Source organism: Mobula birostris, chromosome 5 (assembly GCF_030028105.1).
Source record: "Mobula birostris isolate sMobBir1 chromosome 5, sMobBir1.hap1, whole genome shotgun sequence".
Taxonomy (NCBI): Eukaryota; Metazoa; Chordata; class Chondrichthyes; order Myliobatiformes; family Myliobatidae; genus Mobula; species Mobula birostris.
Window position 1 is genome coordinate 193,680,206 of NC_092374.1, and position 121,896 is coordinate 193,802,101.

General features: G+C 46.2%; 4 protein-coding genes across 10 annotated transcripts; 1 reads left to right on the forward strand and 3 right to left on the reverse strand.

Moving 5' to 3' along the window:
- Positions 1-33,305: 33,305 nt before the first annotated feature.
- On the forward strand, positions 33,306-33,716 carry LOC140197414 (histone H3-like). The gene has a single exon (XM_072257374.1). The coding sequence runs from the start codon at positions 33,306-33,308 to the stop codon at positions 33,714-33,716; it is 411 nt and encodes a 136-aa protein (XP_072113475.1).
- A 5,085-nt stretch (positions 33,717-38,801) lies between these two features.
- On the reverse strand, positions 38,802-39,179 carry LOC140197415 (histone H2B type 1-A-like). The gene has a single exon (XM_072257375.1). The coding sequence runs from the start codon at positions 39,177-39,179 to the stop codon at positions 38,802-38,804; it is 378 nt and encodes a 125-aa protein (XP_072113476.1).
- Positions 39,180-44,452: 5,273 nt separating this feature from the next.
- LOC140197416 (histone H3-like) lies at positions 44,453-45,105 on the reverse strand. Its single transcript, XM_072257376.1, has one exon. It carries the CDS (start codon positions 45,103-45,105, stop codon positions 44,695-44,697), a length of 411 nt encoding a protein of 136 aa, XP_072113477.1. The 3' UTR covers positions 44,453-44,694.
- A 3,701-nt stretch (positions 45,106-48,806) lies between these two features.
- LOC140198188 (macrophage mannose receptor 1-like) lies at positions 48,807-119,826 on the reverse strand. 7 transcript variants are annotated; one of them, XM_072259195.1, is made up of 15 exons: positions 119,553-119,825; positions 114,543-114,703; positions 111,217-111,579; positions 110,822-110,986; positions 107,357-107,425; positions 101,179-101,250; positions 97,487-97,546; positions 90,306-90,674; positions 87,109-87,180; positions 76,044-76,154; positions 73,798-74,154; positions 64,664-64,783; positions 59,142-59,255; positions 55,513-55,872; positions 48,807-50,305 (listed from the first exon to the last, which is right to left on the reverse strand). In XM_072259195.1, the coding sequence occupies exons 2-15, from the start codon at positions 114,580-114,582 to the stop codon at positions 50,301-50,303; spliced, it is 2,277 nt and encodes a 758-aa protein (XP_072115296.1). In that variant the 5' UTR covers positions 114,583-114,703; positions 119,553-119,825; the 3' UTR covers positions 48,807-50,300. The 7 variants fall into 7 exon arrangements, with proteins under 7 accessions (XP_072115296.1, XP_072115294.1, XP_072115293.1 ...); XM_072259193.1 differs by having other exon boundaries at positions 107,357-107,428; positions 114,543-114,700; positions 119,553-119,824; XM_072259192.1 differs by having other exon boundaries at positions 107,357-107,428; positions 119,553-119,824.
- Between the last annotated feature and the right edge of the window lie 2,070 nt (positions 119,827-121,896).

Sequence of the window (121,896 nt, forward strand, 5' to 3'; positions counted from 1 at the left end):
GAGAGTTGTGCCCATGATGCAACTGGCTGAGTCGACATGCCTTTGCAAGCTCTTGTGGTCCTTCATACCGGACAGTGATGCAGCCAGTCAGAATGCTCTCCACAGGTTTCGGTGACACGCCGACTCTTCTCGAACTCCTACTGAAGTATGGCAACTGGACTGCTTTCCTTGTGATTGCATCAACATTTTGGACCCAGGAGAGGTCCTCTGAGATGTTGACATCCGGGAACTTGAAGCTGCTCACCCTTTCCCCTGCTGACCCCTCAGCGAAGGTGCGTGTTCCCTCGACTTCCCCTTCCTGAAATCCACGATCAATGCCTTTATAATCTTGCTGACACTGAGTGCAGGGTTATACTTGCAATGCACGTCACCATATTAAACTGTAGTGCATCCAGACCAAACACTCTCTATGACGTATCTGCAAAAATTGGTGTGGGTCATCGGGGTCATGCTGATTTCCCTTCGCCTTCTGTGGGAGTGAAAGCCTTGCTGAATCTTCTTGGCCTCAATCGTCCTGGTGGCAAAACCAGATCCGATTGTTGGCAACACTCAGACACAGGAACCAGAATCTCTCAGCCTGTGGTCAGTTCTGAACCGAGATTTCTGGAATATTAGTTGCAATCTTTGTGATACTAGCCTGGCTATTTACCTACAATGGCACGAGTTAAACCAGCGCTCACCAGTGCTATCACAATGGCCATCTTCTCATTATCACAATGCCATGGTGTTCATGTGCCTCCCTTGTTTCCTATTTTATAGGACTCGTGATATAAACACAAGTTTTAAAATCTCCCTAAATAGTAGCTTTATTACCAAGCATTTGACTGCCTGCCCTAATGCGTTGTGATGAACTGTAATGAGTTATAAGGGACAGGTCATTTGGCCCGGCAGGGCTGTACTAAACACCCATTTACTCCAAGCCCATTTTTATTTCTTCCGCATTCCTGTCAACTTCACCTACCCCCGCCACCACCAAAGATGCTACCTACCCCTCACCTATGCACCAGAGATAATTTAGTTCTCAACCAACTGAGCAGCCTGCAGATCTCTGAAGGCAATCAGAGTGCCTGGGGGCAAAGTTGTACATTCAGATAGAAAACAGGCAGATTCCACGCACAGAGAGCACCAGAGGTGGGAACAGCAGCATCCTCTCTATCTGCCTCCTTGTTCGTTTCCTCTGAGATGAAATTAGAAATGGGTGACTCACTGAGAGTGTTGCTTCAATGATGCAGTAGGCTCTGAGAATTTTTTCTCTGTGACCTAGCTGACCGAAATGGAAAGAGCTCATTGGCATCACATTGATAAGGTGGCCTTTAATGAAGCCACATGATAAAGTCCTGAAGCAAATCAGCAGGCAGAGTGAGGGCCTCAGTGAGCCCAGACCAGAAGTATCACAGGGTGCCAGTAAATCGATGGAAGGGAAATGACTCAGTTCTGTGGTGAGCGAGAGTGACTGGTCAGCAATTGGAAGGAGCCTCAATGATATTACCACCTGCCGCTTGCTTGACTTTCAGGCCAGTTGGTGGAGAAGTCTCCAGAGAGAGGTCCTTGAGGTTTAGTGGAAATGTGTAAACAGCAAGTCACAGGAGAGAGTCAAAGTATTGTGCAGCATGCTTACAAGCCCTTCAGCCTATTGAGTCTGTGCTAGCTGTCAACAACTCATGTATATTAATCCTACTTGTTTCCATTTTATTTTTCCGCTTTCATTGGGAGATCAAATTAGCATTTGCATTGATTCAGTGAAAAAAGGTGTCTCTCAATCTGGTCATGCAGATCAATATGTTACACAGAGCACTGAGGAAGGGCAACGTAAAATAGCAACAATGCAAAATAAAGTGGAAAAGACAAAGTGCATTGCAGGTAAACAATAAGGTGCAAGGTCATAACGAGGTAGGTTGGGAGGGCAAGTCCTTCTTATCATATTAAAGGACCATTTAATATGCTTATTACAGAAGGTTGGAAATATCGTGTACTGTTCAGCTAGGGCTTCTAATATGCAGTAACAAACTACAACAAATTCGGAGTGGATTGAATTATAAGTGCTTTTATTACTTGCAAGAAAAGGTCTACCTCCATACACCAAATCATTAGAAGGTAGCTTCAATCTTCCAGCTCAGAACAAACCATTTTAATACTTTTACAGAGATCAGTAATTCATCAACTTAATGTCTTTGAGGTTGTTTCATCCTATAGTATTGTTTCTTTATCTGGATGTGTGGCATTTGTTCTTCCATTGGGTTTTGAGGCTTCCCCAACCCTCCCCTGACAGCTGTGTCTTGTTTTTCACTATTATCAAAACACTCCTTATCATAAATACACCCTATGATATAGAACACATGCAGACTTTTTGTAAGCCTCCATCCAAACCAACAAACGAGCAAAGCACTCTGGAATCACACAGGTTCCATTTTGTTACATTGCAACTTACAAAAGTTTATAACTTAATGAAGATTTCAGGGTTAGAGATATATCTCCACAGAAGCCATCCTTGAGCCTGGTGGTACCTGCCTTTGTATATTCTGCTCGATGGGAGAGGGGAGAAGAGAGAACATCTGGAGTGGGTGACGTCCTTGGTTATACTGGCTGCTTTACTGAGGTAGCGAGGAGTGTAGGCAAATTCCATTGAGAGGAGGCTGGTTTTCGTGATGTGCTGAGCTGTGTCCACAGCTCTCTGCAGTTTCTTGTAAAGAGAACCAGTGCATGGTAAATAGCAGGACCCTTAACATAATTCATGCTCTGAGAGATCAAAGGGTTCTAGATCTTGCTCCTGGAAAGTGGAGGGAAGCAGGAAGATGTGGAGCAGCTTTGTAAGACTCTGGTTAGGCTCGGTCTGGAATATTACATTCATTCCTGGTCATGCCTTTGCAGAAAATTATGGAGGCTTTGGAGAGGGTGCAGAAGAGTTTCACCAGGATTAATGGGTATGAGCGATAAGGAGAGGCTAGACAAACTTGGGTTATTTTCTCTGGAGCATCACAGGCTGAGGAGAGACCTGACGGAGGTCGACAAGATTATGAGAGACAAAGATCCTGTAGACAGCCAATACCTTTTTCCCAGAAATAAAGTGTCTAACTTGGAGATGGCGTTCACTCGTGGTGAGAGGGGTAAGCTCAAAGATTCGAGGGTCAAGTTTTCTTTATACACAGAGAGGCCTGGAATGGGCTGCCGTTGGTGGTGGTGGAGGCAAATACAATAGAGGCATTTAAGAGGCTTTTAGATAAGCACACTGATGTGCAGAGAATGGAAGAAAGTGAACATTGTGTAAGCAGAAGACATTAATTTAGTTAGGCATTCAAGTAGTTTGACACAAAGTTGTGGGCTGAGGGGTCAGCTGCTGTGCTGTACTGGTGTGCGTTCTATGTCTTATTCTGATCACCTTCCCCCAGATTCTACCCTTTACTGACAAACTGATGATCAACACCCACAACACGCTGGAGGAACTCAGCAGGTCAGGCAGCATCCGTGGAAACGATCAGTCAACGTTTTGGGCCGGAAGGGTTGAAACATTGACTGATCGTTTCCACGGATGCTGCCTGACCTGCTGAGTTCCTCCAACCTGCTGTGGGTGTTGCTTTGACCCCAGCATATTTTGTGAAACTGATGATCACCTTTCCCCAGGTTCTACTCTTTACTGACAAACTGATTATCACTTTCCTGCAGATTCTACTCATTACTGTCAAAGGGTAATTTACAGTGACTAATTAATCCACCATCACGCTCACACAAACACGCAGTGCCGGAGGTCGGGATTGAACTCAGTTCTCAGGAGGTATGAGGCAGAGGCTCTAACAACCTCCCTAATTCAGACTTGGCAACTGATCTGCTCACAGGGTATCTGTGTGGTCAGTGGGAGCCTCCAGGTCAGACAGTTCACTTGGTCGGAACGACAGCTCCCCTAACAGTTCAGTGCTCCCTCAGTGACACGCTGGGAAGGTCAGCTGAGGTCGTAGTGGTCAGGTCTCGAGCTCAACCGCGGGGCACCAAGCTGAGCAGCTGCTGCGGCAGAGAAGGAGCTGCCGATGCTCCAGGTTGGAACCCTGCAGCAGGATTTTTATCCAAAACATCAACAATTCCTTTTCCCCCACAAATGCTGCTGAACCCACTGAATTCCTCCAGCAGATTGTTTGTTGCTTCAAGTTTCACCATCTGCAGTCCCTTGTCCCTGTAATGGTGCACTGAGTTACTGTCAGAGGACAGCTATCAGCTCTCCTGTGCACTAACATCTCAGATGGCGTGGCCGGAGCCCAGCACATTGAAGCAACCATGACGAAGTCACGCCAGTACTTCTCCTTTCTTAGGAACGTGAGGAAAGTTGTGATATCATCAAATTCTCTACAGATGGTACCCAAAATTATGAGGGGTACAAATGCAAGCAGGCTTTTTTCACTGAGGTTGGGTGGGACTGCAACCAGAGGTCATGGGTTAAGGGTGAAAGGTGGAAAGTTTAAGGGGAACATGAGGAGCAACGTCTTCACTCAGAGGGTGGTGAGAGTTTGGAGTGAGCTGCCAGTGCAAGTGGTGCGTGCAAGCTTGATTTCAATGTTTAAAGAGAAGTTTGGATGGCTCTGTGAAGGGCTATGGTCCTGGTGTAGGTTGATGGGAGTAGGTAGTTTAAAAGTTCCAGCATGGACTAGATGGGCTGAAGGGTCTATTTCTATGCTGTGTTTTTCTATGACTCTATGAGATGCACAGTTAGAAACATGGCGCAGTCAGTTTACAGTGCCAGTGATCACGGATCCGGGTTTGATCCCTGTTGCTATAAAGAGTTTGTACATCCTTCCCATAACTGCATGGGTTTCCTTCCACTTTCCACAGATGTCCAGTTAGGATTAGTGAGTTGTGAGCACCCTGTGCTGGTGCTGGAAGTGAGGCAACACTTTCGGGCCGACCCCTGCACCCCCACCCAGCACAATCCTCCCTAAACTGAATGACGTATTTCACAGGAAGACCTTGCAACGAATGAAGCTAATCTTATCTTAATCTGAGTTTATGTTAGCTAAGAAACTAATCCTATTGATATCTGCAAATTAGGCTGTTGAAACTGCAAGATGCAGATTTGTAAACAGATTATTCTCTATATAAGACCATAAGACAAAGGAGCAGAAGTCGGCCATTCGGCCCATCGAGTCTGCTCCACCATTTTATCATGAGCTGATCCATTCTCCCATTTAGTCCCACTCCCCCGCCTTCTCACCATAACCTTTGATGCCCTGGCTACTCAGATACCTATCAATCTCTGCCTTAAATACACCCAATGACTTGGCCTCCACTGCTGCCCATGGCAACAAATTCCATAGATTCACCACCCTCTGGCTAAAAAAATTTCTTCACATTTCTGTTCTGAATGGGTGCCCTTCAATCCTTAAGTCATGCCCTCTCGTACTAGACTCCCCCATCATGGGAAACAACTTTGCCACATCCACTCTGTCCATGCCTTTCAACATTCGAAATGTTTCTATGAGGTCTCCCCTCATTCTTCTAAACTCCAAGGAATACAGTCCAAGAGCGGACAAACGTTCCTCATATGTTAACCCTCTCATTCCTGGAATCATTCTAGTGAATCTTCTCTGTACCCTTTCCAATGTCAGAACATCCTTTCTTAAATAAGGAGCCCAAAACTGCCCACAGTACTCCAAGTGAGGTCTCACCAGCACCTTATAGAGTCTCAACATCACATCCCTGCTCCTATATTCTATTCCTATAGAAATGAACGCCAACATTGCATTCACCTTCTTCACTACTGACTCAACCTGGAGGTTAACTTTAAGGGTATGCTGTACGAGGACTCCCAAGTTCCGTTGCATCTCAGAACTTTGAATTCTCTCCCCATTTAAATAACAGCCTTCCCGTTTATTTCTTCTGCCAAAGTGCATAAGCATACATTTTCTAACATTGTATTTCATTTCTCGCTTCTTTGTCCATTCCTCCAATCTATCCAAGTCTCTCTGCAGACTCTCTGTTTCCTCAGCACTACCGGCCCCTCCACCTATCTTTGCATCATCAGCAAACTTAGCCACAAAGCCATCTATTCCATAATCCAAATTGTTGATGTAAAAAGAAGCGACCCCAACACGGACCCCTGTGGAACACCACTGGTAACCAGCAGCCAACCAGAATAGGATCACTTTATTCCCATTTTCTGTTTCCTGCCAATCAGCCAACACTCTATCCACGTATGTAACTTTCCCTTAATTCCATGGGCTCTTATCTTGTTTAGCAGCCTCATGTGTGGCAGCTTGTCAAAGGTCTTCTGAAAATCCAAATATACAACATCCACTGCATCTCCCTTGTCTAGCTGACTTGTAATTTCCTCAAAAAACTGTAATAGGTTTGTACAGTGCAGAGCAACGTGACACAAACTTCTGCAGACTGATCACCATGTACGAACCACTCTATAATAGATGCCATAGCATCTCTCATACACCTGGCCCCAACACATTTGGAAAATAAAGACACTTATGTCAAAATGTTGTTTCTGAATTTCATTTTGACATTCAACACTATTGTCCAGACGACCTCGGTGAACAAACTCCTACTCCTCGGTCTAAATACACCACTGTGCCACTGTGGGTTAGACTTCCTAACTAACAGACTTCAGATAGTCAGGACGCACAACAGCTCTTCCCTCCCCATCATGCTCAATACAGATGCCCGGCAGGGCTGTTTGCTGAGCCCATTGTTGTACACTCTGCTCACACACGACAGCAGGGCCAAACATCCGAGTAGTCACAGAGTCAAGCTTCCTGATCACACGGCTGTCTCATCACCAGCAGCAATGATGAGACAGCACACACAACATCGAGGAATCTCACCAGCGCCTCTTCTTTCTGAGGAAGCTGAAGAGAGCTGGACTATGCACGTTAATGCACACAGCCTTCTAGGGAGGTGCAGTATAAAGCATCCTAACATGTTGCATTAGTGCCCGGGACAGAAACTGCACTGAAACCAACAGGAAGGCTCCACAATGGGTCATCAGCTGCCCAACACATCGCTGGCACCAGTCTACCCCCCATAAAGGATGTACATACAGAAAGGTGCCTGATAAAAGGCCTGCAATATCATGAAGGATCCCACTTGCCCTGCTGACGGACTGTATATCTCACTCCCATCAGGGAACAAGCTATGTAGCATCTACGCCAGGATCACCAGACTCAAAAACAGTAAGGCTGATCAATACCTCCACTCACTAATTCACCTTTCCACACCTCCCACCACCACTACTTTATCACTTCTTGTCAGAGTCACCTTATGTACAGACATTCCTGTGCCTAGTGTCATTTTATAGACATATAATCAGTTGATGTAAATAAGCTATCTTATGTATTTATATTTATTGTGTTTTTATTATTGAGTACTTTACCTTACTGCATCAGATCTGGAGTAACAATTATTTTGTTCTCCTTTACGTTTGTGTGCTGGAAATTACATTAAGTAATTTTGAATTGAATAGTTATACACAGGTTGTTTCCACAATGCATATCGATGTTATCAAACAAAATGCCGGGTGCAGGCGAGTAAACTTCGAGAATTCAGATAGAGAGGACCAAGTAAAATGACGTTGAACATCAGATGCTGGAACAGACCTCTCATACGCAGAACGATGAGCTCTTGATCTGCCAATCTATCTCAACAGAAGTTTTCCCCAGTATTTCCTTGCCTGCCTGCACTGCATTTTCTCTGCAACCGCAACTCCAGATTCTCCATAATCAGTTTTAACTTCAAGTTCATTGTCGTTCGACTGTACAGACGTGCAGACAACCAAACGAAACAATGTTCCTCTGGACCATGGAGCGTCCTCAATGCATATATCACACACGGCACATAAAACAAAATATTACCACAAATAAGTTCATATAAAATTCAAAATGTATGCAGCAAACAGCTGGTTGTCCTAGTGACGGGACCTCAGTGGTGGCAGAGTATTCATTAGTCACACAGCCTGAGGGAAGAAGCTGTTACCCAGTCTGGCAGTTCAAGCCCTGATCCATTTTCTTTTCGCCTTCTTGATATAATGACGTGTGGCAGGATCTGTCTGGATGGCAGCAAACCAAGCCTTCCACTATAACTTGGTACACAGTACATGGTAGAGCACCATGGTGCAATGGCGGTGAGTGCAATGGCTTTACAATGCGCCACCTGTGAGATCGGGCTCGGTTCCACCACCGTCTGCATGTTCTCCCTGAGACCGCATGAGATTTTTCCGGGTGCTCCAGTTTCCTCCCACATTCCAAAAGCGTGCAGTCAGAGTTAGTGAGTTGTGGGCACGCTGTGTGGGCGCCAGGAGCATGGCCGCTCAGCGCAGTCCTCGCTGATGATGCGATTTGACGGCAGCGATGCATTTCACTGTATGGCTCGATGTCATGAGGTATATGTGACAGAGGTCAACCTCGACGCTTTGCAATTCACCTACCGGAGCAACAGGTCAACGGCAGATGCCATCTCTCTGGCCCTACATTCCTCCTTAGAACACCTGGAGAATTAAGACACATATGTAAGGCTCCTTTTCATTGACTACAGCTCTGCCTTTAATACCATCATTCCAAATAAACGGATTCCTGAGCTCCGGAACCTGGGCCTTAGCACTCAGATCTGCAGCTGGATCTTCAACTTCCTCACAGACAGGACCCAGGCTGTAAAAGTAGGGGACAAGCTCTCCTCTACAATCACTCTGAGCACCCGTTCCCCACAAGGCTGCGTACTCAGCCCTCTGCTGTACTCACTGTACAACCATGATTGTGTTGCCAAGTTTCCATCGAACTCAATATATAAGTTTGCTGATGACACAACAATTGTTGGCTGTATCTCGGGTAATGATGAGTTTGAGTACAGAGAGGAAAATAAGAACCTGGTGGCATGGTGCGAAGACAATAGCCTATCTCTCAATGTCAGCAAGACGAAGGAATTGGTTATTGACTTCAGGAGGAGTAGCGGACCACACGACCCCATTTACATCGGTGGTGCACAGTGGAACAGGACAAAAGCTTTAAGTTCCTCGGGGTCAATATCACAAATGACCTGACTTGGTCCAACCAAGCAGAGTTCACTGCCAAGAAGTCCCACCAGCGCCTTTACTTCCTGAGAAAACTAAAGAAATTTGGCCTGTCCCCTAAAACCCTCACTAATTTTTATAGGTACACCGTAGAAAGCATTCTTCTGGGGTGTATCACAACCTGGTATGGAAGTTGTCCTGTCCAAGACCGGAAGAAGCTGCAGAAGATCGTGAATACGGTGCAGCACATCACACAAATCAATCTTCCGTCCTTGGACTCACTTTACACCGCACGCTGTTGGAGCAGTGCTGCCAGGATAATTAAGGACATGACCCACCCAGCCAACACACTTTTCGTCCCTCTTCCCTCCGGGAGAAGGCTCAGGAGCTTGAAGACTCGTACGGCCAAATTTGGGAACAGCTTCTTTCCAACTGTAGTAAGACTGCCAAACGGATCCTGAACCGGATCTGGGCCGTACCCTCCAAATATCCGGACCTGCCTCTCGGTTTTTTTTTGCACTACCTTACTTTCCTTTTTCTATTTTCTATTTACGATTTATAATTAAAATTTTTAATATTTACCATTGATTTGTAATCCAGGGAGTGCGAAACGCAGAATCAAGTATCACTGTGATGATTGTACGCTCTAGTATCAATTGTTTGGCGACAATAAAGTAAAGTAAAGTAAAGTAAATCAAGTTCACCTTTAATCTTGACGTGGAACTATAATAAGCCTACGCCCAGAGGCAGGCGGTTAGGCTCTTTGCTGTTGAAGATGGACATTAACCAGCATGCGTGTGATGTGAATGTTCCTCGCCACTTATCAGACTCTCCTGTGTGCAGATATGGGCTGCTTTAACTGCTCAGGAGCTGTGCCTGGCCAAACATCAGCGATCGCCTGACCTCTGACGGCAGAGAGGAACTTGATAAGCTTGCTATAAATGATTTAACACAGAACAGCGCAGTGCCACAACAGGCTCTTCGACCCGCAATGTCTGTGCTGACCATGATACTGAATAAACTATATCTCTTCTGCATGCACATGACCCATATCTCGTTCTCTGTATATACCTGCGTCGATCCATCATCTTCTTAAACATCCCTATCTTGTTTGCTTGGAGCACCATCTCTGGCAGTCCCTTCACTTTCAGTGTGAATAAACATGCCCTGAGCAACTCCTTTAAGCTTTCCTCCTCTCAAATTAAATGTGTGCCCTCAAGTACTTGACATTTCTGCCCTGGGGAAATAATTCTGGTTACTTACCTGTTTTTTTTGTAATTTTATGAACTTCTCACTTCTGATGTTCCAGAGAAAAGAACCTGTTTGTCCAACCTCTCTTCACGGTTCATTATTACCTCTCCTTGCAGCTTATGTAGTTTATATTCGCACATCAGAAGTGCAGACGGAATCGGGAGTCCTGCTGCAGGATTCCTTGAAGGTTAATGTGCAGCTTGTGTCAGCAGCAGGGAAGGCAAATGCAATGTTCGTATTAATTTCAAGAGAATCGGAATACAAGAACAAAGATGTAATGTTGAGATTTTATAAGGCATTGGTCAGACCATGTTCGGAATATTGCGAACAGTTTTCTACTCCTTATCTCAGAAAGGAGGGCTCTGGGCCTGTAGTCATAGTCATAGTCATACTTTATTGATCCTGGGGGAAATTGGTTTTCGTTACAGTTGCACCATAAATAATAAATAGTAATAAAACCATAAATAGTTAAATAGTAATATGTAAATTATTTATGCAGGAAATAAATCTAGGACCAGCCTATTGGCTCAGGGTGTCTGACCCTCCAAGGGAGGAGCTGTAAAGTTTGATGGCCACAACCAGGAATGACTTCCTATGACGCTCAGTGCTGCATCTCAGTGGAATGAGTCTCTGGCTGAATGAACTCCTGTGCCCAACCAGTCAGTCCTGACGAAGGGTCTCGGCCTCTTCCTAGAGATGTGGCCTGGCCTGCTGCGTTCACCAGCAACTTTGATGTGTGTTGCAGTACATTATGTAGCGGATGGGAGACATTGTCCAAGATGGCATGCAACTTGGACAGCATCCTCTTTTCAGACACAACCGTCAGAGAGTCCAGTTCCATCCCCACAACATCACTGGCCTTACGAATGAGTTTGTTGATCCTGTTGGTGTCTGCTACCCTCAGCCTGCTGCCCCAGCACACAACAGCAAACATGATAGCACTGCCCACACAGACTCATAGAACATCCTCAGTATCATCTGGCAGTTGTTAAAGGACCTCAGTCTCCTCAGGAAATAGTGATGGCTCTGACCTTTCTTGTAGACAGCCTCAGTGTTCTTTGACCAGTCCAGTTTATTGTCAATTCGTATCCCCAGGTATTTGTAATCCTCCACCATGTCCACACTGACCCCCTGGATAGAAACAGGGGTCACCAGTACCTTAGCTCTCTTCGGGTCTACCACAAGCTCCTTAGTCTTTTTCAAATTAAGCTGCAGATAATTCTGCTCACACCAAGTGACAAAGTTTCCTACCGTAGCCCTGTACTCAGCCTCATCTCCCTTGCTGATGCATCCAACTATGGCAGAGTCATCAGAAAACTTCTGAAGATGACAAGACTCTGTGCAGTAGTTGAAGTCCGAGGTGTAAATGGTGAAGAGAAAGGGAGACAAGACAGTCCCCTGTGGAGCCCCAGTGCTGCTGATCACTCTGTCGGACACACAGTGTTGCAAGCACACGTACTGTGGTCTGCCAGTCAGGTAATCAAGAATCCATGATACCAGGGAAGCATCCACCTGCATCGCTGTCAGCTTCTCCCCCAGCAGAGCAGGGCGGATGGTGTTGAACACACTGGAGAAGTCAAAAAACATGACCCTCACAGTGCTCGCTGGCTTGTCCAGGTGGGCGTAGACATGGTTCAGCAGATAGACGATGGCATCCTCAACTCCTAGTCGGGGCTGGTAGGCGAACTGGAGTGGATCTAAGTGTGGCCTGACCATAGGCTGGAGCAGCTCCAGAACAAGTCTCTCCAGGGTCTTCATGATGAGGGAGGTCAATGCCACCGGTCTGTAGTCATTGAGGCCGCTGGGGCACGGCGTCTTCGGCACAGGGACGAGGCAGGACATCTTCCACAGTACAGGAACCCTCCGGAGCCTCAGGCTCAGGTCGAAGAGATGGCGAAGTACTCCACATAGCTGAGGGACACAGGAGTTTAGAAGAACGGGGGGAGGGGTGTGGATCTCATTGAAAGCTACCAAACATTGAAAGGACTAGATAGAGAGGATGCTTCCAACAGGAGGAGAGTCTAGAACCAGAGGGCACAACCTCAGATAAGAAAGATGTCCCTTAAGAACAGAGATGAGGAGGAACTGCTTTAGCCAGGAGGTGGTGTATCTGTGGAATTCTTCTCAATGGACAGCTCTGGAGGCCGAGTCATTAGGTATATTTCAAGCAGAGGTTGATAGGTTCTTGACGCAAGGGCGTCAATGGTTATGGGGAGAAAGCTGGAGAATGGGGTTCAGAGGGAAAGTAAATCAGCCGTGATCAAATGTCAGAGCAAACTCAATGGGCTGAATTGCCTAATTTTGCTCCTGGGTCTTATAGTCTTAAGATCTTATCTTTTCAGTAACCTCCAATGCACCTTCTCCATAGTCTCCACATCCTTCCTGTAATGGGGAACTGAACCACACACAACACTTCAAAGGTGGCCTAACCAAGTTTTGCACAGCCACAACATGGTTTCATGCAGCTCATCCACTTCAGGGCTCGACGTGTTATGCATTCAGAGGTACTCCTCTCCACATTGCTGTAATAACGTGTGGTTATTTGAATTATTGTCACCCACCTGTCAGCCTGAACCAGTGTGGCCATTCTCCTCTGATCTCTCATTAAAAAGGCACTTTCACCCACAGAAATGATGCTCGTCGTCTTCTGCTTAAGCTGTCACTGCTACTGGGGCAGAGGCCACCAACAGCAGCCCACCCGAGTCCTCTGTCCTGGGCTAGTCTTTCAAGGTGCAGCCCATCCAAGATCCTCCCCCTCCCAGGAGTGGGGTCTTTGGAGCCCCCATTGGCCTTTTATGTTGCTCTGAGTTTTTATGGGATGGGGTTGCTAGCCCCATGTCCAAACCTCCTCCATTCACAACCAAGCTTGCGACCATCCATGGTGGAGTTCAAAACTGTGACACACTCGATGTTTTTTAGTTTCTTGCACCATTCTCTGTAAACTCTAGAGGCTATTAGGTGTGAAAATCCCAGGAGATCGGCAAGTTATCAGATACTTAAACCACAACTTTTCTGCGCCAACAATCATTCCATGGTCAAAGACACTTAGATTATGTTTCTTCCCAATTCCAATGCTTGGTCTGAACAACAACTGAACCTCTTGACTATGCCTGCATGCTTTTATGCACTGAGTTGCTGCCACATGATTAGCTGATTGGCTATCTGTATTAACGAGCAGGTGCGCAGGTGTACCTAATAAAGTGGCTACTGAGTGCGTGATTAGAATTGATAGCTAAACCATTGCTTTTCTGCCTGTTTGCAAAATGGCAAACATCTTGTCAGGAGTATTATTTTCACCCAAAGTGAAAGGATTTCCACCGAGTACTCCACATAGGACACAGAGCACAGTCATGAATCAGCAGGTTGCGTGCAGGGTGCTTTGCACACTTTGCTAACGACTCAGCCAAAGATGCACACAGCCCAAATGCTCACATCTCCCCAGTGTGAGGAGATGTCCGTGTGGGAGTTCTATCGACTGGCACGTTCCAGGCTATAGGGTACAGGCTGAGGAACGCACTGAAGTTTGGTGGAAAGACTCTGAGGGGAAGGACCACCGTGAAGAGCTTGTCTTGCATTCATGCTGCGAGGCCACCTGCTGCAGCCCCCTGGGGAGAAGATGCTGGAGGTGGCGTGGCTTAGCAGGCATCTGGGATGGGCTGGGGACTAGCCCTGCCTGTCGGTACTGCCCTCTAGTGTTCACTCACTGAAGAGAAGCTGGATGTGTTCATCTCCATCTGACCCAGCATGAGATGAGGAACTGCTATGCACTTGCTCTTGTAGGAACGTGGCTCCAGGACAAATAGCCTATGCACCATCAGTCTACAGACTATGACACTCAGAGAGTTGGGCTAGATTATCTTTTGTAACTTTCGTTTTACTGCTATCATAATTATATGTGCTTTGTGCTGTGTGTGACTGTTAGTACTGTGCTTTGCACCTTGGCCCTGGAAGAGCAGTTTCGTTTGGCTGTATTCATGTGTGTGGTTGAATGAAAACTAAACTTGAACTTGGATTGGCAAAGGAGGAAATTGGAGAGACACTGATGCAGTGAAAGGAATGAATTGTATAATGAATACAGAGAAAAGTGTGTACTGATTCTATCTACTGAATGTACTAGGTATATAGAATATTTTGGAAACAGAAAAAACAGTCAGTATTAATATATAAGTTTTTTATATAAGTTAATTATATAATTTTTTCACTGTGAGATGAATGCTGAATGGTGAACGAATGCAATAGTGGTTATAGTTGAGAAAAGTATCTTCTGTTTACCAAGTATGCACACAGATTTTTATAAAGATAGGAAGTTGCATTATCGCTAATCTGTGCTTCATCAAAAACAGAGATGTTTTACCAGCTGCGCAATACTAAACTCTACTCGCACAGTAATTTTCATAAGTGGTGTTTTTCTTCTTGTGAGTGTCAAAGGCAGAGTAAAGTTTATTTTCAAAATATGTATCTATTGAGGTTTATTTCCTTGCAGGCATTTACAAGAAAATAAAGAAACACAAGAGAATTTATGAAAAACTCTACGTGAGCAAATACTGACAAACAACCAATGTGCAAAAGAAGACAAATTGTGCAAATAATAAAAAAAATACTGAGAACATGAGTTGTAAGAAGTCTTTTAAAGTGAGTTTGAAAGTTGGGGAATCAGTTCAGAGTTGTGGTGAGTGAAGTTATCCACGCCGGTTCAGGAGCCTGATGGTTGTAGCGTAATAACTGTTCCTGAACATAGTAGTGTGTGTCAAGCATCTTTTTTGCTAAGTCCCATAACAAACAACAAATAACTCAGAGTGGATCAATCATAAGCATGTTTATCTTACATGCATCAAAGGGAGACCACCACCACACAAGCACCAGTGATAGCCTCCAAGTAACAGACAGTACAGTCACTCTTTTCTACATAAGTACAGCTGCCCTCCTCAGTTCAAGAAAAGGGTGCATTCTTTTGCTTAATCAGTGTACTTGGCATTCTTCCAGTCTGCAGTTTGACAAGGGCTCAGGTTCCATCAGTGTCATGTTGCTCAAACACTCTGGTACAATACAGGTTCCATTTTGTTACAGACAAAAATGCCATTTTGTTACCACAAGTACATTCCCATGTAGGGGCACCACGGTAGCATAGCAGTTACCACAATATTATTACAGCTCGGGACGTCGGAGTTCAGAGTTCAATTGTGGCACTGTCTGTAAGGAGCTTGTACGTTCTCCCCGAGACTTGCATGGATTTCCTCTGGTTGCTCCAGTTTCCTCCCACAGTCCAAAGACATATCAGTTAGTAGGTTAGTTGGACATTTTACATTATCCTGTGATAAGTTTGGTGTTAAATAGGTGGGATGCTGGGTGTACTTGGCCATAAACTCAACTTGGACTTTTTTACTTTGAACCACCCAGCGGCTGAAACAACTGGGCAGAGATGAGGTCTGCAGGCCTTGAGAATCCGAGCTCCAAGTCACTGTTGACTCAATTCATGAATGGGATTGAAGGTATGGACCTTTGGATTGACATTGAGCAACACCCCTAGATGCAATGAGCTCAGACAATAGCTTTCGTATAACGCACATTCGGTAGATAGGTCCCTGTGGTGCTGCTGGAAGCAAGTTTCTCACTGTATGTGCACCTCACCATTCCTGAGCACATGGCAATAAACCCGACTTGACTTAAAGGTGCATGGTGAGGAATTGGAAACATGGTCCACTTCCTGTACCTTGGAAACCAGCTCCTCAGTGAGAGCAGTCCTGAGGATCACTTTCATGCAGGGGCCAGCTGATCCATTATGCTTATTACCAAACAGAATGCCAGACTTAATGAAATCTCCTCTGCCTGCAGAATGGCCTATATTCATTCATTTCCTGCACGTTCCTGTGTCTCTCAACATCTTCTTAAGTACCCATATGGTGTCTGCTTCTATCACCATATCTTGGCAGTCTATTCCAGGCACACACCACTCTTATTATACAAAATTAAACTTGTCCTGCACATCTCCTTTCAGTTTTTCCCCTATCACCTGAAAAACATGCCCTCTAGTTCTTGATACTCCTACCCTGTGCCTAATAATGTGGCCACTGAGTGTACAACTGTGGTCTCCTGCTACAAGATTCAACACGTTGTGCATTCAGAGATGCTCTTCTGCACACCACTATTGTAACGGGTGGCCATCACTGTCACCCTCCTGTCAGCTTGAGACAGTCTGGCCATTCTCCTCTGACCTCTCTCATTAACAAACCACCTTCGCTCACAAAACTGCTGCCCACTCGATGCTTTCTGTTTTTCACATCGTCCTCTGTAAACTCTGGACACTGGCGTGATTGAAAATCCTGGGAGAACAGTAAAACTCAACCCACCCTATCTGGCACCAAAAATCATTCCAAGGTCAAAATCATTTAGATGACATTTCTTCCCCATTCTGATGTTTGGTCTGAACAACAAATGAACCTCATGCCTCTATGCATTGAGCTGCTGCCACATGATTGACTGAGCAGATACTCACATTAACAAACAGGTGTACCTAATAAAGTGACCACTGAGAGTGTACACGTGATTATTCAGTGAGCTCTGCTGTGGTTTCACTGTCCTCGGTATTTTTCTGGCAATTGTTTGATTTCAGTAGTGGGTACCATGCTAATTAAATTTGGCTATTTAATTGGTTTTAACTTATCTGTTGGGATTTCAATGGAATTCACTGTTATCAGACCACCTACAGTGTCTCCCATTCTCCGCTCTCTCTCTTCATGCTTCTTTTCCTTTCTGTTATTTGCTTTTGTAATGCTTAATAAAACGATCGTAGGCAATGGTTTTTAGGTATCATTCTTACTTTCCAAAGAAACATCAGATCGGACAGCCATCAGGATTCAACACAGCTGAGATCCTTCATCAGGACTGGAAACTTCTGCCCTATTCCTCTCCAGTCCTGGCATAGGATCTCAGTCCAAAAAATCGACTGTTTATTCCTCTTCATAGACACTGGCTGACTTACAGAGTTCTTCCAGCACTTTGTGTGTGTGTGACTGATCTTTATTCCGCCACTTGCCTTGACAAGCTTAACTCTGCTCAACTCCCTAATCCCAGAAAAGAGGACTGGCAGCAAGGGTGGCCTCCATTCAATTAAAGCGTGCCCAGAAACCACTCTTAGAGTAGAGGAAGACCCTTCTGCATCAGGCCCATGTGAAGTTCAGGCTAAACAGTGTGGTTAAAGCCAAGAAGCATAGAGACAGAGAGAAGAACAGCACAGAAACAGGCCCTTTTAAACCATCAATCTGCCTCGTTCTTTTGCCTTGCACCCAGACCATAGCCCTCCATACTTCTCCCATCCATGTACCTATAGAAATTTATTAAATGTTGAAATAAAACCCATATCTGCCACAATCTCACCACCCCCAAATGAAAAGGATCTCCCTCATGTTCCCCTAAACATTTTTCCTTCCACCCTTAACGTATGATCTCTAGTTCTAGTCCCACACAACTTCAGTGGAAAAAAGCCTGCTTGCATTTAACCCATCTATACCCTTCATAATCTTGTGTATCTCTATCAAGTCTCCTCTTAATTGCTTACTCTGCAGAGGAAATGAAAATTTTTGCTCAAGCTGATAAAGTCCCATAAGACCTGTATGTGACTGTGACACTTGATTCAATTTTCACAACATCTGTGTTGTTGTGCAATTCACATGAGGAAACTGACGCATGCATTTGAATTCCTTGAAATAGCAGATGGAAAATCGGAAAAGAAGAGCAAAGTGAAACATACTTTATTATCTACAAAATACTCTGCAGGTGCTGGGGTCAAAGCAACACTCACAACATGCTGGAGGAGCTCAGCAGGTCGGGCAGCATCCGTGGAAACAATCAGTCAATGTTTCCGGCCGGAGCCCTTCGTCCTGACTTTCTATCTATTTATTTGTCTGTCTGTCAACCTATCTATCTAATACACACAAAATACTGGGGAAGGGTCTCGATGAAGGGTCTCAGCCCGAAATGTTGACTGTTTACTCTTCTACAGATGCTGCCTGGCCTGCTGAGTTCCTCCAGCATTTTGTGCATTTGCCAGAACCCTTCAGAACCCAATGAAGGGTTCCAGCCCGAAAGGTTGACTGATCATTTCCACGGATGCTGCCCGACCTGCTGAGTTCCTCCAGCACTTTATTAGATACACCTGTACACCTAATCATTAATCAAATATCTGATCAGCCAATCACGTGGCAGCAACACACAACCCACAACCTGTGAACTCACTTTTAAGGACTCTTCATCTCATGTTCTCGATATTTATTGCTTATTTGTTATGGTTTCTTCCTCTTGTATTTGTTGTCATCTGCACTCTGTTTGAACGTCCTAGTTGTGCAGTCTTTTTTGATTCTGTTATGGTTATTATTATTCTATAGATTTATTGCCCAACAGAAAATTAATCTCAGGGTTGTATATGCTGATACATTTGTACTTTGATAATAAAAAAGTTACTTCAATTGGCAACGTCTCAACTGATTTCTGCTTTCCCGGGGTCGTTTCCGCCATCTAGTGGCAAAGGCGGAACTGCAACTGCCCCGTTTCCTATTCAATCATTGTTGGAATCAAACTTAAAACAGAAAATGCTGGAAATATCTCCTATAATACATATTTGCTGAACCTTGTCTGGAGATAGAGTTGGTCCTCTTAAGATAAAGTCATATAACAAGGAAACATGCACTTTAGCCCATCAGGTCTGGGCTAACCATTTAAACTATTCCCATCTAATTTCCCACTATGTTTCCATTAGATTAGATTGATTTGAGAGTAGGTTAAAATGTTGACACAACGTCATGTGCCAAATGACCTATACTGTGCTGTTCTGTTTTCCATTTTATGTTTTTTCCATGTCTCACCTAAGCTCTGGAGGTAAGCTATAGTAGGTAAATTACCCCAGCTGCCTGCACATCCTTGGAACATGGGGGTGGGGGGGCCAAAACGGGGGCACTTAAGGGAACACATGAAGTTACTGGGAAACATACCAACTGCACACTCTCTGGATTGCACCCAGGGCTCTGGAGGTGTGAAGTAGTGTGACAGGGTCCTAAATTACCCCTATGAACTGTGTCAGATGATCTTGGTTCAGTGAATAAGGGGTTAACCTTGGTACCAGTGGAATGTGGGGATTCTCAGTCACTTGTATTAGACAGTGAGCTAAAAGTTAGTGATGAGGTGAAAATTGTTGAGGTAAGTGTTAATAGAAGTAATGGGAAAAGTGCTCTTCCTGGACTTTTGGATAAAGTACTTGAAAAGGTCAGATGATATAGACCTCAGGCACATGTTTTTGGACACTGAATGAGTGTTGTGCCAACAGAAAAAGTGGGTTTTTGGAGGATCGATCAGCCGGATCAATCAGTGGCTCTTGCAGTGAGAAAATGGATTGATCAGTGGGGAGTTGTCCGTGTGTCCAACCCTTTGCCTGGGTTGATGATTCCACCACAGAAAAATGGTCTCCTTTGTTGAAGTTACAGTTGGTGACTTATAAAGTATCTCGGAGGACAATGAGAAGATCGACGGCGTCAGTTAACCTGAAGACTCAAATCTCCCTCTCTCACTCACTCTATCTCCATCACTACTCAACTCAATGCCACGAATTGAACTGAACTTTACTCATCATCGTAAGAGTATTTACTCCTAGACTTGAAGAAGCTTGGTTTTCATATATATTCCACACTTACTTATATATAATCATTGCTAACCTGTCTGATTAATTTGCATTTAAATTACTGTATTGCGTAGTTACTAATAAATATTATTAGTTAATAGCAATACCTGACTCCAAAGTGTTTACCATTTCTGCTGGTTCTTTAACCCATCACGGGTTACGTGACAGTAGTCACTCGAGCCAGTGTGCTGCACAGAATCATACTGGAGGCGGAAGTGATGCCTCAGAACCTCCATTTACACACCAGCTGCAGGGCCGCAGGGTGGGGTGCGTTGGTTCGTGTGACACTATTACAGGACCAGCCACCCAGGTTCAATTCCGCCGCTGTACGTTCTCCCCGTGACTGAGTGGGTTTCGTCCAGAAGCTCCAGTTTCTCCCGCGTTCCAAGGACGTACGGGCCCGTAGGTTAATTGCTGGCAGGGGTGTGACTGGGTGACACGGGTTCAGTGGGCCGGGAGGGCCAATTGCTTAGCTGTATCTCCAGATTAAAAAGGTAAATGAACCTCCGAAGCTCGGCAGCAAGTTAAGGTTTCGTCAGTGGGTTGAAGTGCAGTCACTGTTAACGGCAGCAACTCTAATAGCGTAGTGAAGGCCAGGGAGGACCACCAAATATCAGCTTTATTGGTGATATCTCAGGAAGGAGTGTTCATCTGGTTACTGGGTCCTGCATTCCCCAACAGATATGTGAGGGATTAAAACCTATGTCTCCGCATCAATAATTCCTAAAGACCATAAGACAAAGGAGTAGAAATAGGCCACTTGGCCCATCAGGTTTATTTGGCCATTCAATCATGGCGGATTTATTTTCCCTCTCAGCCCTATTCTCCTCCCTATTCCCGATATCCTTCAATGCCAGTAACGGCCCCCACCATCCAGGCCATGCTCTCTTCAGAGCTCAAAGTACATTTAGTATCAAAGTACGTACACATTATACAACCTTGAGATTTGTCTCCTTACAGGCAGCCACCAAACAAAGAAACCCGGGGGAACCCATTCAAAAAAAAACATAGCTAATGTACAGAGAGAAAAAAAACAAATCACACAAAAACTGAAAGTGAGCAAATAGCATTCAGAACAAAAGCAAGGCCACAGGTACGAGGCCCAGAGCAGCTGGAACAGGTGCAGCCTCAGCTTCAGTTCAGCGCAGAGCTGAGTAAACATCACTGCTGCCATCAGGAAGGAGGTACAGGAGCCTCAGGACTCACACCTCCAAGCTCAGGAATGGTTATTACCCCTCAGCCATCAGGCTCTTGAACCAGAGGGGATAACTTCACTTGCCCCATCACTGCTTAATGTCACCAAAACCAAGGAGATGATCGTCGATTTCAGACGGTCTCAGCCTGAGCACACACCCCTCAGCATCAGCGGCTCCACAGTGGAGAGAGTGGAAAACATCAAGTTCCTTGGGGTGCAGATCTCGGACAATCTCACCTGGTCCAGGAACACTACTGGGATTGTGAAACGGGCCCAGCAGAGATTGCACTTTCTGAGGAAGCTTAAACAAGCATCACTCCCCACTAACATCTTAACTACATTCTACAGAGGCGTGGTTGAGAGTGTGCTGACCTTTTGCATCACAACCTGGTACTCCAGCTGCAGTGCTGTCGACAAAAAAGCCTTGCAGAGGGTGGTTAGGGGAGCAGAGAAGGTTATTGGGGTCTCCCTACCTTCTGTCCAAGACCTCTTTCAGAGTCGATGCCTCCATAAGACATGGTACATCATTAAAGACCCCTCACACCCTCTCCATGAACTATTTGTTCTTCTGCCATCAGGCAAACGTTACAGGAGCATCAAAACTAAAACCACAAGGCTACTAACAGCTTCCTCCCACAGGCAGTCAGACTGCTAAATAGCTACTCTACCTGACTCTGCTTTGGACACTTTTAACTTGCACTGGACACTTATAACTGATTTAACTGACATGTGGCTGTTATGTTTTACTATTTATTATTATGTTTATTATTTAATGTTGAGTTTGTTATGTTATGATTGCACTGCTCCTGGGAAATGCTGTCTCATTCTGCCCTGCAGAGCTAATGTACGGTTAGAATGACAATAAAGTTTTTTGAATCTTTGAATCTTTGAACTGATTCCATAACTTATGGACGCATTTCTAAGACCTCTACAACTCGTGCTCTCGATATTTATGGCTTATTAATATTATTTCTCTTTTTGCACGGTTTGTTGACTTCTGCACTTTTGTTGTCTGTTTTTGTCGTGTGTTATTTTGTTAATTATATTATGTTTCTATGTACTTACTGCTATTGTCCGCAAGAATCTCTGGTAGATATGGTAACACATATGGTATCCTGTGATTTAAAAAAAATGTACTTTGAACTTTATATACTGGATTCATTAGAGGCACATCCTTAAGCCTTGAGCCTGCTATTCGACTCCACAATCCTTGAATTCACTACTACTTCTGCATCTGTGTACAATCCAACAGCATCCACAATTCAACCGGTAAAACTGACTGGGTGCAAAGCGTGAGAGATGTTTTTTGCATTCTCAATGATTGAATAGCGATCAGGACTGTTGCAGTCCCGTACTTTGCCACTGGATGGCAGTTTAGTGACCTGGGGAAGACAGAGACCCACTTGAACTTGGGGAATTGCCAGCGACTGTTGCAAAACTCGCACATTTTGATTTGCCAAGTGTCTTTGCGGCTTCGTTCCACAACAGTGGCTCAAAACCAAATGTGTGCCCTTTGGCTTTGTGGCTTTTCATCAAGTTCAATGGGGAATAAAAGCAGAAATTATGGACAGTTTCTCTCACCCCAGTAGTAGTAAAAGCCAGTTTTTTTTTCGAGCTTCGTACTATTGCCAAAATCAAGCAGTTTCTCTCTTTTAAAGATCTGGAGAAAGTCATCCACGCCCTTACGTCCTCCCGCTTGGACTACTCCAACTCCCTGTATACTGGGATTAGTCAGTCGTCCCTGTCCCATCTGTAACTGGTCCAGATGCCGCAGCCAGGCTCCTGACAGGTGCCCGGAAGAGGGACCATGTTACTTCTATCCTGGCCTCTCTCCACTGGCTGCCAGTACGGTTCAAAATTCATTTTAAGATTCTCCTGTTTGTTTATAAAGCCCAAAATGGGCTGCCCCCCTCCCCTTATATCACAGACCTTCTAACTCCTTATTCTACTTCCGGGCCCCTCAGGTTGGCTGACTTGGGGCCTCTGGCTGTCCCGCAATCTAAACTTAAGCGCAGGAGTGACCGAGCTTTTGCTATTGTAGCCCCTAGACTGTGGAACAGCATTCCCCTCCCTGTTAGATCTGCCTCCTCCAGCGACTCTTTTAAATCCAGGCTCAAAACTTACTTTTATTCATTAGCGTTTGAATCTGTCATGGTCCGATCCGTGAAGTCCACATTCTGGTTCATGGTCTGGTCCATTGTTCCTTATTCCAGGTTTTCGAGTTTTCCCTTGTCTCTATGTGTGCCTTAATTGAGGCACATGATTCCCATTTTGGGCTGGCTACATAAACAGCTCCTGGGTTCAGTTTCAGTGGCATCCAGCTGACTTCAGAAAGGGGAATGAGAGGGTGGATGAGTTGGTAAAGAGGGCGTTAAAGAAAGAAAATGTGGAAATGCACATTAGTATCAGTAAAGCAGAGGTTAAGTGTGTAATCTGGAAAAAGTCAACCGAATGTGGCAAGAAAGATGGGACAGGGAGGGGAAAGGGAGGCATTTATATCAAATACAAAAGAGTGTTGCAGTTACTAGGGTAGGTAATGGAAACAGAAGAGAGGAAATTGTGTGGACTAGGTTAAGGCTGGGGCATTGTGCATTAAACAAAACATTGAAAATGATAGGGAAACACCAGACAGGATTGTGTGAGGAATGTCAGGAAGAGGAGTCAGTAGAACATGTAGTTCTGAGTTGCAGGAAGTATGGGATACAGAGAGAGATGATGAGAAATAAATTAAGGGAGTTGGGGATGCAGGAATTCACATTCAAAGGGTTGCTGGGCATGGGTGAGAAAGCACAAGTCCGGGTATTTTTAGTGTTTTTAAGGGGTATAGGGTTTTTTATAGAATATGACGAATAAACAGGAATAGGATACCAGGATGGTCAAAGATGGGAGGGTGAAGTGTAGGTTTCTGTGTGTGTGTGTGTGTGTGTGTGTGTGTGTGATTGGGTGAAGGGATTTAGAATGTATGTCTAGTGCACATTCTGGAGCAGAGGGTGGCGGTAATGCACCATTAAGCTGGATGCCAACCGCTGTAAAACAAGATACAGACAGACAGACAGACAGCTTCAGTGGCTGGACTGTTCCCTCCCCTTCCCCTTCCTTCAGAGGCCTCTGCCTGCAACCTCTGCCTGAAGACATGCTTGCAACCTCGCCTGTGTCCTCATCTGTATTGCTGTCAAGTCCTACTGCTGGAACAAGACTGGAGCCTTGCTGTGTCTAGATAAGGAACTGACTTTTGCAGTTGGGAACTGTCTCTGTGTCCACACCTTCGCTAGGTAGGTCTGGCTGTTTGCCACTACCTTGAGTTAGGAACTGTCTCTCTGTCCATGCCTTTGCTAGGTAGGTCCAGTTGTTTGTCATTATTTTGTGTTGGGAACCATCTCTGTGTCCACGCCTTTGCTAGGTAGGTCTGGCTGTTTGTTGCTACCTTGAGTGAAGATCTCTCTCTCAGCGTTCTGTCTATGAGTCCTGGCCCTACGTCCTGCTCCCTAGGAGGTGTCCTGACTCTGTGTAGAGCCGTGGCCCCAAGTCCTGTTCCCAAGGAGGGGTCCCGGCTCTGTGTTCCATGTTCCTGTTCTTCCTCAACCCAGGCCCTGAGTCCCTGTTCTCCCTCAACCAAGTCTAGGCTCCATGTTCTCGTCCTGTCCATGTGCCTTGCCCGGCCCAGAAGTACCTTGCCCAGCCCGGTGCTGGGGTTCCTGTCGTCATGTCCAGTCCTGTTGCCATTCCTCGTCCTGTAGCCATGTCTTGTCCTCGCCTAGATCCGGGGTCCGAGCCCGAGTCAAGACCCAGGTTCTGGGTCTCTGTCTCGAAGTCCTTGTCCAGGTTCCAAGTTCCTAGTACCTCATCCAGGTCCTGCTTTACTAGTCTAGTCCAAGCCCAGGCCCTGTATCCTAGCCTCATCCAGGGCCTGTGTCTTGTCCAGCGTCATTTCTTCCCCACTTCCCTTGCTTGCTTGACTCACCTAATCCTGTTCCGAGTACTTCAGTGTCTGTGTCTTGCATTTGGGTCCACTCCCAGCACCCCCACCCCCCCATGACAGAATCCTCCTGATGTGGCTGATTTTTGGTTTGTGCCTAGGCCCTTGTGTTGTTTCTTTTGTGCCTATAAGCTGTTTGCCCTGTTGGTTACACCTGTGTTTCTTGTATTTGTGATTTTAGCTATCTGCTCTGATCTGTACAGCACTTTGGTCAACGTGGGCTGTTATTAAATGTGCTATACAAATACACTTGACTTGACTTGACCACTTCCACGACATACTGAATAGAGGAGCACATTTAGGAACAGTCACTGGATTCTTTCTCTCTGTGACTATAAGACTGTACAACTCCTCCTCCTTAAGAATATACGTGGTTTCATTGCACATCTGTATTTTGCACTATTACTTTTTAATGCACATCTTGTATTTTTTTCGTACCTCAATGCTTACGTAGCTCAACATTCAGGGATATTCAATATTCAGGAGGGATAGACATGAAAGAAAAGGAGGTGGGGTAGTGCTGCTGGTTAGAGAGGAGATTAACGCAATAGAAAGGAAGGACATTAGCTGGGACGATGTGGAATCGATATGGGTAGAGCTGAATAACACTAAGGGGCAGAAAACGCTGGTGGGAGTTGTGTACAGGCCACCTAACAGTAGTAGTGAGGTTGGGGATGGTATTAAACAGGAAATTAGAAATGTGTGCAATAAAGGAACAACGGTTATAATGGGTGACTTCAATCTACATGTAGATTGGGTGAACCAAATTGATAAGGGTGCTGATGAAGAGGATTTCTTGGAATGTATGCGGCATAGTTTTCTGAACCAACATGTCGAGGAACCAACTAGAGAGCAGGCCATTCTGGACTGGGTATTGAGCAATGAGGAAGGGTTAGTTAGCAATCTTGTCGTGCAAGGCCCCTTGGGTAAGAGTGACCATAATATGGTGGAATTTTTCATTAAGATGGAGAGTGATATAGTTAATTCAGAAACAAAGGTTCTGAACTTAAAGAGGGGTAACTTTGAAGGTATGAGACGTGAATTAGCTAAGATAGACTGGCAAATGATACTTAAAAGGATTGACGGTGGATATGCAATGGCAAGCATTTAAAGGTTGCATGGATGAACTACAACAATTGTTCATCCCAGTTTGGCAAAAGAATAAATCAAGGAAGGTAGTGCATCCGTGGCTGACAAGAGAAATTAGGGATAGTATCAATTCCAAAGAAGAAACATACAAATTAGCCAGAAAAAGCGGCACACCTGAGGACTGGGAGAAATTCAGAGTTCAGCAGAGGAGGACAGAGGGCTTAATTAGGAAAGGGAAAAAAGATTATGAGAGAAAGCTGGCAGGGAACATAAAAACTGACTGTAAAAGCTTTTATAGATATGTGAAAAGAAAAAGATTGGTTAAGACAAATGTAGGTCCCTTACAGTCAGAAACAGGTGAATTGATTATGGGGAGCAAGGACATGGCAGACCAATTGAATAACTACATTGGTTCTGTCTTCACTAAGGAGGACATAAATAATCTTCCGGAAATAGTAGGGGACAGAGGGTCTAGTGAGATGGAGGAACTGAGGGAAATACATGTTAGTAGGGAAGTGGTGTTAGGTAAATTGAAGGGATTGAAGGCAGATAAATCCCCAGGGCCAGATGGTCTGCATCCTAGAGTGCTTAAGGAAGTAGCCCAAGAAATAGTGGATGCATTAGTGACAATTTTTCAAAAATCCTTAGATTCTGAATTAGTTCCTGAGGATTGGAGGGTGGCTAATGTAACCCCGCTTTTCAAAAAAGGAGGGAGAGAGAAACCGGGGAATTATAGACTGGTTAACCTAACGTCGGTGGTGGGGCAACTGCTGGAGTCAGTTATCAAGGATGTGATAACAGCACATTTGGAAAGCGGTGAAATCATCGGACAAAGTCAGCATGGATTTGTGAAAGGAAAATCATGTCTGACGAATCCCATAGAATTTTTTGAGGATATAACTAGTAGAGTGGATAGGGGAGAACCAGTGGATGTGGTATATTTGGATTTTCAGAAGGCTTTTGACAAGGTCCCACACAGGAGATTAGTGTGCAAACTTAAAGCACACGGTATTGGGGGTAAGGTATTGGTGTGGGTGGAGAGTTGGTTAGCAGACAGGAAGCAAAGAGTGGGAATAAACGGGACCTTTTCAGAATGGCAGGCAGTGACTAGTGGGGTACCGCAAGGCTCAGTGCTGGGACCCCAGTTGTTCACAATATATATTAATGACTTAGATGAGGGAATTAAATGCAGCATCTCCAAGTTTGCGGATGACACGAAGCTGGGCGGCAGTGTTAGCTGTGAGGAGGATGCTAAGAGGATGCAGGGTGACTTGGCGAGGCTAGGTGAGTGGGCAAATTCATGGCAGATGCAATTTAATGTGGATACATGTGAGGTTATCCACTTTGGTGGCAAGAACAGGAAAACAGATTATTATCTGAATGGTGGCCGATTAGGAAAAGGGGAGGTGCAACGAGACCTGGGTGTCATTATACACCAGTCATTGAAAGTGGGCATGCAGGTACAGCAGGTGGTGAAAAAGGCGAATGGTATGCTGGCATTCATAGCGAGAGGATTTGAGTACAGGAGCAGGGAGGTACTACTGCAGTTGTACAAGGCCTTGGTGAGACCACACCTGGAGTATTGTCTGCAGTTTTGGTCCCCTAATCTGAGGAAAGACATTCTTGCCATAGAGGGGGTACAAAGAAGGTTCATCAGATTGATTCCTGGGATGGCAGGACTTTCATATGATGAAAGACTGGATCGACTAGGCTTATACCCTCTGGAATTTAGAAGATTGAGGGGGGATCTGATTGAAACGTATAAAATTCTAAAGGGATTGGACAGGCTAGATGCAGGAAGATTGCTCCCGATGTTGGAAAAGTCCAGAACGAGGGGTCACAGTTTGAGGATAAAGAGGAAGCCTTTTAGGACCGAGATGAGGAAAAACCTCTTCACACAGAGAGTGGTGAATCTGTGGAATTCTCTGCCACAGGAAACAGTTGAGGCCAATTCATTGGCTATATTTAAGAGGGATTTAGATATGGCCCTTGTGGCTAAAGGTATCGGGGGTATGGAGAGAAGGCTGGTACAGGGTTCTGAGTTGGATGATCGGCCATGATCGTACTGAATGGCGGTGCAGGCTCGATGGGCCGAATGGCCTACTCCTGCACCTATTTTCTATGTTTCTATGTTTCTATTTTGCATTTTAAAGTATATATTTCTGACTGCGCAATTTTGCAACAATAATTACCTTTGGAGTAAATAAAGTGTTATCTTAAATTTCTCAAAATACCCATTGTTTCATCGTGTCACAGAGTTACACTGCCTCTTCAGTCCAACTCGTCCATGCCGTTTTTGGCCCTTGTGCCTCTAAAGTTTTTCTAATCCCTGTACACGTCGAAATGTCTTTTTAACTTTATAATTGTACCTGTTTATTTCATTCCTGGCAACTGCTCACCCCTGTATGGAAAATATGAAAAAAGGGTCATTTTTTAAAATGTCCCCCCCCCCGTCAGTTAAAGTTATGGCCTCTAGTTATAAACTGTCCTAGCCGAAGGGGGGAGGGGAGGGGAGGGGTGGTAAAATTGGAGAGATTAGCCATGACTTCTTCAATTTATTTATATTCCTCATGGTTATATGCACCTCTAAGACCACCCCTCAGCCCTCTACAGTACAGGGAGTCCCAGTCAATCCAGACTCAAATCTTCCAGTCCCAGCAACATCCACGTGAATCCTTTCTGCCACCTCTCCAGCCGAGCGACATCCTTTCTGCAGCTATGTAGGCAAAATCGCACACCATAATCCAACTGTGCTCTCACCGACGGCTTGGAAAGCCATCCTGGTCGGGATGGGTGGATTGTCAATTTCTGGATAATTAAAGTTGTCGGGGTGGGTGGATGAGGAAATTGAAACAGAGCGCAAGATTCCGGATTGAGAAATTTTTTTTTTCCAAAAATACTTTATTCAGAAATATTACAAAATAAAAATAATTACATACAGGAAAAGAAAACCATTCGTTGACTGTGAGTCCTTATTCAATACAGTTATTAACAATAAAAATTTTGCGTTGACTCTGTTCATTTACAAATGAAAGATGTTTACAGTAAATCATGAGTTTACTCTCAACCCTTGGTCAAGAGTTAAGACTTATTAACAATCAAAATTTTCAACAATAAAGGCAGGCAATGGCTCTAATACTTTCCCAAATTAACAATTCCACCCACTCCTTGGGCACCATGTTGATTATCTGTCCACACCGCTGATGAGGGTAGGTTTCCTCCCCACCCAACCTCTCCCCCTCCTACGGGTGATGAACGTTAAACTGTGGTCCTTCCCCACCGGGCCTTCGCGGTGGCTGCATCAAGTTTGAGTGCATCCCTCAGAACGTACTCCTGCAGACGAGAGTGTGCCAGTCGGCAGCATTCAGTCACGGACATCTCCGTCAGCTGGCAGACCATCAAATTTCGGGCCGACCAAAGAGCGTCTTTCACCGAATTGATGATCTGCCAGCAGCACCGGATGTTGGTCTCCGTGTGCGTCCCCGGGAACAGCCCGTAGATCACGGAGTCCTCGGTAACGCAGCTGCTGGGCATGAATCTTAGTACTATCCCTTCCATTCTCTTCCACACTTTCTTTGCGAACCCACAGTGTGCAAAGAGGTGAGCCACCGACTCCACCCCATTACAGTCCTCCCGTGGGCAGTGGGGTGTGGAGGAACTGTTCCGGGCGTACAGGAGGGATCTGACTGGGAGGGCCCCCCTCACCGCCAGCCAGGCGAGGTCTTTGTGCCTTTTGGTGAGATCTGGCGATGAGGCATTTTGCCAGATGAACTGGACGGTCTGCTCAGGGAACCACGCCACTGTGTCCATCACGTCCTTCTCCTGCAGTGCCTGCAGGACACTACGTGCCGACCACTGCCTGATGGCCCTGTGGTCAAATGCGTTGGTCTTGAAGAATTTTTCTACGAAGGACAGGTAAGGGGGCAACGACCAGCTGACGGGGCGTTGCGCGGGAGTGGGGCCAGACCCATCCTTCGTAGCCAGGGCGACAGGTAGAACCTGGGCACATAGTAGTACTTTGTGCCCACGTATCTGGGATCCACGCACAACCTGATGCAGCCACACACGAAGCTGGCCATCAGGGTGAGGGCGACATTGGGGACGTTCTTGCCCCCATTGTCCAGGGACTTGTGCATGGCGGTCCGTCTCACCCGCTCCATCTTGGATCCCCAGACGAATCTGAAGACAGCCCGGGTGATTTCCGAGCTGTAGGAGCGGGGGACGGGCCAGACCTGCGCCAAGTACAGCAGCCCTGAGAGCACCTCACACCTGATGACCAGGTTCTTGCCCGTTATCGACAGGGAGCGCGCTCCCCACAGTCCATTGAGAATTTTTTTTTTTATTTCAAAATATACTTTATTCAAAAATAAATATATACAATAAACCATTCAATAACTTTTCATCTTTTACATACGTTTCCATTATACTCAGTAAAATACCCGTGTTTATAGCCACCCACGTGGCACTCCAGTAGTTCAGCTTAGCATCTCATTGTTGAGGGGTATACTCCCCACCCACCGACCCCTCCCACTCCCGCGGGTGGAGAAACCTGTACTGTGGTCCTTCCCCACCGGGCCCTTGCGGTGGCTGCACCAAGTTTCAGTGCGTCCCTCAGCACGTACTCCTGCAGCCTAGAATGTGCCAGTCGGCAGCATTCTCCCACGGACATCTCCATGTGCTGGTAGATCACCAAGTTTCGGGCCGACCAAAGAGCGTCTTTCACCGAGTTGATGATCTGCCAGCAGCACCGGATGTTGGTCTCCGTGTGCGTCCCCGGGAACAGCCCGTAGATCACAGAGCCCTCGGTAACGCAGCTGCTGGGGATAAAACGTGACACTAGCCCGTCCATCCTCCTCCACACCCTCTTTGCGAACTGGCAGTGTGCAAAGAGGTGGGTCACAGACTCCTCCTCACTGCAGTCCTCCCGTGGGCAGTGGGGTGCGGAGATGACGTTCCGGGCGTACAGGAGGGCTCTGACTGGGAGGGCCCCTCTCACCGCCAGCCAGGCGAGGTCTTGGTGCCTGTTGGTGAGATCTGGCGATGAGGCATTCTGCCAGATGAACTGGACAGTCTGCTCAGGGAACCACCCCACTGTGTCCATCACGTCCTTCTCCTGCAGTGCCCGCAGGACCCTTCGTGCCGACCACTGCCTGATGGCCTTGTGGTCAAAGGCGTTCTCCTGGAAGAACTTTGCTACGTGGGACAGGTATGCCGGCAACGACCAGCTGACTGGGGCGTTGCGCGGGAGTGGGGCCAGACCCATCCTTCGTAGCCAGGGCGACAAGTAGAACCTGGGCACATAGTGGTACTTGGTGCCCACATACCTGGGCTCTACACACAACCTGATGCAGCCACATACGAAGCTGGCCATCAGGGTGAGGGCGACATTGGGGACGTTCTTGCCCCCGTTGTCCAGGGACTTGTGCATGGCGGTCCGTCTCACCCGCTCCATCTTGGATCCCCAGACGAATCTGAAGACAGCCCGGGTGATTTCCGAGCTGTAGGAGCGGGGGACGGGCCAGACCTGCGCCAAGTACAGCAGCCCTGAGAGCACCTCACACCTGATGACCAGGTTCTTGCCCGTTATCGACAGGGAGCGCCCTCCCCACAGTCCCAGTTTCTGTTTCACCTTGGCAGTCCGCTCCTGCCGGTTCCTGTTGCACGCCTCAGTCCCTCCGAACCAGATCCCCAACACCTTCACGTGGTCAGACCTGATGGTGAAGGGGACGCTGGATCGGTCGGGCCAGTTGCCAAAGAGCATGGCTTCGCTCTTCGTGCGGTTGACCCTGGCCCCCGACGCTAGCTCGAACTGTTCGCAGGTGCCAATCAACCTGCGAACTGACCTCGGATCAGAGCAGAAGACGGTGACGTCGTCCATGTACAGGGAGGTTTTCACTTGGGTCCCTCCACTGCCTGGCAGCGTCACCCCTCTTATGCCCTCATCCCTCCTGATGGCTTCCACAAAGGGTTCTATGCAGCAGACAAACAAGACAGGGGAGAGGGGACAGCCCTGCCTGACTCCAGACCTGATGGGGAAGCTGTCCGTTTCCCACCCGTTGACCTGGACTGCACTACGGATGTCTGTGTAGAGCAGTCTAATCCAATTCCGGATTCCCTCCCCAAATCCCATTTTGGAGAGCACGTCCGCCATGTACGTGTGCGATATCCTGTCGAAGGCTTTCTCCTGGTCCAAGCTGACCAGGCAGGCGTCCACCCCCATGTCCTGCACGTAGGCGATGGTATCCCTCAGCAGCGCGAGGCTGTCTGAGATCTTCCTGCCCGGTACAGCACAGGTTTGGTCTGGGTGGATCACCTGTCCCAGAGCAGACCTGACCCTGTTGGCGATAACCATGGACAGGATCTTGTAATCCACATTCAGGAGAGAGATGGGTCTCCAATTCCTAATGTCCTCCCTTTCCCCCTGCTGCTTGTAGATGAGGGTGATGATGCCCTTCCTCATGGACTCAGACATACTGCCGGCCAGAAGCATAGCGTTGTACACTTCCAGCAGGTCTGGGCCCATCCAGTTCCACAGAGCCGAGTACAACTCGGCCGGTAAGCCGTCGCTTCCGGGAGTCTTACCCGACCCGAAGGAACGGATGGAGCCTGTCAGCTCGTCCAGGGTCAGTGGCTGATCCAGACTCTCCCGCTTGCCGTGGCAGTGCGGCACAAAGAACCAGTCAGCAAATGGGGCTGAGGCGGGCCATCTTCAATGGGAAGGAGACGAGCTATTTAATTTATCATGCGCTGATGTTAAAATACCGGTGATATTATGTTCAAGCGATGGTTTCTACCGCTGCCTAATGCGGGACGCCCTGGCAGCAAAGTAAAGGAAGAGAATTGAGCGAGAGTGTGTAGGAAATGGAAAGCATTCCCGTCTGAAATTGCTCGATCATGCAATGGGAATGCGGCGGAAGAGCCAATCCGCTCCGTCTGATCCGCGGATCGCCATTCGCGCCAGCACGGATTGGTTGTTTTGCTGGCCCGTGCGCGCGGCGGGGAAGGCCACCAATCGGCGACGGCGCGGGTGGCTGGCCGCGTGCATCCAATGGGGTGTCGAGCCCCTGCTCCGCGGGGTATAAAAGGCGCTGCGGCCAGCCCGTCCGCTCGTTTAACGCGGTGAGAAGCAGCGAGGAGGATGGCGAGGACCAAGCAGACAGCGCGGAAATCCACGGGCGGCAAAGCTCCCCGCAAGCAGCTGGCGACCAAGGCGGCCCGCAAGAGCGCTCCGGCCACGGGGGGCGTCAAGAAGCCGCATCGATATCGTCCGGGCACGGTGGCGCTGAGGGAGATCAGGCGCTACCAGAAGTCGACCGAGCTGCTGATACGCAAGCTGCCTTTCCAGCGCCTGGTTCGCGAGATCGCCCAGGACTTTAAGACCGACCTCCGCTTCCAGAGCTCGGCCGTGATGGCGCTGCAGGAGGCGGGCGAGGCTTACGTGGTGGGGCTCTTTGAGGACACTAACATGTGCGCCATTCACGCCAAGCGGGTTACCGTTATGCCGAAGGACGTGTACCTAGCGCGGCGCATCCGTGGCGAGCGTGCCTGAGCCTGGAGCTTGAAGCCCCGGCATCTACACAACGGCTCTTTTCAGAGCCATCAACCAATACAAAATAGCTGCAGCCATCCAGCCCAGATCCCAGTCAATCACTTCAAGTCTGATGTGTTCTCACAAAGTGAAAATTAGGAAAACAACCTGCACTGGTTGCTTAATTATAGACAATATTGTGCTCAATCTTTATGCGGCAAAAATGCCCCAAAAACAAAATGTGTTCCTGGTTACTTTTGCTCTGTATGACAATTATAGTCAGTACAGCACAGAAACAGGCCCTTGGACAGATAGTCTGCGCTGAACCATTTAAATGCCTAGTCCAACCCACCTGCATGGGGACCCTCTGAGTGAAGTTCCTCTTAAACACTTCACCCTTAACCCATGACCTTATAATTCTAACCACCCTCCGTGCAAAAAGCATGTTTGCTCTGTCTACCCCTCATAATTTTGGCTGCTTCTGTGAAATCCCTTCTATTCCATCACCCCCCCCCCCCGCCCCAATCTTCTACGTTCCAAGGAGTGGCTTGCCCACAGAAGGCAAAGAGTGGTTGTAGACGGGTCATATTCTGTTTGGAGGTCGTTCACCAGTGGTGTGCCTCAGGGATCTGTTCTGGGACCCCTACTCTTAGTGATTTTTATAAATGACCTGGATGAGGAAGTGGAGGGATGGGTTAGTAAGTTTGCTGATGACACAAATGTTAGAGGTGTTGTGGATAGCGTGGAGGGCTGTCAGAGGATACAGCGGGACATTGATAGGATGAAAACTGGGCTGAGGAGTGGCAGATGGAGTTCATTTTGATAGGTCAGATATGATGGCAGAATATAGTATTAATGGCAAGATTCTTGGCAGTGTGGAGGATCAGAAGGATATTGGGGTCCGAGTCCACAGGACGCTCAAAGCAGCTGCTCAGGTTGACTCTGTGGTTAAGAAGGTGTACGGTGTATTGGCCTTCATCAATCGTGGAATTGAATTTAGGAGCCGAGATGAAATGTTGCAGCTATATTGTACCCTGGTCAGACCCCACTTGGAGTACTGTGCTCAGTTCTGGTCGCCTCACTACAGGAAGGATGTGGAAACCATAGAAAGGGTGCAGAGGAGATTTATAAGGATGTTGCCTGGAATGGGGAGCATGCCCTATGAGAATAGGTTGAGTGAACTCGGCATTTTTTCCTTGGAGCGACGGAGGATGAGAGGTGACCTGATAGAGGTGTATAAGATGATGAGAGGCATTGATTGTGTGGATAGTCAGAGGCTTTTTCCCAGGGCTGAAATGGTTGCCACAAGAGGACACAGGTTTAAGGTGCTGGGGAGTAGGTACAGAGGAGATATCAGAGGTAAGTTTTTTACGCAGAGAGTGGTGAGTGCGTGAAATGGGCTGCCGGCAACGGTGGCGGAGGCAGATACGACAGGGTCTTTTAAGAGACTTTTGGAAAGGTACATGGAGCTTAGAAAAATAGGGGCTATGGGTAAGCCTAGTAATTTCTAAGGTAGGGACATGTTCAGCACAACTTTGTGGGCTGAAGGGCCTGTGTTGTGCTGTAGGTTTTCTATGTTTCTATGAATAACGTCCTAACCTATTCATTCTTTCTTATAACTTGTATCCAGAGTTCATCCAATTACAGCTCCGCCTCCTTAACACGGAGAGTTAGGAGCTGGATGCACTTCTCACAGGTGTAGTTGTCAGGCACTGGAGGTCCTGTAGGTACAGGGGCTGAAACTACACAACAGTCCAGATCTTCCGCAATACTCTATATAATGCGGTAACAACTCAAACCAGCTGCTTGCTCATCTTATTTCTAGCTGCTATTTATCTTATTGAAGAGTATTACAGTTGGTATTATCTTATTGAAGAGCCTTACAGCAAGTTTAAAGGAGATTTGGAAGGTGAGAGTTTTTTTTCTCCCATAGATTAGGTGCCTGGGAAGTGCTGCCAAGGGAAGAGATGGAAGGAGATACAACATCTAATCACCTGAACAGGTGGGGGTTGGATGGATGGAGAACACATACATACATTAGACGGGATTAGTTACCATGGCCAGTGTGATCTGATGGGTCTCTCTGTGTGTTCTAGACTAAAACTACTATTTGCCTTCCTGGTTGCCTCTTCCATCTGCATGTTACTATAGAGCAACACACAGAATACTGGAGGAACTCAGCAGATCAGGCAGCATCTAAGGATTTCCTAACCACAAGACAATCTGTAAATCTACCTTGTGCATCATGGATGGGTGATTGGTAATTTGCAATGTCTACCGCATTCTCACCTACTCCTTGTTAACATCTCCTGGAAGCCTCTACTTCTGCCGGGAACCCCACTGACATTTTATACCATCTGCGGACCTGGGAAAACGATGGCACGGGAGTGGGGTGGGCGGGACTGTAATGTAGTGCTTGGGGTGCCAGAGTCTGGGGGTTCAATTCCTGCCACTGTCTGTAAGAAGCTGCTACGTTCTCTCCGTGACCACCCTGGGTTTGCTCCAGGTTTCCTCACACATCCCAAAGGTGTACACCTTGTGGGGTCAGTAGGTTGCAGGTTCACTATTCTGGCACCGGAAACAGGGTGCGACTTGCGGCCTTTTTTACACACCTGTCTTTGCAAATGTCCTGAATCATGGTAAGTTCACAACTACAGATGCACTGGGCTGTCCGCACCACTCTCTGCAGAGTCCTGTGATTAAGGGAGGTACAGTTCCCATACCAGGCAGTGATGCAGCCCGTCAGAATGCTCTCAATTGTGCCCCTGTAGAAAGTTCTTAGGATTTGGAAGCCCATACCAAACTTCTTCAACAATTTGAGGTGAAAGAGGCGCTGTTGTGCCTTTTTCACCACACAGCTGGTACGTACAAACCATGTGAGATCCTCAGTGATGTTTATGCCGAGGAACTTAAAGCTGTTTACCCTCTCAACCCCAGATCCATTGATGTCAATAGGGGTTAGCCTGTCTCCATTCCTCCTGTAGTCCACAACCAACTCCTTTGTTTTTGCGACAGTATGGGAGAGGAGAGGTTGTTTTCTTGACACCACTGTGTCAGGGTGATGACTTCTCTGTTGACTGCCTCATTATTATTTGAGATTAGGCTAATCAATGTAGTATTATCTATAAATTTAATAAGCAGATTACAGCTGTGGGTGATGACACGGTCATGGGTATACAGAGAGTAAGAGTAAAGGAGGGGGCTTAGGACACGGCCCTGGATGGCTCCTGCATTGAGGGTCAGAGGTGAGGGAGTCCACTCGTACCACCTGGCAGGGTGAAGGCAGAGGTCTCTGAGCTTCTTGGCTTCCCTCAGCCAATTTATTGATATGTTTATGTCCCAGATGCTGATCCCTATACAGTACATTACAATACAGTGCAGGGCCTGCAGCCCATGATATTGTGACGGTCTTTTAACTGAATCTAAAACCAATCTAATCTTCCATGCTGCACAGCCTCCATTTTTCTATCATTGTCATGTCCCCAGGGTACCTGCCTCTGCCAACACCGCTGGCGCCACATACATATCTCCAGTATATCGCAGACCAACCAACCTAACAAAGATCCATTGAAAGCCACGCTGTTTTCTGTCTGTTAACCTGTTCCTAATCCGTGCTGGCATATTACTCCACAGTTGACAGCCTTAAGAACACCACATCCTTATCCTGACTTAAACAGATCACTTGAGGTTTCAGTCTGTTTCCTTTCACAAGTTCATTGTCATTTGGCCAAACCACCAAACGGGATTCCGTTCCTGCGGACCAAGGTGCACAACGCAGTACATGCAACTCGCACACAACAGACAACTTCGTTTAGCAATCATTTCAAGAGGACTGGAACAATAAAGCAAGGATGTGACGTTGAGACCTTATAAGCCACTGGTGAGGCCTTGCTTGTGAGCATTGAGAGGAGGATTGGGCCCCTTATCTTCGAAAGGGCCTGCTGAAACGAGTGGGTCCAAAGGAAGCTCACAAAATTGATTACAGGGTTAAATGGCTTGTCATATGAGGAGTGTTTGATGGCTCTGGGTCTGAATTCACTGGAATTCAAAGAATGAGGGGTGATCTCATTGAAACATATCGGATATTGAGAGGTCTAGATAGAGTGGACATGAAGAGGTTATTTCCTATAGTGGGGGAAGTCTAGGACCTAAGGGCACAGGCTCAGTATTGAGGGATGTCCATTTAGAACAGAGATGAGGAAAAAAATTCTTTATCTAGGTGTATCTGGAAGACTTTGCCATGGACAGCTGTGCAGACCAAATCATTGGGTATATTTAAAGTGGAGGTTGATCAGCTCTTTATTAATCAAGGATTACGGGGAGGAGGCAGGAGAATGGGGTTGAGGGGAATAATAAATCAGCCATGATGGAGAATGGTAGAGTATACTCGATGGGCTGAATCGCCTTTCAGCTCCCCTATCTTATGAAGAGGTTCCCACTCAGGTCCGCTTAAGCCATTGACCTTTACACCTTTAACCCGTGACCTCTAGTTTTAGTCTCACTTAACCTCAGCCTGCTTGCATTTACCCCATCTACAGTATACTTCATAATTTGTGTACTTTTATCAAATCTCCCCTCGTTCTCCGATGGACCAGGGAATTAAAGTCCTAATCTGTTCGACCTTTCTCTGTAACTCCTCAAGCCTCAACCCTCCTTCTAAAATTTATCTTTATTCTTTCAATCTTGACATGTTTTTCTGGAGGTAGGTGACCAGCACTGCACACAATATCCCAGATATGGTCTCACCAACGTCTTATATAACTTCAGCATAACATCCCAGCTTCTGTATTAAATACTGATTTATGAAAGTCAATGTGCCAAAAGCTCTTTACAACCCTCTCTGTTCTACCTCACACCTCAGAGCCCTATCGTTCACTGAAATGGGGACCATGAACACTACCTCATGTTTTTTGCACGATAATCACTGCACTTCTCCTGCAAAATAATTAACTTCATGATATTAGTGTTTTCTATGTAAAATAAATCCGATTCAAAACTGCAAACCCCACCCCGTAGGTGCGCTCCGAGCTGAGAAGGTGGGCTTGGCCCTGAAAAGAGCCGTTGTTGGTTGGAGCCCCGGCAGGAGCTGGGGTGGACATCGGGATCTCACTTCGAGCTGGTGTACTTGGTGACCGCCTTGGTACCCTCAGACACGGCGTGCTTGGCCAGCTCGCCGGGCACCAGCAGCCGCACGGCCGTCTGGATCTCCCGCGACGACATGGTGTGGCGCCGGGTGTACCGCGCCAGGAGCGACGCCTCACAGGCTATCCGGTCGAAGACGTCGTTGACGAACGAATTCATGATGCTCATTGCCTTGGAGGAGATGCCCGTGTCCGGGTGCACCTGCTTTAGCACCCGGTATACGTAAACACTATAGCTCTCCTTGCGCACTCGGCGCCGCCGCTTCTCTCCCTCTCGGCGCGACCTGCACAGCACCTTCTTCACACCTTTCTTAGCAATCACCTTACTCGCAATCTCCGGCATCTTCGCAAAGGCTGCTTCGAGCCCCAATGCTCTTCCCGCCGTCTTATATACATCTCTTTATGCTAATGAGGGACCTGCCGGTTCCCACTTTCCATTGGCTCGCGGGCACGTGACGAGCGGCGCTCTGTCCCTCTGGTTCGACTCCCACTGAAGAGCTGAAACCCCTTCCCTATTCGCTCCCAAGCCAACGGGTGGTCACGTGATATTCGGACCTTCAGCCTATTAGCGGCGAATAATCAGCGCGGATTTCCGGATGGAGACAACCCCAGCATCAGCCTATGAGAAACGGGTAGGGTTAACGCCGGTTTCGGATTGGATCTTCCTTGCGCGCCGACCCTCGTGGACGACAGTCTAACAATCAGCTAGGTTTATAATCACTAGCATGTGTCGTCAAATTTATTAATTTAGCTGCAGCAGTTCAATGCAGTACATAATATAGAAGAAAAACAATAAAATAATACGAATAAACAAGTAAACCCATTACAGTATACCTATATTGAATAATTAAAAATCGTGCAATAAACAGAAATGATATACTGTGTATTGAAAATCGAGTTAGTGTTCAAGGGTTCAATGTCCATTTAGGAATCAGATGGCAGAGAGGAAGAAGCTGTTCCTGAATCGCTGACTGTCTTCTGTACCTCCTACCTGATGGTAACAGTGAGAAAAGGGCATTCCTTGGGTGCTGGAGGTCCTTAATCATGGACGCTGCCTTTCTGAGACACATCTTCCTCCTTGAAGATGTCCTGCGTACTTTTTAGGCTAGTACCCAAGATGGAACCGACTAAATTCTTTCGTTCCTGTGCAGTAGCACTCCCCCCCACCCCCCGACCCCCATACCAGACAGTGATGCAGCCTGTCAAAATGCTCTCCACGGTACATCTATAGAAGCTTTTGAGTGTCTTGGGAGGAGAACTTTCCCCTGGCTTGGCCCTGAATGACGGATTTTCTCGTGGTCAATATAGGCGTTGGAAGTATGCACAGAGCTGTGGTATTCATTTTCTCGACTCCACACCTGAAACACTGTTTAAGCAGGTCTGTTGAGGAAGGGAGGAAGGATTTGCTGACATTGAGCTGAAGAAGCACACTACTAGTGGCTGAATTTCATTCGGAGTTTGAGGAGATTTGGTTCGTCACTAAAGACCCTAGCAAATTTCTACTGATGCACCATGGAGATCGTTCTGCACCGCCAATGCACGGGATTGGAGTTAACATGCGCAGAATCAGAAAAGGCTGCAGAGGGCTGGAAACTCAGCCATCTCCATCACAGGCACGATCCTCTCCAGAGTCAAGGATATCTCCAGAAGGTGATGCCCCAGGAAGGCAGCATCCATCATTAAGGGCCCTCGCCACCCAGAACATGCTTCTCATCACTACCGTCAGGGGGAAGGTACAGGAGTGTCAAGACGCACACAACATCTTAGGAACCTCTTCTTCCCCTCTGCCATCAGATTTCTGTATGGTCCTTTCTTCTGAACTCCAACTCGTGCAGGCCCGGTCAAGGGATTTCAGCTGGAAACATAGACTGTACTCTTTCCGATAGGTGTTGCCTGACCTGGCCTGCTGAGGTCCTCCAGCATTTTGTGTGTGTTAGTAAAGTCCCAGAGCCGTCACTTTGAACACTACTTCAAGTTTTCTGCTCTCATTTGGCACTGCATATTTCAGATATATAAATAACTTACTGTCACTTGTGCTATTTGTACTGCTCTGCTTTGCTGCCACAAAACAACAAATTTCACAACATATCACAGTTGAAGCTCAAGGTAAGTTTATTATTAAGGTACATGTATGTCACCATATATAACCCTGAGATTCAGTAAATCCAAGAAACTCAATAACATCTATGAAAGACCATGCCCAACAGGACAGACAAACAACCAATGTGTAAAAGACAACCAACTGTGCAAACACAAAGGAAAAAAGGCAAAAATAAATAAATAAATAAGCAAGCAAGCAATAAGTATTGAGATGAAGAATCCTCGAAAGCGAATCCATTGGTTGTGGGAACAGTTTAGTGATGGGGCAAGCGTAGATGTGCTCAATGGTGGGGAGGGCTTTACCTGAGATGGACTGGGCCGTATCCACTACTCTTTGTAGGATCTTCTGTTCAAGGACATTGGTGTTTCTATAACAGGCCATAGTGCAGCCAGTTAATATAAATCGCCATCAAACACCTATAGAAGTTCTGAAACTGATTCTGGTTGAGTTGAAACCTGTCCTCGTGCAGGGGTTTGACCTGAAACATCAACCATTCCTTTTTTCCTCAGAGATGCTGCCTTACCCTTCGAGTTCTTCCAGCAGATTGTTTCTTGCTCCAGATTCCAGCATCTGTAGTCACCAGTGCCTCTCTCTTATTGGGGGATAGCATGAAGTGGTTCAGATCTTTTTGGTTCTTTCTGTATTAAAATGTGAATTTTGTAATGTTTAATTTGCAGAGTTAAACCAGGGCTGGGCATGCACAGTCAATGACAGGTTTTTGCAAAGAGTCGTAGAACAGAGACACCAAGTTGTACAAGTACATAATTCCCTGAAAGTGGCAACACAGGTAGACAAGGTGGTGAAGAAGGCATTTCGTGTGCTTACCTTCATCGCTTGGGGCACTGAGTGTAAGAACTAGGCTGTCATGTCAGAAATCAGAGGTGCAAAGGGCCCTGGGAGTCCTCATGCAAGACACCCCAAAGGCAAACTTGCAGGTTGAGTCAATAGTAAGGAAGGAAAATGCAATGTGAGCATTTATTTCAAGAGGATTAGAATATTTCCATATGGCATAGTTTGCATATTGTTTGATTGTTTGTGGTTTTTGTATTGCTACATTTATGCTCTATTCTTGGTTGGTGCGGCTGTAATGAAACCCAATTTCCCTCCGGATCAGTAAAGTATATCTATCTATCTAAAAGCAAGGATGTAATGATGAGGGTTTATAAGGCACTGGTCAAACTGCACTTTCTGTATTGTGATTCCTATATTTCGAAAAGATGTGCTGGCATTGAAGATGGTCCAGGCGAGGTTTATGAGACCATCCCAAGAATTAGAGGGTTAACATAAGAGGAGCATTTGATTGCTCTGGGTCTGTAGTTGCTGGCGTTTAGAAGCATGAGGGTGGAATTTCACTGAAACCTATTGATTATTGAAAACCCGAGGTAGAGTGGATGTGAAGAGGTTACTTTCTACAGAGTCTAGGACAGAGGGGACCTCCTCAGAACAGAGGGACATCCCTTTAGAACAGAGATGAGGGGGAAATTCTTTTGCCAGAGGGTGGTGAGTCTGTGGAATTCATTGCCATGGGCAACATAAAGACTAAGTTATTTGGTATATTTAAAGCTGATGTTGATAAGTCCTTGATAAATTAAGGCATTAATAGTTACAGGGAGAAGGCAGAAGAAAACGGTTAAGGGGGATAACATATCAGGAATGGCAGACCGAATGGTCCAATTCTGCTCCTAAGGTCTAAAATGAAACAGGCTGGGTAACAAGCCCTAAAGAAACCATCATCCTGCAAACTTTAAACCAATCTCACAGAGTCCTAGAGTTATACACCGTGTGTGGATGAATTGACGTGAAAGTGGGGTTCGATGGTTAATGCCCAGCTGCCATTTTAAAACTATGAGATACAAGAGACAAGTGAGCCAAGGTTGCTCTACCATTAAATCATAGAAATCATAGCTGATTTTCCCCCCATTCTCCACCCAATCCTTATCAATCAACAACCTATTCCTCTGCCTCTAACCACCCAGCGGCTTGTCCACCTCAGCTATCCGTGACAATGATTCCTCAGATTCACCAACATTGGGCTAAAGATATCGCTCCCCATCTCTGTTCTAAAGGGGGGGGCTAGACTCCCCAGTACTGGAAATTTCCAAATGTCACTGCTCTCTTTAAGAAAGGAGGAAAGCAGCAGAAAGAAAATTGTAGACCAGTTAGCCTGACCTCAGTGGTTGGGAAGCTGTTGGAATCAATTGTTAATGATTGTTAAGGAGCACTTGGTGACCCAGGGAAAGATAAGACAAAGTCAGCATCATTTCTTTAAGGGAAAATCTTGCCTGGTGAACCATTGGAACTCTTTGAGATTACAAGTAGGATAAAGGGGACTCAGGTGTAGTATATTTGAACTTTCAGAAGGCCTTTGACAAAGGTACCACACACGAGGCTGCTTACCAAGTTAAGAGCCATGGTACTAATGGAAGGTTATTGGCATGGTTAGAACATTGGATTGGTAGGAGGCAGCGAGTCGGAATAGAAAGATCCTTGTCTGGTTGGCTGTTCCACAGGGGTCAGTTCTCTTTATGCTGTGTATAAGTGATTTAGATAATGGAATAGATAGCTTTGTTGCCAAGTTTGCAGATGATACAAAGATCGGTGGAGGGGCAGCTAATGTTGGGGAAACAGGTAGGATGCAAAAGGACAGATTAGGAGAATGGGCAAGAAAGCAGCAAATGACCACTGTTTCCATCCAGGGGGTCAGTGTGGACATGGTGAATGATTACAAATACCTGGGGATACAAATTGACAATAAACTGGACTGGTCAAAGAACACTGAGGCTGTCTACAAGAAAGGTCAGAGCCATCTCTATTTCCTGAGGAGACTGAGGTCCTTTAACATCTGCTGGACAATGCTGAGGATGTTCTACGAGTCTGTGGTGGCCAGTGCTATCATGTTTGCTGTTGTGTGCTGGGGCAGCAGGCTGAGGGTGGCAGACACCAACAGAATCAACAAACTCATTCGTAAGGCCAGTGATGTTGTGGGTATGGAACTGGACTCTCTGACAGTGGTGTCTGAAAAGAGGATGCTGTCTAATTTGCATGCCATCTTGGTCAATGTCTCCCATCCGCTACATAATGTACTGCAACACACATCAAAGTTGCTGGTGAACACAGCAGGCCAGGCAGCATCTCTAGGAAGAGGCCGAGCCCCTTCGTCAGGACTGACTGGTTGGGCACAGGAGTACATTCAGCCAGAGACTCATTCCACCGAGATGCAGCACAGAGCGTCATAGGAAGTCATTCCTGCCTGTGGCCATCGAACTTTACAACTCCTCCCTTGGAGGGTCAGACACCCTGAGCCAATAGGCTGGTCCTGGACTTATTTCCTGGCATAATTTACATATTACTATTTAATTATTTATGGTTTTATTACTATTTATTATTTATGGTGCAACTGTAACGAAAACCAATTTCCCCCGAGATCAATAAAGTATGACTATGAGTATGAAATACAATACTGTATTTGTGAATGCGTCTTCATTCACTTCGGTAATAGAAATAAATGTGCACTTTTCCAAACGGGAGGGGGGGGGAATACAAAGGATTTGGGAGTCCTTGTACAGAACGCTCTAAAGCTTAATTTAGACGAGTCCCACTCATCATTTAGCCACTCTCCACCGTTACATCTGATATAAACACGGGATTAAACTTCAGGGTACACGCACAAAAGTTTCAAGCAAGGCTACAGCTCCGTTGTACAGTTCGGTGGCTCTAAAAAGAGCCGTTACGGGGAAGCCGGCGCCTGCCTCTAGGCTCAGGCGCGCTCGCCGCGGATGCGTCGCGCCAGGTGGATGTCTTTAGGCATGATGGTGACTCGCTTGGCGTGGATAGCACACAAGTTGGTGTCCTCGAACAGCCCCACCAGGTAGGCCTCGCTTGCCTCCTGCAGCGCCATCACGGCTGAGCTCTGGAAGCGCAGATCCGTCTTGAAATCTTGAGCGATCTCGCGGATCAGGCGCTGGAAGGGCAACTTGCGGATCAGCAGCTCGGTCGATTTCTGGTAGCGCCGGATCTCCCGCAGCGCCACCGTGCCGGGCCGGTACCGGTGCGGCTTCTTCACGCCGCCGGTGGTCGGAGCGCTCTTGCGAGCGGCTTTAGTCGCCAGCTGCTTGCGGGGAGCTTTACCTCCCGTCGATTTGCGTGCTGTCTGCTTGGTCCTCGCCATCCTATTCACTACTCGTCGCTGAGCAACATGAACTAACGGCCACAGCCGCTCCTCTTATATCCCACGGGGCCCCCGCCCATTGGTCCGTGCCAGACCCACATCCTATTGGCTGCACGGCCGGTCCAGACCTCACGCCGCCGCGGATAAATTGCTTTCATTGCCTTGATTAATTCACATCTGATTGGCCCTTTTGCCGCGCTCCCATTGGATGGTTTTCTAATGCTCCCATACCCCCTCCTGCATTTCCCGCCAAGACCCGTTTGCGTTCCTTGTACAGTATTTCCTTTAATTTTCTCCTTGGGTCTTTTGTCAGGTACCTGACTCATTGTACGACTAGCATCTTAACATATGATCATCAGAAACTAGCATGGATGGATCGGGCCGAAGAGCCTGCTTTGAGGCCCAATTCATCCATGCTAGTCCCATTTACCTGTGTTTGGCCTGTCTCCCTCTAAACTAGGGATTCCTACCCTGGGATCCACGGACTCTTTGCTTAATAGCATTGGCCCAGAACATAATAAAGGTTGGGAACCCCTGCTGGAAACCTTTCATGTTTTGGTCCTAATATCATTTAAACAGTGTATTTATACCTTTCATCACCACTCGCCCTATTTACCCACTACCCTCTGTGTGGACAAAGAGTTTCTCCTGAGATCCTCATTAAATCTCTCCGCTCTCATCTTCAATCCACGTGCAGTGGCCACTTTATTAGATACCCGACATCTTAATAAAGTGGCATGTTTGTGGGCATTTGCTGCGGTAGCCCATCCACTTGATGGTTCAATGTGTTCCACATTAAGAGATGCTCTTCTGTACACCACTGCTGTAATGCATGGTTATCTGAGTTCTGTCAGCTTGAACCAGTCTGGCCATTCTCCTCTGACCTCTCTCATTAACAAGGCATTTTCACCCACAGAACTGAAGATCAACTGATGTTTTTTTTTGTTTTTCGTACCATTCTCTGTGAACTCTACAGACTCTCGTGCATGAAAATCAGCAGTTTCTGAGATACTCAAACCACCCTGTCTGGCATCAACAATCATTCCACTATAAAAGTCACTTAGATCACATTTCTTGATGTCTGGACTGAGCAACAACTGAATCTCTTGACCATGTCTGCACGCTTTTATGCATTGAGTTCCAGCCACACGATTAGCCTATTAGATATTTGCAATAATGAGCAGGTGTACTGGTGTACCTAATGAGGTGGCCTCTGGTTTTAGATTCTCGAACCCTGGGGGAAAAACAGTGAGGGGGGATCTTATTGAACCACATAAAATTCTAAAGGGATCGGACAGGCTAGATGCAGGAAGATTTTTCCCGATGTTGGGGAAGTCCAGAATGAGGGGTCACAGTTTAAGGATAAAGTGGAAGCCTTTTAGGACCGAGATGAGGAAAAACTTCTTCACACAGAGAGTGATGAATCTGTGGAATTCTCGGCCACAGGGAACAGCTGAGACCAGTCCATTGGCTATATTTAAGAGGGAGTTAGATATGGCCCTTGTGGCTAAAGGGATCCTAGGGTATGGAGAGAAGGCAGTTACAGGGTTCTGAGTTGGATGATCAGCCATGATCATACTGAATGGCAGTGCAGGCTCGAAGGGCCGAATGGCCTACTCCTGCACCTATTTTCTATGTTTCTAAGAAAGAAAATGCGTTGTCACGCACTCTTTGTGATGGCCATTACTTCCCACGCTTCCCACGACAGATCCTTTGAAATGATCTGTCCTGTCTATACTCCCTTGTAATTTCATAAGCCTACCAGGTCACTCCTAAGCCCCTCTTTTTTTCTCAAGAGGAAAAAATCCAGGCCTGTCCATATATCTCAATCCATCAAGATCAAGCATCTTCCATGTGAGTCTCTTCTGTGCTCTTTCCCGGTAAGGAAGTAATCCTGGGACTCTCAGGATGCAGAGGGTGGTCAGGAGTGGCTGAACACCTGCCAAAGCAGGGGGTGGAATCAGATACATTATTTTCTTTGAAGGTTGATTAGGCAGACTACAGGAGGAAGACACCGGGGGTCGATGAGCAAGTCTTCATTATGGGATTGGGGGGAGGGGTGGGTGGAGAGGGTCAGTAGCTTTAAATTCCATGGCGTTATCATTTCAAAGCATCTGTGCTGGGAAGTAACGGCCATCACAAAGAGGGCGTGACAACGCATTTACTTTCTTAGAAGTTTTGTATAGGTTGGGGATGTTACCAAAAACTTTGACAAACTTCTCTAGATGCACGGCAGGGAGTGTCCTGACTGGTTTCACCATGGCCTGTTATGGAAACACCAATGGCCAGGAAGAGGTGGGCACAGCCCGGTCCATCATGGGCAAAGCCCTCCCCGCACTGGGCACATTTACAGGGAGCGTTGGCACAGTAAGGCATCAAGGACCCCACCATCCGGGACATGCCCCCTTCTCACCACCAGTACCAGGTCACCAGAACAACTAGTACCCCTCAGCCATCAGGGTCCTGAACTGGAGTGCCATCAATCGCCACTACTCTGAGCTGATCCTACGACCCACAGACTCACTTTCAAGGACTGTTTGTAACTCATGTTCTCAGTATCATTTTTATTTTCAATTTGACACAGCTGTCTTGCATCTTCTTCGCGTACCCTTCCTCTGCCGTGGACGGCCCCCAGCCCGGCTGCGAAAGGAGGAGTGTTGGGCACGGGTCTAGCAACCCCATCCCGTAAAACCCCAGCACCAGCAGAAGCTCCAAAGACCTCACCCCCAGGAGGGGAAGGGTACACCACAAAGACGTGTTACAGCCGGAAGTCTGGCTCAGGACAGAGTTACTGGCGAGTTACTGTCTGCGGTCTCACCCAGTACGCCTGTCTCGTTTTACACATTGGCTCTTTGTCAGGCTTTGTGTACATACAGCTTCTTGCAAAATTCTGTTCTACTTTTTTTTTTCCCTCGTAAATACCTGCAGGAAAATTAAGCTCAAGGTAGTACATGGTAACATATAGGTACTATACTTTGAACTGTGACTGGGTCTGATGGATGGGGCAGGGAAAACAAGTCACTGAAGGATTTCAATTCCAAGTCACGAATCTGTACTCTGCACAGACGTAGTCCAGCAGGCCGAGCAGCACCTGTGGGGGGTGGCGGGGGGGAGGACTTGTCAACGTTTCCGCATCAGAAATGGGAGTGGGGAGGAAAGGCAGAGGCGGCCGGTGTAAAGTGAGAGGGGGAGTGGAAAGGAAGGATTCCAGGGTGACTGGTGGGCTGAAGAGGGATGTGAGACGATGGGTAGGTAGTGGCAGACGGGGGCGTGGAGCGGGGTGGGCGGGGGGTGTGGGGTTGAGAGAGACTACTAGGTGATAGAGACAGAAAAAGAGAGGGGAAAAAAGGAAGGAAACAGTCCAGATGATGGGTCCCGATCTGAAACTTTGACTGTCTATTTCTCCCCCACCCTCAACAACTGCTGCCTGACCCGTTGAGTTCCTCCAGTATCCATCCCCTCCTTCCATGCTGCACCCTCCTCTCCTATCAGATTCCTTCTTCTCAGCCCTTTACCTTTTACCTCCCAGCTTCTCACTTCATCCCTTCAGACTCACCTTCCTACCTTCCCTCTCACCTGGTCTCACCTGTCACCTGCCAGCTTGTACTCCTTCACCTCCCCCCCCCCCCCCGCCGGATTCTTGCAACTACAGTCTCTTGTGTTCCCTTCAGCAACGACTCCACAACCCAATCTGCCCAGCTGGCGTCCGGAAGGAAAGTGGCTGGACACCATGCGCCACTCTAAACACTTCATCGGACTATATTTACAAGACAAGGGACAAAAAGATGGCCGTGGTGAGGTGGGGGAACTGAGAACTGTGATCACATTGAAACACTTGGCTGCAGTTTCACCATGCAGCAAAGTGCAGCATCAATTTCAGGGCTCGCAAGAGCACAGCTCAGAGTTGAAACAGTTGCCACTTAGCACTGGCTGTATTCAGTTTTACACCAAACGATCTCTTGGACAGCAGCTGCAAGGGGTGAGGTGGTTTACCGTACTTTGCAAACAAGTGTTCACCAAGAGCAGCTCTAGCTGGAAAGTCAGTAGCAGTGAAACAAGAGGAGACGCACTGACAGATGTTAAATAAAGTGTATTAAACAGAAAGGGTACAATTGTTGCAAATCTGAATTTGGAAACATTGGTACAGGAATGAAAGGAAAATGGAAGTCTATGTGGGAGGGCAGGGTTAGATTGATCTTGGAGTAGGTTAATGGTCAGTACAACATTGTGGGCTGAATGGCCTGTAATGTTCTATTTCTGTGTTCATTGCCGTGGATGGTGATACAATGGGGACACTTACAAGAGTTTTAGATGGGCAAGTGGAGGGTTATAGGCTGTGTGGGAGGGAAGGGTTAGATTGATCTGGAAGTAGTTTAAAAGGTCAGCGCAATACTGCGGGCCGAAGGGCCTGTGCTGTTCTGCGTTCCATAAGCTTTCCTTTCGTCCACTTCCGTTCACAGCGCACATTTTATGGGCAGGCTGTGGTTTATTCCAGCAGCGAGTAACAATTCAGGGAGCTGGGGAGTGTAGAAATGGTAAAACTGGCCCCAAAGCAGAGACATCTCTTTCTCCCTTATTAGGGAGAGAGAGCCTGTGGTATGTCAAATACCGGGTGGGTGAGCAAGTAGTCTTTGGAGTACAGCGGTGCAAGTCTCTGTCTTTGCTGTTGATTTTGCTGCACACTTGAGTGCTCAGTGACAGGCGCCAATGTTTTTCTTTGCCGCTGGGAGGAGGGGGTATCGTTGTTCGCTGCTGATTACACACGGGAGGGAGGGGAGCTGGGGGGGACTTTGGGGTTCTAACACTTAACTGTTGTTCATTATTTGGGGTACTCCTCTGTTTTCGTGGATGTTTGCGAAGTAAAAGCATTTCAGGATGTATATTATATATATGTCTCTGACATTGAATTGTACCTTTGAACCTTTGAAATTCTGGCAATTAAGAGTGCAGAGAAGCATTTGGGAGGAGGCAATGACACGTCGCTAAGGATTATATCAAAGCGGAGATACCGTTGATTAAAAGCAACAAAGACTGGGATGTTTTATAAAGGTAAGGTTGTTAAAACAGAGAAGCAGTGTTTCCAATCTTCAGGATGTTGGGTGGCTGAGGGAGTGAGATGGTTACGAACAAGGGTAGTCTTTTCAAGTAATTCTGATGTGTTCCAAGTGATTTCTTTTTTCCTTCTTGAAGTCCAGTTACCCTGAAAAAAGCAAAAGAAATACAGATTTCACAAAACCTTGCAAAGTTTAAGATATGCAATGCTCTCTCAGCTTTTTATTTTAACTAAAGGCCATTCGGCCTACAGACTCTGTACTGGCTCACAGAGCAATACCGATAGAGACCTTCCAATAGTCGAGGTTGACCATGAATGGTTGGTCCTAGATGTGCACACGATACGCGAGCCAGGACAGGACGATATGGAGAGCAAGCTGATGCCCGTGCAGCAGGCTCCCCCTCTCCAAGCAGCTGATGAACCCAAAGGAACGGCCGAGACCGACGCAGTTTACTACCAGCAGCGTCGCAGGAGTTGCCAGTCAAAGTTGAACTCAACATAGGACTGCCTGAGGAACTCCAGCTCTGGATTTTCCCCTCGGGGTTAACTCCTGAAGCCTTCCCCATGAGTGGGTAGAACCGAAAGGCACAGAAGGTTTGAGATCAGAGTTTTCCTTTTCCTAGTTGAGCTGCCAACTATGGCTGACAAGCCTCATCTGACCAAATTGACTAATTTTAAGGTGCCAGTAAACTGCCTTTGCCCCTTCTCCTGTCAGTAGAGACAGCACCACCAGCACTAAGCCTCATGTGAGGGTCAGGAGCTGGACTTGGCTGTCGCAGGTGCCCACCACCGGGAGCATTGAATGGGTAATGGGACCTTGTCCCCATTACCACCCCCAGCGATAACAACCTTAAGGAACCAGAGCAACACCATCAGACCTGATATCCCTTAACCCTTTCTCATGAACTGCCCCCATCCACCTTCTAGATAGATCCTGCACGTGCAGGGGTCTGGACCATACACAGGCAGAAGGGCCTCTAATTTAGCGCCGTGGTCAGCACAGACCTCATGGGCCGAAGGGCCATTTCCTATGCTGTTCTACGTGAAACCGCAGAACCCGGGGGGAAATCCACACTGTCACAGGGAGAACTTGCAAACAGCAAACAGACAGCGGCAGATAGAAAGACGTCCCTTGAGAACAGGGATGAGGAGGGGTTTCTTTAGCCAGAGGGTGGTGCATCTGTGGAATTCACGGCCACAGGTGGTCGTGGAGTCCAAGTCATTGGGAATATTTGAAGTGGAGGTTGATAGGTTCTTGGTTAGTAAGGGCATCGAAGGTTACAGGGAGAAGGCAGGAGACTGGGGTTGAGAGGGATAATAAATCAGCCATGATGGAATGGTGGATCAGACTGGATGGGCAGAATGGCCTGGTTCTGCTTCCAAGTCTTATGGTCTTAACGTTGCGATTGAGCCCAGATATGAGTCAGAGGCTCTACCAGCTACTCCACCAAGCTGCATCTCCCCTCCTTCACATCAGACCAGGGAAGGCCTGAGGATTCCCCTCCTTGCAAGACATCGCTTAGGCTTTTATGACGAACAGCAGTTTGATGGTGACTGTTAAAGTTTTGATTCCAGGTTTATCAGTGACTGAAGTTAAATCCAAGGATTTGAGCGCACAGTTCTTGAGCAAGTCTCTGAATACACGTAACTTGACCAGCACACCACCCGAACCATGATTCAGAGCCACGACCCGAAACGACGCCCGTCCCTCTTCCTCCACAGGTGCTGCTCGACCTGCTGAGTTTCCCCAGCAGTTTGGTTTTTTTGCTCCAGATTCCAGCATCTGCATTCTCTTCAGACCTTTCATTTGTTTTAATTGTGTTGTTTATTATACGATTTATAGAACATAGAGCACAGGAGCAGGCCAATCAGCCCGTAATGTTGTACCAAAGCAACTGTGGATCAAATCAAAACCATACAAACACTAATCCCTCCAATCTACACCATGTCCATATCCCTCCATCTTCCTGACATCCATGTTCCTATCTACACGTCTCTTAAAATCCTCCGATGTCGTTGCCTCCACTGCCATTCCAGGCACCCAGCACATCCCTCACAGCCCCTTTGAACTTACCCCTCTCACCTTCAATGCATCCCTCTGGTATTAAACACTTCAACCCTGGGAGAAGGATACTCTCTGTCCACTCTACCTGTGCCCCTCATAATCTTGTGAACTTCTATTAGATCCCCCCTCAGCCCACGACACTCCAGAGAAAACAGCCCAGGTTTATGCAGCCTCTGGTGATAGCACATGCCCTCTGAACCAGTCAGGATCCTGGTCAACCTCCTCCACACCTTCTCCAAAGCCTCAACATCCTTCCTATAATGGGGCGACTAGAACTGTACCCAGTACCCCAGATGTGGCCTAACCAGAGTTTTATGAAATTTCACTGCTGTTATTATGTTACTTATGTCTGCATAACTTTTTAAAGATGTCAGGTGATAGTTGAGGCCATAAGACATATGAGCTGAATTAAGCCATCTGGCCCATCGAGTCTGCTCCGCCATTCAGTCATGGCTGGTCCCCCTATTCAATCCCAGTTCCTGGCCATCTCCCCGTAACCTTTCAAGAACCTATCAATCTCTGCCTTAAGTACACCCAATGACCTGGCCTCCACAGCTGCTCGTAGCAACAAATTCCACAAATTCACCACCCTTTGGCTATAGAAATTTCTCCGCATCTCTGTTTTGAAAGGGTGCCCCTCTATCCTGAGGATGTGCCCTCTTGTCCTAGACTCTCCCACCATGGGAAACATCCTTTCCGCATTTACTCTGTCCAGGCCTTTCAACATTTGAAAGGTGTTTCAATGAGATCCTTCTTCATCCTTCTGAATTCCAGCGAATACAAACCCTGAGCCATTAAACATTCTCGTATGATAACACTTTCGTTCCTGGAATTATCCTTGTGAACCTCCTCTGGACCCTCTCCAATGCCAGCACATCTTTTCTAAGATGAGGAACCCAAAACTATTCACAAGGTGAGGCCTCACCAGTGGCTTGTAAAGCCTCAGCATCACATCCCTGCTCTTGTATTCTTGACCTCTTGAAATGAATGCTAACATTGCATTTGCCTTCCTCACCACCGACTCTACCTGCAAGTTAACATTCAGGGTGTTCTGCACAAGGACTCCCAAGTCCCTTTGTATCTCAGATTTTTGGATTTTCTCCCCGTTCAGAAAATAGTCTGCACATTTATTTCTATTACCAAAGTGCATGACCATGCATTTCCCAACATGGTATCTCTTTTGCCATTTTCTTGCCCATTCTCCTAATCTGTCTAAGTCCTTCTGCAGCCTTCCTGTTTCCTCAACATTACCTGCCCTTCCATCAATCTTCGTAGCATCTGCAAACTTGGCAACAAAGCCATCTATTCCATTATCTAAATTATTGATATACAGCATAAAAAGATGCAGTCCCAACACCGACCCCTACGCAACACCACTCGTCACTGGCAGCCAACCAGAAAAGGATCCTTTTATCCCCACTCGCTGCCTCCTACCAATCAGCCAATGCTCTAACCATGTTAGTAACTTTCCTGTAATACCATGGGCTCTTAACGTGGTAAGTCGCCTCATGTGTGGCACCTTGTCAAAGTTGAGAGCAGGTGAGGGGGAAGGTGGGTGGGAGGGAGGGGACAGGTAGAAGAGGTTAAGGCCTGAAAAGAAAAAACCTAATTGGAAACCATATTGGATCATGGGAAAAAGGGAAGGAAGAGGGGAACCTGGAGGAGATGATGGGCAGGTGAGAGAAGAGGAGTAACCACAGAGAGTGGTGAATCTGTGGAATTCTCTGCCACAGGAAACAGTTGAGGCCAGTTCATTGGCTATATTTAAGAGGGAGTTAGATATGGCCCTTGTGGCTAAAGGGATCAGGGGGTATGGAGGGAAGGCTGGTACAGGGTTCTGAGTTGGATGGTCAGCCATGATCATACTGACTGGCAGTGCAGGCTCGAAGGGCCAAATGGCCTACTCCTGCACCTATTTTCTATGTTTCTATGTTTCTAATAAGGAATGGAAACACAGAAAAGGAGGGAGGAGTCAGAAATATCCAGAAGTTAGAGAAACCGATGATTATGTCATCATGTTGAAGACTACCTAGTTGGAATATGAAGTGTTGTTCTTCCATCCTGAGTGTGGCCTCATCATGGCAGTAGAGGAGGTCATGGACTGACCTGTCAGAATGGGAACAGGACGTCCAATTGAAGTAGGTGGCCACCGCTAGAATGTGCCTTTTGCGGTGGACAGAACGAAGGGACACGACGAAGCAGACCCACAGTCTACATCAGATCTCACTGATGGAGAGGAGGCCACACCACGAGTACTGGATACAGTAAATGACCCTGACAGACTTGCAGGTGAAGCCTCTTTGTTCCAGCCCAGGACCCAAGGTCACCAGGCACACCAAGACAAGATAGGGTGCGAATGAAAGACTGTTGGGCACACACTCACTGTTGGACAGTTACTTTACTAAATCGAGGTATTATTGGCCATGTAGGTTTTATTAGTTACTGATTCGTGAAATATGTTTTGTGATTGGTACTGATATTTAATAAGGGAAACAGTCGCACACTTCATTAAATATACTTAATATCACATACTTTCATAAGTCGAGGGATAGAGTTTAAGAGTCGCGATGTAATGATGCAGCTCTATAAAACTCTGGTTAGGCCACACTTGGAGTACTGTGTCCAGTTCTGGTCGCCTCACTATAGGAAGGATGTGGAAGCATTGGAAAGGGTACAGAGGAGATTTACCAGGATGCTGCCTGGTTTGGAGAGCATGCATTATGATCAGAGATTAAGGGAGCTAGGGCTTTACTCTTTGGAGAGAAGGAGGATGAGAGGAGACATGATAGAGGTGTACAAGATAATAAGAGGAATAGATAGAGTGGATAGCCAGCTCCTCTTCCCCAGGGCACCACTGCTCAATACAAGAGGACATGGCTTTAAGGTAAGGGGTGGGAAGTTCAAGGGGGATATTTGAGGAAGGTCTTTTACTCAGAGAGTGGTTGGTGCGTGGAATGCACTGCCCGAGTCAGTGGTGGAAGCAGATACACTAGTGAAGTTTAAGAAACTACTAGACAGGTATATGGAGGAATCTAAGGTGGGGGCTAATATGGGAGGCAGGGTTTGAGGGTCGGCACAACATTGTGGGCCAAAGGGCCTGCACGGTGCTGTGCTATTCTATGTTCTATGTTCTATATACAGATAGATTTTTGCATAGCAGGGAAATTGTGTCAAAAAGGCAGGTAAGAGGAGCTGAGTCCATGGCCGTGGGAAATGAAATTAGGAAATAAGTGCTGGTTGTTTGAACCCAGTTTATCAGTGGAAATACAAGGCACGCCGCAGTCCTTACCTGTGTAGCAGACGAAGGGAAACTTGAAATCGCACGGCACGTCCTTCCACCGGCCGTTGAGCATGATGACGCAGACGGACATGGTGGAGAAGTCCATCGGGTAGAAGTGGTCCCAGTTGGAGAAGTTGAACTCGTCTCCGTTGGCCCACATCCAGCTGTACTCGGACTGGTGCCTGTTGAACAGGCCGATCCAGGCCGGAACGTCAGTCCGGAGAAGCTGTGCCACCAGCGCATTCTCCTCCAGCGACTGTATGCTGGCCAGGTCCGAGTATTCCGCCCGGCAGTGGTTCTGCGCTTCAATCCACATCTTCTCGCGCTTCACTAAGGCATACTCCTTGGTAAGGGCCATCGGGATAGGGTCTGGAGGATGGGAAGGACAACAAGACTATCTGATTCAGAGGCACAAAACACTGGAACCTAAAGCAACATATCATCTTATGGGGGAACTTAATGGGTCTGTGGGCGGAGGGGTGATGACAGGGAACAATTGTTGAGGTTTCTGATCTGTGGTCTTGGCCTGAAATATCAGCAATTCCTTCACCCCACCTATCCTTGCACAGATGTTGGGCTGGCAGGGTGCACGTGCTGGGAAGGAACAGAGCTAAAAGCCAGCAACGTAGTAAGCAGATACTGTTACCTCAGTGAGACCCAACAGATCTAGTAACTATCTCATGGGAAGTACAGCCAGCCAACTGTAAGGAAATCCCCTGCATATTTCAAGTAAGGTATAGACGTCCAAACATAAGTGATTCTGCAGATGCTGGATAACCTTAATAATAACTTTATTTATAGAGCACTTTTTGTACAGATGTATAGTTCAAAGTACTTTACATTGGATAAAAATGCAAATATTTAAATAAAATTTAAAAACCCAGAAATAAAAATGAACATGAAAATAAAGACAAAAAAGATGTTTGTTAAAAGCAAGCTTAATAAATAGGTTTTGAGCTGGTGTTTAGAAGGATCAATAAGTCTGCATCCCTTATAGTTTTAGATATTGAATTCCACAGTTTAGGAGCATAGTTCAAAAAAGCTGACCTGCCAATTATCTTTGAGGAAGAGGATTTGAACTTAAGGGACTGGTGGAAGGAGACCTGAGAGCTCAAGCAGAATTATAAAATGGAAGTGATTGGGTGATGTTCCCTGATCACAGACCATTAAGAGCTTAAAAAAACAAGTAAGAGAACTTCAAAACCAATTCTGACAGGAAGCCAATGTAGTGTAGCTAGTATGGGAGTTAGATGTTCTCTCATCCTGGTTTCAATTAAAAGTATAGCAGCAGCATTCTAAATGAGTTAAGCTTTATTAATAGTTTGCTTTGGAGGGCCAGTAGAAAGTGCACTGCAGTAATCTAGTCTACTCGATATAAAGGCATGAATTAGATTTTCAGCATCATTGCGTGCAGAAACAAACGTACCTTCGCAATATTTAAGTGTAGAACTGTTGCTCTGGTCAGTTTCTTTATGTGGGACCTAAAATTCAAGTCTGGATCAGGGATAACACCCAGGCTAGTTCTGATTTTACAAGGGGAGCCAAGCTCCCAAGTTTATCAACAGGTTTATCTCTTTTGGCTTTGGGACCAACCAGAAGTATTTCAGTTTTATCTTCATTTAGTTTTAGGAGATTATTGCTCATCCGTTTGTTTATTGCAGTCATAGCAGACGTCAGAGAAGATCGAGTGTTATCATCAACAGGCTCAACCGAGATATACCATTGTGTGTCACCTGAATAAACTGAAACAACAGATACAAAATGCTGGAAGAACTCAGTTGGTCAGGGACCATCTATGGGAGGGTATGAAGAGCATCTTTCCAAACCCTTCATCAGGACTGGAAAGGAAGGGGGAAGAAGAAGCCAGAATAGGAAGGTACGGGAGAGGGAGGAGTACAAGCTGGCAGGTGATAGGTGAGGGAGAAGGAGGAAGGATGGACAAAAGGTGGTGATAGGTGGAAGAGGTAAGGGGATGAAGAAGAAAGAATCCAGTAGGAGTGGTCCATGGAAGAAAGGGAAGAAGAGGAGCACAACAGGGTGGTGATGGGCAGGAAAGGAGAAGAGAAGGGATTGAGAGGGGAACTAGACTGGGGAATGATGAGAAATTACCGGAGGTTGGAGAAATCGATATTCATGCCATCAGTTTGGAGGCTACCTAGACGGAGTATGAGGTGTTTCTCTTCATTGTGACAATAGAGAAGGCCATGCACCGACATGTCAGAATAGGAATGGAAAGCCAAATTGAAATATTTCATTCCACCCCTTCACTTGGTCTCACCTATCACCTGCCAGCTTGTACTCTTTCCTCTCCTCCACCATCTTATTCTGACTCTGCACCCGTCCTTTCTAGTCCTGATGAAGGGTCTCGGCCTGAAAGGTCGACTATTTATTCCCCTCCATGGATGCTGCCTGACTTGCTGAGTTCCTCCAGCATTTTGTGCGCGTTGCTGAGATATACAAAGATTTGCATCAATAACTATCGACCTGCTCTCCCTACCAGCACCCCCTGTAAGTCTGTGTTGCTCCCTCTAATACATACTCCACGGTGAGTGAATTACTATGAGCTTGAGATATTCAAGGAGGACTGAGGTCAGGGTTGACTTGGATGTGATATGCAAGCCAAGGCAGCAAGCTGTTGTCCATGTTGTTCCCCTCTCCACACAGCTGGTGAATCCAAAGGAATGGCACAGACTGGCACCAGCAGCATCACAGGAGTTGCCAGTCAGCATTGACGGCAATGCTGGACTGCCTTCGGGACTCCAGCTCCGGATTTTCCCTCCTGGTTTTCTCCCAAAGCCTTCCACATGATTGGGTATAGCCATAAGGCAGCAGAGGTTTGAGATCAAAGTCACTTAGGTCACACTTGTTTCCCGTTCTGAACAATAACGGAACCTCGTGACCATGCCTGCATGCTTTTCTGCACCGAGTTGCTGTCACGTGATTGGCTGATTAGATATTTGCGTTAATGAGCAGGTGCACAGGTGTTCCTAATAAAGTGGACACCGACTGCATACGAGAATAAACTGTGCAATGTCGTTTCATTCTTTGCATTCATAGCCGCACACACCAGTAGCACTGCTGGCTGTCATGTGGCCCCCTACAGTGGTACATTACTACAATATACTGATCAACTGAACCTCCACAAGCCTTTAAGTATAAAGATAAGGATTCGCAGGTGGGGATTAAGCAGAGGCTCCTGGTAAAGTAACGGTGAGAGACATTTCGACGTTTTTTCTTTATTTTGAGATACAGCACAGAACAGGGCATTTTGGGCCACTGAGCCACACTGCCCTGAAACCCACTAACTTGACCCTGAGCCTAATCACAGGACAATTTACACTGACCAATTAAACTACTAACCGGTACATCTTTGGACTGTGGGATGAAACCGGAGCACCCGGAGGAAACCCACGTGCCCAGGGGAAGGAGGTACAAACCTTCTTATAGAGCACACCAGAACTGAATTCCAACGCTCCGAGTTGTGGTGGCGCCACGCCATCCGCGAAGTTACTGTATTACGCGCCCCCCCTCCCCCCCCATCCCCGAAGTGTTGTTGGGGCAGCCGCAGAATGAGACATACAGCGCAGAAACAGGCCCTGTGAACCAACCGGCCAAACGGAGAGCACATTTGCGCCTACCTGCAAAGGGACTCCTTGCTGAGAGAATGGAAATTTGGCTCTCTTCATCAACCGAAGACAGCAAATCGAAATCGACGGGCGCAAAGACCTGCTGCTTGGCCCCCTGAAGCAAATCTGATGAAGTAATAAGAGGTTTCACTGTCAATGGTGAGGATTTTGTGAGTGGTCAGGATATTCTTTGCTAAATCAAAGTTACCTCCTTGTACTTATTTCACCTGTATCACATTTCACCTACAATCAGCATATAGAAAGCAGACTGAAAATCTGGCTAAGTGGTGCCACAAAGACAACCTGTCACTCAAAGTTACCAAGAACAAGGAGATGATTATTGACTTCAGGAGGAGGAAATCAGAAGTCCATGAGCCTGTCCTCATTCAGGAATCAGAGGTGGAGAGGGTCAGTAACTTTAAATTCCTCAATGTTATCATTTCAGAGGATTTGTCCTGGGTCCGGCATGTAAGTGCTATTATTAAAAAAAAGCACAGCAGTGCCCAGGAACAGTTATTACAACTCAAACATCAGGCTCGTGAAGTAGAAGGGATAACTTCACTCAACTTCAGTTGCCACATCACTGAACTGTTCCCACTGAACTTCATCTCACACCCTTGATATTTATTGCTTATTTTTAAAATTATTATTTTTTCCCCTTTCTTTTAGTATTTGCACAGTTTGTTCTTTTATTTTTGCACATTGGTGGTTGTCCGCTCTGTTGGGTGTGGCCTTTCATTGATTCTATGGTGTTTCTTGTAATTACTGTGATTGCCTGCAAGAAAAAAATGAACTTTAGAGTTGTATAGTGTGGGCACGTGGCCAAGTGGTTAAGGCATTGGACTAGCGACCTGAAGGTCGTGAGTTCGAGCCCCAGCCGAGGCAACGTGTTGTGTCCTTGAGCAAGGCACTTAATCACACATTGATCTGCGACGACACTGGTGCCAAGCTGTATGGGTCCTAATGCCCTTCCCTTGGACAACATTGGTGTCGTGGAGAGGGGAGACTTGCAGCATGGGCAACTGCTGGTCTTCCATACAACCTTGCCCTGGAGAGTGAAGACTTTCCAGCTGCAGATCCATGGTCTCGCAAGACTAACGGATGCCTTTAGAGTTGTATATGGTGACATATCCTGTATGTGCTTTGATAATAAATTTACTTTGAACCTCTTCAGAATCAGAATGAGAATCAAGTTTAGTATCACGGATGTATGTCGTGAAATTTGGTGTTTTCTGGCAGCAGGACCATGTAATACATAAAATTCTTATAAATGACAGCAAGAAATATATACATATACATGATTAACTAAATAGAGAGCTACAATTCATGCATGGGTTCATTGTCTGTTCAGAAACCTTATGGAGGAGGAGAAGCTGTTCCTAAAACATTGAGTGTGGGTCCTGAGACTCCTGTACCTCCTCCTTGATGGTAACAATGAGAGGAGGGCTTGTCCTGGATGGCGAGGGCCCTTAATGACAAACATCACCTTTTGTCCATGGCCTATTCTGCTGCCACGATGCCACACTCAGGTTGGAGGAGCAACACCTCGTATTTGGTTGGGGTGTTGGAGATCTAATATAAGTTTATAAATTGCTGACAGGCATAGACAGAGCAGACAGTCGGTATCTTTCCTCCCAGGGTCGAAATGTCCAATACCATAGGACATGGATTTGCAATAAGAATGGGAGAGCTCAAAGGAGATACGTGGAACAAGTTTATTTTTTTACACAGAGAGTGGCGATGAGAGACCTTCTCAGTGTGATGCTACTGATGGGGATTAGGAAGAGGCTTTCAGTAAAGAATGCTGTGTGCCCTTCACACTGTGGAGGTCCTCTAACCTACTGTTGGTCAGAATTAAGCAGAGCCTCCTGGTAAAGTGATGATGGGAGACATTCCCATGATGAAGGTATCCCAATCTACTGATGGTGGGGATTAAGCAGAACCCTAAAGCAATGGAGGGAGCCCTTCCTATGTGTAACGGCCCTCCGCAGCCACATGGAGAGTTACACAGTTAAATAGCACAGAAGAAGGCCCTTTGATCCAACCAGCCCATGCCGACCAAAAACTCCACCCAAGGCCAGAAGACACTGAAGCAGAATTAGGCCATTTGGCCCATCAAGTCTGCTGCGGCATTTGTTCATGGATGATCTATCTTCCCACTCAACTGCATCTGCCATAAGATCATTCCATCAAGTAACTGAAAACCTTTGCTTAATCCCCACAACCATTGAATACGAGACCCTCATCGTGCGAAGGTCTCTCGCCATCATGTTCCTGGGAATCTCTGCTTAATCCCCATTATCAGTAGGTTGGAGGACCTTCATAGTGAGAAAGGCTCCCAACATCTTTACTGAGAGCCTCTGCATAATCTCCTGCTCTCTCCCCATTATCTTTGGCGCTCTTACTAACTCAACCTTTGCTTTAAATGTACCCAGTGACTTGGCTTCCACAGCCATTTGTGGCAATGATTTCCACAGATTTACCATCCTCTGGCTAAAGAAATTCCTTCTCAGCTCTTTTCTAAAGGGACATCTTTCTATTCTGCCACTATGCCCTCTGGTCCTAAACTAATCCCATTTGCCTGTGTTGGTCTCTATCTTACGGAACCTTACCAATCAATGTTTCCATCTAAGTGTTTTTTTAAATATTGTTAATGTCCCTGCCTTAATCATTTCCTCTGGCAGTTCATTCCATATTCTGATCACCCTCCAGGTGAGAAGGTTACCCCTCAAGTTCCTATTAAACCTCTGCCCTCTCACCTTAAACCTGAAGTTCTTGATCCCCCAATGCCAAGGAAAAGACTGTACCGATTCACCCTATCTTCTGCTCTTGGCGAAGATAATAATCACCCACGGGTGATGGTTCAAGACCATTTCTACCCCAGACAGGGGTAAGATGGAGAAATGTTGACCCTCTGCCTCCTTATTGCAACCCTCTAGCACCTTCCCCCCTCAATCCCTGCACGTTACCTGTGTAGCAAACGAAGGGTAATAAATATCGGCAGGGGGCGTCAATCCACTGGCCGCCTTCGACATAAACACAGACCGGAGAGAGGAGGCTGTAGCGGTGGGGCTGGCCTGGCTTCCAGTGGACGTAGGTGACCGGGCTGCCGTCAGCCCACTCCCAGCTGTCGGCCATCTGCCGCTCATTGTACAGACCGCACCAGCCTTGCCTGAGCTCGCCGAACAGGGCACGGGTGGCGTTGCTCTCCTGCTCGCTCCGAATGCTCAGCAGATCGGTATAGTGCAGGCGGCAATAGTCCCGGGCGTCGGGCCAGGTCCTCTCCCCATTGACCTTGTGATACAGCCTCTTGGGTGCACTGTCTTGGAAATGCAAATATAGAACCTTTGGTTGTCAGCCCATGTCCTGGACGCACCATCGTCTGGAACGTTAGACTGGATGCGTGGGGGCATAGGAAGCTCCAGTATGTGGCGGACTCTGCCCAATTCATCCCTCCCCACCATCGATAGTATTGTCAGGAACCGCAGTCTCAAGAAGATAACCTCTATCATTAATGATGCCATCTTCTCACAGCTCTCATTCGGCAGGAGATACAGAAGCCCAAAGTCCCGCACCACCCGTTTCAAGAACAGCTACCTCCCTTCAACCGTTTGTTTCTTGAACAAGCCAGCACAACCCCAGTCACTACCCTGGTATAGCAACACCATGACCACTTTCAGAGCCACACAGACTAAATGCCAGAGGAGCTCAGCATGCCAGGCAGCATCTATGGAAATGAATAAATTGTCAATGTTTCGGGCCAAGACCCTTCATCAGGACCACTTTGATCACTTTGCACTACAATTGACTTTGCTTTTGCCCTGATTGTGCTCTTTCTTGTCAAAATTTTGTATGGTTTACATTTAGTATAATTTTTTTTATTCTTGTTAATGTTGTTTATCTGATGCTGCATGTCTGAGACACTCCTGCAAGTATGTTTTTTTTATTATTGCTCCTGTATACACGTGTACTTGTGCATCTGACAATAAACTTGGCTTTGACATTGACTTTGATCTCATACCATCCAGTGGGTGCAAGGGTCAAGGTCATTCAACAAGCATGATGGCGGGGGCTGAGCATGGGCTCCCAGTAAAGAGTGCTGAGAGTCCTTCTCACGGTGAAGGGCTCCCAACCTACTGACAGTGGCAATTGAGGAGAGGTTCCCAGTAAAATTACTGTGAGAAACCTTCCACTCTCCAGTGTTGTTGGAGACAGCCACCTGAAAAATAATAATTCCCTGTTCCGAAGGAACTGGAAGTGAAAACAGAGAATAATAATTCCCCTTTCCAGGGGGGAAAAGATTAATGCAAGGGGGAAGAATTTTAAGGTGATTGCAGGGAAGTATAGAGGGAATGTCATACATAGAGAGTGGAACATCCTGCCAGGGGTGTGTTAGAGGCAGATGCATTAGGGGAATTTGAGAAAATCTTAGATGAGCACATGAATGATAGGAAAATGGAGTGTATTGTGGGAGGGGAGAGTTTAGAATAGGATAAACCATCGGCACAAGATTGTGAGCCAAAGGGCCCTTACTGTGCTGTAATGTTCTACAGTCTATGGAGAGAATTCAAGTAGAACAATGGCGTAAAGTGGGGAATGATCCTCAGATTGTACCGGGACTGTGGGGAATGATCCTGGGATTATACCGGGACCGTGGGGAATGATCCTGGGATTGTACCGGGAGCGTGGGGAATGATCCTGGGATTGTACCGGGACCGTGGGGAATGATCCTGGGATTATACCAGGACAGTGTGGCCACTCCTCACAGAGCAATACAGCATGGGTACAGGCCCTCATGCCGACCACGGTGCCCACCCTGCCAGTCCCAATGTCCCACATTCGGTCTACATCTCTCTAAGCCCCGTCCCCCTGTGTACAATCATAGTGCCGCTTAAACGATACTATTGTACCTGCCCCAACACTTCTCTGGCAGCTCTTTCCATATGCTCACCACACGCTGTCTGAAAAAAGTTTCCCCTCTGCTCCCTCTTAAGCCTCTCCTCTCTCGTCTTAAACCTAAACCCCTTAGCATTGGATGACTCTACCCTGAGGAAAAACTATTACTGTCCTCCATATTTTTAAGGTTCCTTAAGGTTGTCATAGCTGGGGTTGTTAGTGGGGACAAGATCCTACTACCTATTAAATGCTCCCAATGGCGTGTGTATCAAATACCCTCTGGCAACCAAGTCCACCTCCTACCTTTCACTGGTGGCTTAGCCACTAAGCCCGGCAGAACCATTTCTGCTGATGGGAAAAGGGGTAAAGGTAGGCTACTGGCACCTTAAAACCAGTCACTTCAGTCATGTTAGCCGTGGTTGGCAGCTCATCTAGGAGAGGGAAAACTCTGCTCTCGAACCTGCACTGCCTTGCAGCTGTACTCCCATGGGGAAGGCTTGTGAACCCCTGGAGAAAAATCTGGAGCTGAACTCCCGAAGGCAGCCCGACATTCCGTTCAATGCTGACTGGTCACTTTGTTTTTGTCCAGGTGACAGACTGGAAACAGTAAATTGCTGGAGTATTTAACTTGCTCCTACCTACATTAAGGTCGCTGAGAAGATCCGAATAATCCTTTGATCCGTAAAGTATTTCACTTCTTGCTGCTGGTCCTCCATTCCCAGCCGGGAATCCTGGGGGCTTGGAACTGGACTTCAGATCTGTTGAGTGACAAAGGATAGCGGAGCCTTAGTCAGCGTTTCCTTGTTTACATAACAGAAGCACAAGTAACATCCAAAGGCAGAGCAATTCATGGGAACTTGGCTTTGAATCACGATAAATACAATCCACTAGTCTCACCTAATCCATGCCAGTGCTTACTTCCCACACAAGGCACCACAAGTCTCATCCCATCTCAGTTTACCAGCATCGTTTTCTACCACGTTAGACCATAAGATGTAGGAGTAGAGTTTGGCCATTCAGCCCATTAAGTTTGCTCAGTCATTTAACCATGGCTGATTTACTTTCCCTCCCAAACCCATTCTCCTGCCTTCTCCCATAACATTTAACACCCTTATAATTAAGAACCTATCAACGTCCACTTTAAATAAACCTAATAACTTGGCCTCTACAGCCATCTGTGGCCACAGAGGCATCACCTTCAGGCTAAAGAAATTCCCCTTCATCTCTGTTTATTCCTTTATTAATTATAAAGTGCAGAATGGACCCTTCCTGCCCTCCAAGCCAGGCTGCGCAGCAGACCCCGGCTTAATCCTAGCCCAATGACAGGGCAATTCACCATGACCTACCAGCCGGGAGGAAGCTGGAGCACCCGGAGGAATCCCGTGTTTGGTCACCAGGAGAAGGTACAAACTCCTTACAGGCAGTGGCGGAAGCTGAACTCGTGTCACCTGTACTGTGAAACGTTAGGCCAACCACTACGCTGCCATGCCACCCATTCGAAAGGGACATCCTTCTCTTCTGAGGCTTTGCCCTTTGGTCCTAGACTCTCTCGCTGTAGGAAACATCATTCTGCATGTCCACTCTGTCTCCAACTCTCCGTCTCCCTATCGATGCTTCATTAGTCCTGATGAAGGGTCTCAGCCCAAAACATTGACTGTTCATTCCTCTCCCTGGATGCTGCCTGACTTGCTGAGTTCCTCCAGCATTTTGTGTGTGTTGCTTCAATCGCCCACTGCTGAAGCTGGCATTGTTATCCTGAACACCCTCCCCAGAGTATTAAAGCTCTGGGGATTCCAAGGAGGACGATGGGAGAGAGTAACTCCAAACAAGAATCCTATGGGAGTAGAGTCACAGAGCCACAGGGTCATCTGTGTTCAGTTTCATTTGCCCTGCTATGGGAAAGATGGTATTAAACTTGAAAGCTTTCAGTAAAGATTTACGAGGATGTTGGTAGGAATTCTAACTGTACTCCGATGTCTAACGTGGTAGGAATCCAGAACAAGGGTCACAGTTTGAGGATAAAGGGGAAGCCTTTTAGGACCGAGATGAGGAAAAACTTCTTCACATAGAGAATGGTGAATCTGTGGAATTCTCTGCCACAGGAAACAGTTGAGGCCAGTTCATTGGCTATATTTAAGAGGGAGTTAGATATGGCCCTTGTGGCTAAAGGGATTGGGAGTATGGAGAGAAGGCAGGTATAGGGTTCTGAGTTGGATGATCAGCCATGATCATGCTGAATGGCAGTGCAGGCTCGAAGGGCCGAATGGCCTACTCCTGCTCCTATTTTCTATGTTTCTATGTTTCTAATTGAGGGACTGAATTATAGGGCGAGGTTGGACAGGCTGGGAATTTTTCTTTAGAGAGTAGAACACTGAGAGGTGATCTTATGGAGGTATACAAGTATATTGGAGTATTGTGTCATCTTATTGTAGTTATTATGTGGAAGTTTTAGGGAGGGTGCAGAGGACATTTACCAGGATGCTGCCTCAATTACAGAGCATGTCTTATGAGGAAAGGTTGAGAGAGCTAGGGCTTTTCTCTTTAGAGCGAAGGAGGATGAGAGGTGTCTTGATAGAGGTATATAAGATTGTCAGAGGCATAGGTAGAGTGGACAGCCACTGCCTTTCTCCCAAGGCAGCAATAGCTAACACCAGGGGACATATCCTTTTAAGGTGAGTGGAGGAGGTTGAGGGGAGATGTCAGAGGTAGATTTTTTTTACACAGAGAGTGATGGGTGCGGGTGGTGCTGGAGGTGGCTGATACTTTAGAGATACCCAAGGCACACGGATGAAACAAAAATGGGGTGGGTGGGGTTGTGGGCTGTGTAGCAGGGAAGAGTGAGATTGTTTGTTGAGTAGTTAAAAGCTCAGCACAATCTTGTGGGCCAAAGGACGTGTATTGTGCTATAATGTTCTATGTTTAAACAAACGAGGGGCATAGAGAGGGAAAACGTGCACAGACTTCTAGCCAGGGTTGGAGAAACAAGAAACACGGGTCATAGGTTTAAGGTGAGAGGGAAGAGGTTGAGCAGAAACCAGAGGGGCAACGTTCTTGTCTACATTTGGAACAAGCTACTGGAGGAGATGGTTGAGGCAGGTTCATTAACAGCATTTAAAACATACCTGGACAGGTATATGGATAAGAAAGGCTCCGTGGGATATGTGGCAGACGATGGTCAAGGGAACTCGGTGTGCGTGGACCAGATGGCTGGAATCCCTGTGAGTCTACAGTTCTGATACCTTAAATCATGGGTTCCCAACCTGGGTCCATGGACCCGTCGGTAGGGGTCCATGTGATAAAATAGGTTGGGAAGCCCTGTCTTAAATACACTCCCTCTAGAGTATGAGACATTTTCCAACTTTCGGTAAGATGGCGGCAAGAGCAGCAGCCTCTCGGGGGCCAACCAAATGTGCTTTTTCCTTTGTAAGATTTGTGTTTTACGATCCAAAGACAATTCTACTCCAAGAACATCTGGTCCTGCAGGGCTATTCCACCAGTGAGCTGCTCGTTGGTCGGAGGAACTGTACTGGTGTTGGCTGCGGAGCAGGCTGAGACGTCGAAGAGACCAGCTCTAGTGTTGGAGGGAGATCTGGCCAAGGTATTGAAGGGCCGGCCAAGTCTGGGATGGCGGAGAAGGGGCCGGTTGGGATATCGAAGGAGCCGGTCGGGATATTGGGATATCGGAAGAGCTGACCTGTCTGCAGACCGTGTTGCTACCTGCTACTCAGAAGCACCGGAGATGGTGCAGTATAACTGGGAGACTGTCTCAGACATTTCACTTGCAGGCACAAGACTCTGCAGGACAGTGATAATGTAAGTTGCCGCAGGCTTATAACCCTTGCCCGGTGGAGGGACAGACGAAATGGGAGCTGTGTTGCCCCGATTGTAGCAAGGACTAGGCCTCAAACCTCGGGCTTGCCTGCTGCTGACGACCAGGTGAGAGACGCAGAAGCATTTACAGCGTGGCACCCAAGTTCGGCTTGGCCTGGCTTCTCCCATCGGTGCTGCCCTCCCGCACTGGAGCGGTGGAATGACAGGATGGATTACGTGGTCTGTACACTGCCGGGGTACCTTCGATTGCAAGACATTGTCGCTCAGGGTCTTGGACTGTATATATATATATGGTTCTTTGGAGTGAATATGCTTCTCTGCTTGCTATTTTTATACCAGCCGGTTATGCCTAACATTGTTTTAGAAACTTGGTCACTTTGTGCTGCTTATCTAAAAATAGATGTGCTGACATTGGAGACTGTCCAGAGGAGCTTTACAGGGATGAAAGGGTTAAACATAAGTAAAGCATTTGATGGCTCTGGGCCTATATTTGCTGAAGTTTAGAAGGATGGGGGTGGGGGGGGTGGATCTACCAGATACTGAAAGGCCTGGTTAGAATAGTATGTTTCCACTAGCGGGAGAGTCTAGGAGCAAAGGATACTTCAAACATTAAACTGCCAGTCCTGCCCCTCCTGTAGCTACATTTCACTAATGGCTATAATGTCGTAATTCCATGTGTCAATCCATGCCCTCAGCTCATCAGACTTCCCCACAATACTCCCTGCATTGAAATAGACACACCTCAGATGAGATGAAGATACATAGGAAGTCATTCCTGCCTGTGGCCATCAAAGTTTACAACTCCTCCCTTGGAAGGTCAGACACCCTGAGCCAATAGGCTGGTCCTGGACTTATTTCCTAGCATAATTTACATATTACTATTTAACTATTTATGGTTTTATTACTATTTAATTATTTATGGTGCAACTGTAACGAAAACCAATTTCCCCTGGGATCAATAAAGTATGACTATGACTATGACTATACAGACTCAGAATAGAGGGACATCCATTCAGAACAGAGATGAGGATGGTGCATCTGTGGAATTCATTGGCACACATGGATGTAGATGCCATATCATTGGGTATATTTAAAATTAGGTTCTTGATTAATGAGGGCTTCAAAGGTTACTGGGGGAACAGTTGTGTATGGTAGTAATAATCTTATGAGGTGTGTCTATTTCAATGCAAGGAGTATTGTGGGGAAGTCTGACGAGCTGAGGGCGTGGATTGACACATGGAATTATGACATTATAGCCAGTAGTGAAACTTAGCTACAGGAGGGGCAGGACTGGCAGCTTAATGTTTCAGGGTTCCAATGTTTCAGATGTGATAGAGGCAGAAGGATGAAGGGTGGGGGGTGGTATTGCTAGTCAGGGAAAATGTTACAGCGGTGCTCAGGCAGGACAGATTAGAGGGCTTGTCTACTGAGGCCAGATTGGTGGAGCTGAGAAACAAGAAAGGTATGACCACATTAATGGGGTTGTATTATAGACCACCGAATAGTCAGCGAGAATTGCAGGAGCAAATCTGCAGAGAGATAGCAGACAACTGAAGGAAACATAAAGTTGTAATAGTAGGGGATTTTAATTTTTCACATATTGATTGGGACTCCCATACTGTTAAAAGTCTAGACAGGTTAGAGTTTGGATTGGGACAGGTTGTTCTCTGGCAAGGATGTGATTGGTGAGTGGGAGGCATTCAAAGGAGAAATTTTGAGAGTGCAGAATTTGTACGTTCCTGTTAGGATTAAAGGCAAAGTGCATAAGAATAAGGAACCTTGGTTCTCAAGGGATATTGGAACTCTGATAAAGAAGAAGAGAGAGATGTATGACATGTATAGGAAGCAGGGAGCAAATAAGGTGCATGAGGAGCATAAAAAGTGCAAAAAAATACTTAAGAAATCAGGAGGGCTAAAAGACATGAGGTTGCTTTGGTAGTCAAGGTGAAGGATAATCCAAAGAGCTTCTACAGGTATATTAAGAGCAAAAGGATAGTAAGGGATAAAATTGGTCCTCTTGAAGATAGGAGTGGTTGGCTATGTATGGAACCAAAAGAAATGGGGGAGATCTTAAATGAGTTTTTTGCGTCTGTATTTACTAAGGAAACTGGCATGGAGTCAATGGAAATAAGGCAAACAAGTAGTGAGGTCATGGAACCTATACAGATTGAAGAGGAGGAGGTGCTTGCTATCTTGAGGCAAATCGGAGTAGATAAATCCCCAAGACCTGACAGGGTATTCCCTCAGACCTTGAAGGAGACTAGTGTTGAAATTGCAGGGGCGCTGGCAGATATATTTAAAATGTTGGTGTCTACGGGCGAGGGGCCGTAGGATTGGAGAATGGCTCATGTTGTTTCATTGTTTGAAAAAGGATTGAAAAGTTATCCGGGAAATTATAGGCTGGTAAGTTTGACGTCGGTAGTAGGTAAATTATTGGAGGGAGTACTAAGAGATAGGATCTACAAGTATTTGGATAGACAGGGACTTATTAGGGAGAGTCAACATGGCTTTGTGCGTGGTAGATCATGCTTAACCGATCTACTAGAGTCTTTCGAAGAGGTTACCAGGAAAGTGGATGAAGGAAACGCAGTGGATGTTGACTACAGTAAGGCCTTTGACAAGGTCCTGCATGGGAGGTTAGGTACGAAGATTCAGTCACTAGGTATACATGAACACAAAATAATCTGCAGATGCTGGGACCAAAGCAACACTCACAACAAGCTGGAGGAACTCAGCAGGTCGGGCAGCATCCGTGGAAAAGATCGGTCGACGCTTCGGGCCGGAACCCTTCGTCAGGACTGAAGAGGGAAGGGGCAGAGGCCCTATAAAGAAGGTGGGGTGATGGTGGGAAGGAGAAGGCTGGTAGGTTCCAGGTGAAAAACCAGTAAGGGGAAAGATAAAGGGGTGGGGGAGGGAAAGCAAGGAGGTGATAGGCAGGAAAAGTAAAGAAAGAATAGAGGAAAACACAATGGGTAGTAGGAGGTGGAACCAAGAGGGAGGTGGTAGGCAACTGGGGGAGGGGGCAGAGTGACATAGGGATAGGGGAAGGGAATTACCAGAAGTTGGAGAATTCTATGTTCATACCAAGGGGCTGGAGACTACCTAGATGGTATATGAGGTGATGCTCCTCCAACCTGAATTTAGCCTCATCGTGGCAGTAGAAGAGGCCATGTATGGACATATCTGAATGGGAGTGGGAAGCAGAGTTGAAGTGGGTGGCTACTGGGAGATCCTGTCTGTTGTGGCGGACAGAGCGGAGGTGCTCGACGAAGCGGTCCCCCAATCTGTGTCGGGTTTCACCGATGTAGAGGAGGCCGCACCGGGAGCACTGGATGCAATAGATGACCCCAACAGGCTCACAAGTGAAGTGTTGCCTCACCTGGAAGGACTGTTTGGGGCCCTGAATGGTGGCAAGAGAGGAGGTGTAGGGACAGGTGTAGCACTTGCGCTTACAGGGATAAGTGCTGGGTGGGAGATCCATGGGGAGGAACGTGTGGACCAGGGAGTCGTGGAGGGAATGATCCCTGCGGAAGGCGGAGAGGGGTGGAGAGGGAAAGATGTGCTTAGTGGTGGGGTCCTGTTGAAGGTGGCGGAAGTTGCGGAGGATAATGTGTTGGATCCGGAGGCTGGTGGGGTGGTAGGTGAGGACAAGGGGAACTCTGTCCCTGGTGCGGTGACGGGAGGATGGGGTGAGGGCCGAAGTGCGGGAAATGGAGGAGATGCGGGTGAGGGAATCATTGATGACAGCAGAAGGGAAACCACGATCCTTAAAGAAAGAGGACATTTGAGATGTCACCCCACCACTAAGCACATCTTTCCCTCTCCACCCCTCTCCGCCTTCCGCAGGGATCAGTTCCTCTGCATCTCCCTGGTCCACACGTCCTTACCCACGATCTCCCACCTGGCACTTATCCCTGTAAGCGCAAGTGCTACACCTGTCCCTACACCTCCTCTCTTGCCACCATTCAGGGCCCCAAACAGTCCTTCCAGGTGAGGCAACACTTCACTTGTGAGTCTGTTGGGGTCATCTATTGCATCTGGTGCTCCCGGTGCGGCCTCCTCTACATTGGTGAAACCCAACGCAGATTGGGGGACCACTTCGTCGAGCACCTCCGCTCAGTCCGCCAAAACAGACAGGATCTCCCGGTAGCCACCCACTTCAACTCTGCTTCCCACTCCCATTCAGATATGTCAATGCATGGCCTCCCCTACTGCCATGATGAGGCTAGGCTCAGGTTGGAGGAGCAACACCTCATATACTGTCTAGGTAGTCTCCAGCCCCTTGGTATGAACATAGAATTCTTCAACTTCCTGTAATTCTCTCCCCCTCCCTTCCTCTATCCCTATTTCACTCTGCCCCCTCCCCCAGCTGCCTATCACCTCCCTCTTGGTTCCGCCTCCTTCTACTACCCATTGTGTTTTCCCCTATTCTTTCTTCACCTTTCCTGCCTATCACCTCCCTGCTTCCGCTCCCCCACCCCCTTATCTTCCTTCTTACTGGTTTCTCACCTGGAACCCACCAGCCTTCTCCTTCCCACCCTCCCCCCATCTTCTTTCTCGGGCCTCTGCCCCTTCCCTCTTCAGTCCTGATGAAGGGTTCCGGCCCGAAATGTCAACCAATCTTTTCCACAGATGCTGCCCGACCTGCTGAGTTCCTCCAGCTTGCTGTGAGTGTTGCTAGGTATACATGGAGAGGTAGTAAATTGGATTAGACATTGGCTCAATGGAAGAAGCCAGAAAGTGGTAGTGGAAGATTGCTTCTCTGAGTGGAGGCCTGTGACTAGTGGTGTGCCACAGGGATCAGTGCTGGGTCCATTGTTATTTGTCATCTATATCAATGATCTGGATGATAATATGGTAAATCGGATCAGCAAATTTGCTGATGATACAAAGATTGGAGGTGTAGTGGACAGTGAGGAAGGTTTTCAAAGCTTGCAGAGGGATTTGGACCAGCTGGAAAAAATGGGCTGAGAAATAGCAGATGGAGTTTAATACGGACAAGTGTGAGGTATTGCATTTTGGAAGGACAAACCAAGGCAGAACATACAAGGTAAATGGTAGGGCACTGAGGAGTGCAGTAGAACAGAGGGATCTGGGAATACAGATACAAAATTCCCTAAAAGTGGTGTCACAGGTAGATAGGGTTGCAAAGAGAGCTTTTGGTACATTGGCCTTTATAAATCAAAGTATTGAGTATAAGAGTTGGAATGTTATGGTGAGGTTGTATAAGGCATTGGTGAGGCCGAATTTGGAGTATTCTGTGCAGTTTTGGTCACCAAATTACAGGAAGGATACTAATAAGGTTGAAAGAGTGCAGAGAAGGTTTACAAGGATGTTGCCGGGACTTGAGAAACTCAGTTACAGAGAAAGCTTGAATAGGTTAGGACTTTATTCCCCGGAACGCAGAAGAATGAGGGGAGATTTGATAGAGGTATATAAAATTATGATGGGTTTAGATAGGGTGAATGCAAGCAGGCTTTTTCCAATGAGGCAAGGGGAGAAAAAAACCAGAGGACATGGGTTAAGGTTGAAAGGGGAATAGTTTAAAGGGAACATTAGTGGGGGCTCTTTCACACAGAGAGTGGTGGGAGTATAGAATGAGCTGCCAGACGAGGTGGTAAATGCGAGTTCTTTTTTAACATTTAAGAAAAACTTGGATGGGTACATGGATGAGAGGTGTATGGAGGGATATGGTCCAGGTGCAGGTCAGTGGGACTAGGCAGAAAAATGGTTTGGCACAGCCAAGATGGGCCAAAAGGCCTGTTTCTGTGCTGTAATGCTCTATGGTTCTATGGTTCTAATGGGGTTGAGAGGGAAAAATTAACCAAGCATATTCCAATGGCAGAACAGGTCAAATGTCCCAATTCTGACTCTCACAAGAGGTTCAACAAAGGGGAAACAGGGTTGAGGGGCCAAGTGGGTCACTGCTGCTTCTCGTTACCTTGGTAGCAAATGAAGTTGAATGGGAAGTCACAGTCAGCCTCGTGCCACTCGCCATCAAAAATGGTCACACACATGGGCAGGCTGTTGTTGAAGCTGTAGGGGTGCCAGAGGCCCCACTTGGAGTATCTGAAGGCGTCTCCGTTGATCCACATCCAGCCGGACATCCCGTCGGTGTACAGGCCGATCCAGCAGGGCCTGTGCATGAGCCTGGAGACCAGGCTGGCCTCCTCCGCACTCCGCATGCTCACCAGGTTGGTGTAGTGGTTCCGGCAGTAACTCCAGGCTTTGTTCCAGGTTTTCTCCTCCTCGATCAGGAAGTATTTCCTGTCCGCACTCAAGATTGTCTGGTTCTGAGCTTAAAAGAAGATTTCCAAATGGTAATTTTAGTATCTTGCGAGTACGAACACAGCAAAGTGCATTACATACATATTGGCAATGGCTAAAACAAGGACATAATTTCAAGGTGATTGGAGGCAAGTGTAAGGGGGAAATGTCAGAAACACAAGAGGTTCTGCAGATGCTGCAAATCTTGAGCAGCACACACACACAGAGTGTGCTGGGGGAGCTCAGTGGAGCAGGCAGTTCTCTACAGAGTTTGTGCACGCTCCTCGAATTTCCAGCACTGGCACATTTTCTCTCCTCTATGGAGAGGAATCTACAGACTCTATGGAGTCTAGATTCTGGGCCAAGACCCTTCACCAGGATTGGAGAAGAAGGGAGAAGAAGCCAGAATGTGGGCATGTCTGAGGTAGGTTTTACTTTTTGCACAGAGAGCGAAGGGTGCGTGGGAATCCAAGGTGGATGGTACATGAAGAAATAGTAAGGGGCATTTAAGGGACTTTTAGAAAGAAAAAATGGAGGGCTGTATGGGAGGGGCGGTTCAGATTGATCTTGGAGCAGTTAAAGGGTCAGCACAACGTCGCGGGCTGAAGGGCCCGTACTGTGCTGTTCCATGTTCCATTTTAACAGGAACAGGCCCCTCGGAAACAGACTGCCAGGGAAACTGATAGAAGCAGACACAATAGTGGTGTTTAAGAGGCAATGAGACAGACACATGAACATGGAGGGATATACACCATGTGCAGGCGGACAGGTTTAGTTTAATCTTGGATCTTGCAAAGGCTTGTACCAACATAGCATGCTCACAACTCACTTACCCTAACCCACCTTTGGAACGTGAAAGGAAACCAGGGTACCTGGAGGAAATCCACCCAACTGCAGAGAAAATTTACAAACTCCTTGCAGACAGTGGCAGGAATTGGAGCCTGCTCGGTGAAAGCCGATTGTTGTAAATCGAAGCAGTAACTGCTGTGCTACTGACAGGTGTACAAGGACATAAGGAGACGCTGAATGCTTCTGCTCCTCACGGAGCAGGTATGGGCCTCATGGGGTGATCGGCCCTCTTTTGCTTTGCAATGAGCAAGTAAATCCCTTTCAGCACCTGACTCTCCTCTTATTGTTCCAAATTGCTGACTTTCCCCCTGATAGCTGATGTTCAGGAGAATGACAAGGGGTATTATACAAACATAAATAATGAAAGGGATGGATAAGATCGAGGCAAGGAAGTTGTTTCCACTGGTAGGTGAGACTAGAACTGGGAACATAACCTCAAGATCTGAGGGAAGAGATTTAAGACAGAGATGAGAACCAACTGCTTTTCCCATAGAGTAGCAAACCTGTGGAATTCTCTGCCCATGGGAAGGAGTAGATGACTGGGTTGAAGACAAAGTTGAATCGATTTTTGCACAGCAGGTGAATTAAAACTTACGGGAGAGGTGCAGGTAGGTGGAGCTGAGTCCAGAGCCAGATCAGCCATGATCTTATGGAATGGCAAGTAAGCTCCAAGGCCCAGGTGGCCGGCTCCTGCTCCAACTTCTTCAGATTCAGACTCATTTACTTATCAAGTGTGCATTGAGACGTGCAGTGAGACGTGCGGCTTGCGCTAACAGCCAACACAACCTAGAAAGGCTGTGCTGGGGGCAGCCTGCAATTGTCACCACACATCCCAGCGCCGACACGCGCACACAACCACACACACTTCCAATCCCAGGACAGGCCAACTCCGAAAGCATACGCATATCTGGCTCAGGGACTCCTTGACTTGGGTGACCATCCCTGGCCTGCATCTAAACCTTGGACACGTTCTTAATTCTGGGGATCTCCCAGTAGCCGTCTAATGTCAAAGAGAGAACTGAAGCAAAAGGAAACTGGCAGAAACATCATGCAGATACAAATTCCTCATACTTGGCCTGAAATTCCTCCTAGATATGGTTTCCTGCAGAGTTAAATCCTTGTGTTCACTGATAGCTGGGGTGATGTTCTCTCTGGGAAGAACGGGATGAAGGTGCTGTGTGTCTGTGGGATACAAGAGTACAGGATAAAGTGATTAATTCACCATCCATTCTCAGGAGGTGGTACACATCAAGTCAAAGGAGAATCCAAATCCAAGAGTTGTGATTATTTAGGTACTCCCATCTCAAATTTCAAAGTACATTTATTATCAAAATGTGTATATGTTACCATACACGATCGTATACCGGTGGGGGGGGGTGTGAGAGAGAGGGAGGGAAGGGAGGGAGGGGGAGGAGTGGGGTGGAGAAGAGGGGAAGAGGGTGAGGAGGGGGAGAGGTGTGAGAAGAGGGGAGAGTGACAGGTGGAGATGGAGGGTATAGAAGGGGAGGAAGGGGTTGGGGTACAGGGGTGGAAGGGGAGAGGGAAGGGTAGAGGGGGAGGGGAGAGGGAAGGGTAGAGGGGGAGAGAAGAGGAGGGAGGAAGGGGGAGGTAGATGGGGAAGAGCGGTAGAGGGTAGATGGGAGGGGGAAATGAGGGGAAAGGGAAAGAGGAGGGAGAAGAGGGGAAGAAGATAGTGAGGAAGAGAGGGGCGGAAGGGGTAGATGGTGGGGTATAGGGAGGAGTAGAAGGGAGAGGGGGAGGAACAAGTGGAGTCAGAAGGGAGAGGGGCAAGAAGAGGGTGAGAGGGGAGATGGGAGTGGGGGAGAATGAGGGGGAGGTGGAAGAAGATGGGGAGGGAGGGGGAGAGAGGGGAAAGTGGGTGAGAGAGGGAGGTGGAGCAGGAAGGGTGGGAGGGTGGTGAGAGTAGGAGGGGGAGGGGAGAAGAGGGTGAGGAGGGAGGAAGGGGGAGAGGGGCGAGGGGGTTAGGGAAGAGGAGAGATGCAGAGAGGGGTAGGAGGGGAGAGGGGTGAAGAGAATGGGGATAGGGGAGATGGGGACAGAAGGAGGAGATGGATGGAGGGAGGAGGGGTTGAGAGTGAACAAACCAATGTTGCTAAAGTTGAGCAAGGAGAGGTAGCAGAACGTGTAAACATGCTTTGACTGGCCCTTTTCTACACATCACACACTTTGCACCATTGAAGTGAATAAGAACTCCCCTTTTTGCCATTAATCCAATTTAAATGTAATTAACTGGAGCTAATTAACATACCAGCACATAATTGGGATGTGGGAGTGAGACTGGGGCAGTCAAACATCTATCTATCAGTCTGTCTACCTATTTATCTGTCAGTCTGTCTATCTATCTAGATATCTACGTGTATCTATCTATCTGTCTGCCTATGTATGTATGTAAGTATCTATCTATTTATCTATCGATTTGTCTGCCTATCTATCTCTCTGTCTGTCTGTCTATCTACCTCCAGGGTTCTGTGTGTACACACCAGACTCCAGGGCATATCCACTTATTCACGTATTGACTGATCCATCTGCAAACAAATGCAGTTCACAGTATCTCAGGGCACGTGACAATAATCGACCATTACTTCAAAGTTGAAGACTCAAATTTCTTTACTGTTATTTCCAGTACACACGTGTTAAGGAGAATGAAATTGTTTAAAATGTGTTGAGTGGCCTTTGACAGCAGGGCTAGCTAACCCATTGCAGAACAAGTGGGAGATCCCGAGAGTATATATGACCCCGACAGCAGAAATAGGCCACTTAGCCCCTCGAACTTCTTCTATCACTCAATAAGAGGGTCTTATTGTAAGCTTGACTCCACATACCAGGTAACCATCCATCTTCCTTGCTTTTTGAAAATATATCTACAAGCCCCTTAAGTGGGGTATAGGTAGAGTGAATACATTCTGGTTTTGGAAGAGACTAGAATTAAAATTCAGCTTAGTATGAAAAGTGTTGCTCAGGAATCAGAATCCACCATCTACAACAGGCCCTCCTCTCATCACTACCATCAGTAACATGAAGATACACACTCAACATTGTAGCAACAGTTTCTTCCCCTCCACCATCAAATTCCACAAACCCATGAACACTACCTCACCACTTTGTTCTCTCTTTGCACTCTTTATTTAGTATATACTCCTTGTTGTAACTTTAGCAATTGTTTCCATCCTGCACTGCACTGCTGCCGCAAAACGACAAATTTCACAAAGTATGACAGTGATGATAAATCTGAATCTGAAGGGTGAAATATTTCAGGGGAATACGAGTGGGAACTTTTTCACTCAGAGATTGGTGCAAATGTGGATCAAACTGCCAGCTGAAATGGTAGATGCAGGTTCAATTGTGACATTTAAGAGAAGTTTCCATGGGTACATGGATGGGAGGGGTCAGAGAGCTATCATCTGGGTCCAGGTAGATGGGATTCGGCAGAAGGTGAGATTGGCATAGATTAGATGGGCTGAATGGCCTGTTTCTGTATTGTAATATTCTATGACTCTGCTTCTGCTACCCATTGAGTTCCACAGATTCATGGCTCTAAAGATCAAGGTCACTGAGGTGGACAGAAAGGCAGATTTGAGGTTACAGTCATGATCTTACTGAGTGATGGAAATGCATTGATGGGCCTGCTCCTGTTCCCCATTCATCAACTCATACCAATAGTGATGAAGACACCACTTTATAAAAGCCCACTAATGTCCCTCATGAAAACCAGCCTTCCATTCATGGACTCCGTCTAGATGCCCTGCTGCTTCGGGACCACATCCAGTATAATCAAAGACCCAACCTATCCTGGTCATTCTGTTGTCTTCCCCCACCTATCGGACAGACAGTACAGAAGCTCAAAAACACAGACCAAAATGCTCAAGGACAGCTCTACCCTGCTGTTATCAGACTTTTCTACTATAAAGCAGGACTCTTGATCTCTCAGTCTACCACTTCGTGGGCCTTGCACTGCTCTTCTTCTGTGACTGTACCCTGTATTCTGCATTCTGTTTTCCCCTTCATACTAGTTCAATGTAATTATGTTTTGTAATGATCTGTATGGATGACATTCAAAACAGTTTTTCACGGTATCTCAGTACATGTGATAATAATAAACCAAATATGAATTAATGGCTTTCAGAGATGGACAGTTCTGTCTTTTAAGCTCAGAGCACATGGAAATGAGACACCAGATGCTCAGATCCACTCATAACCTTCTTATGTAGAGCCCCAACAAACCCGTAAGTTTAAGGAGACAAGACAGTTAAGGAAGGATATTAAATTGGTCTGCCACATCCAGTGAATTAATAGTGTTCTTTTCCTGTGTTGCTCCAGCCCTTATAAATACTGATTGTGGATTCCTCTCCCTAACTCTCCCCACTTCCTTGTTCTTGAGACTGAACTCTCTCCACCAGCCTGAATGAGTGCAGATCCAGGCAAATTTGAAAGCTCAGCAACAAAGCTGCCCTGTAGATTGGCACCCCCATCCAGCACCCTGGACAGTTCCAGCCTCCACAACCAGCATGCAGTGTGAGCCGTTGATAAAATATAGTGAAGTTATTTGCCCGAACTGCTTATGCAAGTCCCTCATCCTTCCTGATAACTACAGTTTCTCTTTCCACCCCAAGCCACACACCATCTTCGAAGCCATCCTGAAACCTCTACCTAATGACCTTTGTCTTCAGAAGGATTGCAATGGATCAAGAAGCTGGATAACCACCCCTTACTCAAGGGCAATTAGGACCATACAATAGATACTAGTGGTTCCAGAGATGCCTGCTAACTGCTGGAGCCCATGCAATTATCCAGTCTCCAAATGAATGCACCCCTTACCTTTTGTTAAACCTGACAAATTTCTGATCACTGCTGCCAAAAATGCCCCCAACAAACCACATTCTAATCCACCTCGTTCTCCTGAAACCAGAACCAGCAAAAGATATCTCCTAAACAGGAGAAAATCTGCAGATGATGGAAATTCAGGAAAACACACAAAGTGCTGGAGGAGCTCAGCAGGCCAGGCAGCATCTATGGAAAAGAGTAAACAGCGAACATTTTGGGCTAAGACCCTTCAGCTGAGAAAAAAAGATACGAAGTCAAAGTTAGAAGGTGGGGGGAGTGGAGGAAGAAACACAAGGTGATAAGGTTGAAACTGGAAGGGGGAAGGAGTGAAGTAAAGAGCTGGGAGGTTGATTGGTGAAAGAGATACAGGGCTGGAGAAGGGGGAATCCAATAGGAGAGGACAGAAGGCCATGGAAGGAAGAAAAATGGGGAGGAGCTCCAAAGGGAGGTGATGGGCAGGCAAGGAGATAAGGTGAGAGAGGGGAAAGGGGATGGGGAATAGAGAAGGGGAGAGGGTCATTACTGGAAGTTCAAAAATCGCCTTTAGGTTGGAGACTACCCAGGTGGAATATAAGGTGTTGCTCCTCCAACTTGAATGTGGCCTCATCACAACATAGAGGAGGCCATGGAGAGACGTATTGGAATGGGAATAGGAAGTGGAATTAAAATGGGTGGCCACTAGGAGATCCCGCTTTTTCTGGCTGATGGAGCATAGATGCTCAGTGAATTGGTCTCCCAATCTATATCGGGTCTTCCGGACATATGAGAGGGAGCACCGAACACAGTGTATGACCCCAACAGGTTCACAGGTGAAGTGTCACCTCACCTGGAAGGACTGTTTAGGGCCCTGAATGGTAGTGAGGGAGGAGTTCTGCTTGCAAGGATAAGTGCCAGGAGGGAGATCAGTGGTGTGGGATGAATGGACAAGGGAGTCACACAGGGAGTGATCCCTGTGGAAAGCAGAAATTGGGGGGTGGGTAAGATAGAAACATAGAAACATAGAAAATAGGTGCAGGAGTAGGCCATTCGGCCCTTCGAGCCTGCACCACCATTTATTATGATCATGGCTAATCATCCAACTCAGAACACCGCCCCAGCCTTCCCTCCATACCCCCTGACCCCCGTAGCCACAAGGGCCATATCTAACTCCCTCTTAAATATAGCCAATGAACTGGTGTGCTCAGTGGTGGGATCCCATTGGAGGTGGCTGAAGTCCAGGAGAATTATGTGCTGGACGCGGAGGCTGGTGGGATGGTAAGTGAAGACAAGAGGAACACTATCCCTGGTAGGGTGGCAGGAGGATGGGGTGAGGACAGATGTGCATGAAATAGAAGAGATCGAATTGAGGGCAGCATTGATGGTGGAGAAAGGGAAGCCCCTTTCTTTGAAGAAGGAGCACATATCCTTCATTCTAGAATGAAAAGCCTCATCCTGAAAGCAGATGCAGTGGAGATGGAAGAATTGAGAGAAGGGGACGGCATTTTTACAGATAAAGGATGGGAAGAGGTATAGTCCAGGTAGCTGTGAGAGTCCTTTGGTTTATAATCAACATCAGTGGATAAGCCCTCTCCAGAGAGATCAAGAAAGGGAAGAGAGGTGTCAGAAATGGACCAGGTAAATTTAGCAGCAGCGTGGAAGTTGGAGGCAAGGTTCATGAAGTTGACAAGGTCCACATGGGTGCAGAAAGCAGCACCAATGCAGTCATTGATGTCGCGTAGAAAAAGTGAGGGAGTGACACCATTGTAGGCTTGGAACATAGACTGTTCCACATAGCTGACAAAGAGGCAAGCATAGCTGGGACCCATGAAAGTAGCCATATGAGGTTGGTGGCAGTGGATGGGAGATCCCCAGAGTTAATAAGATCAGTGATGGTGTGGGAGACAGTGGCCTGGTGCTCCTTAGTGGGATCCTGTTCGAGGGATAAGTAAGAGGAGGTGTCTGAGAGTTGTCACTGGGCCTCAGAAAGGTAGAGGTCACGCCACCAGACTACACAACACCCCCTTTACCTACAGGTTTGATAGTGAGGTTAGGATTAGTGCAGAGAGAGTGGAGAGCAGTGCATTTGAAAGGAGCAAGGTTGGAATTGGAGGGAGGAATGGTGAAATCGAGACAGTTGATGTCTCATTGGCAGTTAGCAATGAAAAGATCCAGAGCAGGCCGAAGACCGGAGCTGGGTGTCCAGGCACAGGAGGGGGGTTGAAGACTGGTGAAGGGTGGTGGGAATTGGAATTGGAATTTGTTTATAATTGTCACATGTACTGAGACTTATCCGGAAGGCAATGTGAAAGTCCTTCTTGCTGACGGTTCATGCAGATTAGAACGTGCATTACGGTAGAAACAAGGGAAAATGACAACAATGCAACTCAGTGAAACTACAGTGCAGCTAAACAATAAGGTACAGGATTATAACGAGGTAAGTAGCCCAAGTTATTGTTCCAGGGAACAATCTGTCTTGTAACAGAGAGGTAGAAGGTGTCCTTGAGCTTGGTGTTACGTGCTATCTTATGTCCAATAGGAGAGGGGAAAAGTAAAAATGCCCAGCGTGGGTGGGATCCTTGATTATGCTGGCTGCTTCCCTGAGCCAGCAAGAAGTGTAGACAGAGTCCATGGAGAGGGAGCAGCTGTCTGTGATGTGCTGAGCTGTGTCTACAAGTCTCTGCAGTTTCTTGTGCTCAGGGTCTGTACTAAGCCATGATGCATCCAGATAGAATGGTGCATGCTTTCTTTTGTGCCTCAGTAAGAATGGAGCACTGGCTGGGAACACACTAATGCACATTTAAGCATTCTTTTCTTTGCTCTCTCCTCCATCACCGCATTTCCATCTCCATCCCCAACAACCATTTTTACACTCTTATTTCTCCCAAAGTTCAAACTTCAAAGTAAACGTATTATCAAATTACATATATGTCACATATACTACATTGAAATTCATTTTCTTGTAGGCATTCACAATAGAACAAATTAATTCAATATTATCAATGAACGACTACACAGAAAAATAGTCTGACAAACAACCAATGTGCAAAAGAAGACCAACTGTGCAAATACATAAAATAAAATAAATAAGTAAATATTGAGAACATGTTTTATAGAATCCTTGAAAGCGGGATAACTGGACCCATTTATCGTTGCTTCAAACCTCTGCATTTGGAGTCACCAAATTCTGATGTGTCTCGGGCCTTCCCCACCTAGATGAACTCATTTTTGCATAGATATTCCAGCAAAGGTCCTCGGCTTCATTCACATGTTAATGTCTCAGTTCTCTCTTCATTTCCAATGGGCAATAAAATTTGCCATCATAACCTGTTCAGGGCTGTATGGGTCTCCAGATCCACTCACCCAATCCAAGTGAGTGAGCGAACCATTCATTTCAGGATGGTGCATCATTGTCTTCTCTGGTGCAATAAATACTGGCCTGAGATAAAGGAAGCTTTATTTGTCATATGTACATCGAAGTATCAAAGCCTATAGTGAAAACCTCATTTGTGTTAAATTAAATCATTAAGGATTAAGGTGGGGGGGGGGAGTAGCCTGTGAGTGTCGCCAACATAGAATACCCATGACTCACTAATCCTAATGGTACATCTTCGGAATGTGGGAAGAAACGAGAGCACCTGGAGGCAACGTACGCAGTCACAAGGAGAACGCGAACTTCTTACAGTGGGAAATGAACCCAGAATGCTGGTGATGTACTGACACTGTGCTAGTCGTTAGTTGAGGCCTGGCCAAGACTTAGGATAATTCTGGATAATTAGAGCACAGAACACAGAAAAATACAACACAGGAACATGTCCTTTGGCCCAAAACATTTTTCTAAACTAATTAAACTAGTAATTGCGTGCCAAACCAAGACAATCCGTTCTGCCTAATACAATGTCCATATTCCTCCATTCTCTGCACATATATGGTCCCATCTAAGAACCTCGTAAAGGTCTCTATCATATTTACTTCCACCACCATCCCTGGCAGTGGGTTCCAGGCATCCACAAGTCTCTGTGTAAGACACTTGTCCCACACATCTCCTCTGAATTTACCCCTTCACACCCTCAATTATCAACATTTTGGCCCTGGGACTAAGATACTGGTTGTCTACCCTATCTATACCTCTCATAATCTTATAAACTTCCATCATGTGGCCCCTGATATTAAAGCTCCTGATGAATACATAGAAAATGCAGAACCTCAGCAGGTCAGGCAGCATCAATGGAGAGGAATTAACCGTCAAGGTTTCAGTCCGAGACCCTTCATCCACACTGGAGAAGACGAAACCCAAGTAAGAAGGTTGGGAGGGGAAGGAGTACAAACTGGGAGATGATAGGTGAAACCAGGTGAGGGGGAAGGTGCCTGGCTGGGGTGTGGGGGGACAATGTGACAGGTTGGGAACCAATTGGAAGATGAAAAGGGCACTAGATGAAGGTGGAGACAAGTTTCCAGGAAGGTCACATGGCCGTGGTCCGGGTAACCAACTAACCTGCTAACCCGTCAGTCTGTGGAATGTGAGAGGAGACCAGAGCACCTGGAGGAAACCAACACAGACACAGGGAGAGCGTACAAACTCCCTACAGACAACGGCGGGAATTGAACCCAGGGCGCTGATTCACTAACCGCTACGTCACCCTGTCATCTCATTCCTACTGGGAAACCTTAATTCTACCCTGGAGTAAATTTCTCTCAACCTGCACTGTGTCATTCTTTCTTTATATTGCCACATAATCACACATTTTAATTCCACGCCCCATTCCCATTCTGACATGTCTATCCACGGCCTCCTCTACTGTCAAGATGCAGCTGCACTCAGGTTGGAGGAACAACACCTTATATTCCGTCTGGGTAGCCTCCAACCTGATGGCATGAACATTGGCTTCTCTAACTTCCACTAATGCCCCACCTCCCCCTCATACCCCATCCGTTATTTATTTATATACACACATTCTTTTTCTCTCTCTCTCCTTTTTCTCCCTCTGTCCCTCTCACTATACCCCTTGCCCATCCTCTGGGCTTTCCCCCCCTCCCCCTTTTCCTTCTCCCTGGGCCTCCTGTCCCATGATCCTCTCATATCCCTTTTGCCAATCACCTGTCCAGCTCTTGGCTCCATCCCTACCCCTCCTGTCTTCTCCTATCATTTTGGATCTCCCCCTCCCCCTCCCACTTTCAAATCCCTTACTCACTCTTCCTTCAGTTAGTCCTGACGAAGGGTCTCGGCCCGAAACATCTACTGTACCTCTTCCTATCGATATTGCCTGGCCTGCTGCATTCACCAGCATTTTTTATGTGTGTTGGTGTATAATTTAATTACCTTTATATAATGTATGTTTGTTAAGTTTGTAATGTACTGTGCTGCTGCTGCAGAAAGCTCATTTTCATGGAATCTTTTCTGATGGCCCAGGGCAATAAATTTGAACTTGAGTCCAAGGACCAGGTCAGCAGAGATCTTAAAGAACAGTAAGCAGACTCCAGGGAATAAATAGCCACCCCCTGCTCCTACTTGCAGGTTGCCAAGCATAAACCTCACTGATTAGATTTGATGCAAACACTGTGTGTTTTGATGTACAGTACATGTGATAAAAAAGGCTCATCTTTATTTTCTTTATTTCTTTTAATCTATCTGTAATGTTCTTCCACTCAGTGGCCACTTTATTAGGTACATCCTGGGTGCTCCAGTTTCCTTCCACGTCCTGTACTTAATAAAGTGGCCACTGAATATATGCCTGTGGTCCTCTACTGCTGTAGCCCATCGACTTCAAGGCATGAGATGTTGTGTGTTTGCAGATGCTCTCTCAACACCACTGTTATAACATGTGGTTATTTGAGTAACTGTTGACCTCCTGTCTGCTCGAACCAGTCGAGCCATTCCCCTCTGACCTTCCACAATAATAGGACATTATCGCCAACAGAATTGTGCTCACTTATTTTTTTTTTTGTTTGTTTTCACAGCATCCTCTATAAACTCTAGAAACTGTTTGTGCATGAAAATCCCAGAAGACCAGCAGTCTCTGAGATACTCAAACTAGCCAGTATGGCACCAACAATCATTACAAGGTCAAAGTCACGTAGATCACATTTCTTCCCCATTATAACGTTTGGTCTGAACATCTTGCCATGTCTGCATGCTTTTTATACATTGAGTAGTTGCCATTGATTGGCTGATTAGATATTTGCATTAACAAGCAGGTGTAGAGGTGTACCTGGTAAAGAGGCCACTGTGTCTCTATGATCGAAGTACCTGTTTAACAAATGAAGGACAAGAGGATATCACGCTGTTGACGCATACTCAGCTGGAGAAGGTGGTGATGAGCTGCTGTGGACACCAAGACACCCAGTTGGTGTCGCTGAACACATCTCCCATTGCCCACCTCCCCTCGCCAGAGCCTGACCGCCGTTGTAAAGCTTGACCCACAGCCACATGCCTTGGACAGTGAAGCAGTTGCTGCCTCCCACTGCTCTTGGCTCAGGCCGTTGGTGAGGTGCATGTACCTGCTTTGGCAGTATGCCTCTAACTAGCTCTTCGGATCTTTGATCAGGATGCACCCTCTCCCTGTGAGCTTTGGGACTTGAATTACGTCACTCTTTTACCATAGAGTCATAGGGCCATAGGACACTACAGCACAGAAACAGGCCCTTCGGCCCATCTATTCCATGCTGAACCATTATCACTTTCAATGATTTTTCATTTCATGATCTCAATAGTTATTGCTTTTTCTCTTTTTGTATTAGCATGCTGGTTGATTGTCCGTCCTGGCGAAGGTGGTCTTTTATTAATTCTACTGTGTTTCTTGGACTTACTGTGTATGCCCAAAAGAAAACGAATCTCAGGGTTGTACAGTTTATAATTATTCTGGTATAGTCTCTGGATTTGATCCATATTGTAACAGTTTAAGCACACAGTACTCCCTCTCCTCCCTTCTCACAATGAATGGAATTTCTTCATCTCATGTTCTCAATATTTACTGCCTATTTATTTATCATTTATTTCTGTTTGTATTTGCACAATTTTACACAACTGTGTTTGTCTTCTATGCACTGGTTGAATGCTCAAGTTGGTGAGGTCTTTCATTGATTCTGTTATAGATATTATTCTATAGATTTACTGAGAATGCCCACAAGAAAATTAATCTCAGGGTTGCATATGTTGACATATATGTACTTTGATAATAAATTTACTTTGAACTTTGCATGCTACATTAAGGTCTTGCTGAAAATTGTGTCATTTTAAAAAAATATTCCATATGGAAAATATTCAGAACCTGGAGTAGAAGGCAAGGCTGAAGCAGAGATTGATCAGGATTGTCTTTACCTGTTCCTGAAAGGTTGGCAGGTTGTGCAAGCGATGCTTCTGAGTCAGGAGCAATTAATTGCCGTAATGGGTCTGTTAAAAGAGGAAATAAACATTTTGCCTCTGGTCATTCAGACAATTGGTTGGCGTATCACTAAGCCTTTGGCCAAGTAACTACAGCCTACTCTTTTCACTTTCTGCTCTTTTCCTCATGAGGTAATCAAGACTCAACTTAAATATGCTTCTGCCATTTCTTTTAATTTACTGAGATACAGCACGGAACAGGTCTTTCTGGACCTACGAGCTACGATCTTCATCAACTCACCTGTTTAACACTAGCCTAATCACAGGACAATTTACAATGACCAATTAACTTACAAACTGGTAGGTCTTTGGACTGTGGGAGGAAACTGGAGCAACGGCAGAAACCCACAAGCCACGGTCCCCCTAAAATGTTTCTCAAACTGCACCACATTTGACAAATGTAGTTTCTCAAAATTCCTCCCTTTGATTTTTTTTTAGATCACCTCACATTTATGGCCACTAGTTTGAACAAATTGTGAAAATTTAGTGCAATTTTCTGCTAAGTAGAACATAGAACGGTAAAGCTCAGGAATAGGTCCCTTGGCCCACATGTTGTGTTGAACCAATTAAGCTAATGACATTAATCCCTTCTGCCTGCACATGGTTCATATCCCTCCATCCTCTGTAATGTCATGAGCCTATCTATGCACCTCAATCACTTTTATCATATCTGCCTTTACCTCCACCACAAATGGTCATACATTCCTGGCCACTGGCACTCACAGCAAAACGAGCCACGTCTCATGCATCTCTTTTGAACTTATCCCCTGTCACCATAAATGCATGCTCTCTGGTATTAGATAGCTTGATCCCGGGGACAAAGATACTGGCTGTCTACTCTATCTATGCCCTTCATAATTTGATGAAGACAATAGGCATAGAAGCAGAATTAGGCCACTCAGCCCATCGAGTCTTCTCCACCATTCCATCATTGCTGATTTATTACCCCCTGTCAACCCCATTCTCCTGCCTTTTCCTCGTAACCTATGACAGCCTTACTAATCAAGAACCTATCAACCTCTGCTTTAAAATCAAGAACCTATCAGCCTCCATGTTAAAATCAAGAACCTATCAGCCTCCATGTTAAAATCAAGAACCTATCAGCCTCCATGTTAAAATCAAGAACCTATTAACCTGCATTTTAAAGTTCTTCTATCAGGTCACCCCTCAGCCTGGTCACTCCAAAGAAAAGAGCACAAATTTGTCCAGCATCTCTTCATAGCGCACACCCTCCATTCCTGGCAGCATCCTGGTAAATACTTTCTGCATTCTCTCTAAAGCTTCCACATCCTTCCTGTAATGGAGCAATCAGATATGGAAAAATATTAACATCCTTCTGACCTGCCTTTTATAAAACTGATTTACTGGTCCCTAGGAGATCTTCCTGCTCAGAGGGTTCCTCTCTGTTAAAAGTTTCTATGATGCTAGTTTAAAAAGTCAGAATGGAAAGAGACAAGAATCTCTGTGGCTGTTATCTACGCTAAGGTTCCCCAGCTTTAGTGTGGCACAGTCGTGCAGACAGTAGACCTGCTGCCTCACAGCATCAGCGACCCAGGTTCGACACCTCTGGTGCTGTTTGTGTGGAGTTTGTAAGCTCTGCTCCGACGGTGTGCATTTCCCTAATGTGTGTTTTCACCCATGTCCCAAAGAGTTGTAGGTTGGCAGGCTGAAGAACACAGTGAATTGTCCTGAATGTTGTTGGGAGAATTGGGGGTGTTACTGTGAGGTAATGTTGAGTGAGGCGGGTTACAGGGAAATTAATGAGAGAATAGCATTACTTTGATGAACAGCATAGATTAGAAGGGATGAATGGAATCCCGTGTGAAAGCAAGACATTTGATAAATGGCAAAAGACCCAATGTCTTCTTCAGCTCTCACCTCCCCACCTCGTTCGCTATTTCTACTCTTCCCACCTCCATGTGCCTATCATCCCTCCTCACCTGGATCCACCTATCACCTGCTCCATCCTTTTCTGTTCACCTCTTTACAACAGCAACCTCCTCTCCACCCTAACAGTCCAACTCAAAAGCAGAATACAAGGATAATGGCAAAATTCTCTGTAGTGTAAAGGAACAGCGGGGTCTTGGGATCCAACTCCATAGATCCAGCAAAGTTGCCGTACAGGTTATAGTGTATTTGGTGTGATGGCCTTCATTGTTTGGGAGAGAGTTCAAGGGCTGTGAGTTCCATAAAGCTCTGGTTAGATCACACTTGAAATATCATGTTTGGGTCTGGTCACCTTCCACCCAGGAAGGATGTGACAGCTTTAGACAGGGTGCAGAGGAGGTTGCTGCCTGGATTAGAGAGCATGAGGAAACATTGAGCAAGCGAGGGCTATGGTGTACAAGATGATAAGAGGCACATACGGAATGGGGAGACAGGGCCTTTTTCCCAGGATGGCAATGGCAAATATGAGAGGACATCATTGTAAAACGAGTGAAGGAAAGTTTGGGAGGATGTCAAAGGTCAATTTTTACATGAGTGGTAGGTGTGTGGAAGGCACTGCTGAGGATGGTGATGGAACCCGATACATTAAAAACATTTAGCAGTCTCTTAGATAGTGACATGGATGAAAGAAAACTGGAGGGCTATGTGGGAGGGAAGGGTTATTTATTTATTTAGAGATAAAGCACAGCACAGGCCTTTCGGCCCTTTGAGCCTCGCTGCCCAGCAACCCACTGATTTAACCCTAGCCTAATCATGGAGTAATTTACAATGTTCAATTAACCTAACTGGTGGCAACCAACTGATTTAACCCTAGCCTAATCGCGGGATAATTTACAATGACCTAGTAACTGACTAACCATTATGCCTTTGGACTGTGGGAGGAAACCACAGCACCTGGAGCAAACCCACATGCAAACAGGAAGGACCGTAGAGACTTGCTTACAGAGAACACTGGAACTGGCCTCTGAACTCCAACACCCCGAGTAGGTTAAAAGGTGACCACGACATTGTGGGCCGAAGAGCCTGTACTGCTCTTTGTTCTACTTTTATGGTCTACACGGACGGTCCTGACCCGAAACATTGACCGTTCATTTCCCTCCGTAGATGCTGCCTGACCTGCTGAATTGTTCCAGCTTCCTGTTGCTGGGCATAACTCTTCCAGAAGTTGAGCGAACCAGCAATAATACCTTTGTAACACATGAAAGACAGTGTGATATCGCAGTCTGTGTCCATCCACTGACCAACATCAATGTACACACAGATGGGAAACGTGGCGTTGAAGTCCTCTGTGTACCACGGAGCCCAGTTATTATAACTGAAGCCCTCTCCAGTTGTCCATTTCCACCCGTTGGGGGACTGGCCATCATTATAAAGTCCGATCCACAGGCGCTCCCCGGGGGCAGCGAAGTGAATGATAACCTCCTCCTCCTCTTGGCTCGGGATGCTGGCGAGATCGGTGAACATCCTCTGGCAGTGCTCTCTGGCCTGAGCCCAGCTCTTCGTTTCGGAAACCAAGTGGTAGCTTCTTCCCGAGAGCTTCGAAATCAGGTGCAGACCTTGGAAGGCAAGGTTGAAAGTAGAGTACAATAAATAGGTAAATTGGTTTACTTGTCACACGTACCAAAGAAATTCCATCCTATGATATATGGAAAATTTTCAGCAAAAAGTCTTATAGTCAGAGTCTAGAGATGATTGAGGCCACCAGTGTTTTGTGCGTATGCTCAGGATTTCCAGCATCTGTAAAATCTCGTGCTTATTCCTCCCCATAGACGCCACCTGGCTTGCTGAGTTCCTCCAGCATTTTGTCTGTGTGGCTTAATGATTGATTGGTATTGGAATTGGTTTATTCTTGTCACATATACCAAGATACAGTGAAAAGCTTGTTTTGCATACTGTTCATACAGACCAGATCATTACACAGTGCACTGAGGCAGAACAAGGTAAAACAATAACAGAATGCAGAATAAAGTCTAAAAGCTACAGAGAAAGTTCAGTGCAGGTAAATAATGAGGTGCAAGATCATAACAAGGTAGATTGTGAGGTCCATCTAATCGTACAAGCGGTCCGTTCACCAGTGGGCTGGAAGCTGAAGTAGTCCTTGATCCTAGTGGTACGTGCTTTCTGCACTTGTAACTTCAGCCTGATGGGAAAGGAGTGGGAGTGGGGAGTGGAGAGAGATTGTCTGGGGTAAGTAGGGTCTTTGATTATGCTGGCTGCTTTAGAGGCAGGGAGAAGAATAGATAGATCTGAAGGTTGTATTTTAATCCGAAACCTGTATTTTTTCAAATTACACATTTACTAACTATCTTCAACAGCAAAAGGAGGCAGTTGGCATATTTTGTCTGAACTGGTCGTAAGTAAGCTTCCAATATCTCCCTGCCTTCCAGAACTGAGTCCAGGACCCTGCAGGTCACTGCTCTTCTAAATATGGCAAGGATTTGCGATATGAAGATAGGTGGAGGCCAGGTAGTTTTGAGACTGCAGAGAGGCTACAGAGGGTCTCAGACAGATTAGGAGAATGGACAATGAAATGGCAGATGGAATACAGTGTCAGAAAGTATATTGGTATTCACTTTTGTTGGAGAAATAAAAGGGTATGCTATTTTCTTAAATGGAGAGAAAAATCAAAAATCTGAGGTGCAAAGAAACTTGGGAGTTCTTGCGCAGTACTCCTAAAGGTTAATTTGCAGGTTGATCGGTGGTGAGGAAGCCAAATGCAATGTTAGCATTCATTTTGAGAGGACTAGAATGTAAAAGCAAGGTTGTGATATTAAGGCTTTATGAAGCACTGGTAAGGCCTCACTTGGAGTATTGTGAGCAGTTTTGGGCTCCTCATCTTAGAAGGGATATGCTGACATTGGAGAGGGTTCAAAGGTGGTTCATGAATATTATTCTGGGATTGAAAAGCATTTCATATGAGGAGCATTTGATGGCTCTGGGTCTCTGCTCTCTGGAATACAGAAGAATGAGAGGTGACTTCATTGAAACCTATCGAATGTTGAAAGGCCTCAATAGAGTGGATGTGCAGAGGACGTTTCATATGGTGGGGGAGTCTAAGACTAGAGGGCACAGCCTCAGAATAGAGGGATGACCCTTTAGAATGGAGTTGAGAAGGATTTCCTTTAGCCAGAGAGTGGTGAATCTGTGAAATTTGTTGCCCGAGGCAGCTGTGAAGGCCAAGTCATTCCGTATATTTAAGGCAGAGGTTGATAGATTCTTGATTAGTCAGGGCGTGAAGGGATGCAAGGAGAAGGGAGGACATTGGGCAGAGAGGGAAAATGGATCAGCCATGATGAAATAGTGGAGCAGACACGATGGGCCAAATGGCCTCATTCTTCTTCTATATCTTATGGCCTTATGGTTTGTGGCAGGGATTTTCAGAACTGCCCTCTGTTCTGGGTGACATGTGCAGACTTTGTCTAGATTTCCCACTGCAAACATAATCAAAGATCCCCAGTATTCTCTCTTCCCCATCTACCCATCCAGCAGAAGATGTAAAAGCCTGAAAGTTCGTACCACCAGACTCGTGGACTGCTTCTCTCCCACGATCATCAGACTATGAATGGGCTTCTTGTACAATGCAATGGTTCTTTGACCTTCTAACCTTGTCGTGGCCTTGCACCTTATTGTCTACGTGCACTGCACTTTCTCTGTAACTGTAACGCTTTATTCAGAATTCCGTAGTTGCTTATTCCCCTGTACTACCTCAATGTAAACGGTCTGCATGGATGGCATGTAAAACAAGGCCTTTCTCTGTACCTCAGTTCAAGTTCAAACTTCAAAGATTCAAGATTCAAAGGCTCATTTAATATCAGAGAATGCATACAGCCTGAAATTTGTACTCTTCACAGACATCCAGGATGACAGAGACACTGGTGGCCTTACCTCTCCCCTTTATTATCGAAGTACGATACTAATGTGACAGTAATAAACCAATTTTCAATTTCACTTTCCTCATCTCAACTAAATCCATTTACCAATTACTTTTTGTATAAATTAAAAGAAATGAAGAACTTATTTTTAATTTACACCCAATAAACACTTTATTAGGTACCTCCAATCATCCCACAGTCAAAGTTACCTAGATCACAGTTCTTCCATGTTTTGAACAACAACTGAACCTCTTGACCATGTTGGCATGCTTTTATGCATTGAGTTGCTGCCTCATGATCGGTTGAATAGATACTTGCATTAATGAGCAGGTTCACAAGTGTACCTAATAAAGTGGACACTACTTTCCTTGTGAACATTGTGTCTCTAATGCTATGCATTTGTGATGCTACTGAAAGTTAAGTTTTCAATGTACTTCTGCATCTATGTACCTCTGCATATGACAACAAATGCAAATTTAACTACAAAACAGGGTTTATTACTGGTGAACATTCTTTGCGGATTTATGAATAGATGAGCCCCTCACAGGAAGACATAAATTGTTTTCCTCAAAGGACTTCAAGCTTACAGCACAGATACACACAGCCATTTTAATTATAGGACAGTAACAGGCCATTTGGCCCAACTGGTTTGTGCTCGATATCCCACAGACAAACTCAAATTAAGATGTTGTTCTTCTTTGGGGCAAGAAGACAAGGGTCAGCCATCTCAAACTGTGGTACACAGAAATTGTCTCTTCTTGCAAACGGTGGTGAACCTCTGGAAATCTCTACCCCGGGGGAGTAGTGGAGGCTGGGTCATTCAAATTGTCACTTTTTGTCAAAGTAGGGAAATTGAGGTTGATGAGGAATTAGCACAGAGCTGAAGCCTGGGGTAGGTCAGCATTATATGGCATGTTGGAGCAGGTTTGTGGGGCCGAATGGCCTGCATATCTTTTTTTAACCTCAGTGTTCTGAAGCTCTGCACCTTTCTATACTTTGTTGGCAATCTTTTGGTAACCTTTACAAATCAAGAACTTACCCAACTCTGCAACAAATTCCACATATTCAGCATCCTCTGGCTGAAGAAATTCCTCCCACTCTAATATACTTATGGTCTGTATAAGATCATAAGACATATGGCTCAAAGTAGGCCATTCGGTCCATCGAGTCTCTACCACCATTCCATCACGGCTGATTTATTTTCTCTCTCAATCCCATTCCCTGCATTCTCCCTGTAACCATAAGCACCCTTACTAATCATTCTTCATTTTGAAAATACCTAATAATTTGGCCTCCACAGCCGTCTCTGGTAATGATTTCCATTGATTCGCCACCCTCTAACTGAAGAAATTCCTCCTCATCTCCATTCTAAATGCTTGTCCCTCTATTCTGCTCCTTTCTTACTGCTGCTGTTAGCCAACATGCAAAATTCCCTCTAACTTGTAATGACCAGTGTGCACAAAAATCTTGTGCTGTGCAGTCTTTTTGCACAGTGACAACATGTGTGTGCTGAATTTTATATAGAGAGGTATTCATTTTAACAGCTAGCAAAACATTGTCAATGAGAACTTTGATCTCTTCTGGATTTGATTACTTTCACTCTCATTCATCTGCACTCTCACAAAACATACGTAGCAGACCTGTAGTAGGCAATGAAGGATTTTCTCGCTAGCTTTTGCGTACTGTCCATATGCAATTTGATTGCTAAATGACGCTTCAAAAAGTCAGGTTTCCAAATATCACCCTACTTCCTCCCACTTGCAAATTCTCCAGCAAATTTTGCATCGAAAAATACATGCAGGTAACATCATTTTCTGTATTGTACGTAAATATTTCTCGTAGCTGCACATTTCTGACTCATGAGCTTTCAGTGTGCAGTTTGAACGGTTTCATTCAGCCATTTCACTTTGGAATTCAACATAGTGAACCAATAATTTTCTTCAATAAAAAGCCGGTTCTAAAATATGCTGACAAATCATCACAAAGTCCACATTGTCAACACCATCCACATCAGCAACTGGAAAAGGAAATGTGATTGTGTACGATCACGAAATATACTGAACATATCGACGAGGTGGAGGGTGACAACATTTTGTGCGCAGTTTTAATTCCTTTGTGCACCAGTAGCAAAAGACGTGTGCATGTACACGCGCACACCTTGGAGGGAACACTGGGCAACAGGTACAGAAGCCTGAAGTCCCAAACCACTCTGGAATTCATTTCTCAAGGCCCAAAGGGTATATTGCTGACCTTAATCATAGGTTGCTCATTCTGCTAGGGTTATGGGAGGTCTTAAAGCCATAAGACCATAAGATATAGGAGCAGAATTAGGCCATTTGGCCGTTGATTCTGCTCCACCATTTCATCATGGCTGATCCAATTTTCCTCTCAGCCCCAGTCTCCTGCCTTCTTCCCATATCCCTTCATTCCCTGACCAATCAAGAATCTATCAGCCGTTGCCTCAAATATGCCCAATGACCTGGCATCCTCAGCTGCCTGTGGCACCAAATTCCTCAGATTCACCACTGGCTAGTGAAAGAAATTCCTCCTCACCTCCATTCTAAAAGGATTCCCCGCTATTCTGAGGCTATGTCTCTCGTCTTAGGCTCTCCCAGCATACGAAACATCCCCTCCACATCCACTCTATCAAGGCCTTTCACCATCGATGAGGTCACCCCTCATTCTTCTGAATTCCAGTGAATACAGGCCCAGAGCCATCAAACACTCTTCATATTCAATTCTGGAATCATTTTCATGAACCTCCTTTAAACCCTCTCCAGTTTTAGCACATCCTTTCTAAGATAAGGAGACCAAAACTGCTCCCAAGTGAGCGCTCACTGGTGCTTCACATTACATCCTTCCTTTTATATTCTAGTCCTCTTGAAATGAACATTGCATTTGCCTTCCTCACCACAGACTCAGCCTGCAAATTAACCTTTAGGGAAATCCTGCACAAGGACTCCCAAGTCCCTTTGTGTCTCAATTTTTTTGTATTTTCTCTCCATTTAGAAAATAGTCAACCTTTTCATTTCATCTACCAAGTGCATGACCATAGACTTCCTGACACTGTATTCCATCTGCCCATTCTCCTTAGCCAAGTCCTTCTATCCTCTCTACTTCCTCAAAACTACCTGCCCTTCCACCTATCTCCATAATGTCTGCAAACTTTGCAGCAAACCATAAGTTCCATCATCCAAATCATTGATATATAACGTAAAAAGAATCGATTCCAACACAGACCCCTGTGGAACACCACTAGTCATCAGCAGCCAGCTAGAAAAGGCCCCCTTTATTCCCACTCTTTGCCTCCTGCAAATCAGCCACTGCTTTATCCATTCTAGAATCTTTCCTGTAATACCATGGGCTTGGAGCTTGTTAAGCAGCCTCAAGAGTGCCATCTTATCAAAGGCCTTCAGAAAATCCAAGTACACAACATCAATCAATTCTGCTTGTTAATTCTTCAAAGAATTCCAGATTTGTCAGACAAGATCTTCCCTTAGGGAAACCATGCAGACTATGGTCTATTTTATCATGTGCCTCCAAGTACCCTGAGACCGCATCTTTAATAATCAACTCCAACATCTTCCCAACCACAGGTCAGACTAACAGGCCTATAGTTTCCTTTCTTCTGCCTCTCTCTCTTCTTGAAGAGCAGAGTGATATTGCAATTTTCCAGTCTTCTAGCACTATTCCAGAATCCAGTGATCCTTGAAAGATCATCACTAGTGCCTCCAAGATCTCATCAGCCACCTTTTTCAGAACCCTGGGGTGTACACCATCTGGTCCAAGTGACTTATCCACTTTCAGACCTTTCACTTTCCCAAGAAACTTCTCTCTAGCTGTAGTAACTTCTCTCATCTCTCTTTTGCATTTTATGTACCTGAAGAAATTTTTGGTATCCTCTTTAATATTATTCGCTAGCTTACTCTTGTATTCCATCCTTACCTTCTTAATGACTTTTTAGTTGCCTTCTGTTGGTTTTTAAAAGCTTCCCAATCCTAACTTCCCACTAATGTTTGCTCTATAATATGCTTTCTCTTTGGCTTTCATGTTGGCTTTGACTTCTTTGTTAGCCACAGTTGTGTCTTCTTTCCTTTAGAATACTTCTTCCTCTTTGGGATGTATTTATCCTGTGCCTTCCGAATTACTTCCAAAAATTCCAGCCATTGCTGTGCTGCCATCATCCCTGCCAGTGTTCTTTTTTTTTTCCAATCAATTTTGGCCAGCTCCTCTCTCATACCTCTGTCATTCACTTTACTCTCCTGATACAACTGACTTTAGCCTCTCTTTCTCAAATTTCAGGGTGAATTTGATCATATTGTGATGACTTGTCCCTAAGGGTTCTTTTACCTTAAAAAATTTCAGTCAAGTTTTCTCAGAGTGGGAAGATGTTTGAAGATTTCTGCTTTTGATTCTGAGAGCCTAGAAAATAATTATTCCTGGAGGCTAAGGTATTCCTGAGTAATGTTGTTTCAAGGCCAGGCTGTTGTACCCACCCGTTTCTGAGGAGTTTGTGGCCCAATCAGCTGAGGCATCCCCTTCTCCAGAGGCAGGAGCTGTTTAAAAAAAAAAGGTCAAAGGGTCAGAGAGAGTCCAGCAATAGAAAGAAGTCCTACAGTAATTCCAATGCACAGGGACACAATAGGCTGCAGGCAGTCATGGACAACAGCTCGGTCCATCATGGGCACAGCCTTCCCCACCATTGACAAGAGGTGCTGCCTGAAGAAGACAGCTTTTTTCATCAAGGATTCCCCACCATCTCGGCCATGCCCTTTTCTCACAGCTACCATCAGGTAGGAGGTACAGAAGCCTGAAGTCCCACACCATCAGGTTCAGGAATGTGATGGACGTTCAACTTACGGGGCCAAAAGACTTATTACTGACTGTAAACACAAGGGATTCTGTGGATGCTAGAAATCCAGAGTCACACACACAAAATGCTGGAGGAACTCAGCAGGTCAGGCAGCATCTATGGAAAGGAATAAAGAGTTGATATTTCAGGCTAAGACCAGACCTGGTGAAGAGTTTCAATCTAAAATGTCATCTCTTTATTCCCTGACCTGCTGAGTTCTCCCAATATTTTGTTTTTTTTTTGTGTGTGTTATTACTGACCTTTGCTTTTTAGCACAGCAGCAAAAACTGTCCAAAGTTCAAGAAGTTTGTCGTCATTAAGTTAAACTTGTAAGCAGAACACTTGACTCACCTTCTTGACTTACTCAAGGGAAACGATGGGATCCTCATAGGCCTAGTTGAACTATGAGGCAATCAAGTGAAATAAGAAGAGCCACATTGGCTTAATTATACATTATACTGGCCTGGTGAACGTAGTTGAGAAGCATCATGTGCCAATGACGCCAACTTGTAGAAAACCAAAGCAGACAGGTGGGAATGATACAAAATCCATTCCTCAGCCTTGGTTTTTGTGATGGAACCCATTGGTATGTCTTTCCATTTTGCAAAAATAGCACGTGTTTTCAAATCTGTTGTAAATTGTCAATCTCTGACAAGAATTTCTCCTCAGAATTAAATATACTTCACTTAAAAATCAACTGCACTTAATCTGCTTCACGAGCATACAGATCCAACTACAAAGAAGGCATGCCAGCAGCTATATTTCATTTGGAGTTTGAGGAGATTTGGTATGTCACCACTCACAAATTTCTACAGCTGTACTATGGAGGGTATTTTAACTGGCTGCATTACTATCTGGTATGGAGTGGGGTGGGGGGGGCTACTGCACAGAACTGAGATAGTCCATCGAGTCTGCTCTGCCATTGGATCACAGCTGAAATATTTTCCCTCTCAATCCCATTTTCCTGCCCTCTCCCTATAACTTCCAACACCCTGATTAATTAAGTACTGATGAACCTCCACTGTAAATATACCCAATGCCTTGGCCTCCATAGCTATCCGTGATTTCCACAGATTCACCACTATCTTCATCTTTGTTCTTAGGGGATGTCATTCTACTCTGAGGCTTTGGTCTCTGGTCCTAGGCTCCCCCATTATTGGAAACCTTTATCCACACATCCGCTCTAGGCCTTTCAATATCCCTTAGGTACCCACTCCTTCTTCCAAACAGCTGTGAGTACAGGCCCAGAGTCATCAAATACTCCCGTACATTAGCCTTTCCATTCCCAGGATCATTCTCCTGAACCTCCTCTGGACCCTCTCCAGCGACAGCACATCCTTTCTTTGGGCCCAAAACTGTTCACAATACTCCAAGTGCAGTCTAATCAATGCCTTATAAAGCCTCAGCATTACATCCTTGCTTTTAAACTCCAGTCTTCTCAAAATGTATGCTAACATTGCATTTGCCTTCCGTACTACCGACTCAAGCTGCAAGTTTCCCTTAAGGAAACCCTGCTCAAGGACTTCCAAACCACTTTGCACCTCCAGTTTCTGAATTCACCCCCAATTTAGAAAATAGCCACACACATCAAAGTTGCTGGTGAACCCAGCAGGCCAGGCAGCATCTCTAGGAAGAGGTACAGTCGACGTTTCAGGCCGAGACCCTTCGTCAGGACTAACTGAAGGAAGAGTGAGTAAGAGATTTGAAAGTTGGAGGGGGAGGGGGAGATCCAAAATGATAGGAGAAGACAGGAGGGAGAGGGATGGAGCCAAGAGCTGGACAGGTGATTGGCAAAAGGGATACGAGAGAATTTCCAGCATCTGCAGAATTCCTGTTGTTTGCGTTAGAAAATAGCCTACACCTTAATTCCTTCTACCAAAGTGCATGACCATACACTTCCCCACACTGTACTCCATCTGCCACCTGCTTGCCCAATCTCCTAATCTGTCCATGTCCTGCAAACTCCCTGCTTCCTCAACACTGCCTGCCCTTCCACCTAGCTTTGTATTGTCCGCAAATCTGGCCACGAAGCCTTCAATTCCGTCATCCAGATCTTTGGCATGTAATGTGAAAACTAGCAGACCCAACACCAACCCCTGCAGAACTCCTCTAGTCACTGGCAGCCAACCAGGAAAGGAGTCATATTGCACGGGCACTGTGGCAGAACTTGAACCAGAGGGTTATCATAAACATGAAAAGTAACAGAAAGTTAATGTGAAATGTAATTGGTGCTGACCATCAACAACCCTTCACGCTAACCCTACATTAATCATTTTTTTTATTCTCCCCATGTCCCCACATTCCCATCAACTCTTCCCAGATTCTACCATTCACCACACACTTGGGTGATTTACCCACATATCCACACATCCACACATCTTTGAAGACTGTTCAGTCCCTAGAATAGTCTGACTTTAAAAAAAAAACTCCTCTCATTATTTCAAACTCCAGTGAGTATGGACCAAACATATTCAACCTTTCATTGTAAGACAACCCTCTTTTCACCACCTACTGAATCTTCCCCAAAATGCCTGCAGTTCCCACAGACCTCCCCCCACCCACCCACCCACTGCCCAAACTATCACATTAGGGACATCTTACTGTGACATATTAACCCACCAAGCTCCATGCCTTTGGGATGCAGGTGGAAATAAGAACAGGGGGAATCCCACTTTGTCACACGGAGAAGGTGCAGTCACCACACGCACAGTGCCCAAGGGATCAAAGCCAGGTCTCTGGCACCACGAGGAAGTGGCTCTACCTACTATACCACTGCGCCAATTCGACAGACAAATGTGACAGTTACAGGCCATTTGGCCCATCTGTTCCATACTGGATGTGATGGTTTCAATGAGCTCACTACACTACACTTTATCGAACTTTACCTGCATAAAATTCTGATCTAAACAGAAAATGTTGAAACAGTCAGTAATTTGGATAGTATCTGTAGAAAGAAAACCAGCCTAGAAAGAAAACCTCCTTCCCTTTCTCCCATGGTCCACAGATTCCTTCTTCTTCAGCCCTTTACCTATCACCTCCCAGCTTCTCATATCATCCCCTCCAACCCCACACACCCATCTTTCCCCTCACTTATCGCCTGCCAACTTGTGCTTCTCCCTCTCTTCCAACCTATTATTCTGACTTCTGTCCCCGTCCTTTCCAGTCCTGATGAATGGCCTTGATCAGAAACATCAAATGTTCATTTCCCTCCATAGTTGCTGCCAGAACTGCCGAACTCCTATTGTGTTTTGTGTGTGATGCCCGAGACTTCCAGCATCTCCTGTGCTAAGCGTTAATGTTCCAGGTTGTTTTGCAAAGGGCAGGTCATATATTCACCTGCATCTGATGCTTTGGTGGGTTGCACAGCCCAGCTATTGGACTTGGTAGTAATGGACACTTCCAGCTGCCCTGTTGGAAGAGAAAAAGTGTTTCACGTTTTGATTTTTGTTGGTTGAATGTTCTAGAACGTACGGGCTACCTGGTGTTCCCAATCACCTGAAACCAACCAATATTACTTCATTTCCTGCTCTCTAGTCAGCTCCCTGCTCTCTTTGCCCCTCTGCACCTGCTGCATATTAAATGCTCAATGCCAGTCCTGGCTTCCAATACAGATATGGGATATGGGAGGGAACTGGAACGGCTGAAGGAAACCCACATGGGAGCAGAGAGGAGCATGCCAGCTCCACACAGACAGCACCGGAGATTGGGATTGATCCCGGCTGTCTAGAGGCAGCGGCTCAACCTACCATACCACCATGGCATGGGTATTCTCCTCTTCTCTGTCGAAGATCAAAGTTAAAATAAATTTCACCAGATACCACCTTGAGATTCATTTTCTTGCAGGCGTTGACAGGAAAACAAAGAAATGTATTTACTCATTTAGAGATACAGCGAGGAACAGGCCTTTCTGTCTCACTGAGCCGTGCTGCCTAGCAACCCACCTACTTCACCCAGGTCAAGTCACAGGATAATTTACAATGACCAATTAACCTACTAATTGGTATGCCTTTGGTCTGTGGGAGGATACCCACGCACAGATGGGAAGGAACATACAAGCCTTCGTACTGTTGGAATTGAACTCCAACACCCAGAGCAGTATTAGCATCCCACTAACAGCTACGCAATGATGGCGCCCCAATAGAGTCGATGAAAACCTACACAAAGACTGACAAACAACCAATGTGCAAAAGAAGACGAATTGCAAGACTTGGTGGTGGTGATGGCATCCGTTAGTCTCGCGAGACCATGGATCTGCGCCTGGAAGGTCTTGCTTCAGTCTGTGTTAGGGCAGCGTCTGTTGTGGTTGTAGAGGCCCACACGGGAGTGACAGTCTCAGCTGCAGCGACTGCATTTGAAGGCGCTGTCCTGCAGTGTTGTCTTGGTGCTGTTTTTCCGACGAGTGCGCTTTTCTTCAGCAGCAAGCCTCACCTTCCCTTCTCCTCTTTTTAGACCACTGCGACAATTTTAGACAATTGCAAGACTATAAGTAACTAAACAGACAGATAGATAGACTAAACTTACTAGTAGCCAGATCCCTGGCAGGATCCTTGCTCACCAGAAGTAGAAAGAGGTGACGATGTTATCAGGCACTGATATCTGGGGCAAAGATGGTGGAAGTTGGAAGTCACATCTCATCATTTAGACTCATGTAGGTCGATTGGTAAAGAAGGCAACATTCATAGATAGGGGATAGAATATAAAAGTAGGGGGTAGTGTTGCAACTTTACAAAGCACTGGTTAGATCACACTTGGAGCGTTGTGCACAGTTCTGATCACCACACTACAGGAAGGACGTGGTTGCACGGAGAGAGTGCAGAGGAGACCGATCAGAATGTTACCTGGATTGGAGAATTCACTTGTGGCGAGAGAATGGACAGACTGGGCTTGCTTTCCCTGGAGCGGAGGAGGCTGCGGGGACACCTGATAGATTATGAGATTATGATTGAGGTTCTAAGAGGCATCGCTATGGTGGGATTCTTTCTTATGGCAGGTGAAAGAGCAGAGTTTGAGGTGAGAGTTAGGAAATTTAAAGGGGATCTGAGGGATGTTTTTTTTTAATACACAGAGAGGGGGTGTTATCTAGAACACACTGCCAGAGGAGGTGATACAATCACTCTGCCTAAGAGGCATTTAGACAGATAAAAGGCAAGGTATACAGTCGATGGAAAATGTTCCAATGTAGACAAATCAAATTAATGCAGATGGGCAAAAAAAACATTCAGCAAGGTCTTCCCGTCACTGTCTGGAAGGAGTTTATATGTTCTCCCTGTGATTGTGTGAGTTTTCCCTGGGTGCTCTAGTTTCCTCGTTACTAAGATTAGTAGATTAGGGTTAGTAGATTAATTGGTCACAATTGGTATAATTGGGAGGTGTGTCATTCCATGATTCTAAGATGTTCCTCTCCACCATACTGGGTGCCTCTACCTGAGTCAGGTGTGTGGTGGGAGGGGGGAGCGAGGAAGTATAAAGTGGGGAAAGGGGTTTACTTCTTGTGAACTCAAGGAGCTGGAAGTGTGACGAGAGCATGAAATAAAAGAAAAAATAATCCCAATGTGCACAGGGAGAACTCTGGTAGCGAGGGGTTAAGGTGCTGGACTAGCATCGGAAGGCAGAGACGAGAGTTCAAATCCCAGCACAACCACTTGGGAATTGAAATTCAAACAATTAAGTAAAACAAATTAAATGCAAACCCAGGTTGACAGTATTAAAAAGGTTTTTTGGTTGCACCAGCACTTTACAGTCTGTCTGTGCAACTCATTCATTGTGGTTCATCGGAAATAACTCAGTGGAATGTGCTTTGAAGATAGAACTGTGCTGCTGCTGATACAAACCACACAGATTTACTCGCTCATCCACAGGCAGAGCACAGATGCAGCATCTCTTCCCCCACCCCCCTCCCTTACAGTAAAGGGGATGGGGCAATGAAACAGCCTAGATAATGATTTTAAGATCAGTTGATCAATTCTGTGAAGACAAAGCAGTTAAGATTGCAGGATACACCACCCAGGCCGTGCTCTTATCTCGCTGCAAAAGGTACAGGAGCCCAAGGTTTCACACCACAAGATCTGGGAAGTTATTACCCTACAACCATCAGGCTCCTGAACCACTGTGGATACCTTCACTCACCACAACTCGAATTCTGGGTTTAGGTATTTAGAATTCTGAGTTGTGAGCATGCTATGTTGGTGCTGGAAGCACGATGATACTTGTGGGCTGCCCCAGCACAATCCTCACTGATTTGATTTGATGCAAACGACACATTTTACTGTATGTTTTGATGTGCATGTGACAAATAAAGCTAATCTTTAACCTCCATTAATCCTATTTCTGGTACATTTTCCAAGACTTCTATGCTTTGATGATTCAATGCCGTATTTTAGTCTCCAATGATGTGGAACATATTGGACAGGAAAACAGCCTTTCGGCTCTTTGGTAGAGCCCAGTGTTGAAGAACGGCTCCCACCCTCAACACAGACCACCTGTTCACTCCTTGATACAGAGGGAGGGAGTAATCAGCCCACTTCTTTACTTCCTCCCAACACATTCACCGTTTGTCCAGTTGCACTGTGGCTGAGACAGCCTGCTCAGGATCACATCCGTCTGCAGGCAGAGCACAGATTTACACCTGATCCAGTTCCCCCTCTTCCACACTGTTAAATGTTGCTGACAGCGTTAACTGACTCACGTTTGAGTGATGGCTGTGGGAACTCTGCTGGAAGAGAGGATGATTTAACAGGCCATAGGGTTGTGTCCATCTGACCTTCACATGGAATGAGAGGCGCAATGGTAAAAGAGCACAGATTTAGAGTCACGAGACACTGCGGACACTGGAATCTGTAACAACACACCAAGTGCCGGAGGAATGCAACGGGTCAGGAAGCATCTATTCAGGGAAGTGGGCAGCCAACATTTTGGGTCGAGATCCTTCATCTGCACCAGTTTAGGAGTCATAGAGTCATACAGCACCAAAGCAGGACCACACCAAAACTAGTTCCCTTTTCCTCATGTTTGGCCCGTCTAAACCTTTCCTATTTATGAACTTGTCCATATGACTTTTAAATGTTCCACTGGCATATTGTTCCATGCACACACCCTTGGTGTAAAAAAGTGACCTCTAGGTTTCCTATTAAATTTCTCCCCTCTCATCCTAAACCTGTGCCCACTAGTTCATAATTCCCCAACGCTGGGGAAAAAGGCCAGTGCATATTGACCCTATTCATGCTGCTCATGAATCTATACGTTTCTATAAGAGTAGTCCTTAGTGTTCTATGCTCCAAGGAGTAAAGTCTTAGTCTGCCCAGCCTATCTTGATAACCCTGCCTCTCGAACCCTGGCAACATCCTCATGAAGCTTTTTCTACACTCTTTCCAGCTTAATGGAAGCTTTCCTACAGCAAGGTGAACAAAATTGAACACAATACTACAGGAGCAGCCTCATGAACATCTTCTACAACTGCAACTACAACATCCCAGCTTCTACTCTCAGCACCCTGACTAATGAAGATCTGCATGCCAAATGTCTTCTTCACCACCCAGTCTACCTGTGACACCAATTTCAGGGAACCACGTACTTGTACTCCAAGATCCCTCTGTTCTATAACATTCACCAGCGCCTTGCTCTTCACCGTGAAAGCCAAACCTTGATTTGACCTTCCAAAATGCAAAACCTCGCACTTACCCGAATTAAACTCCATTTGCCATTCCTTGGCCCACTTACCCAGCGGATCAAGATCTGCCTGTAAGTTTTGACAGCCATCATCACTATCCACTATACCATTGATTTTAGTGCCATCTGCAAACTTACTAACCACGCCTTGTACATCCTTATCCAAATCATTGACAAAGACAATGAGCAACAATGGGTTCCACTCTGACCCCTGAGGCACACCACTAGTTACAGGGCTTCAGTCCAAGAAACAATCTTCCAACATCACACCCTGCTTTCAACCATCAAACCATTCATGTGCCCAATGAGCCAGTTCTCCCTGGATTCCTTCTGATCTGACCTATCAGGACAGCCTACCATGTAGAACCCTGTCAACAGCCTTGCTGAAATTCACAAGTCCTGATGAAGGGTCTCGGCCCAATACATCGACTGTTTACTCTTTTCCATAGACTCTGCCTGATGTGCTGAGTTCCTCCAGCATTTTGTGTGTGTTGCCTTGGATTTCGAGCATCTCCAGATTTTCTTGTGTTTCCATATAGACCATATCTACCCCACTGCCCTTGTTGACCTTCCTGTTTATATCATCAAAAAAATATCAATCAAGTTTTGTAAGCCATGAACACCCAAGCACAATGCCACGTTAGAGTAGAGGTTAGCGGGATGCTATTACAGCTCGGGACATCAGAGTTCAGAGTTCAATTCCACCATCCTCCATAGAAAGTTTGTACATTTCTTCTCGTGTGTGAGTGGGTTTCCTCCGGGTGCTCTGGTGTCCACCCACAGTGCAAATACATATCGGTTGGTAAGTTAATTGGTCATTGTAAATTATCCAGTGATTAGGGTAGGTTAAATAGCAGGGTTGCTGGGTGGATAATCATGGTCAACCAGAAGGGCCTGTTCTGCACTGTATCACTAAATGAATCAGGCGTGCTGACTACCCCGAATCAACCTTTGCCTTCCCTAAAGCACGCACCTTGTCCCTAGGCTATCAGTTCCAAACAGTAAAGCATTAACCATAGAAACCATAGAAACTACAGCACAGAAACAGGCCCTTTGGCCCTTCTTAGCTGTGCCGAACCATTTTCTGCCTAGTCCCACTGACCTGCACACAGACCATATCCCTCCATACACCTCCCATCCATGTATCTGTCCAATTTATTCTTAAATGTTAAAAAAGAACCCGCATTTACCACCTCGACTGGCAGCTCATTCCATACTCCCACCACTCTCTGTGTGAAGAAGCCCCCCCCTAATGTTCCCTTTAAACTTTTCCCCCCTCACCCTTAACCCATGTCCTCTGGTTTTTTTCTCCCCTTGCCTCAGTGGAAAAAGCCTGCTTGCATTCACTCTATCTATACCCATCATAATTTTAGATACCTCTATCAAATCTCCCCTCATTCTTCTACGCTCCAGGGAATAAAGTCCTAACCTATTCAACCTTTCTCTGTAACTGAGTTTCTCAAGTCCCGACAACATCCTTGTAAACCTTCTCTGCACTCTTTCAACCTTACTTATATCCTTCCTGTAATTTGGTGACCAAAACTGAACACAATACTCCAGATTCGGCCTCACCAATGCCTTATACAACCTCATCATAACATTCCAGCTCTTATACTCAATACTTTGATTAATAAAGGCCAATGTACCAAAAGCTCTCTTTACGACCCTATCTACCTGTGACGACACTTTTAGGGAATTTTGTATCTGTATTCCCACAGCCCTCTGTTCCACTGCACTCCTCAGTGCCTTACCATTAACCCTGTATGTTCTACGTTGGTTTGTTAAGGCAGCAAAGGAGGCTGCTCTTGATGCTAGGGGAAAGGATGTTGAGAGCAGCTGCTGGGTTTACCTGCGTTCAATGCTTGGGTGGGCTGGGTGCTCCCTGTGGGAGGAACCTCCATGGTTGCTTGAGGGAGATCTGCTAAAGGGATAAAAATATGATAGTTTAGTGGCTAGCGTGATACTGTAACAGCTCCAGAGACTGGGGTTCAATTCCCTTCACTGTCTGTAAGGAGTTTATATGTTCTCTCCGTGATTGCTTGAGTTTCCTCTGCATGCCCCAGTTTTCTCCCACATTCCAAAGGTACACGCGCTAGAGTTAGTTGTGGACATGGCATGTTGGCGCCACTCGCGGGCTGCGCCCAGCGCATTCTCGGACTGCGTTGGTCATTGATGCCAGCGATGCGTTTCATGGTGTGTTTCAGTGTTTCCCTGTACATGTGACAAAGCTTAATGTTTAACAGAAACCCAAGAGGTTCTGCAGATGCTGGAAATCTTGAGCAACGCACACAAAACGCCGGAGGAGCTCAGCAGGACAGCAGCTTGCATGGAGGGGAATAAAGAGTCGATATTTCAGGTTACAATATGTCAACTGTGTAGTTCCCTCCTAAGATGTTTAACAGTCTGCCACGTTGTCATAGAGGTCTAGACAGACAAAGCACGGAAACAGGCCCTTCAGCCCAATGAGTTTCTGCTGACCCATTTACACTAAACCTGGATTAATCCCATTTATTACTCATCCCACATTCGCATAAACCCTCCCAGTTTCTGCCTCTCACTCACACAATTTATAGTGTCCCAATACCTTGCAAACTCCACACAGACAGCACCCAAGGTCAGGAGTGAACCCCTTTCCCTGGAACGGTGAGGTAGCAGCTCCACTAGTTACACTACTGTACTTCGTTAAACTCCCAGAAGCTCTTTGACATCGTTACTCCTTTCCTCTCTCATTCTTACTTCATTGCTGACTGATAGCAATTTATGAGGCCCTTCGGCCCACTGTGTCCATGTTGACTGAAGGTGAACCTGTTTACTCACTTCCAAATACCAGCTTCTTTTCGAGAGCTCCATACATTGTAGCACAGCCAATAATCACCCAGGTACTTTATACAAGTGAGGAGGTTTTCAAGACTCTCATTATACTCTACGCAAACTCATTTCCCCTCAACCCCTTCTCTACTATTTGTGTGCCCCCTGGTCCCCTGGTTGGTCGCATTTGATTTCCCAGTCTTGGAAAGAATTTCCTGACCATCCTGACTAGTTCTCTCTGTTAAGAACTTTCAATTTAATCCCCAGGTCTTCAGTCATCCAAGCTTTGGTTTTCAATTTTCTTCCATTCCCCTTCCTTTCCTGCTCATGTGGCATGAGACCCGGGTTTGATCCTGCCCTCCAGCGCTGTCTGTATGGTCCTCGTGACTGTATGGTCGTCCCCTGGTGCTCCAGTTTCCTCCCACATTCCCATAACAGGAAGGATGTGGAGGCTTTGCAAAGGGTACAGAAGAAGCTTATAAGAATGCTGCTAGGATTACAGGGTTTGCGCTGTAGGCTGGACAAACTTGGGTTGATTTCCCATAGGCTGAGAGAAGTTTATAAGTTACTGGTGGCATAGAAATGGTAAACAGAATCTTTTTGCCTGCGGTATAAAATGTCAAGTATTAGAAGTCATACATTTAAGATGAAAGGAACAAAATTTAATAGAGATGTGTGGGTCATTTTGTTTTTTAATACAGAGAGTGGGGGGTGCCTGAAATGGGCTGTCAGAGGTGGTGGTGGAAGCAGACTCGACAGTGGCATTGGAAACTCTGTTAGGTAGACACATGAGTAGGCAGGGAATGGAGGGATCGTTTGCATGCAGAAGAGATTTTGTTTAATTCAGCAATGTGCTCGGCACAGACGCTGTGGGCTGAAGGGCCCGTTCTTGCGCTGTACTGTTCTGTCCCAATGAGGTGTGGACCTGTGGGTTAATGGCTGCAGTAAATAGCCCCCACTGAGTGAGTGAGCGGGTGATAAAATGTGGGGTGAGTGGACGAGAATATGGGGAGAAGAAAACCAGATTAGTGTAAATGGGTGTCGGTTGGTCAGCATGGACTTATTGGGCCGATAATGTATGCCACAGTAACTCTCTACACCAGCCTAGACACAGTGATGTAATTCTCACCCACTTCCCGCACAGGCGGATAAATCGGCTCGACCTCTGGTTCTGACTTTGTAAGTGTCTCGGGGAGATCTGCTGAAAGATAGAAGTGCCTTAGCAGGCTGCCTTTATATATTCTTTTCTCTGCTTGTTCTTAGCACATGACATTTACAGAACAGGAAAAGGCCATTCAACTCAAATGGTTGCTGCTGGAGCCTCTGCCTCACAACATCCTCCCCTTTGCCTAACGTTGCGTCGATCATGCAGGCAGCGGCCGTGCCTCCGCCTCTATGCCCGCTTCTTCCTTGACACTGAATCCTCAGGCTACTGATGACCCCTTCGACTCATGTTGTGAGAGTCACCCTTCAGCCCATACCGACAAAGATGCCCATCTGAGCTTCTCCTGTTTATTATCCCTCTTAACCCCATTCTTCTACATCCTCCCCATAATCTTGCCTACCTGCATTTCCAAAATACAGAACTACCCCTTATCTGTACTAAACTGTATTTGGCATTCCTCAGCCCATTTAGCCAGCTGACAAAGATCTCCAGCAATACTTGATATCATTCTTCAGTGTCTATGAAACCACTAGTATGTTAGTGTCCTCTGAAATTTTATGAATCATGCCTTGTGCATTCCTATCCATATCGTTGATACAGACAGAAAATAGGAATATGAGCCCTGCCATTGCCTCACACACCATTACTGACTTTACCAACTCTGGCGATCTCCCATCTACTACCACCAACCTCATAGTTCCCATACCTCGCACGACCCATTTCTACCTCCTACCCAAGATCCACAAACCTGCCTGTCCAGGTGGACCCATTGTTTATGTTTGTTCCTACCCCACTGAACTTATTTCTGAATACCTCGACCTAGACACATGTATAATTACTGAAATTCGTTTTTTTACCTCTATATTTATTTGTCAGATATTGCATTGTACTGCTGCTGTAAAGTTAACAAATTTCATGACACATGCTGGAGATATTAAACCTGGTTCTGATTATCTCTTTATCAGCCATTTCTGCACTGGGAATAAGGCACTGGCTGTTCACTCTCTTTACACTTCTTAGCACCTTATACACCTTTATTAAGTCACCTCTCCGAATCATTTCTCTAAAGCAGAGATATCTAAAACTAGAGCTCATAGGTAAGGTAAGGGGCCCAGAGGGGACCTGAGGAAGAATTATTTTTATCCACAGCAGGATCTGGAACACACTACCTGAGAGGGAGTTGAAGGCTGAGACCCTCACTACAGTTAATGGTATGTAGCTGAGCTCTTGAATCATCAAGATAAGTGAGATTAGAGGAGACGGTTATTGGATGGTCAGCATGGGAGCTGTGGGCTGAAGGGCCTGTGCTTTTTTTTTGGTCTACATGACTCTGTAACTAACCTCTGACCCTCAGATCCACAGATGGTTGGATGATGGTGTCAGAAGATAACAGCTGCGGTAGAAGTTGGTTTTTTTGGTGCAAAATGTCACGGAGAACAGTTTGGGTCTCTGCTCTTGCTGATATGTTGACGGCTAGCTCAGAGGCAGCAGTTGTCTGAGGCAGTTCTGTGGAGAGAGGGAAGGATTATCACAGGTTGCTGCACATCACTCAGTCTCACATTACCTGGTTAATCACAACCCCCTTGCTAACAATAGAAACACAAGAGATTCGTGGAATGATTGTTAGTACAAGACAAGGTGGTCTGAGTATCTCAGAAACTGCTGATCTCCTGGGATTTCCATGCACGACAGTCTCTAGTTACAAAAGTACAGAAGTTGCAAAACATAACGGATACCTTTGTGACAAATGAAGGGCAGTGGGATATCGCACTCCGTGTCAAACCATTGATTCCTGCTTGTGTAAACGCAGCTGAGGGAGCTGGTGCTGAATTCTCGCGGTTTCCAGGGTTCCCAGTTGGAATAATTAAATATCTCCCCGGTAGTCCACTTCCATTCAGTGGAGGTCTGGTTGTCCTTGTGAAGTCCGACCCACTCCCCTTGTTGTGCGTAATGAGAAACTTCCTCCCACTCCTCCGGATTCCGGACGCTGGCCAGATCCGTGAAGACACTTCTGCAGTAATCCCAAGCCTCAGTCCAGTTTCTTGGCTCCTGTATCCGGTGATATTCTCGCCCTGCAGATTCACTCATCTGGGACAGGCCTTGAGACATTTTTTAAAAAAAGAAAACCAGTTCAATCTACAACCTACAATAGGAGCTCAGTAGTTTCTTGTGCTAAGAAACTGCATGGAGAAAGAGGAGGAGATCATGAACTATAGACTTATGGAGTTGTACACCACGAGAACAGGCCCTTCTGCCCAACTCATCCATGCTGTCCAAGCTGTCTGCCAGGGTTAGTCCATTTGCCAATCTTTGCCCCATGTCCCTCTAACCCCTTCCTACCCATCTAAATATCTTTTAAATGCTGTCACTGTATCCACTTCTACCACTTCCTCTGGCAGTTGATTCCATATACAAATCAACTTCTGCATGAAAATCATGTCTCTCACATCCCCTTTAAATATCTTACCCTCTAACACAGACAAAATGCTGGGGGAGCTCAACAGATCAGGGAGTATCTGTGAAGAGGAATAAACAATCAATATTTCGAGGTGAGAACTTATATTCGGACTAGAACGTGTACCGTATGAGAAAGGATTTAGTGCTTTCCCTATATGTATGATGAATAAACTCCTCTGGGGCTTCCAGTCAGGTAGTATCAATTTTAATCGATGTTTCAATGACAAACTCTGCCATATTCATCAGGCTTGATGCCTGGGCAGGTCTAGTGTGGTGGTATTTATACCCCTGTTGTCCATTCCTCCTGATTGGTTAGCCCATATCCAATCAGGTTTCCACTGTCCCACCTTGTTTATAATCCAATTCCAGTTCTTACTTAAAGTGTGACCTTCGCCTTTGTTAAAATTCTTTTCCTCTAGTTCTATTTCAACAGCTTCTGTCAGCAGGCAGTCCCAAAACCCACTGGTGCAGCACAGTAGTTTTGTGCCATCAAAGTCAATCCTATGGCCATTGTGAATGCAATGTTCTGTTACCCACAATTTTTCCAGGTACCCCTTCTGTGCTCCATGATGCAGATTTCCACTGTGCACCCTGTCAGTCCGAAATACACCGCTCCGCGTTCACAGGGAATCCTGTAACCGTGCAAAAACTATTTCAGACCCAAAGAGTCTCCACGAGGAAATAGGATGATTGCACATGGCATTCCTACAGAATGGCTACAAGGTAAAGGAAATCAATCCGGCCCTTAAAAGGGCCGACGAAAAAGCCAGGAAACCTAACGAGGAGGAGGAACCCATCACAATGCCTGTCTTCCCGATATATCTGTGGTTTCTAAAAGGATTGCCAGGATCCTGAAGAAATATCAGATTAATACCAGCCACAAACCCATAAGGAAGCTTAAATCACAACTTATGTGGGTCAAAGATGATCTGGGCTGAGGACGGCTGGTGTTTACAGGATTCCCTGTGAATGCAGAGCAGCGTATATTGACCAGATGGGATGCACGGTGGAAATTCGTATCAAGCAGCACAGGAGGTGTATCTGTTTGGGTTACGCGGAGAAATCAGCGGTAGCAGAACATTGCATTCACAATGGCCATAGGATTGACTTCGACGGCACAAAACTGCTGTGAAGCAGTAATGGGTTTTGGGACTACCCGGTGAAGGAAGCCATTGAAATAAAACTAGAAGAAAAGAATTTTATCAAGGTCTTGCTCTAAGAACTGGAATTGGATTGTAATCAAGGTGGGGGAGTGGAAACCTGACTGGATGAGGACTAACCAATCAGGAGGACGGACGGCAGGGTTATAACTACCCTATGTAATGCCATCCTTCCTATATTTAACTACACACAACACTTCAAGTGCTGTCTCACCAATGTCTGGTACGGTTGTAACACAATACTCCACTCTTACATTCAGTGCCCTGACCGACGAAGGCAAGCACACCAAATACCTTCTTCACCGCTCTGTCTACCTGCCTTACCACCTTCAGGGAATTACTGAACGTACTTATACACCTAGGTGTCTCTGTTCTAGCACACGCCACAGGAACCTGTCATCGACTGTGCAGCTCCAGCCCTGGTTTAATTCCCCAAACTAGACATTACAAAGTTCAGGCGTTAATGTCAGAAAGAGCTAAACCACTTGTCCCTGTTCCTTAATAAAAGGGAGACACAAGAGATTAGAGATGGTGGACTGTGGAGCAACAATCTTCTCGAGCAGGGGTCCACAGACCCCTCAGTTAATGGTAGTGGTCCATGGCATTAAAAAAAGGTTGGGAACCCTGTTCTAGACGAACTCAGAGGGAAAAAGGAATTGTCGATGTTTCAGATCAAAACCCTGGCTCTGGGCAGGTTTCAGCTCAATCAAAATCGGGTTTAATATCACTGAGATACTGTATATCATGACACTTGTTGTTTTGCAGCTGCAGTACAGTGCAATACATCAAATATACTAGAAATTAAAATCAGAAATTAGATCTATGTATGTAATAAAATAATTAAATAAATAATGCTAAAAAATTGAGGTAGGGTCATTTCAAGGGTTTATGGACCATTCAGAAATCTAATGGCAGAGAGCAAAAAGTTGTTCCTAAAATATTGAGTGTGTGTCTTCAGGCTCCTGTACCTCCTCTCTGATGGTAGTAATGAGAAGAGGGCATGTCCTGGGTGATGCAGGTCCTTAATGACCAATGCCACCTTTATGAGCGTCGGACTTTTGAAGATATCCTCGAGGCTAGTACCCATGATGGAGCTGGCTGTGTTTGCAACCTTCTGCAGCTTCTTTCAATCCTGTGCAGTGACCCCCTCCATACCAGATGATATTGCAACCAATCTGAATTATCTACATGGTATATTTGTGGAAATTTGCCTGAGTCAGGCGACATACCATGTCTCCTCAAATTCCTAATGAAATATAGCCAAAGTGTGCCTTCTTCTTCAACTCAAAATGCTGACAATTCCTTCCCCCCCCCTCACCATCCCCACCCACAAATCTACTTGACCCGCTGAGCTGCTCCAGCAGATTGTTGGTGGTGATAGAGAGTGAACAGTGTTTCAGGTGTGGAGGTGGTACAGGAAAGAATCACTGATACAGTGAGCTTACCTTGAGCCAAGAAAAGAAGGAATAGCACAGCTCTGTGCATACTTCCAATGTCTATGGTGATCCAGGTGCTTGAAAAGCCTCAACGGCAACCAAGAAAATACGTCAACCATCTACGATCCAGAGAGAAGCAGCGAGAAGGTCCTCCTCCTTGCTGAAGGCTACTAATACAGAAATCACAGAGACAAGAGTTAGTAGGTTAACGGTTGGCTAAAAAGTTGCCCCTGCTATGTAGATGGGTGGTAGAATCTTGGGGAAGTTGATACCAATGCGGGGAGAATAAAATTGGACTAGTGTAAATGGGCAAGGTGAAGTTGACGGGCTGAAGGGCCAGTTTCCATGCTGTATTATGATTGATGGGGTGGGTAAACCAATGCCCACATCTCAAAGAAGTTTTTTTTCATGATATGGGGACGGAGTTATCTGCTTCTGGCACCTTAGAGCTTCAAGAGAGTTTTCGCCACGTTGGCCTTCATAAATCAAAGTGCTGAGCGCAGGAGTTGGGATGTTACACTGAAGTTGTATAGCAGTTGGTGGGGCCTGATTCAGAGTATTGTGTGCAGTTCCAGTCGCCTACAGAATACACCCTTGGAGAAAATTTACAAGGATGTTGCTGGGACTTGAGGAACTGGGTTATAAGGAAATTGAATAGGTTCGGACTCTTTCCCTGGAGCGTAGGAGAAGGAGGGGAGATTTGATGGATGTATACAAAATTATGAGGGTCATAGACAGGATAAATTCAAGCGGGGTTTTACCACTGAGGTTGGGTGAGACTACAACTAGAAGTCATAGATTAAGATCATAAGACATAGGAGCAGAAGTAGGCCATTTGGCCTATTGAGTCTGCTCTGCCATTTAATCATGGCTGATCCTTTTTTCCTCTCTTCAGCTCCAATCTCTGCCTTCTCCCTGTAACCTTTGACATGTCCAATCAAGAACCTATCAAGTTCTGCCTTAAATACACCCATCTATCTGGCTTCCACAGCTGCCTGTGGTAAAAGTTCCACAGATTTATCACCCTTTGGCTAAAGAATTTCTCCACATCTCTGTGTTAAATGAGTGCCCCTCTATCCTGAGGCTGTGCCCTCTTGCTTAGACTCCCACCATGGGAAATATCCTTTCCACATCTACTCTGTCTAGGCGTTTAAGCATTCAAAAGGTTTCAATAAGATCCCCTCCCCATCCTTCTAAATTCCAGCAAATACAGACCCAGAGCCATCAAACGTTCCTTGTATGATAAACCTTTCATAGAAACATAGAAACATAGAAAATAGGTGCAGGAGTAGGCCATTCGGCCCTTTGAGCCTGCACCGCCATTTATTATGATCATGGCTGATCATCCAACTCAGAACCCTGCCCCAGCCTTCCCTCCATACCCCCTGATCCCCATAGCCACAAGGGCCATATCTAACTCCCTCTTAAATATAGCCAATGAACTGGCCTCAACTGCTTCCTGTGGCAGAGAATTCCACAGATTCACCACTCTCTGTGTGAAGAAGTTTTTCCTAATCTCAGTCCTAAAAGGCTTCCCCCTTATCCTCAAACTGTGACCCTGAAATCATTCCTGAAATTCCTGAAATCATCCTTGTGAACCTCACAAGGGTGAAAAGGTGAAATATTTGTGGGGAACATGAGACGGCGGATTGGAAGACAGCAAATGTCACGCCACTTTTTGAAAAAGGATGTAGGCAAAAGATGGGCAACTATAGGCCAGTTAGCTTAACATCTGTAGTTGGGAAAATGTTTGAAGCTGTCATTAAGAAACATAGAAATATAGAAAACCTACAGCACAATACAGGCCCTTCGGCCCACAAAGTTGTGCCTTAGAAATTACTAGGGTTACCCATAGCCCTCTATTTTTCTAAGCTCCATGTACCTATCCAAAAGTCTCTTAAAAGACCCTATCGTATCTGCCTGCACCACCATTGCCGGCAGCCCATTCCACGCACTCACCACTCTCTGAGTAAAAAACTTACCCCTGACATCTCCTCTTTACCTACTCCCAAGAACCTTGACCCCACGCCCTCTTGTGGCAACCATTTCAGCCCTGGGAAAAAGCCTCTGACTATCCACACAATCAATGCCTCTCATCATCTTTTACACCTCCATCAGGTCACATCTCCTCCTCCATCACTCCAAGGAGAAAAGGCCGAGTTCACTCAACCTGTTTTCATAAGGCATGCTCTCCAATCCAGGCAACATCCTTGTAAATCTCCTCTGCGCCCTTTCTATGGTTTCCACATCCTTCCTGTAGTGAGGCGACCAGAACTGAGCACAGTACTCCACGTAAGGAAGAAATAGCAAAACGTTTAGAAAGGAGTGGTTCCATTAGACAGGCGCAGCATAGATTCAGAAGGGGCAGGCCCTGTTTGACAAACTTACTCGAGTTCTTTGAGGACATAATGAGTGCAGTAGATAGAGGGGAACAGGTGGATATTGTATACCTGGATTTCCAGAAGGGATTCGATAAGGTGCCGCACAAGAGATTTATAAATAAGATACGGATGCATGGAGTCAGAGGAAGTGTATTGGCATGGATGGTGGATTGGTTAACAAATTCAAGGCAGAGAGATGGTATAAATGGGTGTTTCTCCGGTTGGCAGTCAGTGGTGAGTGGGGTGCCGCAGGGGTCGGTGCTGGGCCCGCAGCTGTTTACCATTTACATTGATGATTTGGAAGAGGGGACTGAGTGTAGCGTAGCAAAATTCGCTGATGACACTAAACTGAGTGGAAAAGAAAATTGTACAGAGGATGTGGAGAGTCCGCAGAGGGATATAGATAGGTTAACTGTTTGGGCCAAGGTCTTGCAGATGGAATACAACGTTGGTAAATGCGAGATCATCCACTTTGGAAGGAATAATAGAAGAGCAGGTTATTATTTAAATGGTGAAAGATTGCAGCATGCTGTTGTGCAGAGGGACTTGGGAGTGCTCGTTTATGATTCACAAAAAGTTGGCTTGCAGGTACAACAGGTTATTAAGAAGGCCAACAGAATGTTGGCCTTCATTGCTAGAGTGATTGAATTTAAGAGCAGGGAGGTCATGCTGTAACTGTACAGGGTACTGGTGAGGCCACACCTGGAGTACTGTGTGCAGTTCTGGTCTCCATCCTTGAGGAAGGATATACTGGCTTTGGAGGCAGTGCAAAGGAAGTTCACCAGGTTGGATCCAGGGATGAAAGGGTTAACCTATGAGGAGGGATTGAGTCGCCTGGGACTATACTCTCTGGAATTCAGAAGAATGAGAGGGGATCTTATAGAAACATACAGAATTTTGAAAGGGATAGATACGATAGAAGTAGGAAAGTTGTTTCCATTGTGAGACTAGAACTAGGGGACATTGCCTCAAGATTCAGGGGAGAAGATTTAGGACGGAGATGAGGAGAAACTGTTTTTCCCAGAGAGAGGTGAATCTGTGGAATTCTCTGCCCAGGAAAGCAGTTGAGGCTTCTTCACTGAATATATTTAAGATACAGTTAGATAGATTTTTACATAGTAAGGGAATTAAAGGTTATGGGGAAAAGGCAGGTAGATGGAGCTGAGTTTACAGACAGATCAGCTATGATCTTATTGAATGGCGGGGCAGGCTCAATGGGCCGAATGGCCTGCTCCTGCTCCTATTTCTTATGTTCTTATGACTCACACCGTGAAGTTCTGGCAACATCCTCACTAAACTTCTCAACTATCTTTCCAGTTTAATAATGTTTTTCCTATAACCAAAACTGTGCACGGTTCCCCAAGTGCAGTCTCACAAACTTCTTATACAACTACAACATGTCCCGTGTGATCATGAGACCGTCGAAGGAAAGGAACCTTGTTTGGAGCTTGTCGGCCATGGCAAATCAATCCATGGAACATAGAACAATACTGCACAGGAATAGGTTCTTCAACCCACGATGCTGCGCCAAGTTATAAAACTAATTAAATGTCTAAATAAACGAAACCCCTCTGCCTAGACAATGTCCGCATCACTCCATTCTCCGCACATCCATGTGCCCATCTAAGAATCTTTGGAGTGCCTCTGTTGCATTTGCCTCTAACACCACCCCACTGGCAGCACATTTCAGGTATCCTGCATTCTCCATGTAAAAACCCTGCCCCACGCATCTCCCTTGAACTTTCCCCTCTCATCCTAAAATCGAGCCCTCCAATACTAGACATTTCAACTCTGGGAAATAGTTACTGCCCGCCTAGTCTATCTGTGCCTCTCATAATTCTTACAAACGTCTATCAGGTGTCCCCTCATCCTCTGCCACTCCAGAGAAAACAGCCCAAGTTTGTCCAACCTCTTCTTGTACTACATGCCCTCTAATCCATCCCGGAAAACCTTTTCTGCACCCTCTCCAAAGTCTCAATGTCCTTCCTATAATGGGGCGACCAGAACTGTACACAATACCCCAGAGGCAGCCTAACCAGAGTTTTATAAAACTTATGCTCTAACTTTCTGACTATTGAACTCAATGCCCTGACTAATAAAGTCAAACTACCCTATCGACTTGTGCAGCCACTTTCAAGGAGCTAATGTCTTGGACCCCTTCTGCTGTATTAACCACTGTTAATCAAAGTTCCAAGTACATAAAAGAAACCATATACTACCTTGAGATTCATTTTCTTGCAGGCAAGGTAGTATATAGTATATTAACTGTGTACTGTTCCACATGCAATTTAATTCAGAATATCACCGTGAACCAATTTAGACCTTCAATGACCTTCCTGATTTGCTTAAACTCTCATCGCTTTCTGACTTCCAATACACGGTCAATACAACTGACTTAATGTTTGACACATCTCCTTTCAAAGACAGGACTTCCAGTCACAAAAGAACACCGGCTAACAGATATGACTGCTTATGACCACAAGAGATTCCTCAGATGCCGGAAATCCTTCATCAGCCCTGAAGAAAGGTCTCAGCCCTAAACGTCGACTGTTTATTCCTCTCCATAGATGCCGCCTGACCTGCAGAGTTCTTCTAGTATTTTGTTCGTGCTGCTCGTTAAGGGTCGTTTAACACTGACCTGGATTGAGAACAATCGATTCCTCCTCGCCTTGACTGCCCTCTTTCACTCTGGTAGGAGCACGCTGCCTGGTAATGCCAGGACAACGCACATCTAGGGTGGGAATTTAGCCGGAAGCAATGGCAGTGCACACGTCCTCTCGTGGCCTTCGGACTCTTCTCCCAGCCTGTCTGAGAAAAACGCCCTGATCTCTGGCTCTGTGAATCCACCCTTTAGAGGTCAACTCCCACCCCCAGCTCCTTTCTCTAAGCAGAGGGGAGGAGCAACAGGCCGGTCAAGAGTAAGGAAGGATGGGACGTTTTGAAAGGGGATGTGTGGGTGATGCCCCAGCACACCGTGGTGCTCAGTGCTCAGTCAGTCCTTGAACAGAACGGACTGTACTCTGCAGCTGATACTTTCCTGATTGCGGCCCACACTGGCAACAGAACACACTGTGCAGCAGTTTCTGTCTCATGTCTGCGTATCTGCTCGAGGCTTAATCATGGACTAGCCTTACCCTGCTTTGTCTATCTGCACCGGAAATGGAAAAAACTCTTTATCAGTGTCACATTGTAACTAGGCACAGTGAAAACATTTGTTTTGAATTCCATCCATACAGACCATTTCATCGCAGCAGTACAAGGGAAAAACAGCAAAAGAATGCAGAATGAAGTGTGGGAGTTGCAGAGAAATGTAGTGAAGGCGATCAGTAAGGATAAAGGCCTTGACAAAGTGAGATCAGGAGTACATCCTAAAACTTAATAGGCCCTCTAATGGGGCAACAAGAATTGAATGCAACACTCCAAATGCAGCCTAACTAGAGTTTTATGAAGCTGCAACTTAACACCAGAGTATTTATTTATTTTATTTTTTATTTAGAGAAGCAGAATGGAACAGGCCCTTCTGGACCTTAGAGCTGTGCAGACCAGCAGCCCACTTATTTAATCCCAGCCTACTCACAGGACAATGCACCGACTAACCGGTACATCCTTACACTGTGGGGAGGAACCAGCACGCCCGGAGGAAGCACACACACACACACACGCGCGCGCGGGGGAAGAACATACCAAGTTTCTTACAGAGGATGCCGGAAATGAATTGCACACTGCGCCACCCCTGAGCTGTAATACCGTGGCATTAATTGCTCTGCCTCAGTAGAAGCTGTCCCTGAGCCTGGTGGTACGTGCTTTCGGGATCTTGTATCTCCTGCTTGACGGGAGAGGGAAGAACGTTCAGGCTGGGTGGGTTACAATAATACCAAGGCAGCAAAATCTATAGACAGAGTGCATGGTGAGGAGGCTGGTTTCCATGATGTGTCGAGCTGGAGCTATGGTGTCTTGTGGTCATGTTCAAAGCAGCTGCCAAACCAAGCCAGGATAGGATGCTCTCCATGGTGCATCTATATGGGTGGATACGTGGGTGTGAATACATGTACACAAGGGCAGCACGGAAGTAGAGCAGAGGGCGTTGCTACCTTCACCACCAAGAGTACCCGGTTTAAACCTGACCTCCATCTGCATGGAATTTGCATGTTCTCCCTGTGACCGCATGGTATTCCCAAAGACACTCCTGTTTCCCCCGTTGTGTTTTTAATATTTCAGTAATATTTCAGTAATCTTGTACATGTATATATTAATTGATTAAGAATTCATAGAGTCACAGAAAAGTACAGCAAGAAATAGACCCTTCAGCCCATCTAGTCCATGCCAAAATTATTTAAGCTGCCTCCTCCCATCAACCTGCACCAGGACCAGAGCCCTCCATACCCCTACCATCCATGTACCAATCCAAACTTTGATCAAATGTTGAAATCGAGCTCACATGCACCACTTGTGTTGGCAGCTCAGTCCACACTCTCAGGACCCTCTGAGCGAAGAAGTTCTCCCTCATGTTCCCCCTCAACTTTTCACCTTTCACCCTTAACCCATGACCTCTGGTTGTAATTCCACCGAACCTCAGCTGCAAAAGCCTGCTTGCATTAACCCTATCTATACCCCTCATAATTTTGTATAACTCTATCAAACCTCCCCTCATTCTTCAACACTCTAGGGAATAAAGTCCAAACTTATTCAATCTTTCCTTATAACTCAGGTCCTCCAAACCCAGCACCATCCTTGTAAATTTTCTCTGTCGTTATTCATTATATATAAATACATGAATGGCATACGTTATCACGCTACCACGTGATACGTGCACCTCACTTAACGTAAACACCAAGTTAGACTCATGTTTTGGACTCCCATGTCTTCCTTTGAATTAGTTTAATGAAGTTACGACGTCTCAAAGAGGTGTAGGTCATTAAATTAATTAGTAGCCACTGTAAATTTTCCCCGGAGTGTTGATGTGGTAGAAACTGGGCAGGGGA

Excerpts from the sequence above, each read along its gene's own strand:
- LOC140197414 (XM_072257374.1), top strand. The coding sequence starts at position 33,306 with ATGGCGAGGACCAAGCAGACAGCGCGGAAATCCACGGGCGGCAAAGCT.
- LOC140197415 (XM_072257375.1), bottom strand. The coding sequence starts at position 39,179 with ATGCCGGAGATTGCGAGTAAGGTGATTGCTAAGAAAGGTGTGAAGAAG.
- LOC140197416 (XM_072257376.1), bottom strand. The coding sequence starts at position 45,105 with ATGGCGAGGACCAAGCAGACAGCACGCAAATCGACGGGAGGTAAAGCT.
- LOC140198188 (XM_072259193.1), bottom strand. The coding sequence starts at position 114,582 with ATGCACAGAGCTGTGCTATTCCTTCTTTTCTTGGCTCAAG. Across the intron at positions 90,675-97,486 it reads CACAAACTCCTCAGAAACGG|GTCTGCACCTGATTTCGAAG; the intron begins GTGGGTACAACA and ends TTGCCTTCCAAG. Across the intron at positions 64,784-73,797 it reads CAACTTCATTTGCTACCAAG|ATCTGAAGTCCAGTTCCAAG; the intron begins GTAACGAGAAGC and ends GTCACTCAACAG.